The sequence below is a fragment of the Pezoporus wallicus genome, unplaced genomic scaffold, assembly GCF_028554395.1.
Source record: "Pezoporus wallicus isolate ANWC-B61680 ecotype Strahan unplaced genomic scaffold, APGP_CSIRO_Pwel_v1 contig_3181, whole genome shotgun sequence".
Taxonomy (NCBI): Eukaryota; Metazoa; Chordata; class Aves; order Psittaciformes; family Psittacidae; genus Pezoporus; species Pezoporus wallicus.
In genome coordinates, this window is record NW_026641700.1 from 3,308,341 (window position 1) to 3,422,875 (window position 114,535).

General features: G+C 43.1%; 3 protein-coding genes across 16 annotated transcripts; 1 reads left to right on the plus strand and 2 right to left on the minus strand.

Moving 5' to 3' along the window:
• Window positions 1-316: 316 nt before the first annotated feature.
• RPL15 (ribosomal protein L15) lies at window positions 317-5,152 on the minus strand. Its single transcript, XM_057424951.1, has 4 exons — window positions 5,039-5,152; window positions 3,963-4,144; window positions 2,646-2,782; window positions 317-677 (listed from the first exon to the last, which is right to left on the minus strand). The coding sequence occupies exons 2-4, from the start codon at window positions 4,132-4,134 to the stop codon at window positions 372-374; spliced, it is 615 nt and encodes a 204-aa protein (XP_057280934.1). The 5' UTR covers window positions 4,135-4,144; window positions 5,039-5,152; the 3' UTR covers window positions 317-371.
• A 17-nt stretch (window positions 5,153-5,169) lies between these two features.
• On the plus strand, window positions 5,170-18,907 carry NKIRAS1 (NFKB inhibitor interacting Ras like 1). Of its 7 annotated transcripts, none has more exons than XM_057424961.1 (5): window positions 5,170-5,274; window positions 5,733-5,812; window positions 6,437-6,563; window positions 15,564-15,805; window positions 18,564-18,907. In XM_057424961.1, the coding sequence occupies exons 3-5, from the start codon at window positions 6,470-6,472 to the stop codon at window positions 18,801-18,803; spliced, it is 576 nt and encodes a 191-aa protein (XP_057280944.1). In that variant the 5' UTR covers window positions 5,170-5,274; window positions 5,733-5,812; window positions 6,437-6,469; the 3' UTR covers window positions 18,804-18,907. The 7 variants fall into 7 exon arrangements, with proteins under 7 accessions (XP_057280944.1, XP_057280946.1, XP_057280948.1 ...); XM_057424963.1 differs by lacking the exon at window positions 6,437-6,563 and adding an exon at window positions 6,600-6,818; XM_057424965.1 differs by lacking the exon at window positions 6,437-6,563 and adding an exon at window positions 6,600-6,675.
• A 4,060-nt stretch (window positions 18,908-22,967) lies between these two features.
• Window positions 22,968-68,763, minus strand: UBE2E1 (ubiquitin conjugating enzyme E2 E1). 8 transcript variants are annotated; one of them, XM_057424954.1, is made up of 7 exons: window positions 68,659-68,763; window positions 68,379-68,561; window positions 66,141-66,229; window positions 64,055-64,105; window positions 30,571-30,703; window positions 24,861-25,008; window positions 22,968-23,886 (listed from the first exon to the last, which is right to left on the minus strand). In XM_057424954.1, the coding sequence occupies exons 1-7, from the start codon at window positions 68,746-68,748 to the stop codon at window positions 23,789-23,791; spliced, it is 792 nt and encodes a 263-aa protein (XP_057280937.1). In that variant the 5' UTR covers window positions 68,749-68,763; the 3' UTR covers window positions 22,968-23,788. The 8 variants fall into 8 exon arrangements, with proteins under 8 accessions (XP_057280937.1, XP_057280935.1, XP_057280938.1 ...); XM_057424952.1 differs by having other exon boundaries at window positions 66,141-66,319; XM_057424955.1 differs by lacking the exon at window positions 64,055-64,105.
• Between the last annotated feature and the right edge of the window lie 45,772 nt (window positions 68,764-114,535).

Below are 114,535 nucleotides of genomic sequence, written 5' to 3' on the forward strand. Positions count from 1 at the left end.
AATAAACTAGCACTTTCAGTTTACATCTTATTGCACAAGATCGAAGCTGGCCTTCAGCCTAAGCACTGAACACAGACACCCTGACCTACAGACTCAGACTAACATAAAGAACGTGGACCAGCCTGATGGCTTTCAATTCATACTGCACTTCTTCTGTCTTAATCAAAAGTGAAACCCATCACAGAATTCTAAGCTCGAGGCTACAAGGTTCACAAACATCAGATTACATTATAAAAAGCCTTTCAAAACTATGGCAATGACTTAACTCCTGGAGAATCCTACGTTTCTCCACATAAACCAAGAAGCAGCAGAAGCATTTGTTAAATTCAACAACCCGCGTGAGCTTTATTAAATTGTTACACAGACAGGAATTAACGGTAACGGTGCAGCTGCAGCGTATTGCGTCTCCTCCAGGCAGCACGGCGCGAGCCACCGATGGTGTGGTGGAACTTGTGGCCCTTGCCAAGGCCACGACTCTTTCGCCCAGCTGATGTCAGCCCACGCATCTCCCTGTGCTTGTGGACAGGCTTGGTGATCCATTGGGTGTCAGGGTTGCGCCTGATGGTCTTGTGGAAGGGATCAATCAGGATCACTTCAAAAAACTTGTATGTGGAATCTTCACCGACCCAATAGGAGTTCAAGACTCTGAGAGCCCCACAGTGACGGCCAGCACGTTCCTAGCGGGAAAAAAGAATGCAGAGGATATAAAATCATGGATGCAGAGCACTCTTCATGCAGAAAAATGAAACTCAAACCTAAAGTTTGGTATACGTGCTAGAAATTTAAATTTGCACCAAGCAACCCTGTCTTCCTCAAAGAACTGCTCCCCTTCCAGATGCAAAGATGCTAGAAAAAGTAATAGCTGAAAGGAACGTTGTATTAAAAAAAGGCTGCCTGGATTCCTACATTAAATGGGTGTGAAACGTGTTTTAAGGTATGTACGGAGCAAGGTGTTTGGTGGATAAAAGAAAGAGCTACTTTGTACACAGAAGCACAGAGTCAGTAAATATCCAGCATTAAAAACAACTTTCACATGTAGATGGAGAGCACAAGTTGCACTTGGAGCTGCAGTCATGAAAGACTGATTAGTTTGGACATCCAAAGCTAAAGGGGAGAAAGGTGGTTCTGCAGAGAATAAGCCTACACTGACAGGAGAAAAGGAAGAGCTGATGTAACTAGTCTTTGTTCCACTGCTGGCACATTAGTGTTTGCTATTCCTATCTTCACTTGTGGTTGGAAAAAAGGAGTCTTAAGTTTAGAAAACAGAAGCAAGCAGAAAATACCAATTATGCAACTCCATCTGCCTCCCCATCAAGGATACTCCTTATTTAAACACTAGAAGTGGGTTTAATCATACAACTTGATCATCACTGTGGGAAAATATGAACCAATGAAGCCCACCCATCTTCTATCCCAATGGGATCCCAACCTATTGCTCCAGTCTTCTGGTAAACTGCACTTGCCTATTTTCTGCATAAGTAATAAAATTCTATCAAGTCCTTGTTTTATTCTAGCAGGTGAAAGCAACACATGTATTAAATATTAAAACACCATCAAGCAGTTTCTATGTGGGAATGGTAGCTGCAGTGGAAGTTTTACATTTCTATTTGAAATACATACCTCTTCCAAAATAGAAGAGGTCAGAGTCAGAGAACTTTGAATTAAAACTGAGACCAAATAACCTCTTCCATGAGCTATTGCCACAAGTGAGTGCGTAACTGGCAATCGGCTACCAGAGAACAGCATATATGAAGAACATACCATGAGCACTCAAAACACAGAATTGCCTTTTTAATTTAAACTGTGTTTCCTTTAAATTAGTATGTCCCATTTGTGTTTGTTTCCCCCACTTTAGAAAACCCCACCATATTCAAACTGCTGAAGTCAGCTGTGAATGGTTTTGAAGTCCTGGGAACAGAGAAGTCTTCTGCTCAAGACAGAAAGGCCAAGAGAAGACTTCATTCTTTCGTCTCTTTTTTGAGAGTACAGACTACTATTAATTCTAACGCCAACACTACTACTGTGACCTTACAAAACTTATCGAATGGAAGCTTCTGTTTGAAGTATTTTGGCAGGTAACAACATCTTGCCTAAAAACAAGTTAGCTACCAAGCTTTGTGCCTGGGAGGTACCAAAGTTTTTAATGAAGAACCAGAAGGTCTCTGGCATGCTACAGGCTTTAAGATAGGAACTCCTCTGTACTATGTAAAAGGACCACTGCCTAAAGCTGGTAATACATATAGCATGGCAGGGAACAGAGGTGGGATTTAGTGAAATCAGACCTGAGCATATCTGAATTATTTCTTTTGCCTTACCCTTTTTTTTAACCAGGGTTTATACTAGTTGTATGTCTGTTTTTCACCAGAATTACTGTGGCAAGCTTTAGAAGTAAGTGTAAACTATGAACATCAATAAAACACCTACGTAGTACTTCTCCTAGACAAGATTTGTAAACAGCTTTTTCATTTATCTCAATAGAGTTTTTCAAGACACTCCTGAGGGTCTCCTGCCATCAGCATTCAAGATCTTTTACCAGTGACTTGGGTTTTGGTTTGGGTTTTTTTTCTGTCCCTTGAGTATTTTCAGCTTTTACAGACCAAGACCTCCCTAAAGCCAAGTGTTTGAGCAATAATCAAAATAGTCACCTCTGCTACAGACTGAAGACTCCGGGCAAACTTTAGCTGGTTAACACCATGATGCACAGGTTTACCATAGGTTGCACCTTTCGGGACTGGGCGTTTACGACCACCACGGCGAACACGGACACGGTAGATAACATAACCTAAAAGAAATGATAACTTAGGAACTAGAGGAATTCTGGAGTGTAGCAATTTTGATGCCCATACGGTATTTCCAATCCCAAAAACTTGACATGAAATGCTGCAGAATTAGGTCACTATACCAGTCTGCACCAAAAATCTACAACTGGAGGTGGCCATCACAAAATGATTTTGTTATTTCTATTACAACTGAGTAAGGGAAAAGTGATAGCCTTGTTTGTTGCTACTGTTTTTCAGCTCCAAACCACAGCTTACAGCACCTTTTAACACCACACTCACAAACACACTAAGAACAGCTACAGCTACACTGTAACACAAACAACCACCCCAAACACAACAGCCCATATTCTGATCGTAGCAAGTACAAGCCATCCACAAGCCTTGCTGAAATCTCCTCACTGAAAAATTAGGGAGTTCGTTTTGAAAGTTTACAAACAGTAACAGAAGCGTAGATTCTTCCCTTTCTGTTTTTATACTGAACATTTCAAACTGTTCCAAGGATTTCATAGAATCATGGAGTGGTCTGGGTTGGAAGGGTTCTTAAAAGCTCAGCTAGTTCCAGCTCCTCGCCATGGGCATGGACATCTTCCAGCAGACCAGACTGCTCCAAGCCCTGTCCAACCTGGCCTTGAACACTGCCAGGGACAGTGCAGCCACAGCTTTGCTGGGCAGCCTGTGCCAGGGCCTCACCACCCTCAGAGAGAAGAGTTTATTTAATACCTTATCTAAATCTACCCTCAAGTTACAGACAGAAGGCCGTTTTCCCCAAGTTTCTTTCACTGACCAGTAACTGTTCACCATCTTGCTTACTCAAGCACATACAGCTGTAATACAGTCAGAGTAATGCATGACAAAACCTGGGCAGAGAAAGGACACCTCTCAAACTGAAGGTACCAAAAGCACCAGTCAACTTTGCACCAGTAACACAGCACACAAACAATTAAAACCAAAGCCCACTTGATCTCCATCTGCCAAAATGGCCACAGAAGGTGTGAATTCAAAGCTACATGATGTTTTAGGCTGTGGTCACTGCTATCAATTTAACAACATTAAGTTCACTTTATGCAGGACACCAGTTTCTTGGGGAGTATTTCAGCTGTCACTTAAGGAAGGAAGAAAACTGACATAAAACCAGTCCACTCCATCATGAAGCCCATGGACATGACCTCTACATCTCATTACCTTGCTTGGCCTTATATCCCAGCCTGCGAGCTTTGTCTGGTCGGGTGGGCCGGGGAGCTCGATGCAAGGCAGAGAGCTGGCGGTACTGCCAACAGCGGACACGCAGGAGGAACCGCATCACATCCGACTGCTTTTTCCTCCATAGCTCCTGGATGTACTTGTAGGCACCCATGTTTGTCTACCTGCTGAATTGAGAGGTCAATAAGTAAGATGCACCACATCTAAATGCGAACTCCTGCGAAGAGGGGAACTGCATGAAACCATATATGCAGCACCACTGAAACAGGATACCCTCAAGCTGTTTTATACCACTGCCATGTCTGCTACCATGGCTCACACATGGCTAGTCTCCAACACGACGCAGGGCTTTTACTTCCTTTTCATGTGTTCTTAAGCATTAAAGTCCTCAGCTGAGAAATTTTGAGATGCGTATGTGAGAATCTAGTTAACATCTGAAACAAGTTGTAAATATTTATCTGTAAGGAAGCATATGAGAGTGGCGTGGTCTTTATTCTCACGTGTTAATTACCCCTAAAAATATCTGAGCTCTCACACACCTGCAGCAACCAGCAGCTGGAAGTGAACTCCATCAAATCCTGCCCCCCACAAGTCACCATCAGCAAAACGCAATTCACTTATACACACAAAAAAAGGCCCGTTCACGTATGATTTTCCACACCCCTCTTCTCCCCACCCGCCCAGCTACGGCCCAGCTCTTCCCGTCCCAAGCAACTCCATCTTTACGATTACACTGACACGCAACACCGCAAACCCGGAGCCAACCCAGGCCGTACAATCTGTAACCACCCGCTGCGCTGCGCCGCTCGGTCTCCCGCTCACACCAGCCAGCGCTGCGGGCCCCCTCCCCGCCCCACACCGCGGGCAGCCCGCCGCGACACGGCTCAGCCCACAGGCCCTTCGTAGGCCTCCCTGCCCCCGCGGGGTGCAGAGAGCCCCTTCCCGCGGGAGCGGCCACATGGCGGCCCGCCGTGGCGGCACTGGGGCGGGAGGATGGGTACGTCCGGCCCAGGATGGACGCGGATTGACGGAACGGCCAAGCACAAACCCACCCTCACCTGATGGCGCCCAGCACCGGAAAGGAAGAAGCCTGCTGCCCACAACCCCTTGCGGCGGCATCAGGCTTCCGGCCGCCGCCGCGGTGCCTCATGGGTAGCGTAGTCCTGAAGTGGGAGAACTGCCCGGCCACTCTCCTCGTCCCGCCCCGGCCGGGCCCGGCCTCCGCGCCTGCCAATGGGCGGCAGGGGCGGGACTCGTCCCGGCTCCATGGGGTCCCGAGGGAAGCTGTGCCCAGGTGCGTGGGGGGGAGGTGGGAGACACGTCATACAGTTAAATTATAACGGGGGAGAGGGAACCAAAACAGCCCTAAAGCCTTTGGGGGAGGTGGGGAGGGAGCCAGCCGCCGGTGCCGCAGGCCTAAGGGGCTCTGTGCAAGGGCCGTGTGACAAGGTGAGCGTCTGCCCGCGCTGGGGCCGAGGCCCTGGCTCTGCCCGTTCCCGTTGTGCTCCCGTCTCTCCTGCGTACCGAGCGTTTCTGTGCCTTCCCTTCTCCCCGGCACTAGCAGAGGTGAATTGTCAGGCCTAGGGAAGAGGCCTGGTGCTGAGGGGACTTTGTCCCGCTTTCTGCAGCGTCCTCAGTGTGCTGCTATGGAGGTAGTGGGGAATCAAAGCTGGAATTAGGCTTTCCCTGACTGAAAGTGCCTCCTGCTTTGCGGTGGGGTGACCTCTCCATCTTTTGGTGTATGTTTTGCAGGGCACCCTGGCTTGTGAAGCATCACCCAGCTAACCTGGAATTGAAGCAGGACAACACCAGCCCCTCCTAGTCCTAACAAGGTACTCCGCAGCTGTGTCTGGGGCAAACTGCTTCAAGTAGCAAACTTGGAGTTAGGGCCCATGGCCGGCTTCTGGAGGCCTCCTGCTAGGACCAACCCCCACCCATCCAAACTGACTTAAAGCAGATGAAAACCCTGCTTTTGCATTTGCTTTCCTGTGTTTCTGCCTTTAACACTTCTATTTTCGAGCTCATAGCCTGTAAAAGCTAGAATCTTTCTATGTATGAAATAAAAGGGAAGGTACTGCTGTTTTGCTGCAGTTCCAGAAGCCATCCTGATACCACCAGGTACCATCAGGCCTACTGCAAACCCATGAAGCCAGTAACACAGGCCTTGCAGCATGCACACACCAACAAACACAGCCTTTGCCCCAGAGGGATAACACAGCTTCAGTCTCCCCAGGCCTGATGGGACAAGTGTTGAGGCTGCGGACAAGCATCATCAGCAATGGCAGCAGCATAAAACCTGAGAAAACGGTGTGGGAGGAAACTCTAGTCCTAAAAATACCAGCACTGGGGGGGGGAGCTGTGCCTCTCAGCAGCCGCTGCTTCCCACTTTGCCTCTCACCTTTTGTGGGCTTCATTTGTGCCTGGTGCCAGGCTCACAGACTCCTGTGTCTGCACAGGGCTCGCCTGCTGACTCTGCCCTCTTGGGAAAGATGGGAAAGGGCTACAAGGTGGTGGTGTGTGGAATGGCCTCGGTGGGAAAGACTGCGATTTTGGAGCAGCTTCTCTATGGAAAGCACACTATTGGTGAGATATTTTTGCTTTTTTTGCTTCCTTTTCCAGCATCTTGCTCTGCGTGGTTCCCAAAAACACAGTAAAGGAGGACTGCAAACTGCACCGGGTGAAGGAGGAAATTAATGTGTGTTTGTTGCATCTCTGGGCAGTTTTTGAAATTCATAGCCCCTTATTTACCTATTTTTAAACAAGGCTTGGAGAAGAACCCTTTTTGTGGTGTTCCCAGTTAGAAAATATGTGAATGCTTAGAAAGAAACAAACAGAAAAGTAGATGATGTGCTTGCTGCCTGTTTACATAAGAAATATCTCATTCCCTGCAAGATGCTGTAGATGCCTGAAAAGTAAATAGATCTCTTCTGATGAGTGGAGAGACTGTTCAGACTTTTATTCCGTCTCCTTAAAGCTTTATTTTGCTTGGGTTTGGCTGATATTTAATCAAAGCGCTGGAAAGAAAACCAGTTCAGCTGTAGGTCCCATGCTGTGTGCTGAACTTCAAGGGCCAAGCTTGGAGTTCTGAAATAAATCCTCCCATGGAAAAGGGCCTTGGGAGAGGAGCATGGGATGTGTGAGACTTGCTGTGCACAAAAGAAAGGTAATGAAGGCAAAGCCATCTTGTTTCCCTCTGTTTCCACATGATTTCTCTAAGAGAGGAAGCACAATGATCAGCAGGCTGGCAAAATACTCCTGCCTCAACTACGAACAGGTGCTGGCACCAGGGGTGAATCTTAGGGCTTTGACAGAAGATATCTAGTCCGTTTGTATCTTTTCCTTGGGCTGGTAAGTGAAGTGGACTTGGAATGAGTTATTGGATAAACACTAGGGTTTCTAGAACGGTGCTTTGCAGTCACTGTGCCTTTAAAATGTGTGGATGGGAGGAATTTGCTGGCAAAGCGTGATACAGAACTGTGTGCTCATGCCCTTGTTTCAAAGGATTTCCTCTAATATTGCAGTAACGTCTGTTTCCAGCATCCTACTGAGCCCTACGCACGTAGCCCTGTGTAGCTTTCAGCGTGAAGGTTGCAAAGCCTGCAGGCTAAAGGTTTTTCCCATTGCCACGGAGCTGCCACTCCTCTGCACGGGGCTGGGTGGCTATAACAGACACCCAAGCAGCATGAGCAAGGCCACATTACTTAAATCATATTGCCTTGCATTACTTCCTGCCCCGGGCTCCTATTAATGACCCAGGCAGGAAGGATATTCGGGTGTTGCTGATCAGAGGAGCTATTTATGGAGCCAGTCATGTACATGATTATACAGCGTCATGGGTATTGGCTGACATAACCGGAGGGAGGCCTTGTGCCCACGGTTTAGCTGCGGGTGTCCCTCTGTCACTCCTGAATGCTCTGCTCCAACTCAGCCATTGTGCAATGCGAACTTCCCCCCTCCCTTCCTTAAAAATATCAGTTTTCTTTTCCCACAGCACTGCTCTTATTTTTTGGAGTTAACAGTAAGGGGAGGAGCAGCTGATAGCAGAGGAGACAAGGAGGAAGGTAGTCTCCTGTTTTCTATTATTCTGGACAAATCTTATTCCCAAGACATTTAGAGAAAGAGGGAAAATAGCAGAGTTAAGATGAGAGTATGCAAAGGGCTCATATGGAGCCATTGCAGACCCAAGGGACAAGCAGCAATGTCCCAGCACGTGTGCCATCAGGCATATTTTGGGGTATGGACTGATATGTTGGTGTTCCTGGCAGTCCTGCTGAGTGGTCACCATCCTCCCTGCCTTTTCCTCAGCCCACAGACAGTTCTGGCAGAGGGTGCTGGGCTGCTGAAAATGGTTCCCAGAAGATCTTTAGCTACTGCTCCAATCTGTATTAATTTAACCCTCAAACTGCAGAAGCAGGACACCACTATAAGGGTCTCACTGGGCAAGGATGGAGTTTGAATGACAGTGAGTCTTTGATTGCTCCTTAGCTGAGCTGCTTTACACTGCACGGACTCATTGCTGCTGCCATTGTCGCAGGGGTGGCCCCTTCACGCTTAAAACGTGATTACTGAATCTTGATCCTTGAGCTCCAGAAAGTTGGCATATACATCTTGGCTGCTGGCCTCTCTGGCAGGAGGCGAAAGGGACTAGTGTGTTTGCTGAAAGCCTGTCTGTTCAGAGCCAGTCAGTAAGGCAGCCCACCGGGTATGGCAACGTGGACACAAGCTGTTCCAAAACCTGTGCTTCCTGACTGACGTCAGGAGCAGCTCTGCGGCTGGTCCGAGGGCCAGGGAACCAACGCATGGAGTCTTTCCATTCCTGGTGGCATCCATATCCTCCTCCTAGTAACAAGAAGCATGCTCAAACTTGGTTGTAGGCTCAGAGCAGCACAGGTTCTGGTGCCAACCTCTGTGATGTCCCAGCCACTGACATGGGGATCTCCTTGTGGCTGTAATCATCTGTGAGACTGTGTCAGTGCTCAGGTGCCTCTTGTTGACTTTGCTGTCAAAAGGAGTGGTGGCAGAGCTGCTATCAGGGAAGTGATTAATGTCCTTGGAGGTTTCAGGTTGCTATATAAAGCCCTTGGCTTTGAGCCTATGCTCCTGGCTGCGTACTTGGTCATGGTGCTGTAAACCTAGCTGTGCTTTCTTTTCCTAGAAAATGTGCACCTTCAGCTCTCCCTGGCTTGTCACAAATTAAGTCCCTAAGTTCTGTGTTTCTTACATGGTCAGCAGCTGGCACTCTTGCAAAGGCACTAAGATTGCTTGAGGTCAAAGAGGAAAAAGTTGTCGGGAGGGAAGAATGCCCCCAAAATGGAATAATTGTTCTTGGACCATGTGAGCAACAATGTGTAGTGCTACACACCTTTGTGCTGGGCTTTAAAATTGCAAGAGCAGCTGTTTGTTTAGCATGAGAAAGGAAAGGGCAAAAAGGTGAGAGAAACAGAGATGCATAAAGTAACATATAGAATCATAGAATAGTTAGGGTCAGAAAGGACCTTAAGATCATCTAGTTCCAAACCCCCTGCCATGGGGGGGGGGACACCTCACACTAAACCATCTCACCCAAGGCTTCGTCCAACCTGGCCTTGAACACTGCCAGGGATGGAGCATCCACAACCTCCCTGGGCAACCCATTCCAGTGCCTCACCACCCTCACAGGAAAGAATTTCCTCCTTATATCCAATCTAAACTTCCCCTGTTTAAGTTTTAACCCGTTACCCCTTGTCCTGTCACTACAGTCCCTATTGAAGAGTCCCTCTCCAGCATCCCTATAGGCACCCTTCAGATACTTGGAAGGCTGCTATGAGGTCTCCATGCAGCCTTCTCTTCTCCAGGCTGAACAGCCCCAACTTTCTCAGCCTGTCTTCATACGGGAGGTGCTCCAGTTCCCTGATCATCCTCCTGGCCCTTCTCTGGACTTGTTCCAACAGTTCCATGTCCTTTTTATGTTGAGGACACCAGAACTGCACACAATACTCCAGGTGAGGTCTCACGAGAGCAGAGTAAAGGGGCAGGATCACCTCCTTTGACCTGCTGGTCACGTTCTTTTTGATGCAGCCCAGGATACAGTTGGATTTCTGGACTGCAAGCACACACTCTTGGCTCATGTTCATTTTCTCATCAACCAACATCCCCAAGTCCTTCTCCGCAGGGCTTCTCTGAATCTCTTCTCTGCCCAACCTGTAGCTATGCCTGGGATTGCTCCGACCCAGGTGTAGGACCTTGCACTTGGCATGGTTAAACTTCATGAGGTTGGCATCAGCCCACCTCACAAGCGTGTCAAGGTCCCTCTGGATGGCATTCCTTCCCTTCAGCGTATCAACTGAACCACACAGCTTGGTGTCATCAGCAAACTTGCTGAGGGCGCACTCAGTCCCACTGTCCATGTCAGCGATGAAGATGTGGAACAAGACCAGTCCCAACACCGATCCCTGAGGACACCACTCATTACTGGTCTCCAGCTGGACATTGAGCCATTGACCACAACTCTTTGTGTGCGGCCATCCAGCCAGTTCTTTATCCACCAAGTGGTCCATCCATCAAATTGATGTCTCTCCAATTTAGAGACAATTTAGAGATGTTGTGTGGGACAGTGTTGAACGCTTTACACAATTTCAGGTAGATAACATCAACTGCTCTACTCCTGTCCATCAGTTCTGTAGCCCCATCACAGAAGGCCACCAAATTGGTCAGGCAGGATTTCCCCTTAGTGAAGCCATGCTGGCTGTCACCAAGCACCTTGTTGTTTTTCATGTGCCTTAGCATGCCTTCCAGCAGAATCTGCTCCAAGATTTTGCCAGGCACAGAGGTGAGACTGACTGGTCTGTAATTCCCTGGGTCATCCATTTTCCCCTTCTTGAAAATGGGGGTTATATTTCCCTTTTTCCAGTCATCAGGAACTTCACCTGACTGCCATGATTTTTCAAATATGATGGCCAGCAGCTTAGCAACTTCATTTGCCAGCTCCTTCAGGACCCACAGATGGATTTTATCAGGTCCTATGGACTTGTGCATGTTCAGATTTTTAAGATGGTCTTGAACCAGATCCTCTCCTACAGTGGGCACAAGGTCTTCCTTCTCACAGTACCTGTGTCTGCCTTCCAAGACTTGGGTGGTTTGGTCAGAGCCTTTGCCAGTGAAGACTGAGGCAAAGAAGTCATTCAGAACCTCAGCCTTCTCCAAATCCTGTGTAGCCAGTACTCCCGAGAGCTTCCTGAGGGGGCCTACGTTGTCCCTCATCTGTTTTTTATTTGCTATGTACTTGTAGAATCCCTTCCTGTTATCCTTAACATCCCTAGTCAAGTTTAATTCTAACTGGGCCTTAGCTTTCCTAACCTGGCCCCTAGCTTCCTGGACAACACCCCTGTACTCTTCCCAGGCCTCCTGTCCTTGCTTCCACCTTTTATAAGCCTCTTTTTTCCTTCGAAGGCTCCTCAGGAGCTCCTTATCCATCCAAGGAGGTCTCCTGGCCCTCCTGCTGCACTTCCTTCTGGTTGGGATGCAACACTCCTGAGCTTGTAGCAGGTGATCCTTGAATATCAACCAACAGTCTTGGGCACCCCTGCCCTCTAGGGCTAAATCCCATGGAACCTTACTAAGCAGGTTATCCTCTCTGGCTAAGCTGATACAAGGAATGAGACAAAACCTGAAAGCAGATGTTTGTAATGGGTGCAGATTTAGCTTTGAGTCATGCAGGGACTATACTGCCACGGTCAGGACGAAGAGTTGTTAGGGCTTGCTCTGCTTGGCCTAAGCTCTCTTGGGGGGGCTAACAGAGTTCCTGGTTTGACTTTGGCACAGGACATGTCCATAAAGAGGATAGGTGTTTTTCCTTAAGCAGTGTCCCTGTTCAGTTGTGGTGCAGAAAGGAGTCTTCCTTCTGCCTTTAAAGTATCTCTGGCCCCTTATCAGCTCAACAGGAGGAGATGAGAAGGCTTCCTGTGGATTTTCCTTATCTCTGCCTCCTGGCTGTGTAAATAGCTGGTGTGGTCAGGTTATTCATAAGTAGCTACTTCAAATCATCTTACCAGCTAGGAATGAAAACATATATTGCTGTGGTAAAACCCATAATGGAAGAATTTGCCTTATTTGGTCTCATCTGAAGGGATTTTAGGTTTTGGCTTTCACAGCTCCAAAGCTATGGAAGCTAATTAACCAAATTGCGTGTTCTTGTATCTTTGTTTCTTATATCAAAACTACCTCATGATAGAGCTGCAGCCAGCTTAACATTTTAGAAATGGATGAAAATGGAGCTGAATGTATGCAACTAAGGGTCAGAATGGTGCCCACTACTTGGTTGGACCAGTACTTAACTAGCAGCTACTTCTAAATAGACCAGCTCTTGCTGAGGCCTGTCCAGCTCTTCTCCAAGTCAGGGATACTCTGATATGTTGTCATTTGAGATGTAAGAAAGCAAAGCATGTTATCCTGCAGTTTACAAACACAAGGGATAGCATGTTTTAGGAGGTCTTTGCTAAGTTCCTGCTTTAAAAAGGGAAGGTGAAAATACATACAAGACTTCAAAAAGTACCCTAAGAAGACACAAAACATGCTCTGACTTTATGTTCAAGAGTCCCTGAGGAACTTCTGAAATTCCATCCATCTTGAAATTTTGCTATATTTTAGTATTTGCAATATCTCTGCCTTGCTCAGGCTGTGTGCTGTATTTATTAGTATATTGAGCCTTTCCTGATTGGGAAGCCACCAGGGGTTGAAACACCACTCAGTTTATGACTGAAGCTTCCCCTTGCGGCTCCTCTGTGGCAGCAGTTGGTAACATAGATGAAGACCTTTCTGTGTCTCCCAAGACTTGCACCAGCTATGGTAGGCACTAGAGAATGGCATCAATCTCCTGTCTATCCTTCTTTTCCCTCCCTAATTTTTTTTCATCTTTAGTTTCCAAAGAAACCGCAGGATTGTTCACTGCAACTGTTGTTAGTTCCCCTTTCCCCCCATAGCTTCGGAACATGAAAGCTAGTTCCATCTGCCCATTCATCTGTGTCACAGCAGTGGATGTCTCACAATACGCTTCTGTAAATTTAAAAGAACTGATAGCAGGAAGGAGAGGAAGGGCACATGACAATACTCTCCTGCAAGGGAAAGCTGCTTGAGCCGGTAGCAGTCTGCAGGGCAGTCACTCCACAGCACAAGCTGCCTTTGCCCACCCAGCTAGTGCAGGTGGGAGGATGCCCAGGGATGCCAGAGAAGGAAAGGAGATCTGGGATCCTTGTGACAGGAGGATGGGGTGTTAAAAGGCACCCTCCTAGGATAATGGGCTTTCCTAACTAGTTTTGCTGCTAGTACAACAGCTTGCCTGGCACATAAAATCATAGCATGGTTTGGGTTGGAAGGTACCTTAGAGATCAAGTTCCAATCCTCCTGCCATGGGCAAGGACACCTTCCACTAGACCAGGTTGCTCAGGCCCCATCCATGTTTGAATGGAGACCACGAAAGTGTTTGACTGGGATGGTACTGACAAGAATTGTAAATATTGGCTAGCATGTGGTCTGGGCTTTAGAAGCAGGGCCTAGAATATGGTGACACAGGTACGTCTAAAAATTATCTGTGTTTGCTTAGGAATCTACTTGCATATACTCCCTCCTGCAACGTACATAGGTGAAGCTTTACCTCTGGAATCTGCTACTGATGCATAAATTCCAGCTGCCTCCAAAGTGCCCTCCCCATTTCACATCAAAATTTATTGCTCTATTCTGCTGACTTAAGTGCTGGGTCTTAATTTTTCACTTAATTTTCAAGTAGGTTGTTAAAAGACATAGTTTTCACTGCCACTTTTAATGCCATTAAAAAGAGACCATCAGAGGAGAAGGTGGATATATTAAAGACTGCTGAATTACAGTGCATCATTTAGATGGTAAAAACCTGTACAACATCATTGCTTTCTAAGTAGAAAACTTCGGTAGTTATGGTTCATTCCTTCTTGCCAAAGTAGTATTTACTGATGCTAGGTATTTCCTTGACCTGTCTGTACAACACAAGGACGCAAAGCAAGAATATAGTGCTTTATCTATAGAAGAGTGCTATATCCAGAAAGGGCTTTGTTACTGCTTTGGTCTTAAGAAATGCCCTTGTAACACATTCTCCAGCTACATGGAATGTGTTTGTGACTCCTCTTCTTATTAACCTTTGTTTTGTCCTTCTGCTCGCAGTTTTGCTTTTGCACATTAGCATGGTTATATTTGGAGGCGAGGGAAATTAATTCGTTGCAAACCTAATAAGAGTTTGATCTATGATGACTGCACAGAGAGGGGCAAAAAGAACAGCTTGTGCCACTTTCCTGCACAGGAATGCTGCATACATCATGGGAAATGGTCAGTGTGGGTGGAATGCTTCAGCTTGTTTGTCAATGTGAAGTACTCTGAATAGTGTCATTGAATGCAGAAAAATCCTTATTTTCACAGGGCAAATAATCCCTGGTGTTTTCTTAAACAATGCACTAATATGGCCCCTTTTTGGCACACAAAGACAATAAAACAGAACTAGTTGCTGTAGCCCTGCAAAGGCAAACAGTTCATGCATACAGGAGTGCAATGGAGGCAAAAAGGTGGATTCCAGAGGGTTTATATGGATACTTAAAACCAACTCTGAAAGTGGCCCAGTGACTGTACATAGTTTGCTGGGACCTGTAACCTTATGCACCCACATCCAGGGGGAACACAAAGCTAAGGTGATCTATGTGTTTTCAGGTTTGGCTTGGAAAAAGTAATTTTAATTAGTTCAAAGTAAGAGGTCTTGAATTACCTCACGTTTACAATGAGGAGAGGAAGCAAGGAGAGCCAGTCTGCAGATAGTTACCATGGAGCAGGTGATATATATATATAGATATATAGATAGATATATATATGAAAGCTTGTTACCTTGTGTGTGCTCTTACCTCGCAGTAGATGAGCTTGCTTTTATTAGCAAATCTGAATCATTTTAAATCCCTAAGGGGTGGAAAAAACTCACTGTGTATCTGAGTAAATATAACATGCAAATTTGCTTGCATGCAAACTTCCCCTTCCTTTTCTGGCTTGATTTTACTTGTTGGTTAATTGTACCACCAATACACGTTCATTTCCAGAATTATTCTTTTGGCTTCTGCTTCTGCTGTATGATCCGGCTCAGTATGAAGCAAAGAAGTAGGCTCAAGATGTTAGTACTTGACTATCTGGTGTTCCTTGGCTGTTCTTCCAAAAGGATATGTTTGGGCAGGCCCATTTGCAGCATGTTTGGCACAGAACTGGTACCCTGGGTGGTTGGAGTTTGGGAAACCTAGGAGAAGAGCTATGTATCTTATCCTATACTGAATGTGCATGTTGCATAGGTTAATTTCACAGGCATAATCATGTGTTCACATATTAGATGGTTGTATTTATGCAGTGTCGCTATTGTAAATAGCTGGTGCAGTGATCTATAAATACAGTCCTTCATGGGGATGTCAGGCAAGGCTGAGTCCAGGTCAAGTCACTCTGGAAAACATGCACTGGAAGCTATTGTTGGGTAAAAGCCTGCTGTACTTCAAATAATTCTTATAGTGGTGCTGTACTTACACCAGTTGAACTTTCCTGCTTGATTTAAAACAGGTTTAGAAGAGGGTGCCACAATGGAAGATGTGTATTTGGCATCGGTGGAAACAGACCGAGGTGTGAAGGAACAGTTACGGCTTTATGACACCAGGGGTCTGCAGGAGGGCGTAGAAGTGCCAAAGCACTATTTCTCTGTCGCTGATGCCTTCGTTCTCGTGTATGCTGTGACCAGCCTCGAAGCTTTCCAAAGAGTGGAACTGCTCAAAAAGGAGATTGATGTCTTTAGAGACAAAAAGGAGGTAAACTCATGGTGCTTAACTGCTTGGCTCATAGCTATATCAGTGATAGAAAATTAAGGTTGCAAAGCAGAGAGTTTGTTTCTTTAAAGCTTGCATACAAAGGAAAATGAATGTACCCATAGCCGTGGGCAATCCAGCAAAAGGAAGCTTTCTCATGCTGGGGAAGCCTAATTCACATGCCATGCAGGTCATGCAAAAGAATGCGGGGTTTTTTTTCCTCCTTACTTCATCTACTGAGCTAAAATTCAGTTAACTGAATGCACCAGCCAGGATACTTATGACTAATAAAACATATGGTCTACAGCAGTGCAGTTCATACATTTTTTTTTAGATATTGTACATGGGAAGTCAAGTGCATAGAATAATGTTACGGAGGGCATTATCTTTGTTTGTTTTGTATTCATGTACTTGATGGCTTACAAACTAGTGTAATTGACAGTGGGTCTCCCAGACATTAGTCAATTGGCAAAGCAGCTTTAATGTATTTTAACAACCATATTGAATCAATTCAATTGTGTGAAATGACTGCTCTATTTTCCCTTAGAAAGCAGCTAGTGTTTTCAGCTGACAGTGTTCCAGCTTAGCTAAACAAATATAACTTGCATGTGGCATTAGCATTATGGCTTTTCCTACAGTATCTTTATGTTCTCTAGTAGTTTTTCCTGGTAAATGTCTTTAGCCTACAGCTTTCCAAATGTCTGGTTTATGCTGTTAAAAAAAAATAATAGAAGCTCATGAAGAATTAATTGGATAATGGTAGGGAGAGACTTTCCAAAAATGTATCTCGTTCAGTACTGACAGCACATAGGGTGGTGGAGGAAGGCAGGCTCCAAGGCTGACATCAGCCGAATGTGCCATCAGGGGAGAGTTATGTTAGCTTGTAGGGCTGGTGTGAGCTGCAGGCCGTCACATATAGCAGGAATCTGGGAGTCAATCACAACTCCCCTGCAGGGCGAGGAAAGCTGGACAAGCAGGAAGTTTTGCTCAGGTGCTGTGTTTTTTTGAGGGCCCCATGAGTTACTTTACAGCATGTTGTAATGCAGAGAGCGAATCACAGCCCAAACAGGATCCATGTCTCTCTCTCTTCTATGTTACCTGCCAGAACTCCTCTCTTGTTGCATGCAGGTATTTTAGAAAACAGCCAATTTGTTTATCCTTTGGCAGAGCTTAAAAGTTTTGATCTTGACTAAGGATGGCATAGTTGAGAAAGTGGTGCCCACAATAAGCTGGATAACTTAGTTTTATTTCTGTGATTTATAGTCCATATATAATAGGTTTTGAAACATAGACAGAAGGTGAGCTCAGGAGTCCTAGCTTAAAAAAGCAACAGCAGGCTCAAAGCTTGGGCTATGCTAGAAAGCATCCTCAACTGAATGAGGGATCTATCTCACCTGGTGCTTCTGAGCTGGCAGAACTTCACCTTGAAGTCGCCTGTTGCATGGCAGATGACAGAAAGCACTGATGGTTGGTTCCTTGCCTCTGCTCTCCAGCACCCACCTTAAAGCCTGGCCAAATTTTATGCTAAATAGAGTTTGTGTTCTCTCATAATGACAGAGTTTAACCATAGGTAAAATTCAGTTGAAGCATGTGGTAAATGCATATGAAGATTTTAGCTTCTTTCAAAGCTTTCTCAGAGGGAAAACACATTTTCCTGAACACCCTAGGCTGCTATGGAAAGGAAAGGAAGCCTCAGACCTCACAGGAACAGGACAAACACCTCTAGCTGCTAAGAAAAAGACGTCCTGGAATTAGCTTGATGAACAGGAAAGAGCATGCAGGTGTGGCCACAGCAAAAAACCCAAAGAAGAATTTATCACTTTGTCAAACCACTAGTGTAGAGTTGAGACCAGAGTTTGACTAAGGACCTTGAACTCTAAATGTAGGCATGGTTTCTCTTGGGAGCTGATGCTGGTAACACGTTTTTAGAAAATGGTTAACTTAAAATAGCAGGAGCAGTAACTGTAAGTGGCCAGCACCACCTTCAGCACTTCCTAGAACTGAAGTACCAGGCAGGCCACTGAGCTCAGCCACACTGTACTTCCTTGGTGATACAGAAGTCACTGGATGGATCATTACAACTAAGGCTGTGTTGTGAAACAGCTGTGCTGCTCTAGTTAGCTAACCAGCTGCTCTTGAAACTGCTTCTGAGAGGATGGTGCTTATCTGACCCTTGCAGCAACAGAAGACTGTCCCGATAGGTCCCTCTGGTGGCTTTCCATGCGTGCAGGAGTGGGCAGCTGGCTGGGCTGAACAACAGCTCAGCCTGCCCGGGCTGCTGGCACAGGCCGCCTTCTGGCACAGTTGGCTTTATTTGTATTGTGGGCTTGGTTAAAACAAGCTGGGCAAAATCCACAGCTGTGGGGTCCAGGCTCTCTCTGCTGCCACCGCCTCTCAAGCATCTGCTGCTCTGACCTACTCAGATGTCATGTTCTTATCATTTGTATAGGGCAGGTCAGTTGCCAAGTAAATGGAGAATAGGGCTGTTTAACTTTGGCTCTCGTGGGCATTGCTTCCCTTCAAGCAGCTGGGGAGGTAGAAGTCCTGCATATCCTATGATTAAAACCAGCTCCCAGCCCACATGTAGATGAGGCTAATTAGAATCCCAAACCCTGATCTTCCAAACTACACACAGTTTATCTTGTGCTAGTGCTGAGTTAAAGAACAGGTCTGAACTGTGTTGCTACTTGCCTGTTGTTGAAAAGAGCTGTGAGTGGTGCATGCGTTTTGTACAAAGCTTACGCTTTTGTTTTGTTTGTAGGTAACAGTTATTGTCCTGGGAAACAAAACTGACCTCGTGGACCAAAGGCAAGTGGAAACAGAAGCAGCACAGCAATGGGCAAGGGCTGAGAAAGTGAGACTGTGGGAAGTGACTGTAACAGATCGGAAAACACTGCTTGAGCCCTTCACCTTCTTAGCTAGCAAACTCTCTCAGTCCCAGAACAAATCAACATTTCCCTTGCCTGGAAGGAAGAGCAAAGGGAATAACTGTGATAACTAAGCTACCTAAGCTGCCAGGTCACTGTCTAAGTCCTTTCTGTGCCATGCTTCTCACAGTTTCACTTAAAGCAATAATCTCATTCAGGAATAAAATCTGCAAGTTTATCGCTAAGAGGTATCTTTTCTTCTCATGGCCTTGGCTTGGGAAAGTCACTGGTGATAAAAGCCCTAAAAAGCATTTCATGAGAAGAGTTATCTTGCAACAGGGGTTATGGAGGAGGGGAGGGTGGGTGGAAACCTCTCTAGTTGGAGCTTTGACTGTGCCTGGATACAGCTATGTTGAGGGACAAATCAACAAGCTTATTAAGCAATCCCCGTGCAGAGCTATAGCAGAGCTATAGCCTCTAGTTACAAATAGTACTGGCTGCAATAAAGCATTCAGCTTTAAAAAGAGGATATGTTTTTAATGGCAACAGTCCTTTTACCTTTGACTTTAAACAGGGCCACAGGGCTTTTTGATGCTGCAGGAGGCTGAGTTCAGTGTGTTGCTGCAGAAGGTTTTGGGGCAGGAGGAACAACTACCAGCAGATTGAGCTGCTGAGGTTCTGCTACTGTCTGAAAGATAAAAACAAAGAAAAAAAAACCCAAATCTTGTGAGAGAGACTAGAACAGATCTACCCTGACAGGAAACTTGTCAGCAAAGTCTGGCAAGTAGTGCTTTCAGCTCAGGAATTTATTTGTACAAACCAGAGAAGCTCTCAGAGCACTCATTAGCTTAACTGCGACCTGAAGGACGACATAGCTGTACATGGTTTTGTTCCAGCATGTCCAGTACAAATCAGTCACATTCACATTAGTGATAATTTTGCTGAGAAACTAAATGGAGCAATTTTGTATGCAGGAGGTGCTGCCTGGGCTCTGCTTAGTGCATTGCATAATACTCCTACCTAGCCATTCAACCCGGCTGCAGTAACCCACGCTCGGTATGAAGCTACAGGCTGGATAACAAGTGGTAATACTTTGTGAGAGTGTAGGATGTTGCCTTTTGGGTACATCCCCATGGCAAATGCCCAGAAATACCCATACACATGGCCTTGGTCCAGCAGCAGGATCACAACTGCACGTGCTGTGTTTGAGTCTCCATGCTGGTAAACCTGTGCTGTAGGAACCTGCTGTTCTAGGTCAGCCTGTCAGTGAACTAAACAGAATTGGATAGAGGGACAGAATGAGCAACTGTTCACAGACCAGACAGCTTTCAGCCTCTAACAACCTCTTATACTAACTGATACTAGCTTTTCTTTATATCTGAATACCAGAGTGGAAGGAGGGAGTGAACTGAAGTACTCATTTCCCTCATTGTAATGAAAATACTTTTAAGTTGTTATGATCTGGGACTTGAGTTGCATGTTATGGGAACTACTGTAGCAGAAACCCCTTGTTGATAGCCAGGCTAGGAGCAAGGAGTTCATTGCAATGTTATATTCTATAACCTGGCCCAAAGGGATCAGGGGTGGAGACTGTAATGGAAATCCATTTTCCACTAAATTAATATTGTTTTGAATAAATACTGAGAATTTCACTGTAAGCCAGCAAAACCATGAGTAATATTTGCACTGTGATAACATAACTGCTAAATAGAGGTGTGCTTAATAATCACAATTAAACTGTGTGCTTCTAGCATTGCTCTTTCTGAATACTGACACATGAAGTCCACCAGCATTAATGATGTCAGAGCAGCATTACGATTTACTAAAAATTAAGCAGGATGCCTAGCTTTATAATGAAGGTAAACAAAACTGTTTATGTGCTTTGCTCAATACAGTTTGGATTGCTGCGGCCAAGGAATGAGATAAGAAAGCAATTATGAATGAGCAAGCTCCTGTAATGCCCTGCTAGAAACATACAATTGTTTCCATTGCAACACTGCAGCTGAGTAAGCACTATAACACGACCTCCCTCAACTTGGCTAGTAGTAGTCATTGTCCTCAGTGATGCTGCAGAACAACACTCCCTCCTCACTCATTTCCTACCAAGCACACGTGTTCTTGAGGCTTCTCCCTACGCAGAAGACTCTGCATCTGCCTGTGTGCTAGGTAAGTGGGGTGACTTCAGAGCAGCAGTGGTTCATCTCCTTGCTGCAACCTCTCACCAAGGAATTGGTTATGCTCTTCCTCTCAGCTCTGTAGAACCCCTCTTCTAGAAGGGACTCAATTCAGCTTTGATCAACCAAAATAAGCGAAGACCTCTGCTAACTGCACATTGCCACTGAAGCTGACTCTTGAGCCAGTGGAGTGCAGGTTGACAAGAACTGACTTAAAATGTGCGGAGATAGAAATAACAGAGGTGACTGGTTCCTGTCCAGTTCTGCATCCTGCAGACTTGGTGCCCATTCAATTGTCAAGGCTGATGTCACCTGTAGGCTGCCAGAGCTGTATTGTACAAGATCAGCTGGGTCACTCCCTCCCCTGGACACTCAGGACTTGACAATGTCTTAGGAAAGGCAAGAGGAAAAGGGATCGTCTGAATGGCAAAGGCCATTTTTCCAAAGAGGTTACAAAGAAGTAAATATGTTATCTTTGATTTGTTTAAATTCATTAGAAACAAGTTTAAATCATTTTGGGCATTCACATAAACAACCACCACCCACTGTTTTCTTTCATAGGCTTATTCTGCTGCTTTTTAAGTACTCAAATCAATTTCCTTTCTAAATACCATAGTATTTTATTGACAAGTGGTGGAAAATGTAGCATCTCCTCTGCAATCCACACACAGTGGCTGGTACCAAGTAAAAATTAAACTCACTGTAGTACAGTTTTACACAGGGTTAATAAGTAAAGTACAGAATATAATGTAGTAGCTATAGGGCAGAATATGTATCTTGTTTTTACTATGCCACTGACTCAAAACCTGTCCAAGGTCACTGGGATCACTTCCCTACTACAAAGCTAGACAGTCCCTTCACAGGATAATGGAGAAAAATTACTATAAAAAAGAAAAATCAGTGAATCATTTTTCTCTGTTGCTTTTAAACTTCTGTCCTGCTGAATAAACTGTGCTGATCAGTCACCCCAGATCAGCTCCCTCCCCATGGCCAGCTACAACAGCTGATTTAGCATGTCCTGGTAGCACGAAGCAAGGAGTTGACAAAAACCTACTGAGATGAAGCCATTTGCCTCTTCATTCAGTGAAGGAGAGGAGGAAACTGTTGCCAGAGATGCTCCCGGTGTGATGTAATAATGTACCAATAATTTTGCTAGGCTGAGCCAAGCAGCTGAGGGATTTCATACACCAAAACACACCTTGTGTCAAAGGACCACAGTTGAACAGAGGTTTACATACTACTGCCCACAACCACCCAGCAAAGAAAGGGTATCACCTCTAATTAACAGATTACTTTGGACAGAGTTAGATTTGAATGTATATAGATAAGAAGGAAAATATATAAAATATATACAGAATTTACTGTAAAATACCAAAACAAATATGAAATTGCAGGTGACCACATAGCACTCAGAAGAACGTCACAATGTGAAGTACTAGCCATGTGAAAAGGCATCCGTACTTCCAGCCTTTACTTTAAATGACCGGTCAAAAATGCTATATCCAGAACTGCACTGTTGCTACACACCGTAGCGTAAACACCATGTCTCCAGGAGATAATCTTTGTTAAGTAGTTAAAGGATCTACAGATTAAGTCTCCTTTACTCTCCTTTAAGGTGTCTTCTGCCAGCTTAAAATACGTGATTCCTTCTCTTCCAAGTGGGAACAGACCACTCCATCAGAAAAACAGAATGGTTTGGGTTGGAAGGGACCTTAAAGATCATCTAGTTCCAACCTCTGTGCCACAGGCAGAGACACCTTCCACTAGACTAGGTAAAAACATGAAGATACTCTCTTCTTCTGCACCGTAGCCCTAATCTGAACAGCATCTTGGAATTGAGGGTGAGGTCCCCAGTACCTTGGAGTTGTAGTCTTTGTGGTTCTCTGAACCCTAAACCTAATCTGAATGGCATTTTGGCATGCCTAATCCTAATCTGAAGGTCATGGCAGCTCCAGGGACACTGGGGCTGCAAAAGGCATGCTGAGGGGAGCACAGCACTGCACCTGAATTGCTCCGTTAACACATTTAACAGGCTATAATTTCATATTGTAATCCTCAAGCATACCGGGAGATGCTGTTCTGGAAAAATGACAAAGCAAGGCACTAAGCAGAAATCTTGTCCTCTTCTTTTTTTTTAAACATCTTTTTATTAGCACAGTAACAAATGCAGACTTAAGTAGCCCACAACATACAACCAATCCACTGAGTGACTCCTATTCCACGCCTTACAATTAAACAGCTTAAGGTATTTCACTACAGGTTACCGTAAATCCTGATTAAGACCTTTATTCTTTTCACAAAGATAGATTGGCTTATAAAATAATACACTAACTACTTCTCATTTCATATATGAGGCCATACATCCACCTCTCCATAATCACAGATCATGAGATGACAGTCTTTAATAAGGATTGTTAAATACCAATGTGCCCTCCATAGGGGAAAACAATCCCAACATCTTTTTACAAAGAAAAAAAAGAAGGGAAAAAAAACCCAACCCCAACCCCAACCCAGAACATAATAACCTCCCCAAACCTAAACAAAAAAAAAGGCAAAAACAGTGTGTAGAGTCTTGAAAGGACTTTTACATAAATGTCAACATATGTACCTGTACAAAATTAAGCTGTTTTAATCTTTTACATATTGCAAGCAAACTGAAAACCAAAGAAGTCTAAGAAGTTTACATTCTCCTCGGTACTATATGTGAGCTAATATTGCTGAACTAATTACAGTCTTAAAATATGCTATTCCCAATCCTAGCTGTCTACTGTAGCAAGATACCTTAAGTTACAACAACAAAATCTTAGGAAATAAAAGACTGAATAAAATCTGTTATAGAAATACCCTACTCTTTACCAGCACCCTCCCTCCCCCCACCCCTTCAAAATCATAAGCAGCTCTTTCCATCACAGACAAATAATGTAAGAGTTTCACAAAAATCTTATTTATGTAGCATATCTTTTGGTCCATTGTCTGGCCATTCTGTCATGCTCTGCTCTGTTAGTCATATACTGAGTGGCAATACTTCCAACCAGGGGGTCAGCTGAAAAAGAAAACAAACCACTTATTTCAGACAAGCTACCAAATAAAAACATGAAATTAAAGCTGAAACATGGATTTAATACAGGGGAATCACATAGATACATTGCAGCACTTATATATACTGAATTGATGGTCTGCATCTTCACTGGTTTCTGTGTATTTATGGTGATGTACTAATCTATTACTTAATAAAGAGCAAAATGCCAATTAAAGTTTCAATAACCATATTCTGCATTACTGAGGGCTTTCACTGATTCATGTGTTTCAGGTTTATTTTACCCCTTCTGAAAGTTCCTGGAACATACTCATTGGTGACCGTACTTGTATCAATATAAATCTGCCTTCTAGAAAAGATCAGATCTCAAGAAGAGGTTTTATTTTTCCTGCAAGTTTATTTTCATCATACACAATATAGTGTGAAATCTGGTGTTCCTCTCATCTTTAGAAGACACATATGATCATAGAATGGTTTGGGTTGGAAAGGACCTCAAGATCATCTAGTTCCAACCCCCCTGCCATAGGCAGGGACACCTCACACTAGAACATGTTGCCCAAGGCTCTGTTGACTTTGGAAACCAAGGCATATTCCTCGTCACTGGTGTGGATAAGGGCTGGGTTAGAGAAGCAGCAAGGACTACCTGTGGCATAGTTGACCACTGGTTTTAAATGGATAATGGAAAATAAAAGACTAATCCCCTTGTTTTCAGAGCTGAGTTTGTAGCTCTTCTAGCTCCATCACTGAATTACTACAGTCCTGCAGACCAATGAAGAGTGCCCAACCCTCACCCAAAACTAGCAGGCGCGTAGGGGTGTATCACCTCCTCCACCTCCAGCCCTCTCTGGCTGCCCAGCAGAAGGAAAGGTGCTGCACTGGAGGCCAGATCCACAGGGTGAGATGAATAAAGGCCATGTTATCCAGGGGCCTGGCAGGGTGCAAGGCATCAGGAGTCCTGCATGGCTGTGCAGGAGACTTACCTGGGTTGCAGTCTGTGAGGAGGGAGCAGATGGAGAGGAGGACTTTAGAAATGGTTAACGCCGGACTCCAGTTGTCTTTTAAAATGTCCAGGCAGATGACGCCTTGGCTGTTAATGTTACAGTGGTAGATTCTTGTCCGAAACGTTACCTGCGAGAAACAGGCATTAGATGGTGTGTCCGGTCACCGCACAACGAGCTCAGCTGACAGGCTAACACCGAAGGGACGGAGGCCACGCGAGCTACCGAGCTCTAGGGCCACTGACCGCGGCCAGGCTGCAGGACGGCACTGGGGCACGGCCGGACCGGGCCGCTGCCGCCATCTGGCGGCCGCTGGCGGGAGCACACCGCCCCCGCCGGGCCGGGACCGGCCGAGCGCGGCCAAGTCGCGCCGGGCCTGGCCGAGCAGCCCCTCCCTGATACCCCGGCCTCGGGCGACCGCAGCCGCGCTGCATTGGAAAGGCATTTCCCACCTGTTGCTTCAGCGTTAAACAGAACACACAGCCCGAGTACATCTTGGAAACCACAGGCTAATCGTGAAGAGCCTGACTGCAGGCATTGGAACAGGCTACCCAGAGCAGTGTTGGAGTCACCATCCCTGGAGGTGTTGACAATCCATGGAGACGAAGCCCTTAGTGACATGATTTAGTGGTGGACGTGGCAGTGCTGGGTTAAACGTTGGTCTTTTCCAACCTCGTTGATTTTATGCTTTAAAGTAAATAAACAACCACAAGTCACAGGAGCGCGTGGCTGGCAGCACTGCTCCAGCCCCTCCAGGTACACCTGAGCAGTGCTAGACACGCTGGGACAGGTGATGGATGGCCCAGGTTTCCCATCTGAAGGAAGGGGAACCAAGATATAGATCATGGGCCCTGATGTGAATCACTGCAGCCTCAGCACAGGCTCACGACTGACAATGCATTCACCATCTCCCTGCTGAACCACCAACTTCCCAACTGCGGGTGCTTATGATCACTGTGAAACCCAGGTTGTGCGGGTTTTATTTATTTGGGGGTTTTACTATTATTTAATCACCTTTTGTCTCTCTGTTCACAGCAGCCAAGGGGCCTGGGGCTTTAACAGCAGCATTTTTCTCCCACTGGGCTCCCAAGGACACATACAGTCCCCCAGACAGGCTGGGACACTTGGAATCACAGCTCCCATCTCTTCTAAGAGCTCAGCAATAGGGGGAGTTGCTTGGATGCTATTATTTTCAAATCTGGGAGATGTGAGTGAGCCAGGCAGCTTGCCACAGAACTTATCTGAATGGGAAACAAAAGCACCACGAGCTGCTTCTGGGAGAAAATGGGACCTGCAAGAAAGCCTTACTGACTCACTGGATGAATCTGGCGGAACTTGTATGGATTAGGATCATCTGTGTCAATAAAGGCTGGTGGGTTCATGCCCTAAATCCTCAGAATTTGTCAGCTACCCACACCCACAGGTTTTATCGTACGTTTATAGGCCAAAGGGGTATTTGTGAAACACACTGGTAAGAAAAGAACACTAGCGCTCTCTCTCAAGAAGAGACCAGCCCCCACGTGAAACTTCCAGGCCAACCCTCGTTTTTAGCACCCTGATGCAAAAAGGTTGCCCGTGACCTTCCCTGCTCACAGGCACAGAGAGGTGGCACAGCTACAAAACGCCAGTGCCTGGTGTGTCCATGCCCCTGTGCACTGCGTCCATGCCATGTTTCGGAGAACGCTCCCAATGCACAGAGCACACAGTCTATTTTCAGACTCGCAGAAGCTTGTCACACAGGAGACACCCACGCTGCACGCTTGTGGACACTTTCTGCTTTGTTTCTTGTAAAATGGTTGGATTTTAAGATTAAAACAGGGAGCAAATGAACAAAAATAAAACCAAATCCCTACATTCCTGCACATCATGGGTGGGAATAGCAAAATGACTGCGAGAATGGAGATGTGTCCCCTTCCTTCTGCAACAAGCTGCAACTCTGAAACTAAGAACCCCTGATGCCTCCTACCTAGGGAAACTTGGTGGTAAAGCAGGCGAGAAGCCAAAGTGACCTTTGGTTCACAGATCATCTAACCCTCAGAGGAATAGCAGCAATCATTCCTACAGTATGTGGAACTCCACATACATCAGACTGAGCGGAGGGCAGATCCAACCCTGCCATACCTGTCCCAACCCAAACTGTTTAGGGCAAAACTGAAGTTAGTGGCATTAGCAGCTGCTGGCAGTGTTTGTGTCCCAGGTGCTGAGCAGCCTTCAGCCCAGCCCCACTGCTTGCTCAGTATTTCTGTATTTGACCTGCAGCTTTGGTCTCTTTCCAAGAAGGCTTCTAAATGTAGGTGAGATAGTGATTCTAACAGATTAAGCACTTCCAGAGGGGGAAGCATGGAGCATTTCCAATTTGATACAATAAGGACCAAATTAACAGAGAGGTCAAGAGTTCTAATTTGTGAAGACAGAAAGTTGTTAATCCTGATTCTGAGCACAAAAGCTAAATACTCTGTTGGCAGTCTCCCAGTCCAGTTGGCTAATAACTGATAACAAAGCATGAGTGCTGCTTTCCTTTAAGAATAAGGCTGGTTCCTTAATAAGCCTTAAGATATAAGGGTTATATCCACGGCACCAAAACCAGTTTTCTCCAGTTAGAGGAGCACTACCTAACCAAAGCACTGTCAGACAACACCTACATTTGCTTTCAGCAAGTCACAACTGGGATGGTGTTAGATGCATGTAGTCCAGCTGTTTGCCATTTACAGTTTTTGCTGATGGTACAAAAGCCAGGGGAAGTATCACATAAGCCTAGTAGATTCAGACCAAACCCAAGAGAAACTGAGCTCCTTAGAAAGCAGTACAATGTATTTGGGGTAAAGAGAACAGCAAGTGGAATAGCAGAAAAATAGACTATAACTGAACAGTCCTTTGGAAATGTCACACCTGAGCTTACATTTAATGCAGTAACTACATAGAGTTAAGCACAGCTTTTGAAAAGGCACAAAAGATTCTAATCTTAACATTACCCTGAAGTGATAGCAGAGGTTAATTTACACAAGCAGCAGAATGGGAGTGGGGGGAAAGAAGTGGTTAGAGGTTATTAATACAAATGATCAAAGCACACACCAGGTCAACAAAAGCTACTGTTTTCACCTCAATAAATGAAATCTAACCCAAGTATAATGTAACTCTTGGGAAAAGGTCCATTATAATAGTACAAAAGAATAGTAATCATCTTGAGGACTAACTCTGAAATTCCAATTATACTTGTTTATTGGATTCTCCTGAATCCATGCCCACCCAGCATGTGCCCGATTCAATTGCTATCTGAAACAAAGGCAAAACCAGAATACCACACAAAATGAGAAAACATAAAAGCAGAGAACAGAGAGCACTAACATCTTCAAAGATGGATGGAAGGCTCAATAAATGCAAAATAACTCCATTATACACATTTAGGACAGGAGAGAGACTATCTGTCCTGTATCAGATTTCTCCCACTGAAGTTCTTGTACCATGCAGAGCATTTCCAAGTCTAATTTTAAGACCTTTAAATCCTCCAGCCTCAAGTACAGCAGTGCAGCTCCTCTTTATATCCTTCCAGGAATCTGTTAATATCACTTCTAGCACAATCCTCTGGCTCTCCTATGGCAACCAACTCCCCTCAAAAGTTTGCTCCAACATACTAAAATCAAACCTTCAGCTGAAGCTACACCCAGTCCTCAAAGGCCGCACCTGTATATCCTTCATCACACATCTCTAGGATCCTCATTGACCACATGGCACTTGTCCTAAGAATTACTGAGGACTCAAAGAGGCAGCACACGTTTTCTTCCACTGGTCTTGCAAGACTTTGCAAGGAAGATTGCTTAGGAAACTAGTCTCTAGAGAGCTTCATCTTTTCAGAGGTGAAGGCTTTTGAAATGAGCTTCAATGAGGTACCTGCTCTACCAGTGCTTATCACCAAAACAATACACTGGCTTTGTTTCAAGCAGCTATTTCTTTCCTTCTAGCCACAAAAGACAGCTCTAGGAAGGCTATGGTAATTACATTAGTCCTACCACTTCCCACAAGCAGTATTTATCGGTCACTGCAAGCAGTTGGTCAATGTGAAATCAACAAATTAGTGGCAATAAAGCAGAAGCAATATGATAATTATATTTTTCACATTATCATTGATTAACACTTGTGCAAGCATTAACACAGGTGCTGCTGTAAGAGTCTGAAAAATAAACAGGTTCTTCACTTAAACCTAAAGTGCCATTCTATTAGTGAACCTCCACTAAACTAGTCTTTTAAGGCCTCAATAAGTGATGACTGATTCTTTTTTAATCTCACCCTTTTTTTGTCTGGGTGAGGGCTTAGATTCAAAGATAAAGGCAAAGAGATTCTTGTCAGAAGTGCACAGCAGAAAGCAGGGCTGAGCTGCAACGACAAATCCGTATCTTTGGTTCTGCATCAGGGAACTTGGCATATAGGGCTGTCTCAAAACCAGTGGTAGTTATAACATGGTCTTGTAAGGCATCGGGCTGGATAAGGCCAAAACAATAAATACTTCTAACCTGTAGCATAGAAAGCAAAGCTGTAGCAAAGCACACATGGCAAGGTAAAAGCTCCCTCTTTAAATGCTTACTGGCCTCATAAGGCATTGCATAGCATTGGTTGGACAATAAATTATCCATGCAAACTAATTCAAACAAAATAATGAAAAACTATTCTGAACTGAGTTAAACTCTTAACACAAGGCACAAGAGAACCATCTATGCTGCCAGAAAACTTTTGAAGAGGAATGGACAGGCATCAGCAGGAAATCACTAAAGATGTCCCAGGGTAGACCATGCTGCTTGGGAACTGGTGCCCCAGCTTAGGGATAGAATTTAAGGTCCTGTTGATACTACCAGAAACCCTGAAGTTATGCTAGCAAGAACAGTCAGTTTCCTTAATTTAGGAATTTAGCTTGTATTAATTTTTCTGGTATGATCAATTAGCACTGTCTGCTGAGATGGCCTCAACTATGGCAAGTCGTTCTACAGCAGACTAGACCAGTCCGAAGAAGGGGTGGTCACTGGTGTTTAGCTCGTCAATGCAACAACTTTTAAGTAGAAAGTTAAACATACACATAAATGCTTTCAATACAAGGCAAACATGAAATGTATACACAGCCATCTCTTCTTGTAACCCAACACTCTTCCTCTGGCCAAGAACGTGAACCACAGGATAACATTCACTTGCACTGGTATTTGCCTTGCAGCACTGGAACATAACACTGGAATGTAAGAGCTTCACAAATACAACACACCTACAGAAAAAGTCGGTACTGTACAAGTAGGTGAACAGCACAAGTACCCAACAAAAACTGAAAAATTAAATACTACTTCAGTGGCCAAAACATATATAACGGTTATGCTTATGGTAACTGAGTGGTTTGAGAAACAAGTATTGATATCCTTTCTCCTCTCCCCAAGTTTATTTGCTTTTCAGTTTCTCAGTCCTGTACCAATGCTTGCACTAATTGTGTAGGGGGCTTATAAACAGAAGAAGGGAAAAAGAAAGCAAGCTCTAAAACAGTGATCAAGAGGATGTAAAAGTAGTTAACATTAGCTAACAGAAAACAATGTACGTCTGAAGTAAGCTTAAGCTTGTTCTTAGAGTGGCTTTCAAATGGGCTGCATTCCATTAACACCATTTGCTAGTCAGTGGTCTGTTGAATGTTCATGGCTTATAAGGTCAGCTATAGGTCTCTTACCTTTGGAGGCTTGAACGGATATTCTGGTGTAAATGTGATGTCAAGGAAGAAAACACCTCCCTCATAGACTGAACCTGGAGGTCCTAGAATGGTTGATCTCCATTCGTAGATGTTATCACCTTTGGGGCCAGCACTAAGAGAAAAAAAACCAAACAGTTTAGGGATAGTACCACAGTTCAAATACATACAACCTCTTACATTCTTCAAATATGATATGGAAGAAAGTTTCTGATGTTTAATTTCATACAGCACCTGAAGTAAAGACAGGCATTAGAAGTAGATTAAACGCTTCCAAAAATCTCAGAAATCTTACCTAGGCTTATTAGTGCTCCAGACTGCTTAGCAAAGCTGAGAAACTAGAGGTGGGGTATGGTTTGCAGCCTCTCTCTCCTGACATTCATAAGAGCAGCCTTGCCCAGAAGTACTCTTAAACATGCTACACAATCTCAACAGGAAAGTTTTAAAGAACAATTTCCTACTGTATTTCAGAAATTACTTTTATAAAACTGTACCCCAGAGACCATATTAAATAAATTAAGGACTTATGTTGATTTTTTTTAATATTGTGTGTTCTTTAAAATGGCTAAACCAAGACTCATGGTATAATTGAAGGAAGCCAAATATAGGATGATACTCTTAGATGTCAAAATTCTCTACACTTTCATCATTTTGCTACACTGATTTCTAAAATGAGGTCACATGAACTCATCCCACTGATACTGTTTGCATTGTGGAACTGTTTTTGTAAGGGGAATTAAGATCACAATGTCGAATTAAAACAGTGCTTTCTCAAATCAGCTTTGTGTAACTCCAGCTTCTCCCTAACCTGCCAGCAGCTCACCAAAAGCAGTACAAATTAAAGGTGTTGCAGAAAAAAAAATGCCTGCTTGTTGGAAATTAGTTTTACTGAGATCCTCAGACAGTTACATTCTGTAGTGCACCATATGTCACAGAGCATTTCTAAGTACAGCTCAACCTACAAAGCCATTAATGGTTTAGGACTCCATTGCTACCTCTTCCTTTCTCTGCTGCTATGGTAGTATTTTATCTCTAAGATGCCAGAGCTGAAAAAAACTCCCTTTGCACAGAGGGAGGTGCTGACACAGCTTTTTCCATCATGGATGTGCTATGACTTCAGAAATCTCTCCTTGCTCTGTAAGGGGCTGGATTTTAACATCCCTAATACAATGAAAACCAGCCTTGCTCTTCTTTCTCTATTCTTCTAACAAGGTTAACGTAAGACAGAAGGATTAAAAAGAAAAGGCTCTTTTCATATTACAACAATCATGGAGCAGTATTACTTGAGAAGGAAGGCAATCCAATACATTAAATATATGCAACAACAATATGCATTTGATTACTGTAAAGGGAACCAGAGTAATAGCTAGGTGTTAGTAACAGTATTACAAATAGAAATACAATTAAAGAACCATAAATTCACAATGTAGCAACAGTGATCAGAGTAATGCTCCCCCCTCCCGCTCTTTGCAGCGCTGGAAAGCGTGTTCTCGGAGCAGGGGAAAATCGGGGGAGAAAGGCAGCTAATTCTGTTATCAAACTTAAGAATTTATTTTCAGATTAAACTAAAAATAGAAGTTCTCAATATGTTGGTGCTAAATAGTTCAACACAACAGTGAGACTATGACTAAAAGCATCCTTCCAGGCAAGGAAAGCATATAAGAAAGCAATAAGAGGAGACAGGTTCTCTGCAAAGTGACACACTAGCCACCAGGGAGAGATTTCTCTCCTCAGAACACAAAACCCCACGCAGTGGTACTAAATTAAAGCAAAAGCCAGTCCCCCTGAACACTCCCGGCATCCCAATCCACCTTAATGACTTGTCCGTGTCCTATGCAGGTCTATATATTTGGGCACTCAGTACTCTCCAGCTACCACTTGTGCATTAGACTGGAAGGGAGCTGTAATTTGACAGGAAGCTCTACCTCTTCAAAGACATCAGCTTAACTATGTAACTTACTGAAAAGGACTCTCTGGGGCACCCTTAGCCACCACTCCAAGGAATTACCTCTTTATGTACGCATCAGCAACCTACTGACACAGTGCCATTACTGCAAGTTCCACCATGATCATCCTCCCCTCCCTCCCCTAAAGGTGGAGCTACTGAATAGAACAGGTACTTGAGCTTTGTTAGCATCATTTACTGTTGGAATTTATATCATGAGAACTGCCAACCGGGAGCACTTCAGCACTCAAGACATGTGATGCGCTATTAGCATTGAGTACAGCCCCCTGAACCAATGAGAGATATTGCAACATTTTGCATTTTATTTCCAGCTTCAACCCAAAGGACTGACAATAAAAATATCTCACAGTTAAAAAATAATCTATTATTATTTGTGATAGTCTTTGAAATCTCTTGTATCCTATTAGGTTTCCAATTAGAGCTATCACTGCATGAAAGTAATACACTGCTAGACCTCCGTATAAAGAGAGTGCAACATCTTTGTAAGACATCAGTAGGCTTTAACAGTGATGTACTAAGCTTACCTTTTAAGCTTTACATACTTGAATTAACAGGGTGAAACAGCTATAGATGTTCAATTTTTATAAGAAATCAATGTTAATATGTAAAGGGAAGGCAAAGAGGAAGATGCAAGTCAGCTTCAGAGTGCAATATTGCTTGGATTTAATTTAGGATTAGGTAATATCAAGCAGCTCAAGAAGACCTAGTGCTTAATAGAAAAGTGACAATTCTGGACCACAGCGGCATTAACTTTTCATGGAAATACAAGAACTGTCAAAGGTTAAAGATTAAATTCTTTGTTTAAAAATCCCTGCAATTTCTGCTTCAAAAAGAAATTCACTGATGCGTAGATACAGGGTTCACAGGCACAGCTGCTGTTTTGCTTGTGTGTCACCACTGCTCAAATTAAGTGTCTAGATCTAATGCAGCATTTTGAACCTGTCCAATATATGACCACTGGGAAGACAATTTCAACCAATTAAATAGAAATTGTTTCCACTGCAAGACAAGAGTACAAGAACAGCAGCTTTCTGTACCGAGCTCAACAGCCAACAACTTCTTCACTTCCACAGAAAGTAATGAGACAAAAACCAGTAATGCAGAGCAAAAGATGACATTGAAAAACCTGGAAAAATCCCAACCCATCATTATCATACTGGGCAGCATGTGTTACACAACAGTGCAACTGAGAACTCTCTTCCCTTGAAAAACAGTGATATGCTTAGTGAAGATGTGCTGTACCCCCCGTAACAACTATTCCTGATCATTCCCAAGTTGCTGATGGGCTTCTCTGGACAGATGCTATGAGGATAACGCCCTTAGGAAACTACCCAGTGCGCACGTAGTTTTTGTTCAAGGACTATTTAACTTCCCAAGTCTACAAGCAGCAGTCTGAATCCTCCTGGTAAATGCAAGATTGAGAGAAAGCCTTGGCACAGGTCAGATGAAGCTCAAAGTTCTTCCTGGGCCAAGCCCTAACCAGCCTTTTGTCACTTTGGAAAACCCTTATCTTCCTCTGCCTCCCTTTGCTGACAGGCACTATGTTCTTTTCAACTTAAAAACCAAACAGGTAAGTTAGGAATGCCTGCAGCAAAGGCTGGGGAGCAGAATGATGCCCATGTAAATCTGCTGCATGCTCAGATGCCATGCAGTACTGAGCAACTGTAAACGTAGAACTCTGTCTCAGAGATTAAGTGTTCAGGAAAAGACACACAGAGACACACTTTTTCATGTATTGAAAAGGCCAAATGACAGTCTGCAAGAACAGCCAGCCTGTAGTTTTCCTGTATTAAGCCAGGCAGAAACAACCTACACCACAGGCCTGAATTACATGATACAACCCCGATACTTTGCGCACGCAAACTCAGCTCCCTCCCTCTGCCCAGGCATCCCTGGGCAAATCACTCAAATTATGCATATGTCACAGAGGGAAGGCAGGACTTTTGGTATTCACCACATATATTTAATGTACAAAAATCCCTTGGAACACACTGCTGGTACTTTCCAGGAGAATGACTCAGAAAGAGTCCACTGTCTGTCAACTTGCTAGTACGTTTGGAAACTACCTAGTCCTTTCTAGGAGTTGACCAAATGACAATATAACATAAGCTTTTCCTCTAGGGATGATACAGCCTGGTGAATACTTTAGTTCCTCTTCTCCGAGATATAGAAAACACACAACAGCAGATCACTGTAGTGATATATGAATCAGAATCAGTTGATGCTACAGGTTAATATTGTGACATACCCACAGCAGCACATATTCCTTTTAACAGCTAATTTTGCAGAGTAGTTTAAAAATGCCAGAGATGTCTATCCGTCAGGGTGATGGGAAGAAGGGCAATTGCAAGGTATGCTGAAGTAAATAACAGTTAATGAAAAACTAAAATATGTTTCAGTTCAAACTGCAAGTAATGAAACCACAAACTCACACTCCAACTACTCCATATCCCCTAGAAGCTATTTTTGAGGCTATTTTGCCCTGAACAGGAAAAGTCTGATGCAAGTAGCTAAGCTATTTTGAAGTTGCACGCTTGTGGAAAATAAATACAATTTCCAAAAACACTGCAGACATGACCTTTTCCAAGGGACACAGCTCAAACCAGAAAGCAAACAACATACTAACAGCACATGGGAATTCCAAGGTGGCAGAGAATCTAATGATCTCCAGTGTAAAGCTGTGCCATTAAAAGCTGACAACAACACCAAATTTTTATTGTTTTATTTTGTAGCAAAGAACAGTGAAAGACCAAACACGGAATAGCACCTTGGTGATGTACACATCGCCCTACTAGGCAGCTTTAGAAAATACTGAGTTGAATGTTAGAAGGTCTCTTTTTTTCCTTCTTTTATTTTTAACCATGCAAGCCCAAAATGCTTTAGAATTTTTGACTGGCAGGAAGGCAGCATATTGTTCTGGTGCACACCAATTTTCCCTCCTAATCCACCCCACTCCTGACCTCAGGGTAAATATGCTTTCTTTCCTGGTAGTCCATAAGTGGGTCCATGCTGAGTTTGCTTACCTGCATTTTTAGGCTGAATCTGGCACAGAGATTGCAAAGCAAACCCAGAAATCCTGGCTCACTGGGGGAGGCAGGTGTAGGGTCAGAGCAGCTCATCTAGCTTAGCCACTGAAAAACCACATACTTACAAAATCCCTTTGTCAAGGAAATTTTGCTCTCCAGAGCTTTAAGCAAACAGTGTTAAAAATGAGAATGTCAAAGAACAGAGTTAAAAACAACCAAACAAACAAGCAGCTAATCCTTTGACTACAATGTCACTTCAAAACCTTCATATTAATGCATAGCTCTAATTTTAGAAACAAACTGTCACCTTCCACATATGCTTTAGCTACCAAAATATGTTATTATTGTTATTACTATAGCACTGAGACACTCCATTCAGACAGGACCTCACTACGCTTAGCATGCTACAATGCAATCCAAAGACTTGTGTACAGAACTTACACAGGTTTTTCAATTGCAAAATAAGCATTAAAATGTTACACAGTTGTTAGGAAGAAATTCAACCAGACAAGACAGAAGTAGTTAAAAGGATATCCTGGGTGATCCATTTAATTGCCATTTTTCAGACAAATAATTTAAAAGTGGGATATCATTCTTTTGCCTCCCTGTTTTAGTCAAAGCTTGGAAATGAAAGTAAAAGAAAGAAAAAAATCACAACACAAAACTCCTCCTGGGCAACCATGCAAAGTTAAAGGTAATACACTGAATTACCGCATGACTATGTGAACTGGAGTGATATTTTTTACCCTGTGTCATTATACGCAGCCAAGCTGCTCCTCTGTGTTAACATTAGCTAAAACTGATGGATTGACCATAAGTGAAATGCCTATGATTTCAATCATATACACATGGAAAAGACAGCAAGAGAAAAAGTTGCAGCTGGCTTTAATCAAAACATAAGAAGGATCAAATGAGAGAGAGGAGATGTAAGTGAGCAAAGACGGAACATTCTATTGCTAGAGGAATCCAAACTATAAAGTTGAGAAAACAGAATTTAATTCTCCTTCTAATGCACGTTCATGGGCAAGGTTTTCAGGTACAAAGCAATAAATATTACCATTTTTCTTGTAACCCATTGAAGGCTCTATATTTTCTGCCTTAAATAACAGCAGTCACAATATTATTGCACAAGGGGAAGTACCTTACAAATCCCACCATATTTCTAACAGAGAAGAGCACGCACAAAATTTCTGTTCTAGCATCTGGGAAAGTGTTTCCCCTAAGCATCAGACTAATGTAAAATTGGGGAGGGGAGGTTTGAAAAATTGCACATATATTGCACAAAGCTTAAACTGGTGGATAAATGGTGCAGCAAATTACATGCTTACAGGGAACTAAATCACTAAATAACTCTGATAATGGAGCTGATAAGGTGTTATGCAGGGATTTATGAGACTTCAAGGAAATCTGTTTCAGGGGGATTTCTTTATGGAAAATAAAAAAACAACCCAACTCACTAGGTTTTCCAGTTCACATAAAAAATATTTGGCAATAACATCACAACTACCAAGAGCCTTATCATTGCCAAGATCTCACTCTTTACAATTACAATGGGAAGAGAAATGCCCAGGAGTACTTGCAAATTCAGGACCACCACCTGAAATATTTCAGTCTCTGCAAAATATTACTTTGAAGTTACTCCTAAAGCACTTGGTGAAAAGGCCAACCCTCTTGAATAACTTCTCTGTAGAGTTTGATTTTTAAACCAGGCTTCAAAGATTTAAAATGAAATCTCAGTTAACAGGGAGGTCAGAAGGAGACTTATGATATCCTCAAGAGTGTGCTGCAGTTCTATTTAGTTTAAAACAATAATCACTTCAATTTAGGAGCAAGTCCTCAAAAAAGATTCAAGAGAAATTAATCCATTTAGAATTGGTTCCAAAACTGAAAAGAAATACAGCCTGCTCAGCTTTCAAAGGCTTCTGTTTTCCTTTGCAGAGGCTTCTTCCTAGCCTTCTCCACCCCAAAGCACTGGAAGTTTGTCCCACTATGTGTAGGAACATTTTCAGTGTTTAACATGACTGCAGAGAGACTGTTTCTGCAAGTCTATGACTTCAGTATGTACAGTATGCAAATACAGAAAATGCCAAACTAAGTAGTCCATTAAATGATTTGCATTGTGTGCAAATCCATTTTCCTTTCCTCCTCATAGTTACAGCTTTGACACCATGACCAAAAATTAAATAAATTAAAATGCACTGGCTTATATTTGACCTTGCATCTCCCATTAAGCAACACCCTGCAGAAGAAAGAATAAAACAAATTAGGAAAGAGTAGAAGAGAATCTGACTTGCCTAACAATTAGCAACGACTTACTTAAAATGACAAGATGATGTGATGGTAGAAACTGTGCTCTGCCAACTTAACCTTGTGTTATTGTTACATGCTTCCTTCCTGCCATTTGTCAACTGGACTATTAGCTGCCAACATGAGGACAGAAATTCCTTCATATCATCAGACCTCATTTTCAAGTTTAGTATTTATGGCACAGATGTGTAATTTACAATCGGTAAACAAAACCAGGCAATTTCACAAATGCACTGTTTTTGCAACTACACCTTTTGCTTAGGGCCTCTTCACATTCTAGGTTTTTGGAAGTTGGTGTAGAACTAGAACTAGTAAACCTATTCCTTTCTGTAACTAATGCTTTCATAAAGCAAACATACTCTTCAAGTGGTTGCCCAGCATCACATTGAGTCTTTTACTTAAAGACAATAAAAGAAAATCAATACTATTAACGAACATGGAAGCTCATTACCTCAGATCTGGCATACCCTTCAAAAGAAAACAAAAGCTCTGCTTCCTCCTGGCAGTTATTGGAACACAGTAGGTTCTTCAGGTGCAGAAAAGAAACTGCCCTCTCTGACAACAAAACAGTTCAATGAAACCCACTTCCCCCCAGAAGCAGCCCTAACTATGCTATATTAAGTGATATGGGGCTCTCCCCTAAACACCATGCTTTATCCACTAAGGATTACAGAAAGCCACCCCAATTAACCTGCCATTCCAGAATCAAGCTGGGAGCTATATCTGTGTGTGTCCTCCATGCCCATCTCCTATTCTGTCCCTGTCGGTGTACGAATATGAAAGCTGGTCTCAATAAATGGGTAAAAAATAGCCCAGCACATCATAAATATTTAGGCACCCTGTAGTACATCAATTGTAAAACTGCTAAGTTTGGACCTACATAATCTGGAGGCTTCCATCTCTTCAAAAGTCACTTGCCCTGTTTGGGGGAGGTGGGAAAAGATCCCACCGATTTGCTAAGCCTACCTATCCAGCACTGAGGTAACAGAATGGACTGGTTATCTTGGACTTTATTATCAGTTTGCACTATTGATTTAATGATATAACTCGCAATTCTGTAGATCAAGAACTGCATATGCTGAATAACGTACATCAAAAGGGCAACAGCAACTACAAACCACTTCGGAAAAACTGGCCCCAGAATGTTAAAGATTATGTGCAACATTTGGCAAGACACCCCTGCTATGCAGAAAATTGAAAGCATACAAGACTCAAACTCCTCAAACTAATAAGGACGTGGTTCTTGTGGCTTCACCCAGCTGTGTCTTTGAGCTAGCTTTCTTGCTTCCATGGGGAAGAAAAGGGCTATTTTAAAGTCAGCAGACAATGCATTCCCAGACTAGAGACACGCTACCATTTCTCTTGTACTGAACTACAGGAATTCTGTTTAAGTCTAATCAGAACAGATGATGCAGTGTTTTAAGACTGCTGGTTTATACGCAACTTCAAGCTTTCAAGAGAACATAACCTAAGGAAAAAAACCCTGCTCATATATCACATATTCCAAAACTGATCCACCTGTCCCACCACCTACCTACTACCAACTTCCCCTAAACACATGCTACAAATTAAAACAAATCCATCAGCCAATCAACCAGTAGAGTCTTAGAGTCTCTTTCCCATTGAAGTCAACATCACTTAACTAGAGAACCAGGTCACCCCTTTATCTTGGCTTCACATCATTATATTGTTTCCCATCATTATATTGCAGCATACCAAGGCCGATACCAGTAATATGTTGCAAATCAAAACATACTATGTTTTGAAGGATGTATCTTAACAAGGCATGAAACCTAGAGAGAAAAAAAACCTGATCTGGATGTCTTTCCTTTCTTCTTTGACTACATGAAACTCTTTATGTTAATTTCCTTTCTTTACCATTCAGTAAATAAATCAAGATCACTGCATTTGGAATCACCTACCTCACTGTAGGAGGTAACAGCAAAGTTACACAAAACACCCAATACCAAACCAGAATATGGATACTCATCTCAAAATATAAATAAATTATTCTCAGTTATGCTGCACTATCCAGAGCATCTCCTTCCCCGTTTTCAGAGTTCTGAACTACTATCAAGCTGCCTAGCAGGAAAGGAATTTGAAAACCCCACCTTTGAGTTTTGAAACTGACATGCACAGACTAGAAATTATATCTGAGATCCAAGATAAGAGCTTACTATTTTTTAAGTAAAACAAGATTATCTACACTAATACAGCACAGCTGCCAGCCAGCTACACAGCACTCACTAAAAACTGTTTATATACCACAGCAAGTTGTTCTCATTAATAACAGTTGCAAACACAAGCCAGTCACAATAACTAATCAGCATTTCTTGTAGCAGATACATATGTAAATATTATTCTGAAGTTGACATGAGGGCAAAAGCTTGAAAAACAAAACAAATCTTTCAAGGGATTTAAACCCCAAAATAAGCTTTGGATTCTTTGATAGTGTATTCACACATGTAAAGACAGCCTGAACATGCATTTGTGGTAGCTTCCTGCAGTTTTGTTGTCCTTCCTTCACAGATTGTCTTTTTTCCTCCAGAGCTCTATTTGGCAATTGACATTGAGTAACTTCCTCCCAAAGCAAAAAAAAAACAAAACAAAAAACCCACATCACTGACTTTCAAACTTCCTTCACTTCATCACATTTCTGTCTGGAATTATCTCTTGAACATAAGGAAACATTAAAGGCAATGAAGTGCCAGGCAATAAGAGTTTCAGCATAGGGCATTACATCACTTACACATGTTTTAAGAAGCACACCACATTCACCCACATAATAGCGGTACCTGCTCCTCCCTCATGTCTACCAAAGAGAGGGGTCTTAGCAATGTAGTAACTGGAAAGACACCACCACTAGTGGCAGTTAAGTGTGCTGACAGAGGCCCACAGCATGGATGTAAAAGGGAACTGCCAGGGAGCATGGTGAGTCCAGGCATCCTCAACATCACCCTTGGTTCCACACAGTTTGGGAACTTTGCTCCTTCAGCTGATCATGTTCAAACTAAGATTCAACCTTTCACTGTCATGAAAAGAAAAATAAGCATGCTAAGTTTACACTGAAATCAGCTGACAACACTGATGTTAAATAATACTTCAGGAATGTTCCCATGGTCTGGAGGCTTTTCTAGCCATCAAAGAACATATTTTCTTCATAAACCCATTGTGCAACTCATGAAGTTCAGAGAATTTTTTTAGTGACATTTAGTAGATCGCATTTCTTTATTGGATGGTGTTAATATTTTAATTGGTAGCAGTGCTAGCATGAGATCATCTGTTACATTTCCCAGAGGCATGAAGCACACCTCACAGACCCATGCAAGTGTTTTAAAGACAGCTGTTTACACTGTCTAACCTTTTAACCTGAGCATTGTTACAAGTAACACCTTAAGGAAAAAGTGACAAGATCAGGAGGGAGTTCCTGGGTATGTTTTGAGAGCTGTCATCACTTCTGTTATGCTGTAACCATTTCCATGCAGGTGGCAACAGAAATAAAGAAGCATGCCTATGGAACTGTAACACTGACACAGAGATAGATGTACAGCTTGCACCTCATTTTACAGCATTATCTTTTTGAAGAAAAACTAAATATGTTACTTCTAATTCGGCAGAAATAGGAAACCGGCATAATAGCATACAGTAGCATGACAAACCACCTGGAAGAACTGACAGCCTTAATACCCATGCTTGATGTAATTTTACATACATAACAACGTAAGAAGAGGAATAAATCTGTCATTAGCTACAAATCATGGATTTTGGGTATGAAGGTAGGGAAAAGCACTGTAAGAACAAAGAAAAATGATTTGCTTTCAGTCACTACAGCTTCATTCACTTTGATTTTCTCACTAAAAGGCATTTCAAATATTCCTTTTCGTGAAATAAAGATGTTCAAACAGCAATATGCTTACAAAGTAAAAATATTTATACTATTTACACTATGCTGGAAAATCCCTCAGGCAGCCTAGGCAATCCCACCGGAACTGTTAAGGTAAAATAAAATACATAAATATCTCTATGCAAGTTTGTATGTCCAGATCTCAACTCAGAAAGGCCAGTAAATAAAGCCCTTAGAATACACACAAAATAGCCTTCTTAATAAATCTGTAAGAATGGGCAAATTCCAAAGGCAGCTGGCACTCCCATCATTTAAACAGACTCCTAATAATTTTTTGCCTTATACCCGGGTTTTAATACAACGCAATTAAAAGTTATGAGAAGACAACCAACAACTCTTGGTTTTCCCACTTAAGGCAAACTAACTGAAAATAGTTCTTTTCTGCTGAGCATATGCCTGTCATAGCAGAGTAAAACAGATCATACACAAAAAAATCATCCCAATGGTAGGATGATAACAGAGTAGCAAACTATCCAATACTGAAATGACTTCTTAATTCACTCTGTATAAAAGTATGTAAACCCACATGTCACACACATAACTTAAAAGCCGTGAGTTAATATTACTACAAACTTGAAATTTGATCAGGCAACGTCAAAATTAAATACTACAGTAAGACACCAAAGTACGTGCACACTCGTTTTCAGCTTTAAAACACAATTCTTTGAGATACTAATTGGACAAAACCATTAAAGGAAATGCTTTTGTAAATTACTCTAAAAGCTGCTTTTGTCACACATTTATGCATATATACATGTGCGCTTCATAATGCACAAACCTTTCTATAACATAACTCACAAGGACTTTTTTCTACAGATTTTTCTCCTATAAAACAATGTTAAAATAAATCTCAGCCCACCCATTAGTATAATAGAAGTAGCATTACTACAGAGACTTTGATCAGAGGTCAAATCCAAACTTTGTCACAGAACTTTGTTCTAATGACTCTAGTAGAGTTGTAGTAGAGTTCTTTGTCACAGAATTCTACCAGCTTATCAAAAGAAATACAGAAAATTACCATGCTGGATCTGATTCAAAGCCCACATATTCCAACACCTTGTGTCCCACTGGTTTCCAGTGTCAAATGGGGCAGAGATATGCATTAGAAGACTCGTGCCAGGTCTTCTGCTTTCCCCTACCGTAGGAACATCCTCAAAGGTAACTGACTGAGCCTGCAAAACAGGCAAATATGTTTCCCTTCTGAAATAAGGGGAGTAAGATGCAGTAATTCTGTTTGGTTTTGCCCTCCACAGAAATTTGAGTCTTTTAGAAGCTTGCTGAATTCCTGGCTTCAGCAATGTCATAGAGCATGGAATCCCTGTGTCTAATTTCATTCTGTAAAAAATGAAATAAATTCAATTTCTCTATCTTTTAATCTCATTCCATTTGCCTTTGTTCTTGTATTAGAGAACAGAGGAAGATAAGCTTCCCACCTATTTTCTCTAGAGAATAAAAATAAGGAAAATAAATATTCAGTCTATTTTCTGAAGGAAACAATTCCTGTCTTCACATAAGAATTCCAGTTGCTTTTTTAATAATTTTGATTTCTCCAAACTTCACATACTTCTCCAATATTCTTTTTGAGACAGTGGACAGCATTACACAAAAGTTGATGGAAAAGACAGTATTTTATATGCATTCATATTAAGCCTTTTTCTCATTCAAATGCCAGAAAAACATACTGCCCTTCCTTTTTCACAATGGGAAGACTTACCACCACAGGTATGCCCATAATGAGCACTAAGCCAGTAAAGAGCAAGTTTCTTCCCTACTGTCAAAGTAAGAAGTTTGCAGCAGACCATGCAGTGCTAAAGATCTGCCCTGTAAGCAAATACATTTGTCAAGTTATCCGTCTAGAAGCCAATTCTTCTACATCAGTCTGGACTAGCTGAAGACAATGACAAAACGTCCATCAAATTTAGCAGAACAAATTCATATGCAAGGCAGGAGAGAAATCTCTTCTGGGAACCTGAAAAAAAAAACCAGCAGTGACTGCAAAAGCCAGATCGCTGCAAAGCACTTTGACTGCGGGTTTGCTTCATTACACTTAACCCAGTCAGTAATTATGGCATTCCCCATTTGCACACTTACTGTCAGCAAAGACACTTCTGAAAGCACCCTTGTTGCTTGTGCATCCTATGAAAAAGCCGGAACATTGTATTCTTTTTGGAAGAATAAACTCCCGGAGTCTGTAATCAATCAGTACTGCTGCTGAGCATCTTAAGCAATAAGCTTTGCTTCTGTCATTAACCTGACTGTATATCTTAGATAATTACAGAAGAGCACAACCTTATAGAGGAAAGCACATAGCTCTGCAGAGAGCCGAATTTCTCTACAGAAGACATTTTAAGGTTCTTTCCTAAACTCCCAGTAAGAGAATCTGAAGACCAGGTATATTCTGGCTAATGCACAAGGATTTCTAATTATTGTCTCTGTTAGGCTTTTGCTCAATTATTTTTTAATTTTCTTTCTGATTCCACAGATGCAGGTTTGGTGTTTTTTTTTTTTTTGGGGGGGGGGGGGGGGGGGGGGCTTTTTGGTTGTTTTTTCTTGTGTTTTTTTTGTTGTGGGTTTTTTTTTTTCTGTTTTGTTTTTAAAGCAAGAACTTTATCATATTTAGAAGATATTTCTCCTCCCTGGCCCCAACACATAGGACCTGCGTGCTTTAAAGCCCTGCCGAGATTTGCAGGCATAAATGTCAACTAAATTGTCAAACCTTTTAACATTTCTATTACTTCACTCCTGATATTTTTCCACTCTGTGGAATTAATTCCATAGCTTGAAGTGCCACTTACTAAAATAACCAAGACATGGTAAAGAACCTGCTACCATTATCACCTCCTTTGCAGAAATACAGTGATTTCACTCGTCACAGCATACTCAAGTTTAATCAACGTTGTGGCTCTTGCTCTGTGTAGGCATTAATCATTCATAAGTCTTTGGATTCTATTGCTCACTTTGTAGGTCATTTCCATAGGTATTCCCATGCAACCTAATCAGACATGATCCATAATGGTCCTTCCTGGGGTGAGCTGATATGGACAGATACATGGAATAGTGGCACAGAAAGGGACAGAGAATATATGTGAGGAGGATATCCAGTCCTCAGTAGATATAAGATGGGTGTGTACATGTGTATGTGGAAAAGAGAGGGAAAAAATGCTTGTATATGTACAAACTGGGATTGAACAAAAATAATTCCAATAAATGTTCAGAATTCAAGTAAATTTTAGTCTATAGGAAAGTTCAACTCAAAGGAACACAAAAAAGTGTGCTTTTCAGATATCACATCTCCAGATAAACTTACTTAAGCCTAGGAGCATAGGTTTAATATTGCTCCAAAATCACCATAATTAACAAGACTGATTTTTGAAACATTCATGATAGCCACATGCCTACCCAATTCTATTTCAAATTCTGTCATGTTCTTGGTCTCAATGATTTCCTGTGACAGTAAGATCCATAGACTGTTTATATGTGTGAAAGACACATAAAATACCTTCCTTTATTATTATACTTGACACCTTTGATTTCAATCGAGCATCTCTTTGTTCTTCTAGTATGAGAAAAAGAAAACAGATGTTTCCAATTTATTCTCTTTTACACTAGTATTCTGTGCAGAATGAAGTAAATGACTGAAGTATTTCATTCTGTATTCTTCCAGAGTATACCTGCCTGCCTATGAGGAGAATCTGAGAAAGATGAGGAAGGAAGTAAAAAAGCCTCTCATAACAGGCTTATGAGAAAACAAATACTACAAGTGTTAAAAAATGGTCCCCTATTCAACGCTGGCATGCCTATATTTGAGGAAGAAAAAAAAGCCCCAACTAACCAACCAACCTCTAACCAAATGAAAAGCAGCATGTATGGCTGAAGATGATAGTGAAGGAGATGGACAATAAAAAAAGCAAAGTAAGAGAACCTTACATGTCGTGTCACCTGAACCTGTATTCTGGCCATCATATTTGAGAAATCATGGCAGTCAGGTGAAGTGCCCGATGACTGGAGAAGGGGAAATATAACCCCCATTTTCAAGAAGGGGAAAATGGATGACCCAGGGAATTACAGACCAGTCAGTCTCACCTCTGTGCCTGGCAAAATCTTGGAGCAGATTCTCCTGGAAGGCATGCTAAGGCACATGAAAAACAACAAGGTGCTTGGTGACAGCCAGCATGGCTTCACTAAGGGGAAATCCTGCCTGACCAATTTGGTGGCCTTCTATGATGGAGCTACAGAAATGATGGACAGGGGTAGAGCAGTTGATGTCGTCTACCCAGACTTGTGCAAAGCATTTGACCTTTCCCAAATGACATCCTTGTCTCTAAATTGGAGAGACATCAATTTGATGGATGGACCACTCGGTGGATAAAGAACTGGCTGGATGGCCGCACAAAAGAGTTGTGGTCAATGGCTCAATGTCCAGCTGGAGACCAGTAACGAGTGGTGTCCTTCAGGGATCGGTGTTGGGACCGGTCTTGTTCAACATCTTTGTCGCTGACATGGACAGTGGGATTGAGTGCACCCTCAGCGAGTTTGCCGAAGACACCAAGCTGTGTGGTTCGGTTGATACCCTGGAGGGAAGGAATGTCATCCAGAGGGATCTTGACACGCTTGTGAGGTGGGCTGATGCCAACCTCATGAAGTTTAACCATGCCAAGTGCAAGGTCCTACACCTGGGTCGGAGCAATCCCAGGCACAGCTACAGGTTGGGCAGAGAAGAGATTCAGAGCAGCCCTGCAGAGAAGGACTTGGGGGTGTTGGTTGATGAGAAAATGAACATGAGCTGGCAGCATGCGCTTGCAGCCCAGAAAGCCAACCGTATCCTGGGCTGCATCAAAAGGAGCGTGACCAGCAGGTCGAAGGAGGTGATCCTGCCCCTCTACTCTGCTCTTGTGAGACCTCACCTGGAGTATTGTGTGCACTTCTGGTGTCCTCAACATAAAAAGGACATGGAACTGTTGGAACAAGTCCAGAGAAGGGGACTGGAGCACCTCCTGTATGAAGACAGGCTGAGGAAGTTGGGGCTGCTCAGCATGGAGAAGAGAAGGCTGCGTGGAGACCTCATAGCAGCCTTCCAGTATCTGAAGGGGGCCTACAGGAATGCTGGGGAGGGACTCTTCATTAGGGACTGTAGTGACAGGACAAGGGGTAACGGGTTAAAACTTAAATGGGGGAAGTTTAGATTGGATATAAGGAGGAAATTCTTTCCTGTGCGGGTGGTGAGGCACTGGAATGGGTTGCCCAGGAAGGTTGTGGATGCTCCATCCCTGGCAGTGCTCAAGGCCAGGTTGGACGAGGCCTTGGGTGATATGATTTAGCGTAAGGTGTCCCTGCCCATGGCAGGGGGGTTGGAACTAGATGATCTTAAGGTCCTTTCTGACCCTAACGATTCTATGATTCTATGATTCTAACCTCTGATATCACACATATTAAACATGCTACTTTAAACCTCATTATAGAAGGAGTTACAGTCAACAGTTCCAAGTTACTCTGTGAGCATAAGCGAATTCTCAGGTGCCATCGTCAGGATGAATGGTTTAAAAAGATTTGATGCCACAGTTTTGCAATAATATTTCTGGGCCCTTGCAGGAAGAGTGTACCTGTATTATTTGTATTTAACTACCATTGATTAGGTGAAAGCTACACCAAACACAAGCATGACTTCAACCAAAACTTTTCCTAAAATAGGGATATTTCATAACATAGGGATCTCTACATAGAGGCATTAAATTCATAAAGCAGTGCAAGTAGATCTCAGAGAGACTTCACCAGATTACAGACTGATGACACTGATGTTAAAATTCCACTTGAAACCTTGCTCCATTTAGTAAACACATGACAGAAAAGGACAATCCACAGAAACTACAGAGTTTTTGTATTGCCTCAGCTATACAACTGATGCCTAAATACAAGTGTTACCGACCCTTAGATCCAATACCAGCCTGCACTGTGTCTTAATGAGCCCAGTTCCAACTTTCCTCACCTTCTAGTGACAGAGACACTGCTGCAGTTAGCTGCATGGAAACTAGCATCAAATCATCCAAATAAAAACACAGAATGCAGAAAAAAATTACTTCAGAATTCTGGCAGTTTCTGTATGAAATCTTAGCCATGTGTCAAGTATTCATAGAGCATGCATGAAAGATATTTGCATGACTTTGGCTCAACCTCTCTCCCAGTCTTGGTACTGAAAATCACATGAATAAATACAAAACCAATGGATCTGAGAAATCCAAGATGATAGTCCTTTTATGTTATGCTACTTCAATAAGGACTACAACCTCTTCATTTGGAATAAACCTGTGGTTCTTACGTTTAATGGAAATGACACTGTACTTGAGAGAAGATACGCTTACATCGCAATGCTTCATTTTGCAGTATCATGGGATCCTTGATCTTTACACTGGCATCACTAATATACATTAATTACATGTGAAAAGGCTATATGTGACCAACTTTGCAAACCTGAAAATGAATTTCTGGAGCAGAGAAACTCTTGTTAACAATACATGTCATTCGGGTCAGATTTTATTTTATTCTTTTAAAGGTATATTTTCACCAATGAAACATTTATGAAACAAAGTGTTCTTACACGTTTAAGAAGTTCATTTTTCCAAGTCAAAACTCAGCAAAGACTGGGTGAAACCCCCAGTCTGCTGTGACTAGCCAAGGGCACAAGAGCACAATTAGTTCTGACTTGCTGACGGACTGAATGGAAAAAAGAAACCCAGGTGAGTGAAATACAAAATGAGGTCTCTTAACTGAGTGTGATGACATTCAGATTGAGATTTCTGAAAAAGTTATACACCTTAAATTTGGGTGATAAAGGTACAATTATATCTCATTCTGATCATAGGCACTATTTCATACATAAAATCTGAGTATATATGCATGTGTTATAAACATTCTAATATGCGTGTACATACACAAAATTTGTATGCCTTCATAGCTATACTAACCACTAACATAGCTATACTAACAGTTCAGTGGCAGTTAAAATGAACAGCTACTGTTACTTTCCGCAGATGTGTGGAAAGACGAGCCAAGGTTGAAGAGAATTAACTCACTTCAACCCCTTTGCTTAGATATTTGTTCAGAACGCACACTCTAGTATACTCTTCCAAAATGGCAGATCTAGAATTATATTATTTTCTCTACAAAATGATTACAAGAATACACAACATTGCAGCACTGGTCCCAGCTAATTTTTACTTGCAGTCCCAAGAAGTTTGGCCTTAACCTTTATATCACTGGGATTAATGTGGCAAGTCAGCATTCTCCTTGGTGTCTGTTTTGCCCATACTTAAGACTTGCCTGTGTGTGCTTCTCCTCTGTGATGCAATGTTCAAAGTTTAGGAAAATGTGTATTCTGTGAACTTCTGCAAGTTAAATGCTGAAGAAAAGGAAAGCTCTTCTTACAACAATTCTTTTCCATACATCTATTTTTGCACATTTGAGGCAGGAAAAAAGTAAAGAAAAAATAACCCTTTTCTTTCTCAGAAATACAACCACATTCTGGTAAGTGAATGTAAAAGGGTTATTTTCACACACATGCATGCTCTAAACACACCACTAACAAGAAGCAGACCTGATGCAACACTGTTCTCTTAGAGCTGTTGTACAGCTCTTCCAAAATTTGTAGATTATTATGAATTACTTCATAATTTGCAAAATGAAACGGTGGGCAGAAAAAAAAACAAGAACAAGATAAAATCTACTTCATTTATTCTAAAGTCTAGCAGCTGTATTATATTTTCTTTTGTCTTGAACAATTCACCTACCGCAAAACAAATATTGAAAGGCACTATTTAGAGCCTTCCTTACTATAAGGGATTTACCTTTAGCTGCTGGCAAAATTCAAGTACACATTACCCTCCTGAGTATCTTTTAATCTTTATATGTTGTTTCTGTTCCTTTAATCCAAATACAGCAGACCCTCAGCAAGTAGGTATGCCTCCCCAAGCACAGGCTACAGAAAGAAGGCAGCTCTGGTTCAGTGGTGACTGAGTTCATGTACCTTTCCAAATAGAGTGGAAAGCAGGATCTAAGCTATGCAAGCCCCAGGTAGAGAAGAAAAATAGCTTAAACTAAGGGAAGATCTATTTATTAAAAATGCCTTAGCAGCTGTGACCAACATGAATGAAAAGTTGTGAGAGAGGCTGCCCCAGCGGCTCTTGTACTATTTTTACACACTTTTCCCACCAGGGCAAAGAATGATCAAGAGACTTATCATCTCAACAAGTACTCTTACTGTAAACAGCTACTGTTGAAAAACAGAACCCTAATAAATACATGTATTTCATAATTTTACTACTGAAACATGCAGTTCTGCTACATACCAAAAAGGTACAGGAACAACCAAAAAATAGGATAATTTAAGCCCTTTTCTTCAGTACTACTTGTAAAGAGAAACTTGAACACATAAAATACATCACCTTTCACAATCCTGTGAATGTGCTAGGGATGCACACAGGACTGATTCCCTAAGGGCACGCAAGTATTAAAAATAACAAAACAGCTCAGACTTCCCCTCATCTGGATCAATGTCTTACTGCAAATGCATTTATCTCTCACCTGCCTTTGTTTGCTATTTGCTAACTTGCTCTACAGTTGTTGAAGTTCCCTAAAATCAGAGGAATGCATCAATCAAACCAATGCATGAAGACAACCCCTTCAATCCTCCCACCAAAAAACACCCCAGCACAACAGCTCTTAGCTTTTCTTATACTGTGAAACAAGATAATAAATATGAATAAGGAAGCTATGAGTGCCTGCATGGCATTATTATTATTATTATTATTAAACAGTCTATATGTTTGCTTTTCATTAGCTCCCTGTGGTGGCAAAACTATAAATGTAAAAGCTGGAGACATAAAGGGGAAAAATGAAGTAGCCAATAGCAAAGATTTCAAATACACTTACACAACCACACTTTGTTTTACAGCTGCTTTACATAACAATAAAAATGTAATATACCATGGGCTTTTGGCAGTGTGTAGAGAGACAGCATCAAATGGCAATAACAGAGTAAGCACAAACGGAACAATTAAGCCATTTCAGAAGCACCATTATGCCCAACAATCAAAGGGTCCAAAGAGACAGAAAGGTCAAAAGTGTGAGTTTCTCCCTACTGACCAGAGATCACATATGTGGTCCTTGGGAAGAGACCGTAACTTCATAATCGTATTATATAATCCCTACTAGAGAATAACCCTATATAAACCCCAGAACACTAAACAAAAAGAGAGATGTTTCCTTCAGAAGCCAAAACCTCTTCCATCCAACTGCCTCAGTGTGATTGACAAAGAAAAAAGGAAGAAAAAAAAGAAATGCTTACCCTCTTTGTGTATAACCACCTGAGAAAATCACTGGCTATACATAAAACAGCAAGGTGCTCACACAGTTCAGTGCCAGCACTTTCTTAGAAAAAATGGGTAAATCATAAATATTGTACATTAAAACCCACAATTCTTCTAGTGACCTTGAACTCCAGTAATATGAACAGGGACATACAAAACCACTTATTTCCAGATACAGTTCATTCACTATCTCCAGCAAGGACTGAAATTCAGCACTTGACCTAGTGTGTCATTAGGAGATGACATGTTATGTTCCAGGAAAGACAATCTAAGCAAACACCACAATTCCATTACTATTTTAATACCCAGAAAACAAGATTCGCCCTCCAAAAAGAAGCCATTTACTAAAACAGCAGCTAGATAACTTTCCAGATGTGCCACTCAATGTGTACATGAAAGGACTAGTAAAAATACTGACCAAAGAATCTTTCATTTGCCTGTCATACAGCTGTCTGCTGTGCAAATGCTCACACAGGTTCACCTACTGCACATGCCAAATGCCTTCATTTCCCCAAAGTGAAGTTTAAATGCATACTCTTGACTAGAAACCTTTGAAGATAATAAACTTTTCTAATGACCAAAGTAGGATGACAAATGTCAATTCTTATGTTACTCTGCTCTCAGGATTATCCCAATTGCCCATTTAAGTAATTTAAAAACACTTTCCTCTTTCCCTTTCATCAAGCTCCTCTGATGCGTGATCCACATACTTAAGCAATTAAAAAAAACAAATAAATCTATATACACATTCAGTAGCTGAGCTGACCACTGCTACTTTATTTGCAAGTAAATTAATAGAACAAGAATGGTTTTGCCTGTTTATTTTTTGATTCCTCAAAAACATTTTCTTTCTGGCAACAGGACAACCTTGCCTCCTCAGTTCCCTATAGGCATGGGCTGCAGACTTTGACAGATATAATGGCTTACTGCTGAAGGATCAGGGAAGCTATCAGGAAAGAGAAGGGACCAGAACTTGCTCAACTCAGCAGGATAATGAAACAGAAGACACCAACACTACTCCTTACAACCCTGTGATGGTTTGCAGAAAGAGGCCCAGCTCCCATAGGCTGGAACAGGCACACTAGCTCTCTTGCAGAACTTACACCACACTGTGACTTGGGACACACTGGATTGTAATCAAGAGCATGCCTAGGAAAGAAGTACAGAGAGAGTGCTGAGAATCTGTGCAAGAGACTGGCAGGTTTATCACTGGAAAGGGATCTGGCAAAATGATTTTCCCTTGTTGTTCTCTGTTTCTAACCCACTCTGTATTTTCACTCTTTCCTAATGTGTCATCAGGCATCAATTCTAGCTCCATCTCTTTTTACCCCATTCACTACGAACTGATGAAGACTGCTGCAAATAGAGCAGACTTCACTATATAACAGACAAGTCTCCTTCTCAGATCCAGACCCTGATCAGCACTCCTTCCTTATGTCTCTTTAAGTCAATCACTAATAAATCCCATCCAGCTGTTCAGCCATGTTCAGCCATGAGAGAGGTCACTGCACATCCTCACTTACCCTCAGCCCTTTACTCTGCTGCTACAGCTCAACCCTGCCAGTTCACTGCACCCCCGCTGCAAAGTGTTACCATACAAAAGGCTCCACTATCCAATCCCTCTTTTTCAGTCTTTCCCAGTTATTAAATATGTCCTAAATGGCTAGTTCTGTGCTACTTAGCACTGCAGTGAAACATGCACCCGAACAATTGCAATGCTAAATTATTTGTGTGAACTTTACATCTCCTCTTAAGTAAGACTCTACTATGAAAATCAAAGCAAAAATCCTTGTAAAGAAACATAGAAAGTACAGCTTACAATCTATGAGTTAGAAAATTTGTATCTTCTGTGGAAAAAACAATGTACAAGACATACCTGATACATTACAAAACCTCCAATGTAACATAATATTTCTAGTCATTAGGAGTACACACGCTGAATACTAAGTACTTTAAATTTGAATGTCTCAGCACATGTAATAGCTCTGCAATTTAACTAATATTTCCCTAACAAATGGCTACAGTCCTGCTAGTTATTGAGGTGGAAGGTGAAGTAAGAGCACAAAGACAGCAAAGAGAGAGATTAGCTATTGGACACCTTTATTATTTCTCTGCTACTACCCAGGAAGAAAAAAAACCCCAATACTAATATATCTCAAAACACATATCCTATTACAATGCAGTAGTACCACAAAGTAACAGCTGTGATAACCTTGATGTGCATAAAGCCAGAAAATAACCAAATCACATATTCAAGATAACAGAATAGCTACTGAATAAAACAACTCACTTATTTACCTCAGATAAGGAAAAAGAAATGCAATGTGGCAACATAAGCAGAACTTCATTTTTTGGGGAAGGGGGATAGGGAGACATCTACAAGCCCAAGGACTAAACCTACTTTATTATTAAAGAACATTTAAACATAGCTGGAAATTTACATACCACTTTGCAAACACAGACAAAAATGAAAGAGGTGCTTTGCCCTGAAAATTTTATAGTCCAAATTCAGCAACACAAACGCATTAAGGTTAACTCTTCACAAAAGCCAGAAGTGGCTGAGCAACAGGAAACAAGGGCTTGCTTTAAATGGCAAAGCATAAAAAGGAAAGAACAGTTCCTTAAAGGGCAGAAGTTGAACATTTTATGTGGCTAAAAGCAATGTCAAGTGGAACGAGGAAACAGAAGAGAGACTGAAGTTAGTGGGCTGGAAAGATGGACGACAGGGTAGGGGAGGGAGGTCATTTTGTGGGTACTCCTCATAGAATTTGCAAAGACCATTTGGAGTCATCTAATTCAGTGCCCTATTCTTGGCAGTGGCAAAAGCAGGTACTCCTCAGAACAGATGACTGTGGCTACTGTCTGCAATCCATTCCCCTTGTTACTCCCACAGTATCCACAGCCACTAGATTAGAGGTGCTAAAGGGTACATTCCTGACTTTCCTCTCTGTTTATGGACCTGTTGTCCACGAATTTGTTGCGTCCATCCCTGATAGCTTTGCTGATACTCTCTGTCTCCACAACCTCCTGCATGAACAACTTCCAGAACTTCACTGCCTACTGGCTAGAAGGACTTAATCTGTTCTAAATTAATCACTGAAACTGTTAAGAGATCATCTCCATTTCTAGCATTATGGAATTTACTGAGTAACAACTCTTGCCATGCTTCTCTTCCAATAGCTATAAAAGCAAGATATGCTCCTTGGGGAGATGCAGGTTCACAGAACCTTCAACAAATTAAATTGACAACTTCCTTTCTTTAGTACTAGTTTATTTGATCAGGATTGACTGAGTTCCAAGTTATTTGGGAGCCTTCCTACTCTTTCTTGCCTGCTTGTTTCTCTTTCCCCCTTCTTCCCTCTCCCTCTACATCTGCCCTTCCTTCTCTCTGAACCTTCCTTGTTAGCACTTCCCCAGTTTTCTTCTCCCACTCCTAGCATCTCGCTCATGTGCTTTTAGGAGGGCAATCCATGGCTCAAGAGCCATGTGGCTCATGCAGTGGCTCAAGAAGGCCTGCAAAGATACAGTTGGGCACCTGTTCCGTGTATTCTTCAAGGTATAGTAGGTTGTGCCTTCTTGATTTACAGAGCATTTTAAACAGTGTAACACTATGTAAGCTCACTGACTTTATTGCTATATGAATATTTTGCTTCCAAAATAGGGGTGCAATACAAACACCACAACAAAAACTTGCTGCAGCTTGCATGCTTGCCTGTTTTAAACATGAACCCATGCCCAAGCAGATGTTGGCCCATGGACTGTCCTCCCCATTCATTCAAGAGGAGGATGCCCCATTTCTTCTGATTCTTACAGAAAACAGTAAGAAAGTAGAGCTAACTTGCTGGAGCAGAAAAAGAATCAGTCTGTTTCTGCTTCCATTTTCACTGCAACTGTTTCAGCCACCACTGCAAAACTGCTTCAGCCACCCTGATGGGCCATCTCTCTCTGCTGTCCCTTACAGTCACCACCAACACCTTGCACAATCTTGCTCTCCATAGGAACCTAACACCCTTCTGCCTCAAGCGGTTTTATGTCTTTTTTTGTTCCTCACCTGCTGTTTATTCATTCTCTCAGTCTTACCAATACCTGCAATCTGATTAACCTCATAAGGGGAGGGGATGGAAAAATCAGAAAAATGCTAATCTAAAGAAAGTATTAAATTTTCACTAGAGATTTCAATCCAGAGATGCAACTAAAAGACAAGCAGCAGGGCAGCTGAAAGCCTGACGCTAGTAGCGTTCAAAACCTAGACCTCCTAAGTCACTACTGTCACTACTATATATCTTCTTGCCTGATTTCATAGATCACTAAGGTGCTTTTACAGTTCAATCTGAAGTAGGAAGGAAAATATCACCACAGATTTAATGCAATGGAGAACTCCAGTCAGATTCATGATCTTTTGAGATTTTATTCAGCACAGCTATTTAAAGCCTTCAGTCTCTTCTCCCTTTCTCCCACAGTCCTCCAAGCACTAGTGGGCATAAATACTTTTATCAGAAGTCAGACCACTACAAAACATGATGAGATTTCCAAATTACTTAAAACCAAACTACTCAATTTAATCAAATTACTCAAAAACAAACTACTCAAAACCAAAACTAGACAATTCTTATCAATAAGCAACTTACAAAGAAGTCAAGGACCACACCAACTATAAATGCTTCCATGCATCTCCTGATTTATCTTCTCTAAAAAGGTTACCAAGGCATACAGGAAATAACATGCAAATATAGTATTACAGCAATTAGTTTTATTGGTCAGAAACTTCTGATGAAATGACCTTTTGTGGTATACTGCCATACTGACATAACTGCTTTAAAATTATATTACAACTGTGCGCATTTTAGCAATCTTTCAAAGCCATCTGCAACAGTCACTGCTTTAATTACTTATACTGCACTTTCACCCCTATTTGTAGGCCACTTCTCAGAGCAGTCTACACTTGTTCAGAATATGAAACAACACCCTGAAACATTCTAGAAGTTGTCCACTTGAAAATTTCAAGCAGACCCATAAGAGTTATCACCTAAATTGGCACCTTAAAATTTCAGTGAAGATAGTCAAACCGCATGTAGAACCTTCGAGACAGTTACCCTGATGGGCTTCCTTGTATAATAACAGCCACTACTGCCCTGAAGCTTTGTTGTCGTCTCCAAAATCTCTGACAAAGTTCTTGGTCCATACCAAAAGTATTTTATTTCTTTCCATCAATTTGCCTATTGTGAAAAGATACTTTCTATTCAGAATTAACTTATAACGTTTGGGGGTCTTTTTACTCCTGTGGGCAACTCTCCATAGGATCCTAGGCAAAAAAGCGAGACAGACCCCAAGGCCCCTCTCCTAGTTTCCCCATAACAGGCACTGGAATTAGCTCACTGGCAAAAATCTATAGCTCAGATACCCACAGTGGAAAGACCATTAAATATTAGCAGCCCTTCTGCCCAAGGAAGCATGTCCTGTCTAGCCCACAGCATTTACTATTGCCTTTAGGATCCTCAGTACCACTTCAAGATTCTCTGTAATTCTAGCAAGTCCAGCAGCTCCAGAGAAAAAGACAAGAAATCTCTTAAACAATCATTTACGCTGATGTGACTTAAGTACAAAACACATTTGCTAACACACTGATCTGATTTGGTTTACACTTACTTTTGAGTCTGAAAGTTGAAGAAGTCCCTGGAGGAATCAAGGCCTGAATTCTGCACTGAAGGATGCAGAGAGGGAGTCTTCATCAGGGACTGCAGCTATCGGACAAGGGGTGATGAGTTTGAACTTAAACAGGGGGAGTTCAGGTTAGATATGAGGAAGAAGTTTTTTACTGTGAGGGTGGTGAGGCACTGGAATGGGTTGCTCAAAGTTGTGAATGCTCCATCCCTGGCATTCAGTTCTCTTGGCAATGTCAATTAGCCTCTCACACACAGAAAATACACATTAAACGCACTGTAGTAACCATTACACTTTCCACAAATGCTTTGGAAGACCAAGGGCATGTGGCTGAAATTTGCAAACTGGCAAGAGAAACAAGAAAACCCCTCTGAATTCCAGAGTGTACAGTGTTTATTTTGACAGTTGTAGTTTATTTATAGTACTTAACAAGATATGTTCTCTAGTTCATCTTGTAAAACAATGAAGTATTTAAACTTCCACTGTTAAGCCTCAGAGGGAAAAATAAGTGTAAACTTATTTCATCCAAATGTACAGATTGGCAAGATCCTACTATAATGACTAAATTACATCATTAATTTAACTTAGTTTAAAGCACTCTTTGGTGGAGAAGGCATAGCCCTTAACTTTGTATGTGGTGTGCAAGTCTGCACAGATGTGCAATAATCTCTTAACCCATTCACATGAAATGATATCTTCTTTTTGTTTAGTACATAAAATACTTTCAGAGAGGTGCTGTATGATAGGCTGGTCTTTCATGTACAACTACAGAAGACTGCAGGCAGAAGCTGCAGAAGTTTTGCTATGCACAAACTCATCAATAACCTTAATCCACCTACAAAACTTCTACTGTACAGGTGAGCTCTGTCTTCATTCCCAGAACAGCCCCCTTTGACAGCGGGGCCAAAGTTAACATCTTGTCAGGCTGCATCTTACTGGCTCTCAAGACCAACCCATTCTTCAGAAACCACAAAGCTCTCAGTCACTAGCAACCCTCCCTTGCTGCAGTGCTCAGACACAAAACCATCCCCTATCAGTTTCTCAATCCCTTAGACTAGCCAGTTCTCCGTGGATAATTTTGTCTTCATATAAAAAGACAAGATAGATTTAAGCCCTTACAGTATAAATAGTCCACACACATTGTTTCCCATTTATGTCTATAAAGTAGCACACACACCTCACGAATATTTCTTAAAACAAAACCAGGCACATAACCCACTGCTATAGAGATATCCAATATAAAGATCTAGACAAGCAGAGCAGGAATACAACGGAAACAAAACCAAACCAAAGACTGCCTAACCAAGAGGAAATATTAGAATTTATCAGATAAAACACATATGCAGCATCCTAAACACAGTTGCACAGTGCCCTCCAAGGGCAGCAAACCTGAAAGTCAAATAATAAAATTAAGTGGTATACAAGAGAGAGTGCACAGAAGGGATTTCAATGCTCTTTGTTCTTAGCTACGATATAATTTCACAGCCACTCTCAAGATTCATCTTTCTGATGTCTGGCATGCAAGAGCACAGAATGCAGCTCATTTGGGAATTACTGAGCCAGGATATGCCAAACAAAATCTACCATGGCATCAGCCAGCTCCTGCCACAGCATCCAAGCAGCCTGGCCATCACAACAGTTCTGATTTTTAAAGGGAGCCAATAAATAAAACCAGGAATATCTTCACAAAAGTGAATTCCTGTAATATTAACTAATAAATTCACAATAAAGAAGCTGCTCCTTTGCAGCTATTGTCCAAGTACGCCAGGCAGAGAACTTCACCTGCAGGAGCTGCTACCTACACATACTTCAAATTCACCTGGTGTGGAAATGGTATTACTTTTATGGTTTGCAAGCCAGACCATCCACAGCTGTGGAGGATCTCTAAATTAGTTAATAAGCCATTTCAAAAGGAAGAGTTATTTCTCCAGGGATCATGTGCCAAACAAAGCGGGGAGGGAATGCTAAGCCGCTGCTAGTTTATGTGACAAAAGATATTTTTCAACTACACACAGCACTAATTATGAAGGTCTCTCCTATCCTACAGCTGGAAACTTGTCACAGAAAACACTCCTGTTTCAGAACAGCAAGGGAGTGTTGGGGGTAAAAAGTGCTAAACCCACCTTTGTAAGGTGCTAGTTTTCATTAAGCATGATCTCCATTTGTTATTTCTACAATGAAGTAAACACCAGCATTTGTGTCATTCTTTATCTAATAATTTAAGTGTGCACATTAATAAAGTCATACCAAAATTAAGCTTTTTAATTACAAAATGTAAGACCAGAAAGTTTATGCTAAAATATGACTGTGTCCAGGAAGGACTATTCCAAGCCTGAAAATAATAAAAGTGACACTTATACTACAGCTTAACAGTGACAATCCATTCTTAGATAATACACCAGATTTAAAAGCAAAAGCACTTAAAGCCTTACTGGAGTTGAAGACATCGAGAAAATACATTTGCAAAAAATTGCCAGCACTATGAAAACAAATGTAAGCAAAACAAATGCCAGACTTTCATGGTACGTAGATGAAATGTATTAATTATCATATGAAACTATTGAGTTCAAAACTGCCTTTGAGCCACGCATTTTCCATAGACTTCTCTTTAGCCAAGAAATCTTGATTCCACATTGCCAAGTTTTGAAATCTGTTAATATTCCACACATTATAATGGACAGCATTTCTCCCCACCATCTACACCAAGACATGTATCTATTAAGTGCTGACGGTTAACTTTCACAAGACTCTCGGGCAGATCTGGTCTTTATTCTGTGAATTTACACAAAGTGGGCTGAAGGAGCCAGGAAACTCAACTGGATTTTATTACTATTTAAATAATGAATGTGTGATAGCATTTTACTCTGAAGCGATGGCAAGCCTTGCAGGCAATGCCTCCTTCAGTAAAGGTTTGAAAATGACTTTTGCTTAAATAACAGTTGGCCTTGCCTATCTGGACTTAAATGAGCCATGTGGAGACAAACTTGTTTCAGTTTGGATAAGAAAGATTAAAAACCATTAATTGTAGTTAATATCTAGTTTGGTCCCTCTACACAAACGTCAAAAATAACATTAAATTACCACGCTTACATACAGTCAATACCAGACACCCAATAAAGCACGAACTCAAAGCCCTGCTTCATAACACAACCAATGAGCACAGTTCCAGCACAAGAGCTCAGCTGCAAGTTAGCCTGAAACAAAGGAGATTTACATTCATTTCTCCACTTTGCCACAGACTTCCTGCATGACCTTGGACAAATCACTTAGTTTTTGTCTGCTCCAACTCCCCATCCCTAAAAGAGGAAAACATTTATTTCATAACCTCACAGCAATAAGCAGATTTATTATCAGGAGATGCTTAGATACAGAGGTCAAATTAATGACAAAGAGAATAAACAGTATGTAAGGCTTTAGTTAACTTCTGTTAAAGCTTTGGTAACTTTGTCACAGTGACACAAATACAGTTTTGGCACAATACTTACAAGTGTTATCTACAAAGATCAGGTCTGCTTACATAGCAAGATGGAACTGCATTTTGACATCTGCAGGCAGACATGGATGCAGACACCCATGACCCAAAGCAAAGACATAACATACACTTCCATCACCAACATATACAGAAGCCCAGAAGCCCAGTCTCTAGGTACCTTGAGTTACAAAATAAGAGTTATAACTTTCTGATACAATACACACTAGGAGAAGAAATCACCAGGTACGCAAAAAATTCAAAACACTTTAGGTCCAAACAATTATTCTCTAATTCATATTAGCCACTAACCGACTTCTGAACTCAAAAGCCACATTTAACTTCAGAAGCCAGTATTAATATCAGAACTCAAATCATCTCTGGACAAGAAATTAAAGAGCTCTAGAATGCCAGCCTACTGAAAATGATAAAGAGGAATAAAATCCAGAAGCAGACAAATGCACACATACACTACACTAGGACATTTATGAGGATGGCATTACCTCCATCAGGAACCCATAAATCTCTGACATGTATTAAACATATCTTTTCAGAAAATGTCTTCAAGTTCAAAAATCTATTCTTTGAATGCAGGCCAAACATAGACTGTGTTTTCAGGCACATATTCTGCACCTCTGTACAAGTAACTGTATGAGCCTGCATAAAAGCAAATCACAGCCGGGGGAGGGAGACATGAAGGGCAAAAGGACTACAAGAAATGATGAAGCAGTCAATGAGGAATGAGCACAGGTAAGCACATGAGGGACAGAAATAAGCTATGGAAAACCAGAAGCAGGGAAACTACTGAGGGGGAGAGGAAGTTCTGGGATAAACTTCCCCTCATATTACCCACATACATGTAAAACCCACACAGCTGCTCAGTCACAGGGTGTTGAGTGTGCTTGCGATTTGGGTTTTGGGGTTGGCTTTTTTTTAAGACAGATGATCTGTGGGTTACAGACATGAAAATACGGTCACTGCAACCTACAAAAATTAAAATGAAACTAAATTGCTTTTAAGCTGGTTTATTTGAAATACCAAATGGTTGTCATTATTTCTAATTGCATCTTAAATGTGCTGTTTTATAAGAAGAAAAATAAAACCATTTTTATTAAAAATCATTTACAACCTAAAGCTTTTTCTTGAAGAAAATATATGCAGAGCTACTCTGAGATGTGTTCAATACCTTGAACTCCTATTACTGCTATAAGATTGGAAGAACCACTGCACTCTACAATGAGGCAAAAAAACAAAGCACAGCCAACAATGAACTGCTATCAAACACTGGGCACAGAACAAGGGAAAATACAAAGATGGTGGTGAGGGGTGCAAGAACAAATGCCCAGTAGGAAAACATTTCCAAGGTAACAGAGGATACAGTTTCAGACATACATTTTCAAATCTGACTTCTGAGACTTTGGCACCCCTAATGCTGACAGGAGAATAGGCAGCACCTCGTATCATATATAGTTCCCTGAACAGATAAATTTTGAGATTAGCCTTGCAGAAGAGAGTGAGATACCCAAAAGGAGAGGGCTGCCCTCCAGTGACACCTGAAAAAGATCTGTAGGGGCACAAAGGCAGCAGAGAGGCGGGGGGGGGGGGGGTGGGGTGTCAAAGGAAAGACAAGGATAAGTGATGTCATGAGGGCAGGAAACAAAATAAGTTCTGTAACTATTTAATATTGTATTTATTATTATATCTGTATTTAATATTTCCCTCTGAGCATGCTAATAATGTGCATGTGAAGGGAGAAAATAAATAAATAAAAGCACTGACACCGTTCGCAGGCTTCCCCTGAGCAAATTTTGGCAACCTTCAAACATCACGCAGCAACCAGAGTCGCTTGCTCACAAATCTCCTCACGCTCACAAACTGACTACTTCTATTTCTTTTTCCACAAAGGTGGAAGCGCAATAGCTGAAACTCACTGTTGTGGCAATCGGCACCTGCCTACCCTTTTACAAACCAGCTGCTATAGAAGCAAACTCCCAGTGCTTCACTGCGCAATTTGAGCCTCGTTAGCCATAAGCAGAGATGTCCTTCTTCACTCTCAGCACTCTTTACTGAAGTAGGATGACTTCACCCCAAGATGAACAATGCCAAAACTCGTCTGGTCACACACACACACAAATCCCTCCACTCACGTTTTCCTACCTATCAACATACTAGAGAGACAGAAACAATTACACCAGTTTCATATATTATCTGCAAGAGTTGCCAGCCTTCACTGTCACTCATTTGAAGGTCATAAGGAATGCAGAATACTTGTAACTGCATTATGGGCAAAGATTTATCATTACTTATACTATGAACTAATTTTTACCATTAGAAATATTTATAAATATGTATTATATAAATATATATATTGCAAAGTTTAGACTGGGGCCCCAGCACCTTGATCATTCAGAGTCACCTTTCTAGAGAGCAAGTCACATTGTGTTACTGAGCTGTGCTTCTGGGTTTCTTTCCCACGAAAATCAGGTTATAGTGTGAGGAGAAGGGGAACGCATGTGGACTTCATCCTGACACAAAGCCAGGATGCAGACAGGACAGACACCTCCAGCCCACAAGCTGGAAATTCCTGTAATATTCAGGTAGTCATTACTGTCACTAAACCAATACTGTCACGGCTAAAGATTTCAGAGCTCATCGGTTATCTTCTAAACAGCACAAAAACCCCATATCAGCCTAGACCTCCACTCACATGCCTCCTCCCATCCCTCCTTTCATTAATTACGATCCTTGGGACTTGTACCAAAAGAATGGCTCTGGACCTGTCAAGCTAATTCTTGTGCTAATTGTCCCTGCAGGCTAACAGCAGCAAAATCTTCAATAAAAAGCTCATTGTACATTTCTGGTGGAAACTCAATACTAAAAAGACCAACTTAAACAGCTATTTATAAACAGCTTTTTCTCTGATTTCTGCTATTACAAACATCAAAAGGCCTCAAAATCTCAACCACAGCAAGAAGACAGGAACAGAGTGGTGCTTTGGCAACTGCAGCAAACACAGACCAGACCAAAAGCCACTTTACTCTTGAATGAGCAAGCACAACCAACGATATTACACTAGTACCATCTCCTTTCCAAACGCAAAGAGGCTCAGGCAGGTCACCATGCAATGAACTAAATCAACCTGCTGTATGTTTGAAACGAACAGTACAAGCTTCTTAAACATACTTAAAAACAAGCTGCCCCATAAACAGCAGCAGAATAACCCTGTTTTTTATTTCATCAGCTAACGTGTGCTCCTGTAGGGCACCCACTGAGTGACGAATTCACACTTCTCTTCCACTGTAAGTTACTGTTCACAACAGAACACTCTGAGCTAAAAAGCTTGTAGCATTTTACTATTCTCTTGTTTCTCGGCAGGACTCTTATTTATGTAAGATTAATGCAGTCAGGCATTAGATATATAAACCAGAAAAAAACAAACGAGGAGAAAGTTTTCACACTCTTCTTCATAGGTGAGTTCCGGAAATAGACACACAATCCAATATAACAGATTAAAATGAAATTGTTTAAAAAAGCAACAAAACAAACCACAAACCAAAACAATCCCCAAAGCAAACAGAAAACTTGCATCAAAACACATAATCTCTGGAAGACCCCCACAGCTGGAAACTAATGTCAACCAAACATTCACAAGAGTACTGTAGCCACCTAAACAGCCATTCCTCTGCTTTATCCAGAGCCTCTGACCAACACACGCAGCCACAATTCAGCCCCTTGCCTTCCCTCACCCTCCTCAGGTAAGGAATCGACACCAACCTGCAGTTGGGGGGTGGATCTAAGGTGATGTCAGCCAATTCCTTCTGAATCCTGTGGCAATAAAAGCGAGAAGGAACAAAGGTAAGTCACTTTGTGGGACAGCAGTTAACACATACACCTTACATACATATTGTCACCCTGTGTTTGCAACACTGCGTTAGAGAGAGGCGCTCTCAGCTGCAGCCTCCCACCAGTCCAAACACACTAAGCAAGACAGGCACCCTGTAATGGAGACTGGCAGAAAAGCAGACAGGCACAGTGCACTGAACCCAGACAGGTGCGCAGTTGTGTGCTCCCGTAAGGATGCCAGCCACACAGGGGCAGTGGAAAAAACTGCTTCACTCTGCCAAACAGCCTGTAAATGAGGGAAAACCTCTGCAAATGTGATGCACCAAGTGCTAGGAGGAAATGGCACTTTGAAAAGGAATTTTGTCTTGCTGGAGCGAGAGAAACAGTCATTGCCAAACTGCCTCCCCCCTTTCCCCCCCCAGCTTCCCATCATCATCCTGAGAAAAAAACACCAGCCCCAAGGGAGTGAATAACTGCACCATTCCCAAGGACACTTAAAGGAAGGTGAAGATCTGTTTCCAAGGCTCCTGCACATTCCTGCCTCCTTAAATTCTCCCCTCTCTTCACCCTCAAAAACCACACAACATCCCTGGGTCCCCTCCCTCAGGACTCCAGACGCTCCCTTTCTTCACCATGTTCAGACAACACCCTGTCCTCTCTGCCCAGACTATTCTGGGCTCACACTGCTTTTGCCACAAAACGCCCAACCAGCTATCATCCCCTTCCCTGGAGTCCCATTACTGTCACTCAGGCTTCCCCTCCAGATTTCCCCACCCAGCACTCAGCCTGTCTCCCTTCTTTAAGCTCAGCCAGCTTCTTTTGCCTCGTACATGAGAGCCACAGCCTCTGTCAGATTAGGCAGCTTACAACCAGAAGGTTAAAACAGTTAAGGGCACAACATATAAACACCACTTGCCACTACCTATGTCACGTTTGCCATGGGAACTTGCGGAGTGGAGATCTGGAATAACCAAACCGCCTAAATTCCACAAAGCCACAGAGAACTTAGTTGCATTTGCATTTAACCTCTGTCACTTTTAACACCTACAGATACACCCTTTCTGTGCTGCCGGCAAAACTGTTCAGTGAGGCAGTTTATTGTTCTTGCTGAAGTACTGCAAGTTTGCTTGGAAACTTCCATTTGTCAGTTTAGCTCCCTGGAGCAAGATGGTGTTGAACCAGGAGAAACACAGAAAACGGGAAAGGGTAACTTTTAAAACCTAAGTGGTTCCAAGAGTCTGTCCAGGTGAAGAAATCTGACTGACGTAGCTGTTCTGAAACTACTGTTCTATGCAGGCATCCCTTCCCCGTGCACACATTATTCCGGACTACTTCAGAGCAGAATGTCCACAAGCAGACCTGCTGTGGATTATTTATCCCAGTCGACAGCCAACCATACACATAACGTTCAATATAAGCGATGATCAGACAGCAAAACAGTAATATTTGGTGGAAAAGATTTAGGGCTATCTTACACCACTTTCATGCAAGTGCACTCCCCCAGAGCAAGCAAACTCAAAACTCTTCACAAACATTAACTGATCCCCAAAGAAGCAAAAAGCCACTCTAAGATCAATCCCAACCTACAGAGGGGGAAACTGACATCAAAATGCAATGCCTTGCTCAGAACCACATAGCTTCTGGCAGCAGAGAAGGAATTAAGGTCCTACATGCCAATCCTACACCATCCCTATAAGTGATGCCAGTAAGGAAAAAGGAAGAAACAGGGGAAATAACTGAGGGACAGAATAACAGCCTGGAGGAAGAGAAGGCAGTAAAATATTTGGAATGGAAGAGGACAAAGCAGAGAGAGCAGAGAGCAGTGAAGTTGGGCAGACACTTGCTGCACCAAGAGTCTGAAAAAAGTGAGACAATGGCAGCTTCGTGTGGAAAGGCTGATCTCAAGGGCTAGAGATGAGGAATGGCAGCAGCAAGGGAACAGAGGGAACAGATCAAAATACAAGGAAAAGGGAAAGAAGATGCAGCAAATCGGTGAGAAAACCGACTGCAGCCTCACCTCTTGGCACTGGTAGATAGCAGCTTAGAGTTTTTACTCATGCTGACTTTGCCTTCCTTCTTCTTAGGCGTGCTTGTCTCTTTCTCTGTCTGTTGGTTGGAGGATGAAGATGAGGAGGAGCTGGTGCTGGCCCTCGAATCGTCATCCGACATAGTGACCCCCCCACCACACACCCCAACCTGGAGAGGAGACACCATGGGGCGTGGGGAACAAACAGTGAACACAAACACACAGAGACAGGCTGCTGACAATCTCGCTCTGTGTTTGGGCCATGCTCCTTTTAAAGGGTCCTTGTGTCTCCCTCTCCTCCTCAGGCCCCCACGGTCAAAGCAGCAGGAGCAGTAGCCTCCCCTGCACTAGTAACACCAAAGATCAGGAGGGGAAAAGAGACTTAAAGCTTCCTCTCAGAAAGCATGTGCGAAATGAGAGAAGAGACTGGAAGGAGGACAACTGTGAGGATCAGGGAAGCTCAACGCAATTCCTTCTAATCTCCCCCAAACTGCACACACAAGAGGAGCCATCACCACCCACCACTATCCAGCCTAGGGGTGTAGGAGATAAAAATGGAACAGCTCCGGTCCCTGGGGTTCCCGGGAGGCACGTGGGGGAGGTGGGAAGGGATGGGGCTGGAGGGGAGTTGACCGTTGCCAGCACTAAAATGGAAGTGGGGCATCACTGGCAACAGGGGGGAGACCCCGAACCAGGACCTGTGACCTGCGGTGGGGAAACCCGCGCCTGCTGGATTGGGTGTGGGAAGCGGGGGGGGAGGAAGGAAGAAGGGGAATAAATGGGCATGGCTAAGCAGGGAGTTGAGTGCATGGAAGGGACCCTCTGAGGCCCTCTGCACCGAGGGACATACCAGCAAAGGGGGAAGGGAACACCGGGTCTGTGCTGAGGAGGGTGCCAGGGGGGAGGAGAAGGGCCAGGGCCTACAAGGGGTGAGAGCAGAGGGCCTGGGGAGGCCGGTGGCAGGGAGAGTGCCGGGGGGTGTCGGGGGGAGACAGCCCAGTCTCATGCGAGCACCTAGGGGGCACAGTGCAGGACAAACACGGTGGGGTACCAAGGGCAGGTCCGCACCCAAGAGAGGCGAAAAGGCGTCGAGATGGGGGGGGGGCAGGCAGGGCACCCCGGGAGAGTTAGGGCGGCAGCGAGGGGGGCAGCCGCGGGCCCGGGGCGACCGGCGGCGGGGCAGCAGCTGCCTGGGGGGCCGGAACACGGCCGCTTCTCTCCCAGGGCCTCCGGCGAGCCCCCCATGCCCCCACCGGACCGCCAGCGCTGCCGCCCCTCCTCCGGGAGCAGGGGGGCCCGGCCGAGCTTCCCCGGCCGCGGGCCCGCAGGGCCAAGGGGGACAGCGATACCTGACAGCCTCGGGCGCGATCCCCCTGCCCCACCGGCTCTGTCGCCTCCCGCCCCATCGCCGGGCCGCGGCCGGCCCTGCCCCTCGCCCCTACCCCCGCTGGCCCGCAGGGAGGGCAGCGGGGGGTTGCCCCGTCCCCCTACCTCTCCCTTTGTGTCTGGCTGCTCCTCCTCGGTGCGGCTGGGCCTGGCCACTCGTGTCTCTCTCGCTGGGAGAGAAGCGGAAGTGCTGCAACAGCAACTATTAAACAGGCAATGGCTTCCCTGGCTGCTCCCCCACCGCCGAGCGGGGCTGAGGGGCGGCGGGGCCGCGACGCACCCGCTGCCTCATGCGGGGCAGGGGCCGGAGCCGGGAGGGGGGGGCGTCCTCGCTGGCACCGCGTGTCCCCATCCTGCTCCAGTGGGAAAGGGGCGCCTGGAGGGGGCTGGAGTTTTTAATGGAGACCCTCTGGAAAGTAACCTGCAGGGGTGTCGGGGCGGCGGGGGGATAAACGTCCTCCCCGGCTCTTCTGCTTCCGTGCAAGAGCCCCTCAGGGACGCGGTCGAGGCAGGTGGCTGGGAGCGGGGGCAAGCTCCCGGGATGCTTCTTTAATGCTTAGTGGGGCTACCAGGCTTCGGGGGGGGTGTGTGGGTGTGTGTGTCTGTGTTTGTGTGTGTGCTCGCTTTCCTCCTATTCTTACAACTGTTTCAACCCCAAAGCTTATTCCCTGCCTCACCTGCTTTGTTCCTTGAAGAACAGCAGCAACTTCTCACCTGTCTCAGCAATAAGGGGGAATTCGGGGGGGGAGAGGGTGGTGGTGAAAAAAAAAGAGCCCAGCCCAAAGAAGTCGCCCCCCCCCGGCAAGTCGAAAGGAATCCCCGTCATCTTTCCCCGTCTCTCACCTGTTTCAGCCCCAAAGCAGCAGCTGTGTCCTCCCTTCCCTCCCTCGGCTCAGCGCCGAACCCGCAGCAGGAGCAGCCGCTTCCCACTCGCCCGGAGTTCAGGATTCCATTGTCCCCCACACTGCACTTGGTGACATCACTGACACACAAAGAAGGGACACTTCGTGATGTCATCAACGCATGCTGGGAGAGAAAACAAAAATCCTGGGCTTGGCAGCGGAACCGGGAAAAACCCCCTTCAATTTTCCGAAGGTTCAAGTATTAGGGATTCTTTCCCCACCTCTCTTTTATTTTCCCGAGTCCCCTGACGGGGAGCTCTCCTGCGGGAAGGGCGCAGCGGCGTATTGTATTTGCGAGACATTTTACTCATCTCCCCGCACCTCTGCCTGTCGATCTCTCCCTCCCTGCCTACCCAACGGAGAAAAAACATTTGGCCGGAGCGACCCGCCGCCCGCAGCACGCACGTGGTCCCCCCTCTCCGTATGCTCCCGCGGCGCTGCCGGATCCACTCGTGAACGGACAATGGGGACCGGCGTTCCCACCGACTTCCCCTGGGGCACTATTTGGCTCGGTGCCGCCGATCGAGGGGGTCGTCTGTCGCATTGCTCGGTACCTTCAGTGGCCGAAAATACAATGACCGCACATCCCGGTAATGGACGGGAGTTTGTATTGTCGCCCTTCCTCCCGAGGGAGGACCTCGAGGTGATCCCCGGGAGCACGGCTTCTGCCTCGACAGACCGCTGTCATGACATGACTCCTTGGGAATCCCGGGGACTCCATTGCAAAACTGAGACCGCCGGAGCGGCGGGGGACCCCGGGGAAAGGAAAGGAGATCCCGGGGCTGGACTTTTCTCTTCATAGCGACTGGGAGGTCGGGGGTCAGCCGAGAGGGGCTCCTCCTAAAACCATGGCTTCCCACCCCACGCTGCCAGGCGCTGCCTGCTCCCGGGAACCCCCGGTTGGGTCGGGTAATGAATGCCTGTAGCTTCTTTTGGGGACCCTTGGGAACTGAAGAAAAGGGGTGTTAGGCCAGCTGTAAGCCTGGGGATGCTGAGGCTCTCTGCAGTGGGACAGCAGCTTCACGCGTTTCTGACTCACCACAAGGTCGTGGCACTGATCTTTCAATGTTTATATCCAGTAATCCTTGAGCCAGAGGTGCCCCTGCAGAGGACACCCACACAGGGACAGTCTTTGTCATTCTCCTCTGTTTTCCTGGACCTCTGCATTTGCTGCTTCTCTCCACATTCTCACTCTTTCCCCCTCCTCCCCCATTTTCTGCCCCTCATTTCTCCTAGGTCAATACCCAAACTACATACAGTCCCCACAAACTTGCTGCGTAGTCTTCCATTAGGTAAAGCATTAGCTAGGCACACCAGTGACACTGTCAGAGTCACCCTGACAAAAGAGGGAATTCCATTGAAGTGTCACACTTCCTGGTCTTTGGGGGGGTTTGTTTTGGGGGGGGGGGGGGGTTGGAGATTTTTGGGTTTTTTTTGCTAGCCTTCCTCTTCAGTCTTTATCACCTGTAGTACCATGTGTTTGGCCTGCCTTGGTGAATTATCCTCCAAAAGCTTCCTGGCAGAGCCAACCTGTGCAGTTTGACCTATGGGAATAACACTTGAGAAGCCATGATCATCCTTCCCTTCAGTAGCTGTGGAGCTTTGGCATCTCTCCCATTGACAACAGCCTCAAAGACACACAATAAATGTAACAAAAACAGGCATTTACATAAAGGCAGGTGATCTGATCACTTCATGCCCCTCACTGATGAGAAGGGGCAGAATTCAGCTCCTATGTATTTAACAGCAACCAGCCATTCTGTCAGCATTCTCCTAACTACCCCAGTGGGCTGTGGAGGATGGGGCTGGTGATATAGTGTGGTACACGCCAGGTGACATGCAGATGAGAAGACACCAAACAAGGTGACCAGGCTTCATAAATTTCACTGCCTATAGAATAGCTTTTTTAAAAACAGAAAATCTTCACTTTCATCACAAACACACCTTCAGCCCTTTCCTGTCAACACAGGAAACCTGTACCAAAGTCAAATGAGACAACTGATGTTAATAATGAAAGCCCTCTACTTCTATTGTAAGGGGCAGGGAAAACTTAGAGATTGTTACAATATCACATACACCATTTTCCTTTATTATGCTAATAACCTTGGTAGGGGATTATCTGCAGACTAACCTTTTCTGCAGCACACAGTCCTTGGTAACCCTGTTCAAAGTAACATTATGATAAGCAGCAGCAGCAGTTATTTACTTTGAAGCCTACCCAAAAATGCATTTGCTGAAAGCACCTAGTAATGTCATCGCTTAAGCAGCTGTTACAGTGGCAACTCCCATTTTATGACTCACCTCCTAGGTCATGGCTAGGACCAGATAATGGGCTGTTCTCCTGTGCTACCCGTAGCCCTGAAGAGAGAGGAGCCAAGAAGTCGACTTCTATGGCCAGAAATGTTTTTGCAGCTTGCCTTGCTCCCACCCACGATTGTCCTCTCAGCCCTGCGTGGACACTGAAGAACTGGAAGTGCGTGTAGAACATGATCCTTTTTCCAGCAAACAGGAGACTTGGCTCCCCTAGTCCAATCTCTTCCCGTTTTGGGAGTTTTGACAAAACCTCACTGATTTGCTTCCTTTTCTGTGAAGTGTGTGCGCTTTATCAGGTGGACTTTCCTTCTTATCAGTGCCTTCTCTGTCTCCTTACTTTCCTTTATTAGTCGAGGAGAGGACTTGCAGAGAAAGCCTGACCCAGATTATTAGTTTTCCCTGTGCCCCAAGTTTTTTTAATTTGTGACACTAGCTCAGTGTAGCGGCTGAATAGGATTAGTCACTTTTCCCTCTGGATCAAGTTTGGAGGAGGCTGCAAAGCTAGATGACTGGAATTGAGTTGCCTTTGGGGCTTTGAGCTTAATTCACAACAGAAGCTAGCCAATTCAAATCACTGTGAGCCTCCTGCTAAAGGAAGGTGACTGGGATTAGTCCTGTTGTGCCATCTCAGTTCCAGATATATTTTCAGCATTATTCCTGGCTGGTCTGTTTGAGGCTGAGCCAAAGCCCCTTATATTTCCACAAATTCCAGTGAGTTTTGCATCAAGCCTTTTGTGGGTGTGCAGAAATTAAATGGTCATCTGTTTGGCTCTCCTAATGTCAGCTTGCTGATAATGTCAAGCTTGCTGATATCTCACACAGTCCTCTGATGACACACTGTCCTTTTTGTGTGACCCTGTAATACAAGGTGAGATAGCAAAGAAAAGCTACTATAAACTCAGGACTTATGACACAGCTATTTGAATAAAGTTAATTGGGGCAAAAGAGGAAGGAACTGCATTCAAATGAGAGCAAATGTAACAGTCAAAACACAAGTGGCTCATATATGTGACATAAGGGTACTGAATTTACAGGGTCACCCTTCAGTTTCCTGCTCACAGTTATCCTGCCATAACTTAATGATGCAGTCCAGCTTCCCTTGCTGTAATTTTCTCACACAATACACCTCTTAGTCCTTAGAGTTACATCTTTTTCAGTTTCTCACAGAAGAATGAAAGGGTCCACAAGCAGAAAATTACTTGTTTCCTCTCCTTTTATTCCAGTGCTAAAGAGGATTTGGTTATGGAAGCAAAGTTCAGGCCTCATTGTTAGACCCCTGCTATTTGCTGCTTGGTTTTAGTTTCCTTTGAGACTAGTCCTAGGAGCTCTCTGAAGGCCTTTCGGAGATCCTGTTGAGTGGGCAGAAGGACTTGAGACCTGTTACATGTTTTGGCCTTGTTAAAGTCCTGGTCAGACTCCCACAGATGTGGAGAGTGGCTGGCAATATCAATTCTGAAAGCTTAAGCAGGGAAGCATAGCTGCATATAACTACGCATATCTTCTAATGTGTTTCTTTTATGCATGTCCTGGTATATGGTCTGGTTCATTTTGGTAACTGAAAACCTGAAGATGCTGAGATCAATTCAGCTTCACAGCATTGTAAGAAATTTCATGAGATGTATTTCTGGGGGTTTCTGCCTTGCTTCCAGTGATGAGATTGAGCCTTAAAATTGCTTTTCCTTGAAGATACAATGATTCACTGCTTTCTCAGTTTGCCTGATATATAGCTAGTTCTTGGTGATCAGGATTGAGAGATACGGGATGCTTTCCCTGTCTATGTCTCTAGCAGTGACTCCATATTTCTGATCCTCCTTTTCTCTCCTGTAAAAGAAGAGAATGATGTTAATCAGGAGTTAGGCTGAAAGTGTCAATAGAGGTGCACATACAGACTTCACTCTTAGCCACTCATTAGGCCTTTCTCTTCCTTCCTTTTGCACCTGATGGATCTGATTTTCTTCAGAATGCTGCCTACCCAGTGGTCCCTTGCAGCAGCTGTCTCTGTTTTTCTTCTCTGTCTCTGCAGCACACAGGCTCCCTGGATTACTGTATTCCATACTCCTTGACTTTCCCTTTCTGGCACTGCATGCTTCCCTAGTTCAGAATGTTTTCCTATTTCTGCCTCTTTTTCAGTTTAGAGAAACTGCTGCTTTATTGATCGTGATCAGCTTTCCATTTCTACATATCGCTTTTCCTTGGCAGCAGTACTCAGGTCCAGAAGAAACTCAGAGAGTGGAATGGCTATATTTGATTAAGCAGTAGATGGGCTACCATCAATCACTCCTGCCCAGGGCAATTGCATCCTTGTTGGCAAGAGCCTGGGAGAGGTGAAAGGTGTTGGCCAGCAGGACTTAGTCAAAAGGGCTCCTGGAGGCAATGGTAATGATTAAATATGCAATTTTGCCATTCTGATGCTAATTTTCAGGAAGTTCCTGTGGGAGTGGTGAGGCATTGGCACAGGCTGCCCAAGGAAGTTGTGAATGCCCCATCCCTGGCAGTGTCCAAGGCCAGGTTGGACAGAGCCTGGGGCAACATGGTGTAATGTGAGGTGTCCCAGCTCATGGCAGGGGGATTGGAACAGGGTGATCTTAAGGTCCTCTCCAACCCAAACTGTTCTATCATTCTATGATTTAAACTTGTCTTCATTCTTTATTTGTCACCCCTATATGGCCAATGGTAATTGCTACTGCTGGACCAAATCCCTAGTTGAAGCTTTCCACTACAATAATAGGTGGTTAGGTTGTGACATTCCTATGCTGGCATAATACCAGGTGTGGCCCAGGAAAAGCTGGTGTAAAATACTGTTTGACCAGCACAAACTCCACCTCCTGATGTTGCATTTTGCCTGTACAACTGTCTTGCCTGCACAGCTATCCTAATAAATCTTTTTCTGGCGTAAGCTTAACTTCAGAGTGTCTCTGACTTGCAACAGAATAATCAGAGTGGAAAGCTGCTAGGTATGGCTTATTAATAGTGTACACTCAGTTTATGCCTCTGCCTTTGTAGGGTGCTTTGATAAATTCAGGTGAAAAGGACAGTGTTTTTCATACCATCACCAGAATGTTACAGGTTGACCATAGACTACGAAGATGTACCCTGGAAAATTACTTATTATGGAGGTGCATATCTGCAATAAGACAAATAAAATGTCAGTCAGTCTGTTGTACTGCACGGGCTATTTAAGAACTCAGTGATAAGTGGACAAAGTTATTTTTCTAGTATCCAAGACAAAAAGGTTTCTCACCGTATAAATAATACTTACACCTACAGTCCTTTCTTTCTGCCTTTCAAATATTTTTCAGCGTCACAGCATGGGTCACTCTGGCTCAGATGAGCTAATGCAAGAAAATCTGCTTTGCTTGCTCATATGCTGAATTGGTAATATTCTAGTTTATTCTTTCTACTGAAAAATTGAGTGATTCCCTGTCTGCTCCAATTCTGTGGATTTGTAAATCCATGTGGGGAAAAAATCCACACGTCCTAACTTCTCAGAAAATATATTTAGTGAGCATTTCAATTGAGTCTTTCAACCTCTGGCTCCTAATCTAACAAAGGTTCTTCTCAACAGAGAAAGATCAGGAAAGGTGTTCAGGGCTCAGTAATTTCACTCTGTGGCTTGACTGCAGTTCAAGACTTCAATGGTCTTCAACTGCAATTTTTCTCCCTAGGCCTCCTTATTATTAGAGCCCTTCAAAAGGAAGCAATAGAATCACTCAGACTTTTACAGATCCCTGATGCTGCGTTCTTGAGAAACCAGTATATAGCATTTCTTTTCTTCTTTTTTGTCTGACCAGCACATGGAAGCAAAGAATAGAACATGCATCTGATTGTTAACCATTACTTTCATTCAACACTTGAATTATATATTTTTCATATATATTGAGAGATAATGCATTCTTCATTTGCCACATAAAATCCATAGTTAAGACAAAAAGACGTATGCTATTAAAACTCCAGCAGTAAAAAAACCCCTTCGTTTCAAGGTATCATACATGCCATTGTCTACTTTTTTTCTTCCTGATATAGGCCCATGGCAACTCTCAGATTATGCCAAAGGTTATAGAAGTATTCACAGCATGGACTAAAACTTCACATGTAATATTTTCTCATTATCTCTTCTCATATTCACGATCACAAGACTTCCATGTAGCATCTTCAGCAACTGCTTGCATGAAGTACAAGCTTAGGAATCTTAAACAATTCTGAATATCTGTAAAAGACTTCTTCTTTTGTTGTTGTTAAATAATCTTGTGTTGTTCTGCTGTCTTCCCATACAATCATAAAAGATTTGAAAATCCCATAAAAGCCACATTGGAAATGTGCTTCTTGCTCAGCTGAAGAGCGTCATGGGCTGAAGGGCAGCTAGATATTTCAGGCTTTGTTCACAGGGGCACATTTCACATCAATGCAATTATGCTGATATAGTTAAACAAACATAAGTCTACATGTGAACTCTTGTCCCAACTTAAAAATGCCATCTCCAGTTCAACTGAAACCATTTCCAGAGCATAAAAGTCAAAACTGGAGAAAGACTCACTTCTAGAGTGTTCACATGAGGAGCTATGCCGGTGTAATTATATAACATTACATAATACAATCACCTCTTTTGTTGCACAGACATGCTTTGGGAAACTTTATCCGTGGTGTAACAAAGTTGCTCTGACAATCCTTTTGCTTGACATTTCCATTGAGTTAGGACTGAAACAGGAGGACCTTGCTTTGGTGCTGTGTTTGCGATCCTTTCTCAAAGAATTTATTGCACCTTTTCTCTCCCTTTGGCTTTTCCTTTTCTTTCCCTTTCCCCCTAGCCTGAAGCTCTGCCTTTCTCCATATTTGCCTGGCCATCTGCTTTTTTGCCTTTTACACTTTTTCTTCTTTACAAGCTTCCCTTCCTTGTTTCTGGCTTTTCTTAACTCCCTGCAAGTGATTCCCTGAATTTTGGCCAGTGTGTCCTATCCGCCAAGCTTTTCTTTTTCTCCCAGCTTCCCATCTGGAAGGCATACAAAATGGACAATCAGTTCCTTACCCTTCTTTTCAGGTGGTATGGTGGCTACTTCTGTAGCAAATGCCATTATGTTAGTTCCTTCTTCTTATTTCCTGCTTCTTCTAGGCTTACAGGCTGCTCTTTGAAGTGCCTTGCAAATGGCCATAGAGGCAGCTTTCTCTCAAGGGACCACTAACATAGCAAATGCTGTACAGCCTCACTGGTCCACAGTGGCCTGTAGTTTGAGAGACACTACCTATTGCATCAGTTTGCATGATCAATACACCTCTGGACATCAACTTTTCCTTCTTACAGCATAATTGGTATTTAGGCATTATCATGATATGAACATGACACAATAACATAACTGCATAAATTTAATTTGTGTTTCAAGAGTTTTAACTTCTTTTTTTTGGACAATACCCCAAGTCAAATAAAAAAAAAAATCAACATCATGGAACCTGATTTAGTAAGACATTTGCCCAGCCTAGAGACACATGGCTGGTAAGAATGCAGTCATGTGTATATGCTTAAAGCACGTCATAAGGACATGCCTCCCACACCGAATATAATGTTCAAGGTATCAGTAAAACTGCACAGCTCTGTGGCTCTTTGGGTGGAAATCATACCACACCCTGGGAGGGTTGGTTTGCAAACTGAGGCTGAAAAAAGACGCTGAACAACAGATGTCAGGAGTGCTTTATCTGCCAGGTATAGTCAGGGGGACAGAGAAAAATCCTTTCACTTGCTTTTTGAATAATTGCACACAAGTTGCTGTGTCTCCAAGAATGAGATTTGCACTGCAAATCTCAAAATTTGTCTATTGCAACTACAAACTACCATCAGTCTTTACAGGATAGGCTGATACGGAAGGCATATTCATCTCATTTTTTAAAGCCAGCTAATAATGAAATGGAATATTGCCTTTTTTTTTTCCCCTAGGAATTTTTTGGCAAGGAAATTGGAGATTTTTCAAATAGCAGAGGCAGGACCTTTTTGACGCCACTCCTAAATTCTGCCATTATTTTTGTTTTAAACATCTGCTTACCTCAAAAGATGCCCATTTATTTGTTGTTGATGTCATAGAAAGATGATACCCTCCTAAATATACAGTGTGACATATGACAAACAATGCAGTCTAGTCATCTGCAGTCTGGGAAATGGTGGGTTCATTTATCATGACAGTATTTCACCAGTTTACCTTTTATTTAAACTCATCAGGCCCCACGCACTGACTGATGAAGTCAATAAGATTCTAGTTTAATCTGTTTTAAACCAAGCTATTGAATAGGAGCATATGTTTGGAAGGAACTCATTAGTGGTGGTGCTGCTGCTTTCTGCAACTCCAAGATGGTCATCAGGAGAATCTTTTAGTTGCCTTAATGTCTCTACAGCAGCCTTGTGTTGTATTGTGGCCATGTTACCCGCATATTGTGGATTTCTTTAATTTAGCTGCCTTCATCTCCATTCAGTTATGTTTTTTCCCCTGCTGTGAAATATTATTTTCCTGTCTTGTAGTTTCTGTGCTACTGGCAGCCCTTCCTTTCTGCTTATCAGAAAAGCAAGAGAGAGGACAGTGTCACACTTCAGTGATTTTTTATAAGGTTGGGATATATTGAAGCTTTCACAATAAGATAGCCTGGCCAATGGAGTTTGTATATATAGATTTTTTGGTTTCGTTACAGCTGTGGGATTAGCTAGCACAGTGAAAGAAAAAAAGTGAAGAGAGGGATTCTGATTTTGCCTTGGCATAACTTTGTTGAGTTCAGCAGGCTTACTGCAGATTTATGCTGGAATAAAGGTAGTTCAAAGTCAAGCCTAATGGATCAGTTTACAATGCTTTTGGAGGCATCAATTTACTCAGTCACTTGGAAAATCTTTCTCCCCTACTGCCAAAGATCTGGGACAATTCACAATTCTAATAGATTCGAGGATCTGCTCTGTGTTGTGCACATGCATTTACTTCATAGAATTAGGAATCCATAAAGTAAACCTCATACAGCAAGCCCTGCCTTCCCTTGTGCTCAAAGGCAAAGTAGAGAATAAGATGACCCTGTGCAAAGACAAAAGACAAAAAAAGCTCATGAGTGCTGACCTGTAGCAGAGCTGTGATGGCTTACACAGCCCTCAGAAGCAAACTCTAGCTAGACACAGTTCTGAGTGCTCTTCTTGTTCATGGGGAATGCCAACAGCATGCTGTGAGGAATCCTGTGCTGACTGATAGGATTTCTCATAGCAGAGCCCATGCTGAACAGCACTTTTCCTTCATTGCAGGAAAGGGTCTTGGTTCTGCTCTTAAAATGGCTTAATGTACTACCCTTGTTCTGTAACGAAACAGGCTTAAGCAAGCATGTATATATGGGGGAAATGACTGTTTTCTTCCTGTTATCAGTGGCAATTACATGAAGTAAGCTTATCAACTTTGACCACATGCTACTATGATAATTTTTCTTCTGAGAAAAAGGACTTTGCGGTCAGTGAAAATAGAGAAATATTGTTGTTTGGAGCTTTGTTGACAGATATTTTTGTCCTTCCCAAGGTGTGAAATCACACTTGGCAAGAAGTATCTAAACGCTAGAACGTGTCATTTAGTGCCCTAAGTGTTTATGTCCAAACCCCTGCCACTGATGACACAACATGCTGCATGAACAAAAGTCTGTTGGCTGGAATATGAACTGGTTTCCTAATTTGCACCTGTGCATTGGCAGACAAGCAGCCATCAATCACAGACTCCAGTCTGTGACTGCGTACAGTGCTATAGGCAGGGCTGGAAGCAGTTCTCAGCATGCTGATGGGAGGAATTGGGTAAGGAAAAACCAACAGAAGAAAAGAAAGAAACAAAAGGTAATAGAATTACAGGAAACAGGGCTGGAAGGGATGTCAGGAGGCTGGACTGGCCATACTTGTGTAATTCCTGACAGATGTGGTTAAAAAAAAATCTCTTTGAAACATATTATGACCACAGAGCCACACATACAATTTGTTAGAAACAAATCATTCTGTATCTGTTAAATCTTAAAGCACCATTCCAGAGCGGTAGACAGTAGTTTGAATCGCTAAACAAAAGTCCTATGTCTTATTTTATTTGAATATGTAAAAAGTATCTGTATTAAATATTTATCTGCAGAATGGAAGACTTATAGGTATGCATGATTTTTGTAACACTCTGCCAAGAAATAGAATTTTACTAGAGTAAGACTTGCCTAACATGCTTGAAATTGAACTCATAGCCAGCTTGTACAGCTTTCATTTTTATGGGTGGATTTTGTGTTTAAGAAGTAAATAAGAGACTAAAAAATGAAAATTAACTCCTATGCCACTAAATCATCTTTAGAAAGGTATCAAGGCCAGGTCTCCTCAGTAGTTTCTTTCTTTATTAGCATTGGAAGAACAAAGAACAGCATTTACTTTATATTCTAAAGATTAATTGAAGCAGGGGATGAAACACTGAAATTGAATTAGTAAATTATTAACCAATTTCTAAGTAATAAGAAATAATCTATTACAGAGTCTTTCCCTCCATCTAGAGATTTGTCTTAAGCATTTGTCTTTAAGAGAGAAGGTGGAAGGAATAAGGGGATACAGTCTAGAGACAATCCATCAAGTCAGCTGCTGGAACATTAATAAAGAACACCTTTGAACTTGGCAAATCCTCCAGATATCTCTCTCTTAACTGTGACTTACAAACTGTCCCAGGGCTCCTGCTTCATCTAATGGCCTCTTCTTAATTTTCGCATTAAAAGTGCTCCCGTTACAATCACAGCAGCTGACAGCGCAAGCAACAGTTAACAAAGGCTGGATCTGGCAGCATGTCAGCTCAGGAACTCCTTCCAGCCTGCAAATACAACTCCACCCACTCACATTTTCAGGACTGGAGCCTGGTGCCAAGGCAGCGCTGGCGAAGGTGGTGGCTGGGGAAGTGGGGATTCTGGCTTCTTTGATTTCCGAGGCTGCCTGTGAACAACAGGGTTCTTTCTACCTTTATGAGTCAAACCTTACTTTGTTGGCTGGAAGGTTTCCCCACCACTTATTTCTAAGATTAAAACTCTGATTTACTTTCAGAAACTGTAATAAGTAACATGAGTGTCCAACTGAAACCACCAAATCTCATGTAGAGTTCTGACTAAGAGGAAGGGTCTGGCTCTCACTGTGAATACTTCTCAATAGACTTGTTTTGAAGGTACTTACACCTTCAAAGGTCTTTGAAGCAGCTTACAGGGGTGAGATTTTAATCTGTGAGACCCTCTTGGACCCTATCATATGGGATGTGCTTGCAACATGCATGGAAAGACTGGGGAGTAGAAGAAGGTATATGGGGTACCCACAGCTGCCCAATGGAGGTTATGGATGTTCTAAACTGCACCACTCAGACCCCTGGTCTGGAAGGGTTAAAACTTTTACACCAGGTGTAAAGATGTCTTCCTCTCTGCCTGTGTGATACTCTCCTTCTGCCCTGCCTCATATATGCATCTCTCATCTCACAGCTCCAGTCCACAATGCTTTGCATCCAGACATACTCACACAGTCTTTGCTCAGAAGAACAACTGTGTTTTGTCCTACAGCCTAATGTGCTTCACAGTCTATAAGGCCCTATGAATGGCCTTGATGGATTCTAGAGATGGGACAGGAGAGGACCGAAGGAATTTTTTGAGAACTTCTACCCTGTAGAACTGTGCCAGATTTCCCTGTCTGGGCTGCAAGCTGTGCAAACACATTGCTCTCTCTCAGACTTTGGCTTAAGCTTTGGTGAAAGCCCACAAGTAGTGTACTGAATTCTTTACTCCCACCTCCAGTCTTAAATGAATAGCTTCTTGATTCATTGTATAGATTTAATGAATGACTTTAGTTTCAGGGATAAGCCTCCTCCCCTGTGTGTCAACACCCCTGCCTCGTCCTTCCTCCTCACCCTAGCACAATGGCTTAGATCATCCTCCAGGTACTTCCAGGAGTGGGAAGCTGCAGAATGACACAGGTGAAATTGTCCTGTGCTTAGGTTCACTTTCACCCCAAATGATGCTCCTGTTGTTCCATTTTAGCTACAGCTCTCAGCTCACATTCAAGAGGAGCCTGAATCCAATTTCTCCCTTTTCCCCTCCCTCCAAATGAGCGTTGCCTCTGGTTTGTAAACAAGGAAACATCTGAGCACTTGGAGCAGTTGGTTCACAGTTCATCCTACGTCTGAAAAAGAGTGAGAGGAAACTCCTGGACTTGTTCTGCTCATCTTCACCATGTGATTGGGCTCTAAACAATGCCAGACCGAAGGGCAGACCTTCAGTGATTGCCTCATGTCTGGCAATACTGGATATTGAGGATTTCTCAGCAGAGTTTTCACTTGGAAAACCCATTCCTTCTTAAAATGCTCTCAAGATGCTGTGCGTGAAGATAAGCTTCAGTAGCACCCACAGCAAATGTGCTTCTGGATGTGGGTCTCCAATCCCTCATGCCCGGTGTACAGTATGAAGGGTTCTGCCCATCCTCCTGCTGTATAAATATATGCTGCAGCTATAAAACGTAGATGGGGGGAGCCTGAGCAAAACTGTTCTGACTACAATGCATGTGGGGCCCTCTCTCAGCACTACTATGTGCTCTCTTCCTCTGTGCCTCAGGGGCAAGCTTACAGCCTCCAAAAAATTTTGTTCTCTCCTTCTTAGATCCCAAGCCCTTTGAGTTAAACCATTACAAGGGAAGATGCAGAGATAGCAGAGGAACAAGGGATTTTCTTGTAATTTTAGCATTTATTTCCTTCTTAAAGATGCAATTGTTTAAAATAAGTGATCTTCTGGCAAAGGCTAGTTACACCGTGCCAGACAATTTTATCATCCCAGCCCATGAAGGCTCTAGTGCGCAACATAAAGCTGCTTTGCTTTCTGACATGCCAGTTTTTCAATGCCAGGCCTCCCTTGGCAGTGCTCCATTCCTTTCCGGAGTTTTCTTCGTTCAAAATTAGCCCCGCCATCCCCTCCAGCATCCTTCTGCTCTCCTGCGGTTGCCACCAGAGCCAAGCCGAGCCAGGCGGAGCCGTACGGCGACAGGAGGGGGAGCTCGCAGCGCGCCGGCTTTAATCGGGGACTTCATTTAGCAACGCCGCAAAACCACCATTGCGGCTGAGGTGCCCCTGGGGCCCTTCTCGAGTCCCTCCCCAAAGGGAAAAACGGGGAGAGGGGTATTTTGGGGTTGAGCTTAGAACGGAGCATTAATCTAAATTAAAGCAGAGTTGAGAGGCAATGAGGCTGCCAGAAAGCAATGGAGCAGGTGGATCTTTGTATTTACAGAGCTAGCAGTGATGAACAAGATTCTTCCACTGAAGGCTGAAGGTGAGTAACACCTTTACTCTGATAGACTGAGGCACGTTCACTGCCGGTGTAGGCTTCTTAATTCAGCTGAGGTGTAAAAGGCTGTGCCCGCTTACACTAGCGCTGAATTTAGCTGTGTATCTGCTAGGCAGCCCAGAAGCAATGCCATGACAGAGGGAAAACCTTTGTTTCTGAAAGTGAGACAGAAAAGCATCAACTACCAGTCTCATCATAAAATCACAAGATCAAAGGATTGAGCTCTTCAGTATAGATTCAGGAGAAGAATATTTAAGTGTGTGCTATTACATGGAGTACTGGGGACATGGTTTGGTCTTATGTGCAAACTTTCATACCTTTAGGCCTGAGGCTCAGCCCAAATTAACATCAATCTTCATGGAGTTGGGATGCTTTCCTAAAGAATTCCTCTTGGACTTGGAGGCACTACTTCTTTCCCCGCCCCCCCCCCCCCCCCCCCCTTTTCTTTTTCTACGCTTTTCTCTGAGAAGTCAGCTGAGGGCAGAATCTGGAAAAACTCCCAACCTGCAAAACACCTTTCTGAAGTCAGTCCTTGCTAGGATGCAGAGGAAATTGCAGCTTTCAAGTTGCATTCATCAAGACCAAAGCAACACCAGCTATTTTGGAGCTTAGCCACAAGGAAACCTTGCACTGGTTTAACAGCAATAGTGCGAGCAGGTTTTCCTGACAGAAGGGTAAGACCAAGTCCTGTCTACCCTTGCACACAACCTACCAGTACTGAAGCTGATCTAGTCTTTAAAATGGATTTTTCCCAGTGCAGACAGCCCTGTAGGAAGCTAATCTCCTAATACTGTAGTGATACATTTAAGAGAGATTTATTTTACAGTTCCCTAAGTGCTGGCATAAGTCTCCTGTATAAATTCCATGAAAATTCCCAAATTTGAAATCCAGCACTCTCTCACAAGAGATCTTTCTAAGGTAAAATATTTTTCCCCTTATGTAAGCTCATGACCTTCATTATAAGTGCTAGCTGGGCCTTTGATTAGAAAAAAAGCATCTCCTACTTCAGCTAGAGGAGAAAGAATCTAGATTGGATTAAAAATATTTAGTGCCGAATTAAAAAGTTTCCCGAGCAGTTCTCCCAGATAGTGGGTTGTATCTTCCCTTGCTATAGAACAGGAGCAGAGTTCTCTGCAGGCAAAGAAAGCTTTCTACATATACAGCCCTGTGATACATTCAAACAGAATGAACCTCTTTCTTAAACATATCTAAAAATGTAAGTGGAATCATGAACACTGACCTTAAAATGAAAAATGATTTGCAACCTTTGCAGCTGTGTCTTTATCATAGCGCCATAATCTGAAGTATTTTATCCACTCAGCTACACAACCTTACCCTTCATTTGCAGTTTTCATTTTACCTACAGAGTTCACCTAATATCCACCAAAGCAAGAGAAACCTACAGAGTATTACAAGGGGAAAATTATTACTAGCCGTATTTTATAGCAAGGCTGTAAAGTTCAAACGGCAGGAGTTGTGTGTACATATCACGTTTCACGCAAATTGCGCTTAACAGTTTAACACTGCATTGTATTTCGCCTCCTGAATAAAAGTGCTTCTTTAGTTATTTTTCTAATAATCTATATAACTTTGGGAAACTAATTAAGGCAAAACATTCCAATGTGCCTGTTTAGCTGCTTAAATCAAGTGGCCTGATTTTCAAAAGTGCTGAGTACTGAAGCTGTAGTAGATAGTTAGCATCCCTAATCAACTGGTCATTTTTATGTGGTCATTATAAATGTAGGAGCCCTATGTGAGCTACCTACGTGATATTTTTGGCTTAATTATTTTAAATGCAAGGCCATAGCTCACATTAAGGAAATTAAATCTAAGAAACATTTCTAGCAAGTTATGTCTCCTCTCCCTTCCCCTTACATCTTCAACTTAGCTGTAGGAAAAGATGTCAACCTACCAGACTATCAATGTTTCTGTAGCTGCAGGAAAATGCTGATATTACTTCTTGATCTCAAAAGGAGCATGTGATGCATAATTAATCCACATATGGGTAAGGATGTCTTGCAAGACTGGAAATGAAAAACTCATCAGGCATGCATACAGCACACTGGATCCAATACACATGCTCCACTTGGACTTCTTGGCTGCCTCACATCTGGCTGGCCTGGAGTGCAGGTAGAGCCACACATGACTCTCTGCCCTCTTTCATGGTGACCAACACAGAACTGAAGCCTGGCTTAGTGAGTGCTAAACTATGGTTTATCTTTCCTGGAATAGAGTTTTGAATACATTAATTTCCAGTGTACTAACACCATCCAATAGGAATACTTTGAATCCTAAACCTTTGGCTTGGGTTATACACAGATTTTGTACTGATGTAACTAACAAAAGTGCTAGCATGATTATTTTTTTTTTTTCAATCCAGGGACATGTGGATTAATGATCTGTAATCTCCCACAGAATCAAATCCCTAATGGGCACTGCCTTGAAAATTGCATGCTAGTATCTTATTTTGAAGGGCCAAACTGGCTGCTGATACAGGTTCCAAATTCTTATTGAAGGGGATCTGCCTTGGGAAGGATGGAGGTGTCATGTTTTATATCACTGCATTGGCTGCTGGCAGCAGCTGTGCTTTCCAGTCATATGCAGAATAATTGAGGTCTTAGATAGGGTGCTGAGATTCCCATGACTGAGCACCTCCTGAAAAGTTTAGACTTAGTTCCTCAGGAACCTATTCTTTTCCTCAAAACATAGATGAACATGATGACAAACTAATTCTTCCGTGCTGGATGCCATATGTTATAGAAAGATTTACAGAGCTGTTTGTAGCAGGTGCTTTGGCTGTGCTGTTTACCGCTTCAATGGGAAACCAAGTAAGATTTTTATATTCCTCTCCCATAATACTTAATGAGAAATATTTATGCTTATGTCGGAGATATGCTTTGAGCCGTGATGATTGGCTGCAATTTTTCCATTTAATGCAATGTCCAACTTCAGTGCTCACTGTTATGAGGCACCATTAAGAGGCAGTGGTCCTTGTCGTGTGATCTTACAAAACACAGAGAGTAGTTATCATTTAGGAGGCTGGAAAGGTCTATGAATGCTGGTAGTGAATTATGAAACTGTTAATTTTTTGTGTCCTGAATCTGAAGAGCAGCCAACCAAAGCAATGTGCCTGCAGTATATATACACGTATAAAAATAGACACAGGCACACACGCATAAATAGTACAGTATGGAGACAAAATTCAACTCCTTAAGTATGCCCTGCAACAAGTATGCTAAAATAATTCTCAAATACATTGTCTCTAAAGTGCCCCATAAATAGAATAGTGCTCAGACACATTGGACCCCAATAGCAAGGTACCATGCATGTTACTCTGTAATACTTCACCCGAAGTATCTGAATTGTCAGTCTTACTACCTTCCTTTTAAAATGGGCCAAGGGATGGACACAATCTCTCATCATTGGCTATTTGTTGGGCCTCATAACGCAGGGAGGAGTCTGAGCTCTGTTTCTGAGGGAAAGAGCTGGCACAAAGCTAATTCAAAGGAAACATAAAGGACAAGACCGTGGTGGGGCCAAATCACTGTAAGTATAACAATGTGGAAATCTGCATCAGCTCAAGGTGAGGGCTGATGTACTTTAGAACCCAGAGCCTTAGTGAAACAGGGTGTCTCTTCAAATATACGGGTCAGATTCACCATGAAGCTGAGGGACAAAGACTGCAAAAGTACTTCAGGCTTTCCCCAAATATTCATCTTTGTAGGACTAAGATGCTGAGGGAACAGGCGGAAGTCATTGCTAGACCACTCTCCATCATCTTTACCAAGTCTTGGGAAACGGAAGAGGTGCCTGAGGACTGGAAGAAAGCAAATGTCACTCCAGTCTTCAGAAAGGGCAAGAAGGAGACCGGTCAGCCTCACCTCCATCCTTGTGAAAGTTATGGAACACCTTATCCTTGGTGCCATCTTAAGGCATATCAAGGATAAGAGGGTTATGAGGGGCAGGCAACATGGCTTCACCAAGGGGAAATCATGTTTGACCAATCTCTTAGCCTTTTATGAGGAAATAACACGGTGGATGGATGATGGCAGAGCGGTGGATGTGGTCTACCTTGACTTCAGCAAAGCATTTGACACAGTCTCCCACAGCATCCTCACAGCTAAATTGAGGAAGTGTGGTCTGGATGATCAGGTAGTGAGGTGGACTGCGAACAGGCTGAAGGAGAGAAGTCAGAGAGTTGTAGTCTATGGGGCTGAGTCTAGTTGGAGGCCTGTAACTAGTGGAGTGCCTCAAGGGTCAGTACTGGGACCAGTATTATTTAATATATTCATCAATGATTTAGATGAGGGAATTGAGTGTACTATCAGCAAGTTTGCTGATGACACTAAGCTGGGAGGAGTGGCTGACACGCCAGAAGGCTGTGCTGCCATCCAGCGAGACCTGGACAGGCTGGAGAGTTGGGCAGGGAGTAACTTGATGAAATATAACAAGGGAAAGTGTAGAGTCCTGCATCTGGGCAGGAACAACCCCAGGTTCCAGTATAGGTTGGGAAACGACCTGTTAGAGAGCAGTGTAGGGGAGAGGGACCTGGGGGTCCTAGTGGACGACAGGATGACCATGAGCCAACACTGTGCCCTTGTGGCCAAGAAGGCCAATGGCATCCTGGGGTGTATTAGAAGGGGGTGGTTAGTAGGTCAAGAGAGGTCCTCCTTCCCCTCTACTCTGCCCTGGTGAGACCGCATCTGGAATATTGTGTCCAGTTCTGGGCCCCTCAGTTCAAGAAGGACAGGGAGCTGCTGGAGAGAGTCCAGCACAGGGCAACAAAGATGATTAAGGGAGTGGAGCATCTCCCTTATGAGGAAAGACTGAGGGAGCTGGGTCTCTGTAGTTTAAAGAAGAGGAGACTGAGGGGTGACCTTATTAGTGTATATAAATATATAAAGGGGGAGTGTCACGAGGATGGAGCCAGGCTCTACTCAGTGGCAAACAATGATAGGACAAGGGGTAATGGGTACAAACTGGAACACAAGAGGTTCCACTTAAACTTGAGAAGAAACTTCTCAGTGAGGGTGACAGAACACTGGAACAGGCTGCCCAGGGAGGTTGTGGAGTCTCCTTCCTTGGAGACATTCAAAACCCGCCTGGACGCATTCCTGTGTAACATTATCTAGGTGTTCCTGCTCTGGCAGGGGGATTGGACTAGATGATCTTTCGAGGTCCCTTCCAATCTCCAGCATACTGTGATACTGTGATACTGTGACTGTGTTTGAGGTACAAAACTTCCAGGGGGATTTTAATTCTTCTCACAGAAAGATGGTGAAAGTAGAGAGTGAACAGCGCTCATGCATGGGTTTGTGAGAGGGTGGAGGAGGGTATCTCATGCCAAGGAAATTGTCAAATCCAGAAAAAACCTGTCAAAAACTGCTTTCACAGAAGCTTTCTTTGGGAGAACTGTTCTTCAGGCAAGGTCTCTTGGGGCTGTATCACACAATTCATTAGAGAGAATTGGTGGGTGAAGTAGCGGCAATGATCTTCGAGAAAACTTCCAATTTCCACTTCCCATTTTGTCAGACACTGTCAGGAAGTGTTACACAATGCTATTAACCAGCTGTTACCTTTCTCCTTAAAGATGGTTGAAGTAATGCTGGTAGAGAGCCTTGCTCTCAGTAGATCTGTGAAATGTGATGGAAATCCCTCTAACCTCCACCTCACAGTACTGTGGAATCTTAGATGCCCTGGATGGTTTTTCTTCCTGAATTCAAGAAATTCCAACTTTGTTTCCTGCGATGTTCCCGGGCTAGGTTTTAACATTTGTCTTGCAGAGATCAGTGCTGCCAACAATTGTCACTTTGGATGGTTCCATGTCTGGGTGAGGCAGAAGTGGAGAAACAGGAAAGAGGACAGTGGGAAAGGAGATAGCCCTTAGACTGATGGAAGCTGGTCCTGCCAACTACTTCCAGCGTGGTCTTATTTGGCTGCTGACAGGCAACAGTTCTGTAGTGGCATCTACACTCTGTTAGGAGACCTGGAAAGGAATTAAGACTGTATGTTAAACCAGATTTCACTGGCTTTTTTTGACATCCTCCTGATTGATGCCAGCATAAATGAGAAGAGAATCTGACTTTAGGGCTTACAAAAAGCCCCCACATTTCTAAACTTCTTTTCTTTTTTTTTTTTTTTTTTGTGTGTGTGTAATTAAAGCTGGCAGAGTGCTGGTGCTACCTCAGAGAGAACTGAATCGGTACGGTACATAATCCCTTGGCTCCACATTCCTGCTGTTCCGGAGGCAGCTAAATGAGAGTGAGAGGGGGAAGGAGGAACTCTGATGAATGTGATAAAAGCACCAGAGTGCAAGAAGATGGGGAAAAAGGCAAGCAACTCTCTAATTCAAAGCACCACCCAGAGAAGCCTTCCAGGTCACACCAAGTGGTGCAGCTCAGGCTGACAGCCCACATATAAAGGAGATTGGATGGCTAATACTGAGTTTTTCAGTGCTCGCCCCACCACATGAGCCCAGCTGATGCTAGTCACTTGTATACCTGAGGTATTGTCAGTGCTGTCATTCCACTGATGAACAGTCCCAGCCAGCAGAATGATCCTCCTGCTCAGCTACCTACCTGCAGTAGCTGAAGGATGTCTTTTGTTGTAAGGCATCACTAGGCACATGTGGGGTGAGTGTCTCTCACTGAACATGGCTCTTGTGCAGGAAACAGCCGTGGATAGTTGAGTTCTTTAACAAACGTCTCCTGGGTTTGTGTACTATGAGGACATTCTTATACCTGAAAGCAAATATTAGGAATTACTTCCCAAAAGCCTATATTTAAAAGTCTCACAATCATTAGTTTATATGGACTACCAATTCTGCATGTAAGATGCTCCCTCTAACACATGGGATGGAGCATAGGAGCAATTACTGGGACATCTGTACTGCTGGTCCACACAGAAGATGGTCTAACAGAGCCATGGACTATGCAAGCTGAGACTCTTTAAAAGGAAAGAGCCTGGCTTACTCACACTGCCGTGAAAGACCACCTCTATTTGCACAGTGTAAGGGACCAAATGCCAGTGGGAAGAATTGAGTATTTTCAGGCTTCTCAGAGGAATATTATAAACAAAGCAGAGTGACAGGAAAGGTGTATTAAATGTACTGACAGTGCCTTTTAAATGAGTCGCCATGTGTTATTTTAGCCAACTCTTTATTCATTTCTACTTAATGCTGTGTGCTAAAGGTCTCAAAGCTGCTGGCAATACTCAGTGGAATAATTTTAGAGCAACCTTAATAGAACAAGCAGAATAAATGATTGTTCAAATACATTGCAGCAAGATAGCTTTTTAATAGAACAAGTTATCCAAAACACTGATGGCTGGAGCTTGGAAATGGAAAAAAAAATCTCCCCTGTGTTTAATTACACCAGCCTGTCTTTATTTCCTTCTTATGATTCTAAACATGTGCTGGACATAGTCCAGTTGGAAAGTTAGTGTTTGGTCAACGATGTGTCCTGTTCACAGGCTGGAGGTCCAAACAGGATGACTACAGTCAACCATCCTGTCTGACCTCCTGCATAATGTAGGTTACGGCATTCCACCCTGCAAGGCCTGCAGTGGAAGGAATTACTCTTCAATGCTATTCCAGATTCAGGAAAGCATTTCTATTTTGAGCAGTACTTAAGCACACACTTAACTTTAATAATATGCTTAATTCCCATTTAAACATGTGGTTAAGTGCAACCTTGAGTTTGCATCTTTGTGAGCAAATACTGTGGAGACCAGTAACTTGGTCGTACTGAAAAGTATACTTTATGACTCCTAGTACAAAGTGAAATCTTAAGAATTAATTCCAAAAAAGTCAGATGTTTTGCTAATGTATCTCCAGTCAGCAGATGACCTCCAGAGAGGTCTGATTTGCTTGGGGATTGTCAGTCCTATGGGGGTTCAATGGTGTCACAGGTTGCAGTATGAAACTACTGTGGGAAATGCATTTCCCCTTCCATTTTACTTATTAGAAAGGATATCTGAATCAATAGTATTTCATTAATTCAGTAACAATCTCTACTAAACCTCTCAAAAGACAAGAAAGAAGAGAAGTTGATTTTGTCTTCATTTCCAAGGTTTTTTTCACTTGCTTGGGGAGTGGAGGAAATCTCTGCTGTGCCATAATACCTTACCTAATTGAGCTTTTAGATTAATGTTTAAACTTTATTTGCAAGTCCATTACCAAATCTAATCAGTTACAGAGGTACCATTAAGGAAAGGATGTTTTTTTTTTTCAAATCCACTTCTAATTCACATTTCCTCTCACAACTGTCCAAGGCCCTGACAGTGACGGCGAATACTGCATTATAGATATTGTACTTATACTGGGAGGGAAAAGAAATCACAGAATGTTTTCAGTAGAGACAATAATATACCGAATTTCATGGAGTCCATATGCTAGGATGAACCAAAAAGGGGTCTGTTAAATCTTGACTGAAACTTTCAATTGTCAAAGGCAAAAAATACTAATGTTCAGCCTCTTTTAAAGTGATGATACCACCTTTAAAAAGGTGCTGAATTGATTGCACTGAAGGCTTTTCCCTAGATCTATTACCTGCAAGAGATGTGGAACATGGTCAGCATTATCCACAGCATCTTCCAGTGTACTGAAATCCTGGCACAGCCCAGAAGTTTCAGGTCTGCTTAATTTCCCATGCTCATGTACTCCTCAGCCTTGTTGCTAGTAAATCCTCTTGACATTGCAAGTAAAATGTTCCTTTTAAGCTACACATCAGAATAGGACCACCAACTCCTCAGTGCTTGGGATAGCGGACAACATAAATGCTAACACGTGGCTGACCTGGCCACAGCTGAATGAGTGACTTCAAGCCGAAGACTCTCTCTCCCATTACCTAATCCCTGAGACATCCAGACTCCCATCCTCATCAGCACTTAATATAAAAAAAAAAAAAAAAATCTGGATTTTCTTTTTATAACAGTTCTTAGAAGATTAACAAAGCTGAAATGGAGAGATAAAAATCAGCAGTGGGATACTATGCAGACACCACCACTTCCAGGGAAATCAGAATTTTGCTGCTGTGTCTGTGTATTAGGGGGAAATCTCTGCCTACCCAGGGTGGCTGGACCTCAGCTTTGGAAGGCAGGGGTGTTTAGAGGAGGGGTTAATCACCTCTTCTAAATCTCTTGATGCAAATCTATTCGTTTCCTGATCCCTTTTGGAGCCTGCTTACCCAGCCAGCCTAGTCATCTCTGGGGAAGCCATGGTTGGGAAGGAGGTTTGCAGAGTCCTGAGAAGAAAGTGACCCTATTGCTACAGTGCAGATAATATTACACTGCACCACTAAAACATGCAATGTTGCAGCTCTCAGAACTGCCACTTAAAGGGTTGTGTTCTGCTGGTCCAAATGTCTCTGATTAAGGGCAAGAGAGGCCTTTCCATCAGGCTACTTGGCTTAAGAAGCACATAGCGTAAGACACAACACACTGCATGGAAGCTGTTAAGGCCTCTCCCACTCTGTATCACTGGCCTGCTCTGTCCCCTTGGGTTTCTTTCTTAATCTTACCTCTCTGATTTGACAAACAGGGATGATAATTGTTGTATTAGCACTTACCTTTGTAGAGCATACTGAGATCTGTGGGTAAAAAAAGTGCTCTGTAAGTACACAGCTTCTGCTCTGATATGCTACTGTCTTTCTGTGTCCCTATACTGAAAAGAATGAGAGCAAAGAACAAAAAGAGAAGCAGGGTAAGAATGATTAATAAATATGCAGCCTGCAATGGCCTTTCTCCCAAGATAAATGTAATAGCAACAATGAACGCAGAGGAGGAGAGGAGCCAGTGTATGGCAGAAATGAAAGCATAGACAATGCCAGAATTATATCCACAGATCCTTGTCTCCATGGACTTCAGTCAATGCTGTGTGCTTGAAGCTGGCCAGAAGAATCCCCAACTGAGATATCTGACTACGCACCCTTAATGTGAGATCACTCTGCCTGCTTTAAACCTGAAGAAAAAGAAGGGTGGAAGAGCCCGAGGGTTCAACATCAACAAGATCTAAACTAGTTGACATTCTGAAATGCCAAGTCTTAAATTATCCAGGTCTCTTTTTTCTTTTCCTCTTTTCTTTCCCCAAGTGCTCTGTATTTCACCATGTAACAGTGTGCAAACATTTTATCAGCAAATACAAGGGGGTGGGGGAGGAAGATCAGCTATCTAAAACTGATAAGGCAATTTGGCACGAGGCAGCAGCTATCACTTCTAAATGGATATGGGCTTTCTGGGGTTTAACAAGTTGTGGGAATAAAATTCTGGGGATTGACTGCTTCAAGGGTGAATGGGAAGCTGTGCTCACTCGCACCATGACATGTCTACCTGCTCCGCTACCCACGTTACTGGGACTGTGCCCTAATGAAAGGAGTGATACTGCTCTGCTGTATAGCAACAGTCCATGACACTGTGCTAACAATATGTTTGGGGCCATTACTTAAGTAATAATCTCACTGCTCCTTTGTTTTATGAGGCAATAATCTGATTCCCATGTGCATAAAATGAGGCCAAAGGGTAAATAGTTTATTATAATGAGGGAACAACATTAAGAATGATGAAAACTAAAGGTCAGTGTTATTATTTCTGTTACGACACCCATTCATTTAATAATCCTTCTGTTCATATCCGAACGGCAGGGATCCATGTTCTGGTTTTTCAAGGCAGTATCTGTCCCCTAATAAAGGCAGATATTATCCTGCTGTCTTTCACATCTCACTCAGCTCGCTCTCAATATGGTTCCTCATTACAATCAGATCTGAGAGACTCACAACGTGGCTATGTGGTGAAGAACTACTGGAGAGGGACCAGAAACACTATACATTCTCTGTGTGGCCTCAAGGCACAGAGGTATCAGTACCGGACAGAGAACTCAGCATGGGTTTTCTAATTTATGACAAGCTTCATGCTTTGTGAATTCTCCTTCCCTTCTGCAACATCTCTTTACTCCCTACCCCCCCCCCAAAAAAGTGCCTACTCTCTACTGATAGTTTGTCATTCCCAGCAGACAAAATATCCCCAGTAGGAGTTAATGCATCAGTGATGTATTTCTATAGGTCTGGGGGTTTGGTTTTGTTTTTGCTTTTTCCCTTGACAGAACAAAAGCATGGCTGGTCTACTTAGAATGGACCTGAACACAGCAAGATGACAGGGTTTACTTAATCACAGAATAAAATAAGTACTGTCAAGCTTTCTGAATAGGCAAAGATTCCATGTGTATTAAATATATATATAGGTATATAGGTATAATTTCATAAACCAGTTAACTACACAAAGCATTTTTATTTAGAGACTTTATTATAATATAGTCTCCAAGTGTCTTGGATTCACATGTTCCTATCTTATTCTCTTGTCATCCAGTTAATCTCCTATTAAATAAATCCCTTCTTCATCATAATACTAGTGCATATTCTTCTGCCTGTGGAGTATATAAAGTATTATTATTAATGTGATACTATTATTATTGTTGTTATTATTATTATTGTTCTTATTATTGACTCTGTGCTGGCTATGAGATTTGTGCTGGGGTAATGTACATAGAACAGTATATACGTCTTTTTACATATCAGCTAGAGGCAAGAACATTGTATTATTATAATGTTCTCGCTGGTTTTATAAAGTGCCAGGTAATAGAAAACAACTGCTGAAGAATAGGGGCCTTATTATATGTTTCCTAATGCATTTCATGTACAATATTCAGTATTGCTGCAACATAGATATGAAAACCTTTACCAATACTAATAATGAGAAAATCTGACTTAACAGTGAAATCAGCAGAAGTAAAGATGGCTTTAACATTCCACATCCAAGGTCTTTACTGTATTTAAAGACATTTTTTTCAAGTAAACCTAAAGGCTGAGCTTTCAAGGTTTGATGAAGCAGAGAGGTAAGTATGACAGACAAAAATGAACATTTCAGAAAAGGACATTTTTATCGTGGGAGCTAAATGAAGACTATTAGGATGAATTCCCTTCAGGTCTTCTAGCATACTGTCCCTTGCTTTTGGTGAAAACTGGGACGATCAACCCCCAAACTATTTGATACAGACATCGTGAAACTGAACCTTATAATGCAAGTCAGCACTATTGTCATTGTGGAAGAGATACCGTATCTCCAGAATAACCTGGCTATTGGTCACATACAATTTGCTCCAGAAATGGGTAACAGAAATTTTTGTGTCATTTTAAAAAACTTCTTGGTGGTTTGTGAAAAATACACAAACAAGCAACATCCCCCCAAAGAAAGCCTACAGTGTGCAGAGTTTGAACCAGTGATGCAGATTGGCTCCCAAGGTGTGCATCCAGACCTAGGCTGATGTAGCTGAAGCCTATGCTAGTAACTGGATGTGGATACCAGAAAACTGCATAATGACTATCTGAATGTCAGTGAACCTGATGAAACTTCCACTGCAAAAGCTATGTAGGTACTCCCTTTAATTTCAATGGTCTTTGGACTGGGCTTAGTATTAACTATTAATCACAGATAACAGAAACCTCCAGATGATTTGTTTCATTTGCTTAGTAAATGAAGATATTCATTTGCTGAAATGAATGTATTGAAAGAATAAATTTTGAAGGAAGGAAATAAAGAAATTTTGTTTTCCAAGCTTGCTGGTAGGAGAATTTAGCAATGGAAATCCCCACAAAAATAAATTAATTTCTTGCCCTCTAACATTATTACTGAAGAGTAAAGTTATAACTAAAGTAACAAGCTCCTGGTTGTTAGAAGCACCCTCCAATACTCTCTGGTTCCCAAAGTACCACATTTATCCTTTACCGTTTGGCATTGTCTCTCTATATTAGCAGAATTCATTCCTTTTATTCACTGATGCATAGAGGTTAAGGTGAAAAAGGATCATTAGGTATCTGATATAGCCTCCTATGCATCACAGGCCATTAAATTCCTTGCAGTTGTGTTTGTACTATATGAAGCCAATAATTTGCATTTGGCCTGATTTGAAGATGCCACGAGATTGAGAATGACTTGTTCCTTTGGTCGTGTGTTCCAGTGGTTGATCACAACAAAAAAAAAGAAAACCAACCAATTTTCTAATTTGAATTTGCCTGGCCTTAGTTTCAAGCCAATTTTCTATTTCTTATTACAGTTTTTTCCACTACACTAGGGAACCCTTTGATTTTCTGCCTATAACAAAGATACTTCTGTGCTGCAATTCAGTCTCTTCAATATGCTCTTCAATAAGCTAAAGCGCTAGGTTCTTGCATCTCTTGCTGCAAAGATTTCTTTCCTTTTGGAGGCTCTGTCCTGTTTCAAATATCCTTTAAATATGTGGACACCAAAACCAGATGTTGTATTCCAGTATTACTTGTCCCAGTGTTCTACTCAGTACAATCACTTTTTTAGTCCTACTCACTAATCATCAGTTTAGAAGTCCCATGGTAAAACTGCTCATGCTTTATCACAGGATCACCTTTGGAGTACAAGTTGAATTGCTTTACTGCCATAATCTTTTTCAGGTCCATTCAGATCCAAGTCTGTAACTTCGGCATGATTGCATGCTGTTAAATTAATTACTTTACATTTCACTGCATAAACCCATATTTTGATAGAATGATCCAGGATTGCTGAACTCCTGGTCAGCTTGTATGAGTGCTCTGTCCTCATCATTGTCTTTATCTCATCTGCAAATATTATTAGCAATGAATTTATATTCATTACCAGAGCATTTAAGATGACAAATGCCCTCAATCCTCTGTTGATGCTTACAGAAACCCGGTAGGAGCTCCCCAGTACTGTGTCATACAGTTACTACTACTTTTTGAAAGCTTAGTAGTGTATTTCCCAGTCCACTTTAGGCATGGTCTGTGGAAATTGTATAGTGTTAAATTTAAACAGAATGGCACGAAGTATTATGTCAAACGTATCAACTGGTAAAAATAGCTCCATAGATATATGTGTGTATATATTTGTGTGTATATTCAGTTTGTTTGATCCATTTTCCACAACAGCTGTTGACTGACAATAATTATATTTTAGTCCTCCAATTCATTATTAATTGAGCCTTGTGTCATCGTTTTCCTTTTAGCTTTTCTTTTTTTCCCTGGGATTAAAATCAGCCCAATCAGCCTGTACATCATCTGGTGACCCTGGAACCTTGGGGAGACATCTGTTAATGATGAGCACTGCAGCTATGCAATTTATTGTCGTGATAGGTAAACGTAATACAGGCAAATCTCATTTATAAAATGTGTTCATTAAACTTCCGTAAAGTTCAGCTCTGTAGCAACTGAGCTTACAGGTGCTCTTGAAGATCAGGCACAGCTTGAGGACACAAGGTAAGGATGCAAACGTCTGGGGAGTCAGACATTACTGTGGCTTATATGGTCTTGGGATGCTTGTGGTAGCTAGCACAAAACCATGCTGCAACTGAGGCAGATGCTGTCCCGTGTTACACTAGGACCTCCTCTAGCATCAAAAGCAGACAAGACCAGGGGAGCATTCAGGTAGCTCTCTCCTCCCGTTGTGCAGCTCCTCTCAATACACCCTGGGTAGGCTTTTCTGCCCCTGTACTGCTTGACACAGAGGTGTATTACTTATTTTCAATGCTGTCAGTCTGCACTTTTCACAAGGAGTAGCATGATATTTGCTCTCTTTCCTTTATCCCCAAAAGAAGTGTCACAAAAAGTTAGCATTAAAAATGACAAAGTGTCTAAAGACATTAGTGCCTTTATAAAACTTTATTCACATCAGAAGACATATAAGCAGTATTCATATGGCAATTTGTTTTAACTTGTCCTATCTATAAGTGGTTGTAATTTTATTTCTGAGTCTCAGTTTCTGTGCTTTCTACATTCCCTATAAACAGCCATTAGGATCTGAATTATTTTTATTCTGTGCTTCAGAACAAAAATGTAGCGCTAAAAATAGAAAATCCACACTAGGAAATAAACACTGATGTTATTTAATATACTGAATAAAACTAAGGCTTGTTGGAACCCTGTACAATATGGGTAGCTGATGTACTAAGAATACATTATGAGCCTCCCTGAGCTCTATCCTGGTTTTCCTGGTCTAGTTGGAAAGAGCAAAGCTTCTTTTCTTCTTTATTACTTATCTTTGTTCCCATGAGTATCCAAATAAAACTGCTTGGGTCAGGACTCTGTTTTGTTCATGGTGCTGCTAGTGGAGAAGCTCTAACTTTCAATTAGACCTGAAACACGGTGGTAGGGAACAACCAAAAAGGTGGGCATCATACACCTCCTGAGAGCCTGTGTGGAAGCAGGAGTATTGAAAAATGCTGTATGTATGAAAAGAAAGCCCAGTGCTTCAGGCCTGGAGGTTAGAAAACTGTGTGGCTAATGAGGAAGGGCCATATTTTACTGTTCAAGGACATAGTTTATGATCCAGACATGATAGATAAAACAGGAGAGATGTAGCTGAAAGGTGATACTCTAGTCATCAGCCTTGCTACTGGAGGTGCTGTGAGCTTGTTTCTCCACTACCAGTCTCATTTGCATTAGGCAACACAGCTTTTTGCACTTTAAAGAAAATACAAGTAGCAATATGTTATCACAAGGTCAGCTGCAATCATATGTATTATAGGCAGTTATCTGGAAACACATGAAACAATCTCTCTCCTCACACCAGCTCTGCATTGCCTTCTTGTGTAGCAACAGCTTGCAGATGAGGAGCTGAGAGTGGTTTTATTTTTCTTCTCCTCCATGCAAATCTTTCATGACTTGCACAGCCCTATGACTTAAAAAGTGCCTGCAAAGTTGGTCCATTCCCATGAAAAGTTCTGGAGGCAATGGGAATGGAGGTGCCACTGTGGGAAGCTCAGCCATCCCTACAAGTTCTGCAGGCTTTAAAGGAGATGCTGGACCAACAGTTACATAGGGGGCAGAGAAAGGAGTGATGATGGCCTTCCCCAGTTCTTTCATTTTTCCAACACCCACAGTAAGGATGACAGCAGCAGCACCTACTAGGCAAGAGATGGGCCAGACCTACCTAGGTTACTCCAAACAGAAATACCTTCCTGCTTCAGTTTCTCTGCTTCAGTGTGGAGACAAATCAGTTCCTTGCAACAGGTTAAACCAAAGCTGTAATACAGGCTGGTTGCCCTCTTTCAGTAGGCAGTACCAGGAGCCTTGCAGCTATAGCAGCCCCAGATTCTGCGGTCCCCAAATGTGAGGCAGGCAGCGGGTGCCAGTGCTGCCGGTGTGGGCAGCCCATGGTTTCTGTAGGTGTGCAGTCTGTGCCAGCGCTGCCACAGCAAATTCTTTTCATGGGAGGGGCAGGAAACAGTGTTTCTGTAGCACAGTGGAAAGCAAACCATTCACCGCCGTCAGGGTTCCATCTCCTCAGAAATGAGATCTTTGTTTATGAATATGTCTTTGTAGTCCTGTGAGAACCAGTAGAGTTCCACTTTCAGGAAAATATTAATGATTAACCATGAATAAGTAAGGGAGGATGAGACCTTTGTGGTATCTGCTGGGAAATAGCAGCATTCTGACATAGCTGACAAAAACCCAAGCCCACAGCTTGTGGATGCTTAATCCAAACTTCCACTTACCTATGAACAAGGCACACATCACATAGTTCCTCACCAAACTTACCCAGAAGGAATCCTCCCTCCCAGTACTTATCCCTGGGGATTTTTGTCCCCCAGCAGATCAAGGGGTAAGGACTCAAATTTGCCCAGTTTCAGTGAAACCACACAGTAATCTTTCCAATGTAGAAATTACTATCCTTCTTCCTTCATCCTCCTCCTTCAGCTGCCACAATGAATATAGCCCTATAAAACACATTCCGATCGATTCTGGTGCCCTCAGGTGCCCTTCTCCTCCCTCCTCCTCCCAGATGAACACCTGTGAGAGGCAGATGGTACAGATAATCCAGCATATATTTCCTGAGTCCACGTAAAGAAGCTGCCAAGCTGCTGATTCTTTGGCACCATGCCCCATGGCATCCACGGCTGGTGAGAGACGCAGATGCTGCCCAAAAATAGTGGAGGAAGAAATTCTCCCAGTGTCTCCAGAGGTCCGGGGAAGGCAGCTGCTGCCACAGGGCTCATGGGCAGATGTCCTGCTGGAACCCCAGTTGGGAATGCCTCACGCAGAGCTTCCTCTCTCACATCTCAATCAGTCTTTCCTCCTGGGTCCAGTTCAACCGGCTCTATGGACACTGCCTTGCTTTCTTGTCATGGAGGGGGAGAGGCTGGTTTTGGTCAGACGTGGCCTGGCACAAGGAGAAAACAGGGAGCTAGGAGCTGTTGTTTCTGCCTGCCGACCTCACCTTCATGCACTCTCAGGGACTGCAACAACAGATATCTCTGTTCATTCATTTATTTTCATAAATGATAAGCACCAGGACATATTTATGCCTGCCAAAGATATAATATGCCCCCTCTTAAGTGCTGAGCTTTGTCAGAGATTGCATGGTGTGGCTATATAGGTGCCCAGCCATGCAGCACAATCCTACACTCCTCGGCATCCTTCAACATGGGCCACCACCAGCAGCCTCCTGAGCTGCAGCGAAGGGCCCCGAAGATGAACCACCACTGTCAGAGGTTCAACTCCTTCCAGAACAAGAGAACCAGTTTTCTGACATGTGACTGTGCCTGGAAGTAGCCTAGTTCACACATGAAGTCATTAACTCTGGAGTAGAAATCATTCCCATGCACAACCACAGCAGTACCCCTGAAATTCAAGTGCTCATCAGGGACTACCATGCCTAAAGCTGCATTATTCTGCTGCTGGCATCACGAACAGGAGCCAAGACCAATTTACCAGCACATAAGACCAACAATAACCAAAGCCTGCACACTGTGCTCTTCCTATTGTGTGGTGCTTCAGGGCAGCGTAAATCCTTGCACTACCTGGCCAGTTTTGAAAGGCACATTCTTACTTACTGAGGATCTGCCAAGCACTTTCTGGACATGAAGGAGAGCACAGTCCTTGCCTGAAGGGCTGATGGTCAGAGGCACACTAGCAATGAGGAAAAGGAACAAACAGGACAGAAAACGAAGGCATGTGAGCATTGGAAAGGGAGTAGTTTGCCCCAGTATGTTTTGAGAAGCTGGAAGAAACGTGGGATACATTAATTTTCTTTCCACTGTTCTTTATTAGTTCTATAACCTTCAGATCTGTAATTCAGAGCTAACATCCTTCATTTCCAGTATTCAGTCCTTTTATGCACATTTTGCCTCTTGCTCCTTTCCCTCCCTTCCTCCTCTTCCCAAAACCAGAACACTACACCCAGCTCCTTGGACCCAATAGGCTTACCAGATTTAGATGCCTAAACACCTTTGAGGATCTAGGCTTTAATCAGCTCATTTAATGAGCTCCTATAGTTAAAATGAACAAACAAGGTCTTAAAGTCAGTGGCTCTGAGATCCAGTGCAGAACAGGCCCTCCAACTGCAGGCACCAAAGGAAAGGGTCAGGCTAAGTCCCAGAAAGCAGTGTTGAGATGGAGAAAGGTGTCATGCTCCCCGGGTAATGCTGTATCTACGCAGGTGATGTAGCAGTGATCAAGAAAGGGCCATGCAGTATTTGCTGAAGACCTGCTTTCTGCATTCCCTGTAAGGCAGTCCCTCCTTCCCCCAGTTTCTGAAGGAACCTGATTTCTCATGGAAGGCCAGGTGATCCAAAAGCAAGAAGGCACCACAGAAAAATTCAGCTATGCCAATGCATTTTTGGAGATTACACCTCTTTCCATTAAAGAACACAAGTAACAAATCAACTAACTTCAATCACAAGCTGCTTAACATAGGGAAAAGAGGGAACTCCTAGCTGTAGCTGCTCTTGCTGCCTTACCACAGAATGAAAAGGAAGCTCCCTCTAAAGATAATGCTGTTCTCATTAGCATAAAGCTTGCACACCAATCCTACTTAATGAGCAGAGATCAAAACAAAAAATGAGAAAAGGACATATTTTGGCTGGAGAAGTTTGTAAGAAGAATATGAGGTGTCATAAGCAGCAAGGAGCAGTATTGGTGGTGTAACAGCTCAACCATAAATGAGTTTGGGCTGTGGTTTTTGGGAAGCGTCATAAGAAGAGACACGTCAGGGAGAAATTTCATGAGGAAAATAACAAGATTGTTTTTTCAGTAGTTTTTGGGCAAGAAGACATAGATGATGAAGGCTAAACAGTGCCATGCTATGTAGTGTGGCAGTGCCAGCCCCAGGGCTCTGTGAGGGTTCTGCTGTCCTGAGAAAATGGCAGCTGAACACAAGGACACAGCCATGCAGGGCAGCACCCAGCGTCTCCAGGAAGTCACTTAGCTGTTCCCTTGTTCAGGATGTCTGACACAACCATACACAGGATTTGTGCTTTGGTTGCTGTGCTGAAATGCAAACAGGTATTATAAAAACATGAGGTAGTTCTCAATGCCTTTCACAGAGAACATGGGCTTTGATCATATGAGAAATAGAAATTTCATATCATTCAGAATATTTAATCACCTTTGGATTGTTTGATGGATCTCAGGAACCTTTATTAACAGTGCTGTAGGGACGAGAAACTGTGGATCCATGCCTAATAGTATTGGACCATCATGACAATTATCACTGTGAGGTAAGCTGGGAAAAGCCATTTCTTGGTATTATTACATAGAAGGGGCCATTGATACTAAGTGTGTGAGCTTGGAAAATGAAGAGGTGAATTAACAATGTCTAATGCAGGAGCTACAATAATCAAGACAGCGGACATGGAGGATCTTGATCATAGTAATAATTAGCCAAGGAGAGTCAAGCAAAGCTGGAGATATGAACAGAGGCAAAGAGTCAGGTCCACAGCTGGCATGCTTCTCCATGCTCCTCAGACAGCTCTGGACTGTAGAAACTGGATAAGAACTGCAGCATTACATGATGCAAGAGAGATTCCATCTTCTAACCATAACACGACCTTTCAGCATTGCCTGCTGTACCTGAACATGCTTCACTTTAGCTCAGTGTGGGGCACAGTTCATCTGCTTTTGTGTTTATCTCATAGCAATTGGCCTTGATATTATAGCAGTATCTGCAGTATAGATTAGAAAGGAACAGAGGTAGTTGGAGTAAAGACTGCTCTACTAATGGTAGTTCTTGGAGGATCTGACATTTCTGTTTTATTCAAGTAGCAGTCCCCAGGCCTAGGGCTGTGCAGAGTTCTTAGATTGCTCTACATTTAAGTCAGCACACCAGTACCCACTACAGCATTTCTCTTGCTCTAAATAATGCAAAGGTGCTCAGACCAACAGAGATGGAAAATGGCAGCGGCCACATTTTTCTGCACTCTTATGGAAGCACCACTACATCTGACAGTACTCCAGGCTACTGCTCTGTCAAGGACATGCTCATTTCTACCCTTCTAGCTCAATTCTCAACCCCTTGATGCAGCAGCTTTGATAAGAACCACCTGTTCCTTAGGATGTAACCAAATTCTGCTGGACAGCTCAATCCCCTGCTTGCTGGGGAGGTAGGTTTTCTTAAGCGTTGTGATTTAACCCCAGCCAGCAACTGAGCCCCCCACAGCCACTCCTCCCCAGCGGGATGGGGGAAAGATTCAGAAGAGTAAAGGTGAGAAAACTTGTGGGCTGAGGTAAGGACAGTTTAACGCGTGAAGCAAAAGCTGCACATACAAGCAAGCAAAACAAGGAATTCATTCACCACTTCCCATGGGCAGGTAGGTATTCAGCCACCTCCATAAAAGCGGGGCTCCATCACGTGTAATGGTTACTTGGGAAGACAAATGCCATCACTCCTTCTTCCTTCATCCCCTCCTTCCTTCTTCTTCCCCCAGCTTCATGTGCTGAGCATCACACCATATGACATGGAATATCCCTTGGGGTCAGCTGTCCCAGTTGTGTCCCCTCCCAGCTTCTTGTGCACCCCCAGCTCACTCGCTGGTGGGGTGGGGTGAGAAGCAGAAAAGGCCTTGACTCTGTGCAAGCACTGCTCAATAACTAAAGCATTCCTGTTATCAACACTGTTTCCAGCACAAATCCAAAGCAGAGACCCATACTAGCCACTATGCAGAAAATTAACTCTATCCCAGTCAAAACCAATGCATCAAGTTACAAAAGTACCTGAAGACCAGATAAGCAAGTGTACACATTCTTCAAAGTACTGGTGCAGCAGCAATGCTGATGAAATCAAGGAGAGTTGAGGACTTAGCCTGAAGAGATATTTTTGGAGTGGAGATGTCTTAAAAATATCTCCTGTCTGCATTTTCAGGAAGATAACTGCCTTTCGCGATCTGCCTCCATGGTTTCCTTATTGTTCTAGCAGTTCCCAGGTTGTTAGGTAAATGTCACAGTGTTTCCAGTGAAAAGAGGCATTAGTGCAAATCATAGCCAAACCCGAGGATTCAAATCCTCCCTCTGGATACATGGGTGTGACCTTGGCTCCAGAGGGGCACAGCTCCAAGCATAAAATGGGGAGCTGTCTGATCTGCCAGGGTCCAGCTGGATTAGAAACTCAGCCCAAACCACGCACAGCTGCACTGTAACCAATAGAGGAATCCCTGCGTACGTGTTCAGCTTTTAGGTTAGCTTTCACTATTATTAATTCCCTTTTACAATCTCTGTTTCATGTTTACCAACACAGCAGCACATTCTCGGCTGATGTAAGTTAGCAGTGATCCATTGCAGTTAAGTGAGTGGCATTACTTCATAGCAGTTGAGGGGATGGCCCCTAGCTATTAATTTTGCTTTGCTCCTCTCTCTTGACAGGAATAATCTCTTTTAGAATTTGAGACTAAATAAAAAATCACCCCTTGGATAGATAAATCCTGTAATTCCCTCCTGGCCTCCACTCTCCTTGCTGCCAGTGGAAAAGAAAAGCGCCGAGCACCTGGCAGGATCAGGCCCTCGGGCGGCTCCATGACTATGCCAACCCTCTAATTCTTGGGGTAATGATAATAATCAGGCTTGCACTGAGTGTTGACACATATTTATTAATTGCAAGGTGCGGCTGGCTCTGCACTTTGCTAAGACAAACACTTGCAGAACAATGTGCACAGAGGAGGCTGGAAACCACCCAGCCATGTGACAGCAGCAGCTGAAAGGGGAGGAAATTGCTAACTGCCCCATGCGAGGAGGCAGAGCGCTGAAAATCTGGCTGGAGGAGGAAGGATCTGCTTTTCTTGGGGTCGGTTTTCCTTTTAGAAAAACATTTCCAAAGTCCCCGACCTCACCACTGCCCCAGCGGCTCATGACACAGACCGAGATGACACAGCCGGAGCCAGGCTTCGTGCCAAGGCTGGTACTGATTTAGTGACTTTCCTAGAGAGAAGGGGGAGGCAGGCCCTGGCCCACAAGCAGAAGGTTGTTTGTGCAGAGTCATATATGTAAGGCAGCAAGCATGCAAGTCCCAGAGTGGTAGGAAGGGAAGGGGAGCCTGCCCCCCTGCCTTCCTGCCTGTGACATAGCTGGTGCTGCGTGCCCAAGGGAGAAACCAGCAATGAGACTGGGACAGAGAAGAGCTTTAATTCTTGCTTTTGATACCAAAATGAAGTAACAGGTGACTGCACTGTATTTATTTACTGCTCTGTAAAGGGTGCCCAGTGACTCACTCCTTTTAGTGCTTTATCGGTGAGGAAGTCACGCTCTTGTGAGCAGCTTCTTTTCTTTTCCTTCAGCCTGATGATTTACATACAGCAATACCAGATAAGTAAAGACAGTGAAGATGGCTCACTGAGTTCATACCTCAGCTTCAGTCAAGCTACGCCTAGCAAAACTGCAACTAGCTTGAATGTGTCTGTAGGCTCTTCTTCGCTGCTCCTCTACTTGCTCTCCTGCACAGCTGAGAGCACTTCAAAGCTGTGCTAACTCATGTCACTTAGAGTGATTTTCAAAGCCCACTTAACTTATCTTCCCTGTCATACCTGTGACCAGCCTGGCACTAATCAGGATGTTCAAGAAATATCAGCCAGTTACACACAATCCTCTGAATCAGTGAAGAGAAGAAACTTCCTTTCTCATTTTAAGTAGTCTCTATACGTCTAGAGTTGTCTTACAGAAGCAGAAACTATACCTGATAAAGTGCCAGCATTAATCCATTTGATGTATTTAAGTGCGGCTGTTTAACAGCAACATATCAAATTAATGTAACACTGATGGAATAAGAAATGGCATCAGAGGGTTTCAAAAGATTTCTTATCACAAGGAAAAAAAGGATTTTGATTTCCCATTTCATTTCTTTGTGAATGAAAACACCTTTGCTATTTACATTATTTACTGTTTACCGTAGTAGAGTCAGTACTAAAAATCAAAGTGATTTGCAGAGCCCTGCCAGTTCTTTTTATATCTGCTTTGCTGACTCAATAAACATCTGACACTCCAGTATTGTAAGTAAGTACTCTACTGATTCTGCCCTCATTGAAAACATCTTTCTAAGAGAAAGGAATTGTTCTGCTTCTGCTAAAAATGCGATTTGTCTGGCGAATCATTTGTAAAAGCTTTTTTCCCCCAGTGTTACTGTGGCAATTGGAAGCAGTTAGGCATGTACAGTAACTTGAGAAGCTATGTGAAATCTTCTGATATGCAAATATCCTGCTGTATGCATGGCAAAGAAGAGCTTTGGGCACGCTTACATGAGATAGCTTTGAGTTAACAAACAATTCCCTTATATGCTATTTTGAAGTAAAACTTTACTCTGAAAAATGATTTGAAAATTCCAGAAAGCCTGTGCTGGTTGGGAACTGGTTCTGAATTCAGACCAATTATTCCCCAGGCTTGTTCTGTTTCTCCCAGTACAGGCACCTTTAATAGGGCAGGACAGAACCTGAGGAGCCTGAGCAAGGTGCAGCAAGGGAAGACACTCTGGTGGCAGCTGATGGACAGGGCATTTCACTTCTCAACCTGGCCGAATGCAATCTTATGGGAAAAGATGGCCTTCCCATCCTAAGAGGACATGGTGCATTTGGTCCGTATCTGCTCTTGGATCTAAATTCAGGCAGGGAAGAGACAATGGGAAACCAGAAAGAGCAGCCTAACTCAGCTCCACTATGGTGTTCTTGGATGCCAGCCACAGCAAGTCATCCAGGTAAGCAGAGAACACAAAGGAATTTATGAACACATAAATCATAGGAACTGAAGATGGGAAAGGCCACTGGAGGACTAGTCATGGCAGGCCTGGTTTCCACAGGGAATTTCCCAGTTGACAGTTTTAGAAATCTCAAACAATAGGGATTTAACTTTCCTCTGGAAGACATTCAAGGTGGTTAGGCATCTACGTGAACCTTTCAGCATCTTGGTGAGTTACATGGGACTGGCCTTGGCAGCTCATTACATTCAGATTTCTTTTTGCTGTTTATTCTAGGCTTCCTCTGTAATGAAGCAAATCCAGAAGTGGAAGTAATCATTTCAGGCTTGCCCACACTGTGGGTTTTCCTAGACCTCCTTCCAGGGAAAACTGAGTCAACAGGAAGGAAGAGTAGCTGTGAAAAGCTCCCTGGGTGGACAATCTGGGTTTGAGTTACAGTGATCTGGGGAAATGCATGAAAATCATGAAACAAGGAAGCTTGCATGAAGCATTGGTGTGGTATATATGTGAGGTGTTGCAGTTACACTCCTCCATACAGCAGAATGTCCTCTGTGCAGTCAGGTCCCTGAGATTTGAGTCACTTCCACAAATTGCTCCTAGCAACAAGGCTGAGTATCAGTAACACAGGTCACACCTTCAAATGGCTTTGCTGGTTTGCACTAGGGCAGTCTGTGCATTAGCAGCTGCTCCACAACAGATTCCCAAAGAAGATGGAAGGAAGAAAGGGCACACAGAAAAAATGAGGAAACCACCTCTGCCCCTAACATCTGAGAGTAAGGCTGCTAGAGTAAGAATAGAGATCTGTTTGTGCTTAAATTCCACTTTATATTCTCTGTAGAGATGAACAGAATCTGTTGGCATTTTGCAATGATTGTAAGGAACTTTAGTGGTTAATTATATCCTGTTTCTTGCCTTGCTAACTATGTGCATATTAACAGGAGTCCTAAATGGAGTTTAGTGTTCAAATGCCTAGGCTCTGGGCCAGGAGTGGTGCCTAGATACAATACTGTAAAACATCTCTTCATGTGCCATGATAAAATGCTTGGGGACATAATATATAGAGCTATGAGTGTGTCCGAAAAGTCATAAAACGTTATGTCATCAGTATTACAAGAGCTGCAAGGTTGTTGATCTCAGAGCAGTCAAAGTAGGAGAGTAACAAATCTAAATGGCACCCCACATGCAAGGGCTGTGTCATCAATTAGATGGTGGTACTTTTCAACCTGGTATGCCAATGGCAGTAAGGAGGTGGTTGGCCAAAATGTGCAAGTTAGTGCAGCGGGAGGAGCAATGGAATAACATAATGGACACAAAATAAGAAAAGGGTGAAAAGCAGGTGAAAATGGTGGTGTCTGGGTGGTAGGAAGGCAATGAAGGCTCCCAAGACAGTGATGTGCTGAACCATGTCCTCTTGCTCTCACTTTTGGTGTGTGAAAGGCGAAGATGGTGGTGTGCAAGGTGACAGTCAGGAAGGGGGAAGGAAAGGGGACTGTGGTGTGCGATTAGTTTAACCACAGCTGCAGAAAGATGGTTTGTGTTAGCCTATGTCCTGTTTGAAGTGATTACCACCCTTCATCATCCCTTTCACATCAGTCTCACCACTGTTTCAATTAAAATGCTAATAAAATATAAAGAAGGACAGACACTTCCTACTGAGGTCCCTTGCCCTGGGCTCACAGTCTGCGTGCCCGTGCTCAAGCTCAGCCTGCCCTCTCCGTGCATTTTTCCCTCCTGCTTTATGGACAGATCCTTGCTTACAAGCAGAGATGCTCTCAAGGCCCAGCCAACGTGGCAGACCCCTGGGACCCTGGCCAGGTGAGGGGAAAAGGGCAATATACTTAGCTAAGAAAGCAGTAAAGACATCCAATGCTGAAATGGAAGAAGATGGGTTATTACCTCCTAGCTTGCCCCTCGCATCCCAGTGTACTACAGTTAGGTCTTCCTTTGCAGATACCCCACCAGTCCCAAAGTATTCAGCAGTACTGACTAGCCTGAGGCAATCGTAATAAAACATAGTTTGGTATGAATGACCCATGAATGACCCATAACAACCCCTCCTCTGTTACCCACTGTAATTTGGCAGGTAGCACAACCCCTGCCATAGTCTGACTCCTTCCCTCACAAAGCACTTCAGCTCCAAGCTCTTGAAAAGAAGCTACAAGGTGCCCCAACATGTTCTTGCTCCAACAATTCATTAGCTGTGGCTTTTTGCAATGATTGTGCACTGCAGTATTTCTTCAGGGCTTCCTGGCTCTCCCCAGGAGACAAATTGATGCAGGAGCAGTGGGGTGTGTGTGTATCAGGCAGTGCAGCCATGTCCACAGCAGAGCTTGCTGCTGATTCCAGCAGTTTGCAGTTGTGAGCGAGCTGCATTTGAGTGCAAACCTGCACTGAAACACAGACCTGGCCAGCTGGCCAACATGATTGCAAATGGGTGGAGGATGTGCAGGTACTGATGAGTTTTGGCATGCCAGGAAACAGAGTGGGATAGCGATTGGAGGCCAGTCAAACCAGCCGAGAAGAGTTAATCCTCGCTCTAGTGAGCAGAGCTCAGATTGTCTCCAGCTTTAATACCCACTGGAAATTGCGTTGTGTGGGTGCAGGGTGTTTCAGTGAGAATATAGCTGGGCTTGCTGGCAGTCTTATGCCAGCAGGCTCTGAGAGTAATAGCAGGTGTAGGAGTTGGGAGGCATGGGTTTAATTTCTGTGGGGATCCTGGGGCAGGAAGGTTCCTTCCTCTTGGTCTGCCTTTTGTCCTCTTCCGTGGCACTGGTAAGTGGTGAGTCCTTTGGAGCAGGGGCTGTCTCTTCAAATGGGTGTAGGTATAGTGGGTTGAAGGTCTAGTTTGGGTACCTTTATCTACACACAAATGAAGTTCAAATAATGATAGTGAGATCCTCCCTTGCTCAACTGTCTACCGTAACTAAACTCTGTCTGTGTATCTGTGTCACAGTGGCAAAGAAAATCATGGCTGGAAAGGGTTAATTTGTTCAGGGGGTGACAGGAGGAGGTTTGCAGGCAGAAGGGAGGAGCAGGAGAGTATTTCTGTATTAACATGCAGCTGGTTAATGCAGCTGAATAGCCCTGCCTCAGCTGTTACCTTTCTCAAAGCCAATGGCAAATGATGAAAAACCGTGGTAATATCTATTAAAAGTTTGTGGAAGGGGCCTGCTCAGTGGGAGCTTTTCCATCTCACATACAAGTGATGATTTAGAACAGAGAAAGATCCCCTCGAGGGGATTTTGTGAACCATGCAATGCTAATTAACTCCATTGTTGCATTTTGTTTTGAACATAAGAGTCCCTCTGGGACTGCAGCGCTCTCCTCCTGTGATAGATTTCCATTTTGCACCACTGTATAAAATCTCATCCACATCACATCAGCAAAAGGGATTAAGAATAGGGAGAAGCATATGTGCATAGTTTTATGGGGTTCTAGGGAGGAATGTCTCTCCCTTCACCTCCCAGATACATTCTCAATAAGGGCCATTCTGTACATCCTTGGTTTTGCTGTTTCTTTAACCTTGAATTAAAAACGAGTGTACATCAAACACTGGGCATCACCTCCCTTTGATCTTCAGCATATTCAAACCACTTCCGAACATGCTGTGCTGGAGTTTGTTTTAGTGGTTGGGTTGTTTGGGCACAAATGAAAAAAAAAAAGCCCAACACCCAGAAAATCAACAAAAGTTTCTGGCTGTTTGAAGCCCTTACTGTCCTGAGCCAACAGTGTTAGGAAGAAACCTGACTCTCTGTCTGCTAGATCCGCTCTTCATTTTCTGGGCTTCTGGTGTCCCACATAGAGGCCTGCCCAGACACCCTCTTCTCTGCTCACTGTTTTCATGTTGGGCAAAATGGACCCTGGCTCACACTTGTACTCTGGCTATTACGATGTAGCATCAACATTGGAACAAGGACAAGAGCAAGGAGCACCAGGTCTTTCAGGTGAATCACATGGCTTCTTAATTCTCCTGAGAAACTCTAAGAAAGCCAATGTGGTGTCTTGGATATTCTCTTTTCTCCATTGCCTCAAGTTTCAGTTTTGCTCAGGCCAGTATTTACAGAGTGTCAATGTCCATCTTCCTTCTTTAGGTAATTCGGTTGTTTCATGGTTGCACTGAGAGCTGTCTGCCGCCAGCTGTAAAAGGGATTCTGCATGAAGCCGATTGATAGGAGCAGAGATTTGCAAAGAAGAGACTTTCTCGTGTACATTATAACCTTTAATTCTGAAGTCTTGATTCTTAATTCTTGCTGGAATATATTTAATTATAATCTGGGCAATTTTGGGGTTCTCTGAATGAAAGACAGGAGAGACAATTAACAACATCTTCAGGGTTGTAAATAACACAAGTCATAGAGGAGTCCAAGTAATGCTGCCTTTGCATGTGGGCCTTAGGGCACAAATATTTCACCTCCAGACCCAGGCAGAGCTGCTGCCCATCACAGACACTGTAGCCCATCAGCGACCCTACCCCCTGCCTTCAGTCAACTAAGCTTAATACTGGATGTATTAAGCAGCTTTGTCAGGGATCCAGTGGGGATGCTCACTGAGGCAACAGCCTCTGTGGCAGTGCTACTAGACTGATGAAGTAAAATTTACCATGTAAAGCTTCCCATTCTCTCCACAACTGCAAACTCCTTTTTTCCTTTCCAAAAGGGAGGGGAATCAATTCCAAATCATTTATAATGCACCACTTTGGCTGGATGGATTTTCCCTTGGAGTAGTACATTCAATGATGCCAGCAGAAGGTGATCCTGGGAGCCCTCTTGTTCGAGTACTATGACATTGTCTTATGCTGTAGGGTCTTGAGGGCTATTATGGTAACAGTTGTAGCTGTCTGTTGCAACAGTGGCCTACAGAGTGTGCTACTAAAGCAACATACTGAAAAGATGTTCAGAGTAATTCTTTCTGAAAATGCTGCTAAATTTTTTCTGCCTGAGTGTTACAAGTGCATGAAAATACATCTTTTCCTTCTTTTCTTTGTAGTCCCTTCATAGCAAATGACAGAATTAAAAGGGTAAAACTCAAGGGAAGGAACTTTCCATTCCAAAATCCTCAGCTTACTTTAAATGAACGTGGTGGTGTAGTGACCTCAGCATCTTCTCACTCACATCTATAAAAAATAACCAGAGCAACCCCATAGGTTTAACCCACTCAATATCCAAGAGAGGGAAAGGTAAGAGCCAGCCCATTTTTGAGAAGCATTTCCAATGCACCATTCTCAGAGGGATTGCATTTGCCAAATCCTGGTGCTTTTTTCACCCTTTAATATATATAGCTACAAGGGACAACTTCAATGAATAGAATAAACCTGCAAGTCTTTTTTCCAGTCCTCTCTGTAAATTTATCTTCCTTCAGGACTCACTGACCATTGGCTGGTTCATGTGCAGGCACAGAGAGTCAGCGAAGGTTCTATCAGTGTGGTCCTCACCACACCAGCTAGGATTGCCCTCTCAGCTCTCATGTAGCTCAACAAACTGGTCCTTTATCAAGCTGCTGCAGATAGCCATTGACCTAAGCAGCTCATGCTCGTGTCTAAGAGCTGATGAATAGTTTCCTGATGAGTGTGTGGTGGCGACACCAAATGCCACGTAAGAAAGCAAGTCCTTTTATGACTGCTGAGATTGCAGCGAGCCAGAGTGCAGTGAAGGTTTTCCACAGATACCAAGAGCAGGTTTTACTTGAAGCCTCTCTTGTTCCTGGCACCACAGAGGCATCTCTCCCCTTGCCCCTCTCTCTCAGGGGCTGAGTACGGAAGACACTTGAACTCCCAGAAGTTTCATTCCCTCTTCTGAAGGGCAGCTCTCACAACCCACAGCTAGGTCTGCCCATCTCTGCTTTCCTTGCTTAAGCAGCAACATGGAGATACTTTTGTAGTGTCCATGATAAAGATGCTTAATGCCAGTATCCGTTTGTCTTCCATGTATTATGATTTTCTACACCCTGTTAGAAAGAGTGAGGAGCAAATCTACTGCTAAGAAGAGGTTGGATGTGGGGAAGGGGGACACAAGGAGAGGAGGAAAGGTGTGAGCTCCTTTCACAGTCACTGAGCTTTGTTAGAGCCAGTTTCTGAGCTTTGCATCACCCTGTGAACAGTGTTTCCCATCAGACAGAAGTGAGTGGAAGGGTAGCTAGCCCTGCTCATCACAGATTGCACACACTACTTGCAAATATTATTTTAACATGTCCCTGCATTTTCCTATCTTGGTGCAATATTTGCAGTGGATAATTTCTAAAGCCTAAATAACATAAACTCATGATTGAACATGATTTTACTCAGCTAAACTCCACCTTGTTCCAAAGTAATTGCTTTCTTTCAGTGCCCCTTGCCCAGGAGAACAAGGCACATGTTCAGCCTTTGAATCTTGCAGCCAAACCACAAAGCCCAGCGGTCTCCCCCACATGTCTGGGGGCTGCTGTATCACCCCCTAGTCCATCGCTCATCCTTCTTCTGTCCCTCTCCACTATCATGAGTCAAGCCCAACTCTTTTCAGGACAATAGGTGTCCCTTGCCTGGGGATGGCAGCCATGCAGAGCTCCTCTGGGTCAGGTCCCTGAACTACCCAAAATCTGCCCATCCGCTGCCAGTCATATGACAGGAGGCAGAGGCGGGTGTTACGCCAGGATGCATTTCAAAGCCAAAGAACCCTTGTTTTAAGCCTGTCACAAGATTTGTACAATAATCTTTCTCCCAGAAGATTGGTGATAAAGCTTTTAAAATTAATTTGCATAATTGGATCTTTAATTCTTTTTAAATGGAAACCAAATGGCACTGTTCTCAGCAAAAAGGACTTTCAGAAAGCCAAAGGATTGGTTGCAAGGTACAGATGTGTCACTGAGCTGAAACTAAGCCCAGGTAAAAGATAATTAGGCAGACTGAACCAAATTCTGGTTGTGGATAGAAAGGAAAGTCTGAGGTAACAGCATGGACTTCAGTGAAATTACTTCACACTGGTGTCAGCGTATCTGACACTTGGTCTGTAGTAACTACTTCTCAGCTCTGTGGTTAATAAGCAACACTTTCAGTTTATGGCTCTTTTTTATTTAAGTATTTATTAGATTAATAAACACCACAGATATTTTTATAACAGTGGGGCAAATGTTCCATTTGTGTAAAAGACCAAGCCACCATTTGAGTCAATCTGAGATCATTTAATTTGGCAGAAATTTTGGCCTACTGAGATACTGTTAGGAGACAGAGTTCAGCCAGTGAAAAACTGTTCTCGTGTGCTTGTAAATGAAAAGCAACATTTCAAATAAAGTGCAATGTGTTTTACCTCCCACCCCTCTCCAAATTGCATGTGTGTCTTTATATGGTGTTTTTACCTTAAAATAAATAAATAAATCTATTTTAGTAGGTAAAATCCACCACACTTGTTTCTAAAGAGCTGTTTACATGAAGAGTACCCAAATGACAAGGTACAAACCTGTTCTACAAGAGAGCTCAGTTTTCTCCTCCTGCTTGCCACAACTCATTCTTTAATAAAATATCAAGAAACTCCATTGGCATCTTTTACTTGCCAGCACTGTTAGTTACCCAAACTAGCCTGAATGTCAGCTATAGGCTTATGGCCATAACCTTGTTAAGCTTTGCTTTAAAACAGTGGTGAAATAGGAACAGCAGAGCTGGGGCAAGCTGGCAAATGTAAAGAGAAAATATCTGTGACTTAGTCCTCCTGGGTGCTTCATCACTGCTTGTGCCATGGAAACCCATCCCAGTGGTGGGAGTACGCAGGAAGCCCACAGTTGAATTCTGCTTATGGGTACCCCAGTGTAAAACCAGAACACCACCACTGGAGCCACCAGACTTAATTGTGGTTTTCACCTGGGCAACCAAAATGCCTGGGGAAACAAGGCATGGCTGAGGCTGTGGCAGGCACTGCCAGGAATAAAGCTGAGCTGTCAAGGTTTGTCAGTACAAGCAAGTACTGCTGTTCAGATCAACTGTAAGAAATTTACAGCACTCGCAGATGTCAGTGTTGCCCTTTTGTTGTTGTTATTTGGGTTTTTTTTTGTACTTTTCCAAGAATCCTTGTAAGACTAAAAACTGTGTTGATATAAATTGAAAACCTTTCATGAAATACAGTGAGAGCAACACATACCACACCAGGGATGTGATCTGTTTTAAGAAACACATGGCTTTATGTTTAATGAAGGGAGGCTGTTGAAGGATTGCAGACCAGGAGGGCACACTAGATTTGTTGTTTTATTAGGTTCTGGGTTATGTACTTCTCCTTTTGCTGGATATCTGACAACATATGCGATTCCACTGGCAACTGAATGAGCTGGGGGAAGGAGGTCAGAAGAAAAACATTTATAAAGGACTGGGGCATTTTATTTTCTACCTTTTGAGAAAAGTGTTAAAGAAAAAAAAATGTATTATTTTGTCTAAACTAGAAGCAGATGGAAAGAGAAATTGAATTTAAGTAGATGGAGAAAAATAATCATTCTTCACAAGCACACAGAAGGAATTGTTAGAAATACATAAAATAC

Excerpts from the sequence above, each read along its gene's own strand:
- RPL15 (XM_057424951.1), bottom strand. The coding sequence starts at position 4,134 with ATGGGTGCCTACAAGTACATCCAGGAGCTATGGAGGAAAAAGCAGTCG. Across the intron at positions 2,783-3,962 it reads GGGATATAAGGCCAAGCAAG|GTTATGTTATCTACCGTGTC; the intron begins GTAATGAGATGT and ends CATTTCTTTTAG. Across the intron at positions 678-2,645 it reads GTCTTCAGTCTGTAGCAGAG|GAACGTGCTGGCCGTCACTG; the intron begins GTGACTATTTTG and ends TTTTCCCGCTAG.
- NKIRAS1 (XM_057424961.1), top strand. The coding sequence starts at position 6,470 with ATGGGAAAGGGCTACAAGGTGGTGGTGTGTGGAATGGCCTCGGTGGGA. Across the intron at positions 6,564-15,563 it reads CTATGGAAAGCACACTATTG|GTTTAGAAGAGGGTGCCACA; the intron begins GTGAGATATTTT and ends GATTTAAAACAG. Across the intron at positions 15,806-18,563 it reads TCTTTAGAGACAAAAAGGAG|GTAACAGTTATTGTCCTGGG; the intron begins GTAAACTCATGG and ends TTTTGTTTGTAG.
- UBE2E1 (XM_057424952.1), bottom strand. The coding sequence starts at position 68,748 with ATGAGTAAAATGTCTCGCAAATACAATACGCCGCTGCGCCCTTCCCGC. Across the intron at positions 30,704-64,054 it reads GATCCACCCCCCAACTGCAG|TGCTGGCCCCAAAGGTGATA; the intron begins GTTGGTGTCGAT and ends TTTTTCTCTTAG. Across the intron at positions 23,887-24,860 it reads CCTCACAGACTGCAACCCAG|CTGACCCCCTGGTTGGAAGT; the intron begins GTAAGTCTCCTG and ends TTTCTTTTTCAG.